Below are 120,509 nucleotides of genomic sequence, written 5' to 3'. Positions count from 1 at the left end.
TTAAAGAAGTTTCTTGAGATTTTTTTTTTTTACAAGGTAGTGCAATTTGTATGTTTATTGATTATATGTAAGAGTGTAGAATAACTGTTATATAATTAATTTATTAAAACTTCAAACTAGTTCGATTGCTCCTGTACTTTACCATCACATGAAATTCACCTGTATCCTTCAATAATGATTATATAGAAAACAAGTACAGTATGTAATCCTATGTATGTATGTATGGTGGTCAATGTATGGTATATATTTTCATATGGTATAGTTATTACAATAGTAATATACTATATATAGGCCACCATACATCTATACATACATATATAGGATTCTATATTGTACTTGTTTTTATCACCCCCATTTTTCTTGTGATAAAAATTCTTAAATATTTGATTACATTTATATATAGTATTATTGGCTATAGTTGTTCATTTGTTTTTAAGCTGTTGACAATATATTATATATTTATCATCTTCATTTTTTTCAAGACAAAACCTACACTTTACATCACCATATAAGTTATATCTTCTTTTTTTTCATGATTTCCAATATTGGAAGCAGATAATTTAGAAGTTTCAAGTGTTTAATAAATCTGTTATTTATTAGTGATATTATGCAATTAAATCCTATACTTTTCTTGAATATTGTCCAAATGATTTATTCTTCTATTATATCAGTTGTATCTGAAAAGATTAATCTGTGCATGCAATTTAAAAACTATACTGCATCTAATAATGTAGACTTACATAGATTATCTATGAATTTTCTAATATGATGCCTGTCAACTTTTTTACCATTCCAGTAAATGTCATATATTAGATCCTTTTGTTATAAATTTTTAATTTTAATGTACTAGTCGAAATAGGACAATTCAGCCTAAATTTGACCAGGTTGAATATAAGTCGAATGATAATCTAACCTATATCAATTGAGGTCAAATTTTTGGACGCATTTAGGATGATCATCTCAAATTCAGAAAGGATATTTGGCTAAAATTAGACCTAAATTGACCAATATTCAACATTAAAACTTAAGTTAAATTATAGTCTAATAACCATCTATTTATTTCCAAATTTATTTTAATTTTATTATCAAATTTATTAAAGTATTTATTAAATGCTTAATTATATTATTATTATTATTAGCATCTATCTAAATTACAAATAATTATTGCTAATTTACAATTTCAAAATCACATGATTTATGTATTTGTATTATATATTTATGAATCTTAATCTTTTGGAAATTCACTGAAACTATAAAAAAAGAAAAGAATGGTTAGTAACCATTCCATAATATTAAAAAAAAGCAAAAAAATCTAAGATTATACTTACGAATCTTGATTCTCTTTTTCTGTTCCCATCAGAACCTATTCACCAAACCTATAAAAAAAAAAGAAAAGAATGGTTATTAATAACCGTTCATAATAATATTAAAAAAAAATAAAAAATAAGCCAATATTCGTACTTACGAATCTTGGTTCCACTTTTTCCAAAGATTTTAAAATCTACAAAAAAAAAAGAACAGTTATTAGTAAACTGTTTATAATAATAAAAATAAAAATAAAAAATAAAAAAACTAAGATTTGTACTTACTTATGAATCTTTATCTTTGAGTTTTCATTTTTCAGAAGTCCATTAAACCTAAAAAATAAAATAAGAACAGTTATCAGTAACTGTTCATTAATATTATTATAAAAAAACAAAAAAAATAAAACTAAGATTCATATTTACGAATCTTGGTTTTTTCCGTTCTTCAGAAGATACTGACCTAAAAAAAAAGAAAAAGAATGGTTAGAAACTGTTCGTAATAATAAACAAAAATAAAGAAAATAAAGATTCATACTGAATCTTTAGTTTTTTTTCATTATTCAAAAAGATAGAAATCCACTCGAACTTATAAAAAAAATAAAAAGAACAGTTAGTAACCATTCTATAACATTAAAAAAAAAGATTTGTAAGTATATTACTTACAAATCTTAAAGGTTTTCCTTTTTTCATTTTTTGGAAGCCACTTATAAACTCATAAAAAAAAGAAACAGTTAGTAAACCATTCCAAAATGATAAAAAAAAATAAAAAAATATATATATAAAAATTCGTACTTATAAATCTTTAGATTTTCATTCTTCAGAAGCCATCCAAACCTAAAAAATAAAGAAAAGAACAGTTATTAGTAACTGTTCGTAATAAAAAAAAAACAAAAAAAATTTTTAAAGATTCGTAAAATCTAAAGTCTTTAAAATTACACGATCTTTGAGATTGTAAAAATCTTTAATTGTATTTTCAAAGTGCATTTGTTTTTTTTTTTTACAAGACCTTTTGCATGTTTAATTTGTGTAGTTTTAATTGATTCTTTATGAAGTTTCAATGGTCTACCTTTGCAATTTCTATTAATGCATTATTTTTAATTGAAGTCCAAAAAAATAAACTCAAAAACAGCAGTTCTTCTATCTGGTATTATAATCTAATAAAGTATATATATTAGAATACCTTCTTTCATAATTTTTTTAAATTTTTCAATATATAATAACTTACTTTGTATAGTTCAACAGAAGTATTAAATGGTGATTGAGCTGAAAAAACTTGATATTGTAAATTATTTTTAAAACAAATTAAGTATTAAGATTTTTCTTCTATATATTAATAAATAGAATATTGAATAGTACAGCTGTTATTAGCCTGATTCCAGGTAGTTTTAATAATATAATTATCAGATATAGGAAAATAATTAGGTGTTTCAATATAATTCATAGCCGATAGGTAGATACCTTCTTGAATAACATTATAAACAAATTTTTGGTTATCATAATATATTATTTCAAGTGAAATAGAATAATTTTCTTTTTTATAAAGTCTTTGCTGATTAGAATTTGACATTTAGAAAATAACAGTTTTTTTAATGTGTTAAAAAAAAATCAATATAATATAAAAAATTATACAATAGATCTACAAAAATGTGATAAGTGCAGTAATTAAAATTCAGTATGAGTCTCAATATCATATTTCTTTACTGCTATAAGAGAAAAATCAAGTAAAAAATTTTGTATTATTAGTGTTATTATAATGTCAGGTGATTTGACTATACGTATGATTGATTTCTGAAATTTGGAATTATTTCAAAAATTTAGGGTTAGGATATAGATTAGTATATATGTGTGGTTCTTTTTCATCGGGAAATTTTTTAAGATGCAGAACTGTAGAGATCTGTAAAATTAGCAGATCTCCGCATTTTTTTTGTGAATTTATGTAGAAGTCTGCGATTTTGCAGATTTTCACTTTTTATTTTTAACAAAGTTATGCAATAATGATTTTTTATGTATGCATTTCTGCGAAAAGTCTGTGATTTTGCAGATTTCTGCTTTTTTTTAAGTGAAATTTATGCTGAAGTCTGCAATTTTGCAGATTTTTGCTTTTTTTTTCATTAAAATATCAGTTCAATCTGCAATTTTATCATAATTAACCCTAACTTGATTTAATACCTAAATGATTTTTTCTACAATACTCTTTAAAAAAAAAAACTTTACAAGACTTTAAAAAAATAATTTTTTCTACAACACTTATTACTAAAGAAAAAAACTTTGTGAAATAATTTTTTCTACAACACCTTTCAGGAAATAATCTGTTAAAGATTCCAAAGAAAAAATATTTCTATTATTTTTTAAGCTTCGAAACTTATCAGAGAAATTTTTTTTTAAAAAAAAATTTATTTGCAAGGCGTTCTTTAGCAAGCAAATTCGTCCAACATTCGGCACATAATCTGCAACATGCAGGAAAATCAGAACTAAAAAAGAAGTCGTATTCCTTTTTTTTCTTCTTTGAAAAAAAAATAATTTTTTTAATGAATGTCAGTTAACGTTCAGTTTGTAAGTCAAGAACATAATAGATCCTATTGTCAATTTTAATTTGGAGGTATATCACCTCTGAAACTTTAATTATTTTTAGAGAAAAAAAATTTTTTTTATATTATATAGGTTTCAGATGGAACCTATCGATGATTTTATTTGGAATTCGGAATTTTATTTACGGAAATTTAATTTATTTTTTTAAAAAAAATAATCTTTTTTTATATTATATTAGGTACAATCCATCAGATTTTAGTTGAATTCGGTATGCTTACCTCTAAATCTTAATTATTTTTTTTTTAAAAAAAATAATCTTTTTTTTATATTATATCTGGATGGAACCTATTACGATTTTATTTTAGTTGGAATCTGTATATGCTTACCTCCAAAATTTAATTTATTTTTTTTAAAAAAAATTATTTTTTTATATTATATAGGTTCCGCATAGAACCTATCAAAGATATTGAATTCATTGTATGATGCTTACCTCTGAATCTTAATTTATTATTTTAAAAAAAAAAAAATTTTTTTTATATTATATAAGTTCTGGATAAAACCTATCAAAGATATTGGAATTCAGAGGTATGCTTACCTCTGAATCTTAATTTATTTTTTTTTTAAAAAAATAATTTTTTTAATATTATATCCCTATAAAAAATATGTATACAGTTTTTATACTGTATATACGTATTTTTGATACAGTTCGCATTTTTACATACGGCATATCAGTATAATGTATACTGTTCGCAAAATGTGTTTAGTAAAAAATACAATAAAGTATATGGTAAACATACTGTATGATACGGTATATTAAATTTATACGTCTATAACGTATATCATTTCTACTGTATATCAGTATTTTGTATACAGTTCACAAAAATATTGTAAATAAAGGATACGGTATATGTATTATTCTATAGTATATTAAAATTCATACGTTTATAACATATTTTCTACAGATATACACAGGTCAAATAAATAAAAATCAGATTTTTGCCCTTTTTAATATGGCTGTCTGATTTTTTGGCAATTTTAATATAATATTTCTGATTTTAATAAATATTTCTGATTTTAATATAATATTTCTGATTTTAATAAATATTTCTGATTTTAATATAATATTTCCAATTTTAATAAATATTTCTGATTTTAATATAATATTTCTGATTTTAATAAATATTTCTGATTTTAATATAATATTTCTGATTTTTAACATGAAATTGCCGATTTTTGGTTATTTGTAATAGGATTTTTCGATTTTAATATAAAATTTCTGATTTTAATATATAACATGTGATTATGTATTATGGTTTAATATTTATTTATTAACTTAGATTTTTTTTTATTTCAGTTATAATTATTTTTTTGCCTCAAAAACTTTACTAAAATACTTTTTAAATACTTTATAAAATAGAATTAAAATATTTTTTTTCTTAAATATAAATACATTTAAATTAAATAACTCATTATTTAAAATATAAACAAATATTATATTTTTTTTACATATATTTCAAAGTATGGTTTGAGCATTTTGGCAAAAGTAAATCTTATTCTTTTAATTAAAAGTAGTTTAGTAAGTTTAAAACTGTTAAGATCATAAAAGTACAGTTAATATTTTTGGAATTATTTACATTTTTTATATAATACAGTAGTATTAAATTACAAACTTTTTTACATTCAGAGCGTATTTTGAGATCTTTAGCCAAAGTAAATCAACTTCTTATATTAATTGTAAGTTGTTCGGCAGGTTAAAATCTACTTGGATATTAATTTTCACGAAGGTACAGTTAATACTTGATGAGTTATTCACAATTTTCACAACAGTACTCATTCCCGAATTTTATTTTTTTTATTTTGTCACATCAGAGCGTATTTTGAGCACTTTAGTCAAAGTAAATCGACTTCTTTTATTAATTGAAAGTTGTTTAGCATGTCAAAATCTACTTGATTATTAATTTTCACGAAGGTACAGTTAATACTTGATGAGTTATTCACGATTTTCACAATGGTACTCATTTACGAATTTTATTTTTTTCCGTTTTGTCACTTCAGAGCGTATTTTGAGCACTTTAGTCAAAGTAAATCGACTTCTTTTATTAATTGATAGTTGTTTAGCATGTCAAAATCTACTTGGATATTAATTTTTACGAAGGTACAGTTAATACTTGATGAGTTATTCACGATTTTCACAACAGTACTCATTTACGAATTTTATTTTTTTCCGTTTTGTCACTTCAGAGCGTATTTTGAGCACTTTAGTCAAAGTAAATCGACTTCTTTTATTAATTGAAAGTTGTTCAGCAGGTCAAAATCTACTTGGATATTAATTTTTACGAAGGTACAGTTAATACTTGATGAGTTATTCACGATTTTCACAACGGTACTCATTTACGAATTTTATTTTTTCCATTTTGTTACTTCAGAGCGTATTTTAAGCACTTTAGCCAAAGTAAATCGACTTCTTTTATTAATTAAAAATTGTTCAGCAGCTTAGAATCTACTTGAATATTTATTTTAATGAAGGCACAGTTAATATTTGTGGAGTTATTAATTTTTTATAATTGTGCGTATTACATTAAATTACAAGTAAATTTATATTCTTAATGTATTTTGTTTAAAATTTAATTATTTAAGATTAGTTTTTTATTTAATATTGCTTAATAAAATATTTTTTAAATTTTAATTCAATATTACAATATAATTTTTTATAAAAATATATATTTCATAATGTATATACAATTTTTTTGTATAGTGAAAAAACTGAAAAATGTGGTTAAGAATTGGTAATACAGCTGTAAAAAGTCACAAATCGGACAAATATAGCTAAAATCAGCAGTCTGATTTGAATATGCAATTTAAAAATTGGCATATCCAATTTTTGTCAATTCATGGTAAAAAATTGGCTACAAAATGCTACAAATCAGACAAATATAGCCAAAAATTGGCTATCTGATTTTTTTGCCAATTTTTATTTATTTGATGTGTGATAGGGTAAGTTTTTCTACACTTTAAAGCATCAAACAATACTAGTATCCGCTAATATGTACTACCCAAAAACTCACTGATGTAAAATCACAATTATTTAAAAATTCGCAAGAATTTTTGTTAATACTGTTTAATTTTTAAGTTCAAAGTCCGATTGATAATACTAAATTCAAAAACTCAATTATAAATCATTTTTATAAATTATAATTTAAAAATTAAGCAGTATCAAGGAAAATTCTCATGAATTTTTCTTAATACTACTTAATTCTAATTTAACTAATTTAGTATTAAGGTTTTAATTTAAAAATTAAGCAGTATCAAGAAAAATTCTTGCGAATTTTTCTTAATACTGCTTAATTCTAATTTAACTAATTTAGTATTAAGGCTTTAATTTAAAAATTAAGCATTATCAAGGAAAATTCTTGCGAATTTTTCTTAATACTGCTTAATTCTAATTTAACTAATTTAGTAGTATTAAGGCTTTAATTTAAAAATTAAGCAGTATCAAGGAAAATTCTTGCAAATTTTTCTTAATACTGCTTATATCTTCCAATTCGTGAAATTAGCCAAACATAAAGATTTGCACATTTTAACAAGAATTATGTTTCACAAGCTTAAATTGTATGTGTTACATAATCAGATGATCTAAATTTATCAAAAAATAAAAAAAAATTTTTTAACGTTTATTCAAAAATAACAATGGCAACTACTTTCTTTTTCAATCACTTTTCAATCAGATTTTTGTTAGGTGACTTAGAAAAGTTTATAGGCATATATAGCAGGTTTTTTTTAATCAGTAAGTAAGAAAACAAATATTAATAATTTTTATTAATAAGAAAAATCTTTTTTCATTTATTTTTAACCTTAGTTCCTTCTTTTTTTTTAGTAAAAATATATACAAAATAAAAATGTGAGTTATGATTTAAAGTTTTTGAGATATTTTTTTTGTTTTTTACTATACTAATTTTATTCTACTTGTTAATTACTTTTTAAAATTGATTTTATTAATTTATTCAATTTAAAACAGAAATGGCAAATAAAAACTTGTTAAGTAAAGTAAAAAGAGCCCAATAATACCTGTAAAGATCATCTTTTGGTAAGAATTATAATTTTAAAAATTTTTGTGTCAGAGTTTTATTCAATTAACAAAATCGTTAATATCTCGGCGTACATGTATGCTAAACACATATATTTATATTCATATGAAAGCCCAGAATCTACTCTACCTGAACGAAAAAAGATTATTCAAATCGAATTACTAGATGTGAAGATATTAACGATCAAAGTCAAAGGTTAAAAATAAATATATTGAACGTAATTATTCAGCAACTTGTGATCCAATTCATGTGATATTTGGTTTATGGATAGCTCTTGATTACCTCTTTCTAATGAATATAAATTCATTCGTCTAGCACACATACACGTTAAGTTATTCAATATTTTGTCATAACAATTATATTTAAATTTTTTAATTTTAATGATATTATTAAAAAAAATCAAAAAATAATATAATCAAATCAATTTTATTTATATCAGCGGTGTGAATCTATCATTTTCATGTAACTTGTATTTGCATTTTCTTAATAAAGTTAGTTTTTTGAATATAAAAACTTAATTCCATAAATCAGCCCATATGTTAATTCTAATTTAACTAATTTAGTAGTATTAAGCGCTTTAATTTAAAAATTAAGCAGTATCAAGGAAAATTCTTGCGAATTTTTCTTAATACTGCTTAATTCTAATTTAACTAATTTAATATTAAGGCTTTAATTTAAAAATTAAGCAGTATCAAAGAAAATTCTCACAAATTTTTCTTAATTCTAATTTAGCTAATTTAGTATTAAGGCTTTAATTTAAAAATTAAGCAGTATTAAGAAAAATTTTTACAAATTTTCTTATTAAAAAAAAGAACTTTTAAATTACTAATTAAACTTTAAAAACAATCTGTATGATTTAAATTTTAAAAAAAATACTTCTGCTTTTTAATTTTCGCATTTCTATATTTAACCAATTAAAATTCAGCTGATCGCTGATCACATGCATTAATAACACATTATTGTTTATTTTTTGTTTATTTTTTCAAAAATATTCTTTTCTCTTCTTTTTTTTTAGAAAAAAAAAGACAATAAAAATGAATACCAAAATTATTTTAACATATAATAATAAAAATTAAATAAAAAACTTATATTTGTACCAAACTACTAATTATACAAAAAGTGATATGCACGTATATCAATTAACAATTACTTTCACTAATATCTCTCAGGAATTGTAATGGTGAATTTTAACAATATTAATTAAACAACTATATGTACACCGCTTTATGTTTTTATTTTTATATTAATATTATATGTTAACATATATTAATTATATTTTTTTTTTTACTTTTATGTATTTTATTTAATTTTTTTAATATATTACTAACATTATTACTACTATCGTTTTATTACTTTTTTATATCTAACTAATCATATTAATAATATTACTAACTTTTTATTATTTCATTTTTATATTTAAAATAATGATAATATTACTAATTAAATTTCTTTTTTTTTACTAACCTTTTATTATTCCTTTTTTATATTTAAAATAATGATAATATTACTAATTAAATTACTTTTTTTTTTGTTTATATTTTGCTAATATTATTTTTTTTACAAATAGTATATTATTTTATACTAGTTTTTTATTTATATTATTTATAAAAAATATTTGTATATTTAATATTAGAAATAATTTATTTATCGCACGTGCGATGCAAATTTTTATGTTTATCATTGCCATTTTAAGGGGGTGGCGATGTATAAGCAGGTTGATCAACATAAATAATTTACAAAAAAGGAAAGTGGCGATGCATCGCACGTGCGATGAATAAATTTACTCTTAATATTATTTAATAAAAATTTTATTGATTATAAATGCATGTAACTGACGGTCGGTCGGTCGGTTTTTGCAAAAACCGATACTGAACCGAATTGATCGGTATCGGTATTGATGATTACCGAAGCCGATCAGTTTCGGTAATCATCAATACCGATACCGGTCGGTAATTACCGAAAACTGAACCGATTTACCGAGCTTTTTTTAAAAAACGTTTTGTAATTAATATAACCATTTGTTTATTGTCATTTTATTGGAACGAAAATATTTATTATTTACAGCAGTACATGTATAATTTTTTATTTCTAGTTCGTACAAATTCCCGACTAGCGATCATCCATACAGTACATGGCTTAGACATCGTGAATTTCATGAGATTTCACAGTTAAATGCAGCAATTGTGTATTTATAATATTAATAATGTACTATATAATTATTATGAATAATAATATGCAGCAAATATCCGCTACATCAAAATAACCGTAAATTTATTGAATCTAGAATTCTGTTAATGAATAAAATAAACTGAACCTACAAAAGCAATATAAAAGAACGTCAATATGTTTCAAAAGCCAATGGCATCTCCACCTCAAATAAAACAACTTACCATCCAGAATTTCGTCCCAGAGAAGCCGGAATCTATAAAAATAAAACACTAGCAACTAGTTCTTTTTGACCTTACAGTAATACTGCTGCTATGGCGCCACTAAATCTCAACGCATCACCAAAAGGAAAATTCTTGTTTCATACCTCGCCTATAAAGTCACAGAAGCAAATCTTTAATTTTCCTCAATGATGATTGGTCTCAGTATGTCAGTTAACCTTAACTTTGATCAAAGTGATCGTTCAAAAGGTATCGCATCCATTGTTTTTGCGAGGAAAAATGACGCCCGTGATCATCGTTGAAAGCTTTAGGAATATTAAGTCCATGAAATGAAGATTGAAATTGTTGTCGCCGGCTTGAATTACAATAAAAATTTGAGCCATATCTTAAAGGTGTTTCTGATGATAAACCTACAAAATTGGAAAAAAAAACGTTGAATTCAATTCTGAAACCCTAAAAACAGTATATCGAGTCCTAAAGGTTTCCACAATGCTGAAACTTACAAATTTTTTTTAAAAAAAACATCAGCATATTTCTTAAAACCAATTTCGAAACATTACTCCCAAAGAACTAGCTTACTATCTGAAAGTCCCCTCCAGAAAAGCTAAAACCTACAAAATTTAAAAAAAAGAAACGTTAGTACATTTTTTGAAGTCAATTTCAAAACTCTATTCCTATAAAACAAACTTACCGTCCGAAAAGAAAAGCTAAAACCTACAAAATTTAAAAAAAGAAACGTTAGTTCGTTTCTTGAAGTCAAATTTAAAACTCTACTCCCAAAAAACAAACTTACCGTCCAAAAGTCCCCTCCGGAAAAGCTAAAACTTATAAATTTAGAAAAAGAAACGTTAGTTCGTTTCGACCTTCAAAGAAGATTTCGAATTTTTTTTCATATTACTTACTGTAAAGGGTTCAATTCATAACCTCTCATTTCCCTTATTTTGCGCTCTTCTGTAGGTAATATACTGAATAATAATCAAATACATTAATAATTAATTACCCGACTTATGATCGAATTTCAATTAATTAGTGACGAATAATTTACGTAGTGGGTTTAGACCTATATTTAGAGGTAACCTAATAAAGATTTTGTATAATTCTCTTTGCATGTAATCTATTATATTGTCCATTGTTCTAATATAAAAAGTTCGTTGTAGATTTTTTTTTTAAAAAAAATAATGCAACAGATCTACTTATTTATTTGCATATATTTATGTCAATTATTTTATAATTTGGATTCAAAGTTTATTTCTAAAACTCCCTTCTTGATAAACATCATCAGAATAAGGTGTTGCGAAATTTTCCCATTTGAAAGTTCCACTAAAATCAATATAGTATGTAAGGTTGCTTGCCGAAACCTGTTTGGCCTAATGCCGAAAGGTGGGCATAGTTGATCATAAGATTTGCATATAGTTACGCCAAGTTACACCAATTAATAATATAATTTAGATGATCAAATAATCTACAGATAAAAGATTAAACTTCAATATTTTACCGTCATCTTAGTTCTTTTAAACTTTATCTAGTGTTAATGACGATAATTATGATGATAATGAGGAATAATAATAATGAGAAATAATTACAATAGTTAATCCAATGAGAATTAATTCTAATATCATGTGATTTAAATAATGATACTATTTAGGAAATAAATGATGTAATTATGCAGGGCAAAATATTCGCGATCAAAGTCCAGTTAACATATAATTATGCAGGCAATGCAGCAATTGTAATTTTATATTATATTTTAAAACATTGCAATTTAATTAAGGAATAAGAATAAGCATATTATATTTTAAAAATAGTGCAATTTAATTAAGGAATAAGGATAAGCATATTATATTTTAAAAATAGTGCAATTTAATTAAGGAATAAGGATAAGCATATTATATTAGAATCAATAAGTTTTAAGGACTTTGTTAATTAAATTTATTACATTAGATCAATAAATTTTAAGAACTGCGTTACAAAAAAAAATTTAGAACTGCGTTAATTAAATTTATTACATTAGAATCAAAACTGTGTTTATTTTGTTACAAATACTTTAATTATGTAGAATGTTATTATGTTCATCAGTTCATGTTTTAAACATTATAACGAATTTTAAAATTATTATAAATATTATGAAATTTGAATTTTTTTTTCGCAATTCAAAACCAAATTGTATTTTAATTTTCAAATTGTATTTAATTTTCAAATTTCAAGTTACGAAAAAATCATAAAAATAAAAAATAGCAGTATTAATACCTTTTGTTCCACCGCCACCACCACCATTCCAATGGACGATTAATGCTGCTAGGTAGTTAATCGCGGAGCGAAGAAACTTACATCAGCAATTTGAAAGAATTGCAAACCGTCACCATGTAAATGCATGGACAATAATAGCAAATAGGGTGTTCGCTGCAACTGGATTTGCAGCGACACCCAGGCAATGCTCTACAAAATGGAATGCCCTCAAACGAGGTTATGAAAACCTCAGTAGGTTAATAAATAATAATGATGACGACATTCCTATTGTAAGCCCAAATAGTTTTGATAGAGCGTGTTTCGCTAATATGAACGATGAATTCTGGTTACAAACTGGTAATTATTATTAATTATTATTTTAAATTAATTTTATTTAGGCAATTCATTCAATTCATTAATATTTTTATTGGATTTTAGATCTGTTTAGACGAGAGTATCGACGGCAGCATGCTGCGCATGATCGATGTCGATATGAATATAGATTGCGAAGGGAAAGAAGAAGGTCGCGATCTAGGTGCCGATCCGAAAGTAGATCAAAAAGTAGAGATAGAAGACGAGACAGAAGTAGAGATAGAAGACGAGACAGAAGTAGAGATAGAAGACGAGACAGAAGTAGAGATAGAAGACGGGATAGAAGTAGAGATAGAAGACGGGATAGAAGTAGAGATAGAAGAAGAGGTAGAAGCAGGTCCCCACATAGAAGATAAAGATATTAAATTTTAATTTTTATTATATTTTTAATCGTATATTTTATTAGTTTAATATTAAATATTATAAAATAAATATTTACATACAAAAAATCATATTGTCTTTATTCTTATAAATTGTTTAAATGCCGAAACTCTAATTAAATCATATAGAAAGTATTGCCGAAACGCCGAAACAGTTTCGGCAAGTTACGGCAGTTTCGTGATTTTGATAGGTTTCGCAGTTTCAGCATTCTTGATGATTTCGCGAAACTAGTTTCGGCAGTTTCGCATACGCCATTCTGCCGAAACCCTCTAGTTACCTTAATAGTATGCTTTGTGCGACTAAAGTAATCTTTTCAGAAAAGGAGAGAAAAAAGGAGATGTCACACATGATACACAAAATAAAGTGAAATTCCGCAGTAATCTACCTGAAACGATTTCTGCGGTAACCGAAAAAACAAGAAAAAATACTTTTTTTTCTTCTAAATGAAAAAAAAATTTTATTTCTTTTTTTTTTAAGAGAAACTTCGATCATGTAATATTTCATGATGTTAACCAATATAAATACAACACCGTACAATATCTAAAATAAAAATCGATCAATATTGTACGCAAATAAATAAATAAACTAAACCATACAAATCTATTAAACATATTGTTTAATATTGCATTTGATGCCCTGATATGTTATTACCCGATACTTCATTTGACCGGTGTAACTAATAAAAAATTTCAAAAAATAACGTTGCGAAACAAACACAGTTTTGCAACGTTTTTTAAAAAAAACATCAACGATCCATTTTTTTTTATTAAATTGGTTATGAAAAAGCATTTTCGTAAGACTTTGATTGAATTAGATCGGGTTTAACAATTTTATTTGTGAAAATTAAAAGCTATCAACACACATTTTCCATACATTTTCAACATTTGTGTTGTAAAGAAAAAAGTGAGGTTATCGTAAGAAATTATATCAATCATCTTCTTTTGATGTAAATTATTCATCCAAAGTTTTCCTGAGTATCCAATTCTTCTCCATCCAAATAACTAACTTCAAATAACAAAATTCAAATATGAAAAACTAATAAACCTAACTTTAATCTAAAACACCTGAACGAAACCAATGCTTCAGACACATGACTGCACGCACAGTTTCAGGTGCAAGACTTGCTCTATCATATGTTATTACATCAGCTGCGCTGGAAAAAATACGTTCAGCAGGAGCACTCGTTGCTACCAAATAAAATATTTTACATTAAAAAATATTATTGAATAATAAATAAAACAGATTAGTAATAAACTTGGGACCCCCAAAGGTAGTCTTGGCCATGTTCGATAAGTTAGGATATTCTTCCTCGTGTCGCTATTAATTAAAAAATTGTTACAAATATTTAATTAAATAAATATCCTTTAAAATAATAAACTTACTTTCCACCAATTTAAAGTATCACACAGAGCTTGTGCACGATCAGCATTAATATAACGATCAAATTCACTTACAGTTTCAATACGGCGCCGTTTGGAAATATGTGAAACAAGATCTTCATCTGATGAATTATATTCTATATTAGTATTTTGAGTTTCTTGAGGTGCATATAACGTTATATAGAGTTCAGATACCTATTAAATTATTATATAGTATGTATAAAATAAAGAAAATTATAATATAATTTAAATAAAACAAATAAAACTCATACAGTTTTTTTTGTTCTATCAACCCATTGGGTTTCCCATTCATTATCTTTCATATATTCTACTTTAAGACGTGGATCTAAAACTATATATATTACAAACATTATTAAAATTAATTAAATTAAATTAACTTAATAATAACTTACTTAAAGAAACTGCATATAAAGTTGAATCAGTTTTATTGTAGTAAATTTTAAGCTTATTAATGGCATTAATTGCCGCTTCCTATTAAAAAAATAGGAATTTAATTACATTTAATATAAATATTAAATATAAATAAACTTACTTTTCCATTTTCAAATCTATTTGGAGTATCCCAAAAATCCTCTAATTTATTTAACAAAATATTGTATATAGGAATCACGTATGATAGTGTTGGGTATGTTTCTCCACAAATTTGCTTTGTTGCTTTAGCAAAATACTAAAAAATAAAAATTTTTAATAAAACTATAAAAATACATAATTATATATATATAATTAAAATTTAACCTTCAATAACTCTTCTATTTCTAACAAATTAATCCATTCATCTTCATTAATTGTAAAAGGACGAAGATTTGAATCACTGTTACTTAATATATTAAGAGGCTAAAAATAAAATTATAATTGTTTTTAATAAATTAATTAAAATAAAAATTAATAAAATAACATACTTACTTCCTTAAGTTTTCTTGCCCTTACAAGCATATCATACGTAGAGTTCCATTTAGTGCGAACATCTAGTATGACATTTAGATTTGGAACATTTGCAACTTTACATTGAGCTTTGAATTTATCTACTTGTTGGGGTGATGCTTTTATTTTTTTAATAAGAGTACGAAGCTAAAAGGCAATACAATTTTTAATAGATTATTAATTAAATTTTAATAATAATAATATAATAAAATTATTTACCTTAACTATCAAACTACCAACTTCTTCATTTGATGATTCATCATTATCTGTGGCTTTAAGGGTAGTAAGGACTTGTTGCGCTGCCAAATTGATTACATGGGCCAAGCAACGAACGTGCTTATCTTCACTATCATAATAGATATATCTTTGAGAAAGATCAGATTCAACAGCTTTGAGAAATGTAACATTGTTGCTGGCATTATCAGTCATTATCCCAAGAATCTATATAAATTTTTTTTTTTAATTTTTATTAAAATTATCTTATTATTTATAGAAAAAACTAACCTTTGATTCAATATTAAAATTTTTTAAGCTTTTTAAAAAAGCATCTTTGATATTGGCACCTGAGTGCGGCCCTTTAAGTTTAATAAAATCTAAAAGGAAACTTTTTAATTTCCAATTTTCTGTAACCCAATGAGCTGTTATTCCCAAAAAGAAAAATTATTTGATGAAGTCCATGCGTCGATCATAAAAGAAATTTTACTAGACGTATTCTACAAAAATTAAAATAATAATTAGTAAAATTCAAATAAAACTATTATTAAAAAACATTAATATATACAACCTGTAAAATAGAAGCAACTTTTTTTGACTATCATTAAAAGATGTCATAATATAATTTTTGATTGTATCAGCAGATGGAATGAATGCATCTTTACGTAAAAGAAAAATCATATTACGAAAATCTTCAGATTCAACACAAGTAAAAGGAAGGTCATTTTTTACAATCCATCGAATAATAAATTTTTTAAAAGTTTCTTTACTATATACCTAAATATAAATATTAATAAAATACATGAGTTTATAAATTTAAAAATTAAAATATTCATATTTAATGCACAAAATTATAACCTATAAACTGAATAAAAAGAAATGAACATTATACTTACAATTACTTCAGAATTATTAATAGATTCACGTATTGTAAGTTGTTTTTTTCCTTTTTCTTTCATTAATTTATGTTTACTTTTAATATGACCAGCCATTCCTGACGTACTTCCTTTATTGCAAGCAATTAAAATCTTACAATGCTTGCATTTTGCCTTCTTCACAGTTTCATCATATGTGAAGTGCTCCCACACCCAACTACGTTTCTTCGTATTAGTTTCTTTTTGTTCTACTTCACGCTCAATATTTTTTTCGATCTGCTGCTCCCCAGTTTCAGTATCATCAACTTGATTTTCTTCAGTTTCAGACTCAGCCTCTTACTCATTCTCATACTCAGCCTCTTCCCTCGTCCCTAATACTCAGCCTCTTCCTCAGCTTCTTCCCCAACTTCTTCCTCAGTCTCATACTCAGCCTCTTCCTCAGCTTCTTCCTCAGCCGTTTCCTCAATGTCATTTTCTTCGAACTCAGAAGTCATTATTATAATTAAAGTTATTATTATTATTATAAAGAAATTAGTATATAATTAATATTAGAAATGAAAAAAATGAAAAAAATGTAAAAAAAAGATTAAAATTGATAAGATCGATCTGCAAAAATTTGGTAATTAAACAATTCCGTAATATTGCAGATTGCGCGATTTTGCAATCATGTGATTTGTGGCGAAGAACGATACTAACGTTCTTGATTAAAAAAAATTAAAGAAAAGAAAAGAAAAAATGTCGTACTTGACGTTTTTTAATAAGAAAAAAAATTAATTAGTTAAAAAACGTCAAGTGCGGCGTTTTTTAACCAAAACATTTAATTTTTTTTTTTAATCAAAAAGCGCGAAGTTCAACGTTTTTAATTAATTAAATAAAAAAAAATTATAAAAACGTCAAGTTTGACGCTTTTATTTTTTATGATTTTTGCCATAATACTGCAGCCCGGGGCCCTAGTTGCGAAACTTTTTTTTACCAAATTGCCAAATAAAAAACGTTTCGCAACATTTTTATAAAATCATCAAAAGAAAAAATGTTGCGCAACGTTTTTTTTTAACTAATAAAATGTTTTGCGAAGTTCGGTAAATCGGTTCGGTAAATCTACCGAAACTGATCGATAAATCTACCGAAACTGAACGGTAAAGTTTACCGAACTGATCGGTGAAATCTACCAAACTGATTGGTAAAATCTACCGAACTGATCGGTAAAATTTACTGAAACTTACCGAAAGTTTCAGTTCGGTAAATCGGTTCGGTAAATCGCAAAACCGATACCGAAACCGAAGTTACTGAAACTGATCAGTAAATTTACCGAAAGGTTCGGTTCGGTAAATCAGAATACCAAAACCGTTCCGATACCGAAACTGATCGGTACGGTTCGGTAGTTACCGAAACCGATCGGAGCCCTATAAATGCATTTTAAATTCTGTTTGCAAATATAAAATATACGATTTAATTGAATAATATATACTATTTATCAGTACAAAATATGCAGTTTAAACTGGAAAAAAGTACTGTTTATCAGTATAAAATATACGGTTTATCCTGGAAAAGTATACTGTTCGCAATATAAAATATAAAACAATATACTGTTTATTAGTATAAAACATATGGTTTTTCTACTGTTTACAAGTATAAAACATACGGGTAAAACTGGAAAAATATACTGTATGCAAACCGTATATATGATACGGTGTGCAGAATACCGAATATATACAGTATGTGAAAATACTGTAATTATATGGTAATAATACTATAAATATACTGTTCGCAAAATACAAAAATACAGTATACTAACCGTATATATATTTTTTATAGGGTATAGGTTCCAGATGGAACCTATCAAAGATATTGGAATTCAGAGGTATGTTTACCTCCGAATCTTAATTTATTTTTTTAAAAAAAAAATAATTTTTTTTTATATTATATAAATTCTGGATAAAACCTATCAAAGATATTGAAATTCAGAGGTATGCTTACCTCTGAATCTTAATTAATTTTTTTTTAAAAAAAATAATCTTTTTTTATATTATATCTGAATGGAACCTATCGATAATTTTAGTTGAAATTCAGAGGTATGCTTATCTCCAAAATTTAATTTTTTTTTTATATTATATAGGTTCCGGATAGAACCTATCAAAGATATTAGAATTCAGAGGTATGCTTATCTTCGAATCTTAATTTATTTTTAAAAAAAAAAAATAATTTTTTTAATATTATATAGGTTCCGGATGGAACCTATCGATGATTTGGAATTCAGAGGTATGCTTACCTCTGAATCTTAATTTATTTTTTTAAAAAAAAATATTTTTTTATATTATATGTTCTGGATAAGACCTATCATTGATATTGGAATTCGATAGGTATGCTTAACTCTGAATCTTTAATTTATTTAAAAAAAAATAATTTTTTTTTATATTATTTAGGTTTCGATGAACCTATCGATGATTTGAAATTCGAGGTAATGCTTACCTCTGAATCTTAATTTATTTTTTAAAAAAAAATAAAAAAAATTTTTTATATTATATAGGTTCTGGATGGAAGTCATGGAACCTATCGATGATTTTAAAATTTGGAGGTATATTAACTTCTGAATCTTTAATTTTATTTAACGAACTATATATGCTATCCAAATTATTTTGGGATGCCATAATTATAATTTGGGATGTCATAATTCATTCAGTTTATATATAATTTACTATGTAAAGTGCTAAAATAATTTGGGATGCCATAATTGAATTTGGGATTTTACTTATAATTATGGCAGTCAAAATAATTTGGGTGGCATGTATATAACGAACGTCACTAATGTTTGTTTTCATATTTTAGGTCCTGAATGCTAAAGATCAGCTCTGGACTTTATTTTCGAAGGCAAAAATAAACCTTCAGATTTTTTTAAATTTTTTTTAATTTGATTTAATGAATGTTATTACCGTTCATCATTTCTTTTTTTAGGTCCTAAATGCCAAAGATTTACTCTGGACTCTTAATTTCGAAGGTAAAACCTTCGAATTTTTCTTTTTTTTTTATCAATTATTTTAATAAACGTCACTAACGTTCATTTTTCATGCTTTTAGATCCTAGACGCCAAAGTTAGGCTCTATTACTAACGTTATATCAGTTCAATACTTGGGCTTTATATTGGTAAGTTTCGAAGTGAACACTTCGAAACTTTTTTTTTTTAAAAAAAAAATATCTTTTTTTATAAAATTTTATTTAGTTCTATTTTGTATATCAGATTAGGGTCTTTGGAATGGTAAGTTTTGAAAAGAAATATTTTCTTTTCGAAACTATTTTTTTTTAAATTTTTTTTCTTTATTTTATAGGTATCGGTTAGGACCTTTGGGTGGAATAGTAAGTTTTGAAAGTAATATTTACTTTCGAAACTTCATTTTTTTTTAATTTTTCATTTTCTATTTTGTAGATATCGGTTGGGATCTTTGGGCGGAATGGTAAGTTTTATTCACTTTCGAAACTTCAATTATTTTTTTGTTTTTTCTAATGAAGTTTTACTAAGGTATTCTCTTTTTGTAGGTCTACAGCTTCCTGGGTGCTTCCTGAATGGAACTTCGAAGGTATTCTTCAAAGTTCTTTAATTTCTTTTGTTTTCTTTAACGAAATGTTACTAACTAACATTTTTTCTTTTTGTAGGTTCGTGACTTCTTGGAACCTTAAGGTATCTTTAAATTTTTGTTTTTTCTTTTAATTTTAATGAAGCGTTACTAACTAATAAAATTTTCTTTTTTTTGTAGATCCACAACTTCTTGGATGGGACCTAGATAGAACTTCAAAGGTATTCTTCAAAGTTCTTTAAATTTTTATTTTTTTAAATGAAATTTATTTTTTTTTAATGAATCGTTTACTAATATTTTTGTTTCTTTTATTTTTGTAGATTTACGCAGAATTTCAAAGGTAAAACTTCGATATTTAATTTTTTTTTATTCAACAAAACGTTAACTACGTTTCATTTATCTTTTTTGTAGAGTTGCGAGCACTTTCGGCTTTTCGGTCAACTTGATGATAGAATTTCGAAGGTATTTACCTTCACAATATTTATTTTTTTTATTTTATGTTTTAAAAAATTAAAAAAATTAAACAAAACGTCTAACGTTTCAATTTTTATTTTGCAGGTTTTCGGACTTCTTGATGAAATTTCGAAGGTAAACTTCGAAATTCTTATTTTTTTGTTACTTTAATTTACAAAATGTTTACTAACGTTTCAGTTGTTTTTTTTGTAGGGTTTTGGTTTTCTGGCTCCTGGACGAAAGAATTTTGAAGGTAAACCTTTAAAATTCTTTTTTATTTTTTATTTTATTTTTCTTTAGCGAACGTTCTACTAATGTTCATTTTTCCTTTATTTTTTAGGTTCTGGCTCTATTTGAAAGAACTTCAAAGGTATAACACTTCGAAGTTTCTTTTTTTTTAATTTTCTTTAACGAACGTTTTACTAACGTTCGTTTTTCCTTTATTTTTTAGGTTTCAGCTCCATTTGAAAAAACTTTAAAGGTATAACACTTCAAAGTTTTTTTTTTTAATTTTCTTTAACGAACAATTTATTAACATTCATTTTCTTTATTTTTTAAGTTCCGTCTCTCATTTGAAAGAACTTCAAAAGTAATAACACTTCGAAGTTCTTTTTTTTAATTTTCTTTAACGAACATTTTACTAATATTCATTTTTTTTTATTTTTTAAGTCCCGTCTCTCATTTGAAAGAACTTCGAACTTCAAAGTTCTTTTTTTTAATTTTCTTTAACGAACATTTTACTAATGTTCATTTTTCTTCTATTTTTAGTCCCGGACTTCCATTTGGAAGAACTTCGAAAATAATAATATTTTGAAGTTATTTTTTTATTTTTCTTTAACGAACGTTTTACTAACGTTCATTTTCTTCTATTTTTTAGGCCTCGGCTCCCATTTGAAAGAACTTCGAAAGTAATAATACTTTGAAGTTCTTTATTTTTAATTTCTTTAACGAACATTTTACTAACATTCGTTTTTCTTCTATTTTTAGGTCTCAGGCTCTCATTTAGCACATTTCGAAAGTAATAATACTTTGAAATGAAATTTTTGGTTTATTTTAACGAACATTTTACTAACGTTCATTTTTCTTTATTTTTTAGATCCTGGGATTTCATGTCAAACATTTCGAAAGTAATAACTTCAAAATTTGTAACAAATATCTCTATTTTGTTTGTTGTTTGTTGGAATCGAACCAACTGGAACAATGTTCCAAACTATTAACAACATGTAAATGTGCAGTAAAAAGATGATGAATAGCAATGACTAGTAATAGATTTCAATTGTATTTGTAAACTTATTAATATATAATAAAAAAGTAATTTTGATTATATAAATAAATTAGTAATTAATGCAATAAATTAATTTGTATTATTTTGACGCAGATTTTTACTGAAAAAAATTGCTGAGGTATTTCAAAGGTTTTTTTATTTAAAAATCTGCGCAGAACTTTGTTATTTATAAAAATCTGCGCAGTTTTTTATTGGATTTTTCCTCTAATGCTTTGCGCCAGGGTATAAGATCTGCGCAGATATAATTTCTGAAAATCTGCTCAGATCTGCTCCCCAAAAAATTTCCCGATGTTTATATTGGCTTCAAATTTAGAATCTACCCATATATAGTCAATTCTGATTGAGATATTTTTGTTTTTTCACATAAAGCATCTTTTTTTAAAGTTTAATTTTCTATATGTATTTATGAAGAAGGTATTGTCTAGCCATGTAATAATATTTGAAGGTTTCTTTTTAAGTTTGGATAGACCACTATAATTTAATGTTTTATTTATATATGAATTAAGATTATCTATCAAGATGTAATATTTATTTTTCTTGTTGTGATTAATGAATTCTTTTTTAATATAGCTTGTTAATTCATTTTGTTTCTTCATATCTGATGGTAATATGTATATAACATTTACAATAAGCGTACAATTCTTAAATAGTAAAAAGGTTTCTATATAATATATACCTATTTTACTAACTTTTCCAATGTATTTTTTCCATTTCTTGTTAATTATTATATATACTTGAAACCTTTTACTTTGTTGTCTTTATTAATTCAGAAAGAAATGTATTTTAAGTTCTGTTGTTCCAGTATTCTCCATGTTTTTTGTCTTTATTTGTTTCATATATACCTATTATATCAGATCTTTTATTTGTGTAGTATTCTATTAGTAAATTAAGCTTGAAATGATCAAAGCTAAGCTCATTAATGTTGTGTTTCATAAATATTAAATTAAATGTATTATTGTTGTTTTTTATGTTGTTATAATTATATGTATTTGCAATATGTTGTTTGTAATTAGTTTTTATTTGTTACTGTTATATACGCATTATGTTTTTGTCTTGATTGTTTTGTTGTGAAGTTGTTTGAGATCTTTCTATTCTATTTCTACTTTGTGTAAAGTTTCTGTTTTTTTGTTTATTATCTCTAGTAAGAGGAGTTTTTGTTTAGATCAGCTAAACAAATTCTTTAATATTTTAATTGGCATTTTTTTCCAAATTTCAGTTTTGCAATCTTTATTTTTTTCATTAAAAGCTTTTTTTTCAAGTTTTTTGAGATTTACACACGTCAAATAACCAAAAATAGGCAAAAAAAATGGCGTGAATCGCATAAACTATTCGCAAATTTGTATAAACTATTTACAAATAGTATAGGTTAATTTGTAAATAGCCAAAAACAGCCAAGAATAGCCAAGAATAGCCATTGCTTTTCACGCCATTTTTTTTGCCAATTTTTAGCATTTCAACCTGTGTTACATAGTAGATGAATAGATGAATCATATAAACATATGGAACTTGTATAAAATGGTAATAGAAAGATTTTTACAGATAATTGCAATAAGAAAGAACAATTAATTGATTAATTATATTAATATAATAGGATAATAATAAGTTTAAACTGTCATGTATGAAAATGTAAACATATATAGGGTAATACTTTCTTTTGAATAAAAGTTGTTAATATCTGAGTAGATCTTATAAAGAGTTTAGATTGTGTTATTCAAAGTATTATTTTTTTTGCATGATTTGATTGTTAATTTCTTTTTTTTACAGTAAATTTTTTTGTGTTCTATCTTTTTTTTTTTTTTTTTGCAAGGTAGTGCAATTCATGAGTTTATTAGTTATACGAAAGTACAGGAGTGTCTGCTAAATATATAACTAATCTATTAAAACTCTGAACCAGTTCCCCATCCTATAGATTGCTCCTATGCCCTACCATCACCAATATAAAATTCACCTATATCCTCCCATAGTAGCTATCAGATTATATAGGATCATTATTATCATATGGCTTCAGTATGTGCTTTCACTACCCTCTAAACAAAAAGAAAAATTATATTTGTATTTGTACATCTTAGTATTATTATATACCTTCCAAATCACCCTATTTCCTTCTCTGATAAGTTGGTCTATATATTGTCTAGTTTTTCCAAGAGCAATTGACCATTGTTCACTATGTTTAAAAATTTTCCTTCCCTTTAAGTCATAAGTATCACCTTCTATTTGTTGAGTTAGAGTTCATTCATATGTAATATGTTGATGTGCTGGTATTTTCTTCCTTAAGTCTTGCTTCTTGATTCCTTTTGTGCGTTCCCATTTTATTATTAAGTTGCAACGTGGTTGCCAAATGATTTTATAAAATTCATTAATAAATATTTCTAAAAAAAGAGTAGTAATTGTTAGTGTTGCTTTTTCTGACTTAACAATAAGCTTGATTTCTCTATATTTTTCTTTAAGAAAAAAATTTTTTAGTATTAGATGTATGAAGGGAATAGGTAACTCTTGATTAGGATCTATTGTATGGCTAAAAAAATTTCTATTCCACAAAAGTAATAGTTGTGTATCCTCTTGATTTAGTTAGAGATATTTCTCTTGCGAAAGCAAGTCTTTAAGCATTTGATCACATTTATGCATAGTGTTGTTCGCCACCATTAACCATTTGTCTCTAAGTTGCTGACAATAGATTATGTGATCATTGTCTTCATTTTCTTCAAGACACATTCTGCACTTTACATTTCCATATAGATCATATCTCCTTTCTTTCATAATCTCTAAAGTTGGTAACAGATTATTTGTCAGTTTCAGGTGCTTAATAAATCTGTCATTTATTGTTGATGTTGTACAATTAAGACCTGTGTTTTTTTTAAGTAATGCCCACGTGACTTTTTTTTCTATCACACACGTCTGTCTGAAAAATTGAAAAATTCGTTGCGTATCACGATTAAAGTGGATCATGCTACCTCTAAGTCACTGACTCACATATATTATCTATAAATTTCCTAATGTGTCTATCAACTCTTTTACCATCCCAATATATATTATATTTTAAGTCCTTTTGTTGTGAAAGTCATTAATTGTAATGCAAGTTAGTCTTTCTGTATCATTCTCCCTACTCTGTCTCGCTTCTTTATTGCCTTTGATTCCTGAATGCCCTTTTACTTTTGTTAGTTTTAACTCTAAGTGTTTGCTATCAACAAGGTTAATTATGCTGCTTGACTATACTGTGGTTATTACTTTTACACCATACTCGTATTTTATTTTTTCCATTTGTCAAATTTATTCTTGTGTGATTAATACTGTCTATTGCACTGGTTGAGAATCTGTAAAAATGTTTACTTCTCTATCTTGTTTGTAGGACAAGTATAGCTGATAGGATGGCTCCTAGTTCTGCACGTGTGGATGAAGGCCATTCTGTAATTGAGCTCTTTACATTCCAGTATCACCTCCTCTTTATCGTTCAGTATCATGACGTGCCTTGTATGCTTTGTAAAGGTGTTTGAATTCGCATTAAACTGAGTTGTCAATGAACCATCAGTATATATGTTGATCATGTCAGTTGAGTTGAACAGTGATCTTAAATGATGCAATATCAATGTGTGTTGTATCACGGCTTCCTTATTTGATAATGTATTTTGAATGAGGGCTGTATCATAATCGTGTATTTGTATAAGGCCAGGTATCCGTTTTGGAATATATTGTTTCTCAGGACAATTTCTAATTTCCAGAACATCTTTGATACTTTTAGTATTGGGAATGTTTTTGCAATTAGAGATCCTATTTATGCAAGCTAAATCTGAATGGTTCCTATTAAAATAAGACGAGTGACTTCTTTATTAACGCTTTTATCATTTAATGTGCAACCACTGCAACGTTATATAATTATTACTCCATTGTCATCTCTCTGGTCATCAACATTAGTAGTCCAATGCTGCATTGTATGCTTTCCTGACCAGTTCTTTTTATTAATTTGTCCTATTACTAGCGTGTGATCCTGTTGTGTATAAACAAACTCCTTTTTTCTGCCATCTGTGGATGGAACTTTTTTTGTCATTTTAATTGCTTGAAGGTTAATTAAAATTTCTCTATCCATTCCTGACTCGCTTTCTGAGGTAACGGACTTCACACTTATCTTACAAAAGTCTTTAAATTGAGGTGACTGTTGTACTAGGCTTAATAGCGTGACAAACCATTTTGGAGTCCTTCCTCTTGCTTGTCTCCTATTAAAATCGCATATTTGCTACCATGTGACTGTGTTTGATGCGTCATAATTCAAGAGTTGCAAGATTCTGTGTATGGAGAGCGTCGCTGCTTTTCTTATAATGAGTTCGCTATCTTTTTTCTGCATTGTTGCTTGTTTGTATACGAAGTCTACCGTATTTGGACCGATTATTGGTATGTTCTATTCTTACTTTCTGTTAACGGATGGAATTTAAACAAATAGTCGTGTGCTTTCCTTCCACGTTGTACGCATGATTGTTCGACATCTTATTCGAAGCTGTGACGTCGGGGTCGATCATTAAGATACACGATGTTATGTTCAACGTTAATTGTTCTTTTTTTAATCTCATTTTGAGTATGTCTGCCTGCTTAGTTTGTGCATTTAGAGCTACTAGGAGCTCTGTAATCTGCGCGGCTATTTGGTTTTTCCATAAGTTTTTTAACTTGCCTTGTGCTGAATGTAGGAGAATATTATGATCGTGACAACTAGTAGGGAACTGCGCTTTATGTTTGATTACCTTTATAACTGGTCTGAATTTTGCGTTCTATCTTTGTATTTTATTAATTATTATTATTTGTTTAATATATTTTTAGTATGCTTAAAAAACTCTTATATTATTTTACTAGAATTATATTTTTATTGCTAATTTTCTATTGAAAATTATTAGTAATAGATATATTTTTTGTTATAAATATTATTGAAACATTTATAATCTTGATTGTTTGACTTTTTGCTACAACTAGTCAGCTTAACATTTTCGATATTAGTTATCACTTCAAACCAAATTAATGATAATAGTACAACAATTATCTAATCATTGCGTCTTCCTAATCATAAAGATTCTTCATATTTATCACTTAAATACTAGACTGATTCAAATAAAAATATTAGATTTATAGTCCTGACATTGCATAGTAATCAGAAGTAAATACATCTTCATATTATTACATATAACATTTTTCAAGATTTATAAAAACATATTATTTATTTATATCATATAAAATTCCTCTATATAAACATAACTTTGGAAAGTACTAATATATATAATTATTATATAAAAAAATCTTTATATAATTACATTATAGTAAAAGTTTCTATATAGCTATCAATTTTGCAGAAAATATTTTTCAACATTTTTATTAATTAAAAATTATTACTAAAAAATGGCACTAGTAAAAAAATGATTTATCCTACATATATTTTACACATATTAGGTACTTAAAATGTAAGATATATGCAAAATATGTGTAGGATAAATCATTTTTTTATCAGTATAGTTTTCTCTTAACAATTGAAAACTGTTGCAAAATGACTTTTCTTTAAATTTAAAGAATAACAATAGTTTTTTATTAAATAAAATAATAAAAAACTATTTACAACATTTTTTATAATAAAAACTGTTGCAGAATGTTTTTTTCTTTAAATTAAAAAATAAAAATTATTTGTAACAGTTTTTCATTATAAAAATGTTTTGCAACATTTTTTATTACAATAATTAATTCGTGATCTGTCTCCAAACTAGTGAAATCTACTAGTACATTTTGGAAAATTATTTTGCAAATTAATTTAGTGGGAAATTCAGATAAGAGCAATAGATAGCACACAGGAAATGTAAAATAAACTTACAAATTATTAAAGAAAAGTAGTTTAAAAGAACTGCAAAATTACTAGATACACCGCTTAATATAAACAAAATATAATATGATAAGTTAACAACCTGTGTTTAATAGAAATAAATAATTTTAATACTTTTTTTTTGTTTTTTCTTGTTTATAATCTTTAAATAAATTATTTACCAGCAAATAAATAACATTTTAATAAAAAAATATCAATTTTGTAATTGTCCCACCTCTTGTATTGAATAATTATGGCATTTTTAAAGGACAGAATATAGTATCACTAAAGAAAAAATTTTTCAACTAATCATTCAATGTAAAAATTTTTGATGGATCCTGATTCCCTTAGTTTTAAGCAATTGGTTATACTATTTTTCAGCTGAGTTGTAATACAAATTTGGCTGGTTACTTTTTAAGCAATATTGCCAATTTGTATAACAACGTAGCCTTAAATGGTAAGTATATGTTGATCAAACTTGTGATATTAATATTTGACGATGCAAATTTATTATTCAATATACTCAGAGCATTATTATACTATAACATTTAAAAAAAAAATTCTGGGCAAATCAGCTCAAAAGCCATTTAAGTGATAATTAATTTGTAAAACCAGTTCCCTGAAATTTATTAGTAGTTTTCATTGGTTCAGAAACAGATCACGAATTAATTTTTACTAATTTTGAATTTTTTTTATTAATTTTAATTAATTTTATTAATTTTAGATTAATTAATATTTTCAGATTAGTTTTATCAATTTTAGATTAGTTTTACTAGTTTCAGATTTGATAATTTCAGAAACTACTAAATTTTAGGCAGTATCTTTATATTACAATACAATAAAAAATAAAACCCATGATTTTATACTATTTTTATTAAATTGCTTATTAAAAATGATTTTATATTACTTTTATTAAATTATTAAAAATAATTTTATATCATTTTTAGATTTTAAGATGATCATTATTGTTAATCAGAATTATCAATTTTTACCAATATTATATTTTTTAATGCTAACTAATCAATTATCATAATTTTAGTAACTAGTGATCATTACCCTTCAGCGATAATTAGAAAATTCCTATTTTTATTAGAAAATTTATACATATATAATCATTAAAGGAAAAAAATAATTAAAATTTTATATTATACTCAATAAATTATATAATTTATAATTTGAGATCTTTACAATAGAAAAGGAAAAAACTGTTAAAATAAAATTTTTTAATTAATGTTAATTCTAAATAAATTATAATATTTAAAGTATTTTAATAAATAAATATAAATTTAATTTTTCTGGTAGGTTTTTCTTTTTTTATTGCAAAAAGTTCATTTGATTGGTTATTAAATATTATATTAAACTAAATATTTTTTTTTTGTTAATACTTTTAATACTTTTTAGAAGTGTTTTCTTAATGTATAAAGTAAATCAAGTAGTGAATTAGAACCCCGCCTACTACTAAGATATATTACTAGTAGAAATTTCACTTTCATATGAAATCTTACCTTAGAATTTGCTTAAATTCTATTGGTTAATTGACTAAAAAGGAAAAAAATCATAACAATGTAACATAAAATTTCCTTTTATAGTAGGATCTTTAAAGAGTTTTATATGTAAACCTTACCTGGGCTACAGGAGGGTGACCTATCTTAATAGTAGATTGGGTCTTAGTGAATCCTTCAATCATTTTATAGTAGCTGACTAAAAGATTAATGTTACTATCTAAAACTCATTTAATAATAAAATTCAAAAATTCAAAATTCAAAAACTTTATTTCTAATGAAAAAATTGGTAAATCTAAAACTTTCCTAAATTATAATTAGTTTCAGAAAAGCATAAAAACAGTTTTAGCAATTAAGTTTATTATAAAAAATAGTTTTGAATTGAATTTTAAAATTTTAAAAAATTAGTTTTGGTAAGTATTTTTACAGAGAACTCACAAAGGTATAGTTTATAGCATTTAACCCTACTTTAAAAGTCTAGATAGAACAACTATCCTCTTATACTTCTATAATACCATATTAAGTTGAATGCATTTTAGTCATTTTTAATTAGGCATTTTAGCATAATATATTAAGTACAGTAAGAATTTAAACTATAAAGTAAACTCTGCAATTTAGGGACAATCAGTTTGTACAGACAGATGTAATGGTATGAATATCTCGAAAACCTTATAGTAGTTTTAACTTATATGGTTTAATTCAATTAAAACAGCTATAAGCTAGCAATTACATTTCAATTCATTACAGTTATTAATCTTAATAATGTAATAGTACTATCAGGATAGTAAGTTAAGGGTATAGGATCCTTCCTATATTACATCAGCCATTCAGAATTCACCAGTCAATACATTAAATATGTTGAGGAATCGAACTTCACCTCAAAACCTTATACATCTGTAAGTTAATAAATATCATAGATCTAAACCAAGACCCTGGACATCTCTTATAAAACTCACAACTGACTTTTTGCTAAAAAAGACCCAATTTGCTCTTTTTTTATTTTCCATTTTTTGTGATTATCTCAGTATCCAGTGATCCGATTCATGCAGATTTTTTTATTTTGTAGAGCTCGATGAAAGCTAAAAAACAAAAAAATGTTTGTACAAATCAGACCACTAGATACTGAGATAATCACAAAAAACTGATTTTTTTTTTTGTGAAATTTAAGTCAATTTGTGAAAAAGTTGCCACTGAGTTATATATGTAATATCCGGAGTCCTGGTAAAATGCAGAATTTTTATAAAAATGCATTATTTGGAAATATTTGACAAAAAAAAAGCAAATTTTAATTTTAATTGACAATATTATAATAATGTTATGAAGTATTTTTCCAAATTTTCATAAAATTTGCAATACTAGTATTTCAAAAAATTGCTCAATATAATGCAGCATTTTTTATAATTACACTCTATTTTTCAGGAAAATGTAAAATTTGCATTTTTTGAAATTTGGAATAATACCTTTTGACCTGTATTAATAGACGATCACTAATTCAATAGAACTAGCAGAATAGTGGTATTCTACTGATCTAATTAATCTGAAGTAGTAATCATCAACTCAAAAGCTTTTTTGCTTGAACCACAAATTGTGTTACAAAAATTTGCAGATTATTAATTTTGCATATAAATTTGAAAGAAACATATTAATTTTTATTTTCTATTTTTTTTAAAACAAATGTGAGAGAATATGAAAAAGTGTTTAGTCACAACACAGAATCTATTATATAAGTTAATAGTACCAATAAAAGTATATACAGTTAGACATCTATATAGTTAATCAGTTTTTTATTTTTATGATAAAAAATATTTACTAATATTTTTTTTAAAATCTGTGTAATAGTTTTAGGAGTTTCAGACTAGTTTTAGAAGTTTTGAACTAATTTTGAGAGGTTTAAAATAGTTTTAGAAGTTTTGGAATAGTTTCAGAATTTCAAATAAGTTTTAGTTTTAGTTTTAGATTTAATTGTAGTTTCAGAAACTGAAAAATAGTTTTAAGCAGCATTTTTACTATGATATATTGCATTATGTAAAATTAAAATATATTAAAGTCTAAAAAATATATTTTTTATAACTGAAAAAATTTAGTTTTTGAAATATATATAAAAAATAAAGAGAAAGGGATGTGATACAAATAAAAAAAGGGTGTGATGCATCACTAATATAATAAATCATAAAATTCTAAAATCATTTTTAATAAGTAATTTAATAAAAATGTTATAAAATCATTTTTAATAAATAGTGTAATTTAATAAAAAATGTAATTTTATTATTTTTGTATAAATTTAATAAAAATAATATAATTAGTTTAATTTTTAGTAATTATTATCAGTATTAATATTAATAATTACTAGCTTATTGGAAACATTTGCTGGTTGAATAGGGTATTTTAGAGGTTTATATTTATAAATATATAGACTAACTACTATAATAAAATATCGATTCCTATGAGGGTAAATAAAAAAAAAAATATTAATGATTACTAAAACTATCATTAATACTAAACTAAATTGAATTAAATTGATTAGAATTTTAATTATATGCTAATAATTTACTATTATTAGTATAAAAGTTAATTATAATTTATATATCATAAGACAGAAAATTGAGTAGTTATATAATGTTGGCCTTGTAAAAAAGTCAATACATTTTTTATTTTCCATTTTTTTCCATAAAAGACTCATATTTCCAGAATTATAATAACCTTATATCATGGAATTTATTGAATTATTTACATTTTATGTAAATAGATCTGTGAAAAGGCTCATTTTTACAGAATTTTTACAGAAATAATGGATAAAATTTTTTATAGGATGGCCAGAATTATAAATATTTAAATTTAGTTAGTGAAATAAAAATTTTCATTTTTTTTTATGATTACTATCAAAATGGTTTGAATTATTAATTTAATTTTTTAAAAAACTACAAATTTATTTATAATTGTAATAAATTGAAATTAACTGTTAAAGTAATTATAAATAAGAGCAATTTTACATTAACCAGTAGCCAATAGGTGAAAAACACTAGTTACATGACTTATAATTATTAAAATGGTTTTGTTATTACCTTAGAAATTCTTGTAAATGGTATTTTACCTTAGAGGCTTAGACCTATCACGTATTGTATTACCTTGAGCGCATACTGTTTTAAGGGGTTGGAGTCGATTGTAATGACCTGTAATAAAATGTCAGAAAATTTTGCAAATCTAATTATATTCAGACCAGTTTTCATATGTGAATATGTAAGAATCAATATAAAATCATTCCATAAAGTTATATAGTAAATAATCCTTATTATACTATTTTGAACATTTTTATTTTTCAGATAAAAGACTGTAATATTTAAATTACACAGTAATGATCTTCCTCTTTAAACATATTTCAATTGTATCATGTTTGTTTCAAATTGATTCATTAATCTGAACGGAATGTTCTAAAAAGAAAATAATTCTCATTATGATTGTACGTTACATTGTTGAATTTCCATTTTCATTTGTTCATTATACATTTAAATGAAATTTTTAAAAAGATCGATCATAATGATTAATAGGTCAAACAAGAAAAATGAAATTTTGTTTAAAATATTTAGCCGATCTAAGAATTACCGAAATAACGGGTAAAAATGATAAACTGAAAACGTTTTATATCCGTATAATCTCCGATTTATTACAATTTTCAAAATAAGCGAGTCAAAAAAGGAAATGGAGTGGAATAAAGTAATTCCCGACCTAAAAACGGACAATCTAACAGGATAAATAATTCCGCATTCCGTAAATAAAATGAGTAAAAAAAAAAATTCTTTCCGATATCCAAATTGATATCTCGATCGGTATCTTGAGAAAGTTTACTGTTTAAAAAAGAAGTGATTTACAGAGTTTGATTATCATTATGACCGGAAGCCTCAACGCCATCTTACCTTCGATATTGAATATTATTGTTGATCTATAAACTGTGTTACGAGTCAATGGGAAGAAAAATGCCCCTGATAATTAACCCCTAAAAATCACAATGACTTGTCTAAAAAAAAATTTTCAATAATCGATCTAAATAAAACAAATAAAATTCTAATTGAATAATGGAATCAACACTTGAATTTGTGATCAAACATTGTTCAACTCAATTAGAATTATATCAACGATGTATAGAAAATAATCCAAAGGAACGGTATAATTGTCAAAAGGAAAAAAACGAATTAAGTAAATGTTCCGAAGATAAGTAAGTGCCGTGTTTTTAAAGTGATAAAATAATATAAAATTTATTATATATTTACTTTCATTTTTTTAAAAAATCAAGTAATCCATTACTAAAACAAATTAAAGAACAATGTAATGAAATAATACAAGCATTCGAAAAGTGTTTAAATGAAAATGAGACTAATCCAGAAAAATATTGTATTAGTTTATTAAGAGATTTATATGATTGTACCGAAAACGTTGCTGCTAAAATCAATAAAAAAGGCAAGTGACGATAATTATAGTTAAAGCTACCGGAATGTTGGTATACATATATACATATATATATATATATATGACACAAAGAAATAGGAAATATTCGTTATAATCAACAAATTCAATCAATTTATTTTCTTAAAATATAAAATAAGTGTATTTAATATAAACAGTGAATGCTTACCACATTAGAATTACTTACCTTTTGGATTTTTATAAAATAATAAATCAAATATCCTAGGATTCTCAAACTTACCTGATCTCTCTAGCATATATGCCATTTTTTCATATTCACTTCGTAAAAATAAAGCACTTATCATTTTCCCTGATCCTATTTAGCATAATATGTAATCTATTAAAATTTATATAGATTATAAACATCACTTCTTAAAATCTACCTTTGTTATTACACACAGATTGATTTATATACAGCTTTTTTACGGGAATCTTTTTTTCTCTGCCCCATCGATATTTTCTGCCTGTTATAATCTTTGCCATTGTTCCATTTTTTAATATAATCATAGTTAGAATACTCCTATAAATTTAAATCTGTCATAATAAGCAAATATTACCGTAAATTTAAAAGAAAAGATGTAATTAATTATATATTACCTAGCAGGAATTGCAAACATTGCTGCACCAATTCCAAGTCCTGCAAATAAATATGATGCTACATACATGATTGGTTTGTATTTATCAAGAAATGTGCTGGATTCCTGACTTGTTTTTGAAAATTAAGGTCATAAATCGCATATTAGATAATAAAAATTGATCGATTTTACTTTTTTACTTACACTTCTTTTTTTTTTTGTTGATATCTCCATGACAATTCAGCCAAATTTACCCTGATTCATGAGAAAAAATTTATCAGATACAAAGAATTCTTAAAAGAAAAAAAGAAAAAAAATTTAAAAGTACCAAAATATTAATTGTAAGAAAGCGGCAATATGCCACCACCAAAAGAACTTGTTTGAATCTTCCGGTGCTCTATAAATCACTACATCTCCTCTTTTTAATCGATCATTAAAAGTTTTAACTGATTCTTTGAGTGAAAGTGACGACACACGCTCTTCATTTATCTTGGTAAAATTTGATTTTTTTGTATTAGTGGAAGTAGATGCAAAATCATTTTTTGATGGCTTTGTTTGGTATAATCTTGATATAATTCGTGTATTAAAATCTGCAAATTAAATAAATAAATAAATATAACGCAAATTAAATTGTTGTTATAATAAAAACTTCAAAGAAAGTTTACATTTGATATCGAAATTTTTCATGAAGCATTCCTTAGAATTAATTGTACAAATTGGTCGTTTTGATATAAAATAAATTGGCAGTTTTTTGAACATTTTTTTTTTTTATTTAAAAAAGTTTCTGAATCATAAAAAATTTTTCAGTAACAATTTCATCTCGTGACCGATGTAACTCGGGATCATGTTTCATATTTGGGTAGCTCAAAACCAATTGGGAACAGTTTGTATTAAAAATGGACCTTTTTTTTATGCGCTTATATAAAAACATTCAAGATGGGGGATGAAGTTCATATTGATTCCGACATCTATTCGTTGTACGAATTCCGATTTTAGTGCCGAAGGTTACGAAAGTTATCAAATGACATCTTGAGTAAAATTTATTCGGCGGTTTTCCGTCATGATGATCCAATCCTATCCGGAGAAACGGGCCGAACTTAGAGTCATACAAAGAAGGCTTATTTTTTTCAGTTCAAGTAAAAAAAAAAACTCTATTTTAAACAGTATTTATGACCTCCGCACCGCACGGCACCGCCCGTTAGAATTTTTGTTCTCTCATAATTTTTTTTAGTTTGCGGTTTTTTATATTTCTCATAAAAGAGACTAAAAAAAAAAAAAAGAAAATAGACAAAAACTTCTTTATACATAGACGTGGGCTGGAATACCACGAAATATTTTTTTTTTTTCTTAACAGCCTATAATAATAATAGTAAACCAAAAAATATGCGAGAATATACAAACACAACCACTACTTCTTCCTCACCATTAAACGTGCGTCCGACTATAGCCGACGTCGTAACGGACGTACAACTTTTAAAAGCAGCTGAAATATTACGAGAGAAATCATTTGTGTCAGCTTATTCGCTAGCGAGTATTCTAAATGTTATAAGATACGTGTTAGGCAAGCCCTATTTCCCCGAAAGCGTGTTTGGTAATAAAAAATCAGTTGCGTTTGAGTTCAAAGGACAATCTTGTGTTGTTGAATTCGCGTCTTGTGAAAATAATAAACGTCCTTTTCAAAATGCTTCCTTAGAAGCTGGTAGAAATTCTACTTCCCCTTCTGTACTTTTACAACCTACAATCGCTGACATTCTTAGCGACTCTCAAACTCTTAGACTTATAGAAGTATTAAAAGAAAAAAGTAAAGAATCTCCATTAAAGCTAGCTAGTTTATTATGCATAGTAAAAGCTGTGCTTGATGAGGTGGGATTAAGGGGACTTTTATTCTCGAATAAGATTACGTTTACACACCTTGTTTCTAGTAATAGTGCTAATACTCGCGAATACACCGTTGAATTTGAAGATCAACGTAATCAATTCTTTCCTTCATCTCATTACAATAATGATTATTTAACTAATGGATCTAACAATATGATGAATAATGTTTCTGAAATTCATGTATTCAAACCTCCTTTGACATCTGTCCCTCATCATCATCATCATCCTCCTCATCATCATCATCCTCATCCTCATAATCAACAAGATGAAGATGAAGATATGATGGATGAATTAGAGAAAGATGAAATCGTTGAAGAACCACAGACGGAAACTGAAATTTGGAGACCGCCTGCCACTAAAAGAAAACGTAACAGCGACAGTCCTTCCGATGAAGATCATTGCGTAACACCGAACACGTCATCTAATAAAAGACGTTCAACGGATAAGCATAAAGCTCCTCCATTGAGTAAGTTAATTTTTTTAAAGAAATATAAGATAAGTTAAGATATCTCAAAAAGGCTTTTATTAACGAATCGATCCTTTTCATTTAGGTTGTGAAGCTGTTAAAAAGCTTTTCACGGGAATTACAAAAGTTATGCTTCTCCAAAGACTTGAAGAGTCAAAAGCGTTAATATCCTCCATTAAAGAAAGTTATTCCGGTATTAGGCCTCCAAATAACTCGTCAAATTTATCATCATCCCCGCGTTTGAATCTTTTATGTCACCTCCTCCAATCACCACCTACATCCCGTATTGATGGCATTTCTTCAAAAGTTTTCTCTAATTTAGAGTTGTATAAACTATTTACCACATATAATGCTTACAAAGAAGAAGTTGCACAAAATATTCATTCAGATCAAACAAGTTCTCCTAATAAAAAAAATCATACGTCTTCACCTTCTTCAACAGATCCATCTCCAATCACTTTTCCAACTTATTCTTCATTTATAGATCCAACTGTTACTCTTCATATTAAAGAACAAACGGGTGGTAAAGAAGTCGGAAAACATCGATTGAATTGTGCATGGCGTTTAAGCATATTATGTGAATTATTAGGTAAAGGTGTATTATTGATGACTAAGGAGTTGAGCGGAGCCAAATTGGAAAGAATTTTGGTTGAAGAATTTTCAAAGTTGGTGGATTTCTTGAAAAATCAGGATAATCAAGACTGGGTCGCTGCTGTAAGAGAAAAGATGGAATTAACTGGATTTGATGAAGTTTATGAACCACTGAATGAAGCTGATATCGGAATTAATAATAATAGTAATAATAATAATAATAGTAATAGTGGTGTAAATAATATGGTAGCAACATCTATTGGAGGTCCGATTGGGAATGATGTGATGAAACAAGGACATAGTGACAATGGACATGTGGGAATCCAACAAGTAATTTTTGCAATTGATCAAAATATTTCACATCAAATTTCATCGCAGCAACAGGATAAAAGGATTGCAGTTTCTACGACGGGAGTAGATGATGTGATGAACCATGTCCATCCTTACGGACAACAAAGATATTCAGAGAGTGTTAGTGTTGGTGGTGACCCAACCGCAAAAGACGATGCAATTGCGATTCGACCGCCACCGCAAAGTACACGTCCTCTTTCTTTTAAAGCTCCAAAATATTAAAATTTTAGAGGGAAAACAAGTGAATAACTTTTTTTTTTTTTTGATATTTTATTTTTTCTTAACAATATTGTGAAAAGGCGAAATGGTTCAGCATCTTCAATTTGTATATATTAGTCTTGAATTTTTATTATTACTATTGGGGGTTTGTTTTTTAAAATTTTCTATACATTATATTTTATTAGTTTATTTTTTTTATTCTTACCCTTATACTTATTTTTATTATATTTTATTTTATTTTATTTTTTTTTTTGGTGTTATTTATTATTTTCCTTTATTTTTGCTTGTATTATTTTTTTTTCTTTAAATAAGTATTGTTATGTGTGAAGCAGATGATGATGCTGATTATATGATACTTGTATATTTTTTTCATAAATTTCTTTTTATTAAAAAATGAATTTTGAATTTATAAAGTATTTAATGTAAATTTTGATTTTTTAAAAATGAATTTTATTAATTTTTAATCTACTGCGGATACTGTACTGACAACTAGTATGATACAATGGATAGTCAGGATGTTTGACTTTACTCAATCACTCAATTTAGTATTCGATATAAAAAAGAGATTATAAATAAAGTAATTTATAGAATGAATCACAAAGATAATGGATAAAAAATTTCTATTGTTTTTTAAAAAAAAAGATTTGTTCATTGTACTATTTTTTTATTGTACTTTTATATTGATTTGATTAGATTCGGTTAAAAGTTATAAGCCCTTTCATACAAAATGACATTTTTTTAGACCGGAAATACCGGAAATATTGAAATTTCTTGGCCCCGTTATTGCAGCAATGGCAGAAATAGGTTTTAGAAATCTAATATAGCATATAGTGTAACATTTTATTACTCCGACTCGAAATTTATTATATATATAATCATTACCAAATTTAGGTCAATTGGATAACTTGTATCACTTTTTCTAATTTTGGTCTCTTAGAATAATTTAATGACTTTACCTATTTAGTTAGATTTACCTCGAGGACATTTTTTTTAACTATTGCGTAGCCATTCTGTAATTAGAGAGCGTGTTATACAGAAAAAATTTTTTTTTCGTATAATCAATTAATAAATGGTAAAAATTATATTAAAAGGATTGACATTATATTAGTCTTCTAAATGCATGAGATGTAAAATATGAAAAATCTGATAGTTGTTAAATTTAACATTAGTTATTTTGAAATAGTTAAAGTAATATTAATACATTATTTTTTTTTTATTTTTTATTTATGTTACTGTTTAAAATATAAAAATTTGAATTATGGATATTACATTATATTATAGTGCAAAACCTTTATAATAAAATTTCATTTAGTAATTGGATTTTAATTTTATATTATTAACTTTATTTAAAGGAATTGATTTATAAAATCAGATTATATTAGTATTATGTTATTATTATTAGTTAATTATAATTCTAGTTAATTATAAATCAGAATTTATAAATTATATGAATTATTTTAGTAAAATCTGGCTAAAAAAATATTTAACTGGTATTTAACTGGTATTATAAAATTATATGCAATGACAAGTATTAATGATAAATATAATTTTATATATTAAAAAAAACTGAATTTCTTAAATATTTCTAAAAAAAATAAATAGATAATATAGTGTGATCTATAAATAATTTTCTTTTTATTAAGTATAAAAAAAATTTTATTATATAACCATTTTTTATTTTTAATAATTTTTATAAAATTAAACAACTATTTTATAAACTTTAATTTTAGCAAAGTTTTCATAATTCTGATTAAAATTACTATAATGCAAGTCAATATAAATTTTTAAATAATGATTTTTTAATATTTATTTTTATTTTATTTATTATTAATTTAATTTACTAAAAAATTTTAAAAAAGAAAAAATTTATCTTTCATTCACAGCAAGTCTTCTGAATTTAATATAATATTCCTATAATATATAGCAAATTATATTGATTATATTACTTAAAGTATTGTAATAGTATATTTTACAAAAAAATGCATTTAAGTTAAATTTTACAGTAAAAACCCTTTGTTATTCTAAATAAACTTGCAAAGTAAACAAAAATAATATTAATTATTTTGTTAATTATTTTAAAAATGCATTTTAAATTATATATAATCATTATAATTTATCACACATTAGAGTTAAATACCAAAATATTTTAACTATGGCAAATGTTAAAACTTTTTAACTAAAATTTCAAATCAAATTTTGAAATTTTGACATCAATTTTGGATTTTCAGCAATAGTTTAAAATTTTGACAAATTTGAAATTTAGGATTTTAACAATTATTATATTCTAAGAACTGAAATACTTTTACTATACAGTTGATAAATTTGGAATTTAATTTTAAGTTTCAATGAAATTTCAGTAATAGTTTATAATTTTGGCAATAATTTGGAATTTTAGCAATCATTTGAAATTTAATAATAGTAAATTTAATAGTTTTGAAATTTTAGTAATTTAATTCTAATTATTATTAAAATTTTTGGCATTCAATTTTATCATATATTATAAAAATGCAAATATATATAAATGTATTTTTACAAAAAATGTATTTAAATTTTATATCAAAAATCCTTTATCATTCTAAATAAACTTGCAAAGTAAATAAAAATACATATAAAAATTTTTAATTTTAATTAGAGGAAAATTTTTCTTATAATAAATAAAAATGACAAATAGGATTTTTAATAATAAAACTTTTTAAGTTTTCAGATTAATTAACAAAATGAAAATCATAAGAATGTAATACATTGTAATAAATAAATTTAACTTTTAATTAATCCTAAACTAACTCTAATTCTAATCCCTAATTCTAATAAATATTAGGAGAAGGAAATTTTCCTTTTAGTTAAATGTAGTTATTTTCTATATATATAATTTTAAAGATATAAATATATTTATTGAAGTTTATTTTTTGAAAGAAAAAATTTTGTAAAAAATAATATAATTGGCATAATTTATCACATATTATTATAGAAATATAATATAATTAGTATACTTGTTACATATTATAAGAATACTTTAATATATAAAAATGATGTTATACCAATTATTTACCAATTATTTCCAAAAAGAAATAATATAATTTTTGATAAAAGAATTTTTTTTTTAAATAAAACTTAATATAAGTTTTGTATAACTATAATTTATAAGTAATTTTGCCTACTTAATAAATTTACTTAATACTTCAATTTAAGAAAAATTATAAATACTATTTTTGACATTTTTAACAATTTATAACTTGGAAGGGAGGTAAAGAATATTAAATTTCATTCAGAATGAAGAATAAATTTGCCTTTAAAAAAAATATTTTATAAAACTATTATATTAATTAATTTTAAAATAAAATTACTATAAAAATTTACATTTTTAAGTTTAAATTTTTAGTATTAAATCTATTAATTTTATTAATTTAAATAACTTTATATAGAATTTGAATATTAATTTTCATTAAAATTAAATGTTATTAGAAAATAAAATCTGGTATAAAGTTTATTTGTTATGTAAAAATATAATTAAAATCTATATAACTATTAATTTTTTACATTAATTTTAAAAATTAAAAATATAATGTTTTATATTATATATTTTTTAAAAAATTTTTTTATACTATATATATTCTTACTAGTAATTGAAATCTAATTTCATAATAAAATGTAATTGAATGTGACAGTTTGAAAACAATTTTTTACTTAATATCATATTTGCTAATTTGCATATGATCAATTTAAATTAAATCTCAAGTCAATTGGCATTTAAACTTTTATACGAATTTTAAAATCCTTACAATTCTTATTAAAACATATAAATTATTTATCTAATCAGTAAACAATCTAAACAATAAAAACATACAACTACCAATAAATCTGAAAACAGATAATCCAGTCATAGACCAAAACACAGCTAGCATGTAATAATTGTAACGTTCTTGTGAAGACAAGGGTATAATATTTAGTGATTCATCTCCATTTATAATTCCAATAGCTAAAATAGCATTAGAAAAAAGCCAGAAAAATACAATGCGTGTACGAAAAGATTTATATTTATCAGGTTTCAATTGACGTTTAACTTCTGTATGACGCATTAATTTGATTTTTGCTTCTTCATACGCCGTGTTAATATCCTCTTGTTCAACTGAAATCTCTAATTCAACTTCTCCTTTTTCTGTGGTTTTTATCACACCCAAATCATGTTCCATTGAAGTGTCGTCTCTAGTACCCCAACTATCATGATATATAAGTGTAATTGTTATCATTAATATTATTATTTTCTTTAAATAAAGAAAACCCGACATCAAAAAATAATTACCTAACATCGTGTATATTACAGAAGGCATAAACATGCAATACGTTAATATAGAACGGAATTAACAACAAATATTGCACTGAACTTGATAACAAATGCCATGGTTCAAGGAACAAGAGACTGGCTATAATGTATATTCCATAAGTTGAAGCAATAGAAAGAAAAATATTCCAAAGGGTTGTTTTTGTGTTAATAAAGCTATTTATGCTAAAATGTTTTCCTATTATCTCTTGAGAAACTCCTTTGTAAGTAATCCAGCCAGTTGCCAGCAATAAATATATCATAAGTCCCGCGTAGAATGTTATTGAAAAAATATATGTCCATCTTGAACTGTAATAATTAAAGTGTAATTGATTGTTAAATTAAATAATACGGTACACATTATTAAAAAAAAAAGATATAATAAAAAAAAATAAATAAATACTCTCGAGGTCGATTACCCATAGCAAGGAGAAGTTGGACAAGTAGTATTGTCAAATAAACGTATTGTAATATTCCGAATATAGTTTTACCAGTTTTTACATCCCAATGACCTTCAGCGACATCAGGTTGCGTGAGTGATTTACTAAGAATATAAAAAGTCAAAAAGAAATTACCCTAAAGATAAACTATAAATGTTAATAAAATATTGCGAAATGAATAATAATAGTTTTAATATAAAATTACCAAAGCAAACCAAGAAAAAATTAGACTGATAGCTTGATAAACCATTTCAATATGTAAAAATATCTTACGAAGAAAGTTGTGATTACTCCTCCAAATGGAAAAAGTATGACAAATAGCATAAACACCAGTAAAGAAAGATCCATTCAACCAACGTCGTCTTTGTGAAATAAATTCGTGAATGGTGTCAGGTACATCAGTTTCAGCATAAGAAGATTTTACATAATGCAATACCCAAGAATTATTACGTTTTACCACTAATTCAAAACAAAGAATACGATCCTCAGCGAGATACATATTTGCAGTGAAAATATCGGCATCACGACCTCGTTGGAATTCGCCCAAAAAATAAGAAGCCAATGGACCTTTTCCATTATGATCATTTTGTAAAGCGGTGTAGCGATAAGCGGAAAAAGCACCAGGTAATACAGTTATGTATCCAAAGATGGATTCGAGGGGTTTATCCAAAATATTTGACATTTTATATTCATAGTTTTGAGCAGCTACTATGGGATTCATCAAATTTACACTACCTTTACCTTTCATAGCAACGATTTCACCACAAGCTCCCGCTATGTTTACATTGAGATCAAAAGCTTTCCACAAGTGATAAATGGAATTACTACCAGGTTTGGTGCCAGCATCAAGAAGGACACAAACGTTTGGATTAAGTATAGGACCAAAAGCGTTAAAGAACCAACGATGAGAATTAATCTTTTTCGCTTGCTTCTCTTTAAGACAGAAGATCACTTGAATTGGAACGATTCCTTCATCAGCATCCTTTACTTGAATCTCAGGATTAATTGAAATTTGGGTTGTATATTCATAAATATGAGCAGTAACATCTTTGTCATTAACTTTATTTTTGGCTATACCGTCCTGATAGACGCCGATAACAGCCAAATAAGCCAAAACATGTTGATCGATCTCTTTTCGACCATCAGATATTATACATACTACGACTTTTTTCCATCCATCTTTACCCCATATACGTGATCGATCACGAGAACAAAGATGAACTATGTTTTTTACAACACTATGAAATGTACGAGCGAAAAGAACTTCATTTTCCTATACACAAATAAAAAAAAATTGACTGAAACAGCATACATTCATTTTTTGCGTACCAAGAACAGTGGCGCAGCATTTATGCTGGATCTCATTATGGATACTTACGTTATACATAGTAATCGCAATGAACAATTCGGTTTGCCTACTTTTTTCATAAAGTACTTGACGAAGTGTGTATTTATTTTCTCGAAAGTTGTCAGGGTCACAAGTACAAGCAGTATATCTCATATGAGTGAATTCTTTGTCATCTTGTTCAGGAACAATCGATAAGAGTTTTGAAGGCACAGGACATTCTATAACAAAATTTCCTTCCAAGAGTTTTACACGTTTAGTCCTTTTGTAATGATTTTGCTTATAAATATCTTGCTCAGCTGCAAATTGAATTTCTTGGTTAGGGTTAAAAAAATGTGCGCTTGGTAATGCTGGCGGATAACTTTGAATTCGTTGCGGTTGTTCTTGTATTGGATAACCGCCATATTGTTGTTTCGGAGGAGGATAAAAGCTTTGATAGTCAGACATTAATTACAATCCAAAGGTGGAGGACGTTTAATACTTGTTTAAAAAAATTCTCAAGGGTTGCTTTTTATTTCTCTTTAATTTCTTTAATTTCCTTAATTATATAAATTATTCATTACTAGCGGATTCAATTATATCAAAAATACGATAATCATTAATTATCTTTCATTACACGCTGTAAGAGCGGAGAGATAAACGGAAAAGCGAATTTAAAGTCCTTTTATAACTTAGACGATTACATATCACTGCATTAATTATCACGCTTTAACAACAACTCGTATGACTTTCATATGTATAAGAAATATGCATTAGCGTGACAAATAGGTTTCACAGTAACAATAACTGTAAATGAAAAACTTTCTCAGTGCGTTTTTATATACTAAAACAAATAATATTTTGGTCAGATGAGACGATCAACTTTTTTATTTGGCTTAAAATGGAATTTTGATAAAGTACATTGTAATTTCCCATTTAAAATAATTTCCTAATGGGTAATTTCATTTATGAAAAATATGAAAATCCTTTCTTTTTTTTTTTATCCGAATTTTTCTGATGTTATAAACCTGATAGATTAGCAGTATACTTGTGACTTTTTAGAAAAAATGCTACGGTTGAATAATATAATTGCCTTTGTTGTTTGATTTTGAACTAGTTTTTCGCCTAGGCTTCGGGAATATTATCATCTTTTAGGGATACTTCCTCCGTTGATATCGTTGATATAAATTTATCATTTCATATTGAAATAGAAAACATAAAATCAATTTACTTAATAAGTATTTTCATTTTAAAGTATTATGATTAATGAGAAAAATCGAGCTAAAGAAAGATTTAAGAATATTTTGTTAGAATAAGTTGTTGATGTTAATGGAAAAAGAAACCATTCAAAGGAGATAATATCAAGAATAAACAGAGTTAATAGAAATTCCTGCGATGAAAACTCTAAAACTAACGTGAAAAGATTTATAATTTACAAGAGAAATCTGCAAGGTGGAGCAAATGAATAAAGTTAACCGATGAACTAGACCAGCTTCAAACCGAGTTAGTTCTTTCGCTTCGTCTCAGTGAGAAGTCGAAAGATTAAAAAGCGGAAGCCCACTAATGAGATTGGTGGTGGTTATTACAACAAGCCAAATTAATCAGCAAGCGAATTATTGACCACCTATTGATGAAGGAGCGAAGGGTTATGTCGCTGATGATTTTGCCAGTTTATATTTTCATTAGAAAAAGCAACTCTAAAGGAAAAAAATCAATTGGTAAAGTGAAAACCCAATAAGTCAACGACTTTCAAAGTAAAAGGTTTAAAAGATTGGGAAATGCTCCAAAGATTAATTTACAAAGCTTGTTCTTTCAAGTAAGAGTGTTCAGTATGTCTGGAAAATGGGTACTGTAACTCGGGAAGTTTGTGCGACCACTGAAGAATGTGATTTGTAGATCTTAATTCTGGCCGGAATCAACGTAATTTCAGTTAACGAGATATTTCAGCATTTCCTAGTTAACTAGCAGAATGCAGGAAGTAAGTTATTGATTTTAATATTCAATATTTATATTATATTATGTAATATTTATAATTTAAACCAGCTAAATTTTTATTTAATACTGTATATCTTTTATTACATCTGCAAAAACAATTATATAATCTTTTGTATTTGGATTTTGAGATTATTCCATCAAATGAATTAAAAATGTTTCATGAACTGATGGACAATCAAACAAATCCTCATAACGTGAAAATGTAACATTAATTTCTATTTCAGAGGATTCTTTGGGCAATTAACCAGCTGGGGTAATTGTCATAACCATATGAGCTCATTACACAAGACAATTGATCATATGATCAATTATCAGGATATTACAAAACGGATCATCCGAAATTCTATATTTAAAAACCACTTAAACTTAATTGTCACAAATCCGCCAATATGAATGATAAGGGATTTCTCCAACCTCACAGAACCACCCTTATCCTAACTTATTTTAATAACCTTGTATAGTAAATAAAATATTTCCTATAATTCTATAATTAAATTGTAGATCCTTTTTAATTAACTGCGAAAAGCAAAAAAAAAGGGGGCAATTTTTTTTGTTCTTTTCTTGAAGCTTTTAAAGAAGAAAAAAATTAAATTGTAATGTTCGGTATACTTGCACCACATCTTAAAGAATTTACAGATGATCTTAGTGATGAAATTAAATATCAAAAAATTAAACATGGTGTAAAAGATGTTAAAGAATTCTTAGAAAAACTTGCTAATAGAGGAAAAGTTGATCCTTTAAGTAATGATTTTGCTAAATATCTTGATGAAAATGATAAATTAAAATATTTGAGATACGAATTTACTATCCCTAAAGCTCGTGATATTGTTAGTGATGGTGTTGGTAAGTTATAAAAATGGAAATGGCTGTCTTTAAACGCTCTTTCAAGTTGTTCATTTAATTAAATTAATGGAATTGTAGTTTAAAATAAGTTTAACCAAAATTTTTTGAATTTTTATTTAATTCCCTTATTAAAGAGGCATTGAGTCCTGAGGATGATTCAGTTTATTTTTGTGGTAATTCACTTGGATTAATGCCAAGACGTACAAGAGACTTGGTTAATCAAGAACTTGACGTATGGGCTTCATCGTATATATCAGTTTTTATATGTTGTATTATAAATTTTAATCTTTGTTTTAAAAGATTTATTAAATTTCGTTTTTTAAAACGTTTAAAGAGGTGTTGTTGGTCATTTTAAGCATAAACATAAACGACCATGGATATCCATTGAAGATAATGTCATAGATAAAATGGCAGAGATTGTTGGTAATTAAATTATTTATTCTTCTCATAAATTTTTATACATGATGATATAATTTAAATTATGTATCTTTAGGTGCTAAACCTATTGAGGTTGCTGTTATGAATACTCTTACTTCGAATTTACATTTACTTATGGCATCATTTTATACACCAACTACAAAAAAGAACCGAAAAAAGATTTTAATTGAGCCAATGGCTTTTCCATCGGATCTTGTTAGTATTCGTATATATATATATTATTTTATATATGAATATTTTTTTTAAAAAAATAGAAAAATTAAATTTTACATTGATATTTTAAGTACGCTGTGGAATCTCAAATTAGATTTCATGGATTAGATCCTGCTAAAGAGTTGATCAAAGTGACACCACCTGAAGGAGAAAACGTTGTTCCACTTGATAATATTCTCAAGATTATTGAAAAAGAAGGTCATACTATTTCTTTGGTATTATTTAGTGGAGTTCATTATTATACCGGACAATTCTTTAAAATTAAAAAGATCACTGAAGCTGCTCAAAAGAAGGTCTGTATTAAACTCCTGGAATGTTTAAAAAGTTTTTTTTATTGTAAATCGTACTCAACTTTTTTTCATATAATCTTCGTAGGGATGCATTGTAGGACTCGATTTATCTCATGCCGTTGGTAATGTTGTCCTTAAACTTCATAAATGGGGAGTTGATTTTGCAGCGTGGTGTTCTTACAAGTATTTGAATTCTGGGCCTGGCGGTATTGCTGGTATATTTCTCCACGAAAGACATGCTAATGATTTCAATCGTCCAAGGTACATATCAACTATATACAAAATTATTTATAATTACACACATTGAAACTTGTATCTGAACAGTGTATGTACTTCATTACAGATTTGCAGGATGGTGGGGATCGGACAGAGGGACAAGATTTCAAGTGGATCAACGTAAGTAATGGAGGAACAATTTGGCTCAATTTATTTATTTTGATACTTTGTATTAATTTGAAGTCCTTTTCTTTTTTTTACGAAGAATTTAAACCAATTCCTGGAGCAGGAGGTTTTCAAGTATCTAATCCGTCAGTATTGAATATGGTATCGTTAATTGCAAGTTTAGAACTATTTTCTAAAACAAGTATGGTACATTTACGTGCAAAATCCATTTTATTAACTGGATACTTAGAATATCTATTGGATAAGCAGGTAAATGGATTAGGATTTAAAATAATTTCGCCCCGTGATCCGCATCAGAGAGGGTGTCAACTTTCATTAAAATTTCTTGATAAGAATGTACGAGATAAAGTTTCTAGAGAACTAATGAGTTATGGGATAGTCATTGATGAACGTGATGATACTATTAGAGTTGCACCAACTCCTATGTATAATAATTTTTCCGAAGTATTTAAATTTGTTAAAGCTCTTAAAATTATCATGAGTGATTTAGGTATTAAAAAGTAGTATTTATAATATTTATGGTTTGTGTAGATTATTTAGTTTAAATTTATGTAGTTCACAAGTTAGATTAAATTGTTCTTGGAAATGTATATTAAATAATTCTTTATTGCCTAAATAAATGTGAATCTCTGATTAATCGAATTTAAATTTTCAGATTTATTTTTAATAAAAAATTAGGATATCTAGTTAAAAGAGACTCCCAAAGAAAAAAACACTAAATTATCATAATTGGTAGATTAGGTAACAAAATTAAGAGAATTTAGTGGTTAGATTTCTTTGATTGTAAATATTATAGTAGGTACTATGTATTAAATTCGATTAATACACAAACCGGAGGAGTTATATCGAGTATAATAACCCTTTTTAGGTTAATTCAATCCTAACGAATATTTAATTTGTTAAACCCAGGATAATCAGCAAAGCATATCGTAATTACTGTATGTACTTCTGAATTTTTCATTTCAAAATGAATAACAATTTAGTAATAATTATGTAAATGGGTATAAAGACAGCCGAGTTCTTTGAATTTGATTTGATGCGGTAAATTTGTTTTTCCAGATTATCGGCGGCTCAGTTTATTTTTTTTCATCATCCAATAAAAATGCGACACGAAAAAATAGTTAAAATGATTGTAAACAAATTTTTGGTTTTTTATTTCCGCTCATAACAGTTTCGAAATTTAGTATGTGTTGTTATTTCTTTCATCTCTCAAATTTGAAATTTGAAAATATTTAAATAAAATTTTAGTTATTTATTTATTTATTTGTTTTATTTTTTTGAAAAAAAAAACGAATCACAATGACATTATTTAAGATCGGAATTAGTGTTATAGGAATATATGCGTGTTTCTTAACATGGGGAGTATTACAAGAAAGAATATCAACAACACCATACGGGGAAAAAAAAGATGGTAGATTTCGATATTTCATATTTTTGAATATGATACAATCATTATTAGCATCAACAGTAGCATTTTCTTGTTTAACAATTACTGGAAAAACCATAATAGAAAATATTAATTTATCATTAATTAAGAGTTTGATTCAAGTTGCATTTGTTGGTACGATTGGACCACCTTTTGGATATGAAAGTTTAAAACACATAGATTATCCAACAATTATTCTAGGTAAATCATGTAAATTGGTACCAGTTATGATGATGAATGTAATATTATATAGAAAGAAATTTCCATTTTATAAATATATTGTGGTCTTTTTAGTTACGGTTGGAGTAAGCGCTTTCATGTTATTACAACCTATAAGTGAAAAAAAGAAGACAATGGCATCAAATTCATTATACGGTATAATGTTATTATCAACGAATTTGTTAATTGATGGTATAACAAATTCTACTCAAGATCAAATTTTTCATAAATTCAAAATAACGGGATTACAAATGATGTTTTTTATGAATTTATTTAGTGGAGCATTTACATTCTCTTATTTATTACTTAACTATCCTGAACTGAATAATGCAATTGAATTCTGCGGTAAATATCCCGAAGTAATTAAAGATATTTTATTGTTTTCTCTTTGTGGAGCAGTAGGACAATGTTTTATTTTTTTCACCTTACAAAATTTTGGTTCATTGGTTGTAGTCACTATAACTGTAACTAGAAAATTGTTTACCATGTTAATATCAATATTCTGGTTCGATCATCATTTGAGCATTGGACAATGGTTTGCCGTTGCATTGGTATTTTCGGGTATTGGATTAGAATCTTACATTAAAAAATTAGATAATAGTAAAAATAAATTAGATAAAATTCATGATAGTGAAAAGAAAAAATAAGAGGGAAGATGAGTCATCCATGATTGTGATTATCTTATATTTAGAAATATAAAGTTAGATTAGATTTAATAGTTAATAATAATAAAATAAATCTCATACTTTGGCGCGAAATTTTTTTTTTTTAATTATTCAAAAAAAAAATTTTTATAATTATAATTGTTTTTAATTGTTTTGAGCCACAGTTTTGATCACGTTACTCAATAATTATTTGTAATATTATAAATAATACAATATAGCGCTTCTAAATAAGTTAAGCGTTAATATTAGAGTTTTCTCACTGTTACTTAATTCGTGTTAACTGCATTTATTTTACGTTCGTTATTAACGTTATGAGTATGACAAGATTATTTACGTGTCCGAAATTTTCCGAAAGCATAATCTTAAATTTTTTTTCAAATCGATTGTTTTCACAACGTTTTTTTTTGTTTTAATTTTAAATTTTCTTATTCTAAAGATATGTCTTATAAGTCTGTTCCCGGTGTTACTGTTCTCGCACCTGTGAGTGAAGCTCAAGCTGAAATAATTAATGCAGAAGCTTTGGAGTTCCTTGCAAAACTTCATAGAGCTTTTAATTCTACTAGGAAGTCATTACTTCAACGTCGAATTCTTCGTCAGCAAGAATTAGACCGTGGTGTTCTTCCTGATTTTTTACCACAAACTGCTCATATTAGAGAGGATGATACCTGGCGTGGTGCTTATCCTGCTCCTGGTCTAGTCGATAGACGCGTTGAAATTACTGGACCAGTTGATAGAAAGATGGTTATTAATGCTTTAAATAGTAACGCTTACACTTATATGGCCGATTTTGAGGGTAAATCTTTTACAAGATAGTTTTTTATTGATTATTAACCAATTAAAAATAATATCTCATACAAATGATCTGTTAATTTGATTTTGCCAATCATTTATAGATTCCAATGCTCCCACATGGGAGAATAATATTGATGGACAATTAAACTTGCGTGATGCCATCCGAAGAACAATTACTTATACTAACCCCGGAAACAATAAAAATTATTCGTTACGTGCTGATGGTAAAATTGCTACATTGATTGTTCGGTAAAATTATTTTCGAATTATCTACAAATGTAAAGTGTAATATTTAAATTTTAATAATAAATTTTTTTTTTTTAAAAAAAAAAATTGATAGTCCCCGTGGATGGCATTTGGAGGAAAAGCATATATTAATTGATGGTGAACCTGCTTCCGCATCAATTTTTGATTTTGCTTTGTATTTCTTTCACAATGCCAAAAAATCTATTGAAGTGGGTATCGGACCTTATTTCTATTTGCCAAAAATGGAATCTCACTTAGAAGCGAGGTAAATAAGACCAAAGATCATGATGTTCATAAATATATGTACAAATTATTTAATTCCTTTTTTTTTTTATATTTGAAGACTTTGGAATGACATATTTTGCGTTGCCCAAGATCTTATTGGCCTTCCTCGTGGTACTATTCGTGCTACCGTTTTGATAGAAACCATCCTTGCCGCATTTGAGATGGATGAAATTATTTATGAACTTCGTGAACATTCATCTGGTCTTAATTGTGGACGGTGGGATTATATCTTTTCTTTAATCAAAAAATTCCGTAGCAACCCTAACTTTACACTTCCAGATCGTAGCGATGTAACCATGACTGTTCCATTTATGGATGCATATGTTCGATTATTAATTAAAACATGTCATAGACGTGGTGTACATGCTATGGGAGGAATGGCTGCCCAAATTCCAATTAAGAATGATCCAAAGGCAAATCAGGTTGCATTAGATAAAGTTCGAGCTGATAAATTACGTGAAGTAAAAGCTGGACATGATGGTACTTGGGTTGCACATCCAGATCTTGTAACGATTGCTTTGGAAGTTTTTAATGAAAATTTAAAAACTCCAAATCAAATTTTTGTACGTCGTGAAGATGTTAATATTAGTGCTTTGGATTTATTGAATACAAATGTACCAGGAAGTATTACCGAAAATGGAATTCGTAGTAATATTTCAGTTGGATTAACTTATATTGAATCATGGTTACGTGGACTTGGTTGTGTACCAATCCATAATCTTATGGAAGATGCGGCAACAGCAGAAATTTCACGTTCACAATTATGGCAATGGGCTCATCATGGTTCTCGTACTTCTGATGGTAAAAATGTTACAGGAGAATATTTACTTAAATTACTTAATGAAGAAGTTGCAAAATTAGAGAAACAATTAGGTCCACAACGTTTTGGTGCAAGTAAATATCCATTAGCTAAAAGATATTTAGCTAGTCAAATTACCGGAAAAGATTATTCAGATTTTATTACTACTTTATTATATGATGAGATTACAAGTATTCAAAATAAGGCTAGGCTTTAATATATCATTCTATTGTTTTAGTTGGTTGAATGTATTGTCAATATTTTATTCATGTAATTATTTTATTTTATATAGCTTTTTGTATTAAAATTATGTAACTGCAAATATATCAATTTTTTAGGAATAAAATATATAATTTGTTTATTGTTTATATTAATATATTTCACTATCTAAAAAAAAATTTATAAATATAAGTACATTTATCTCTTTTTTTTGGTCTTTTAAAAAGAAAAATAAAATAAAATAAAATATATAAAAATTACAAATAAAGAAAATATGTACTGTGCTTTTTTTTACTGTATAATAAAACTATGCAATTGAGCGAATTTCTCAAATAAAAATAATAAAATATATTTTTTAATTTATTTAATTTATTACAAAAAAAATTTTTTTTGGTTATGAACAATAAAAATATGTATATATATTATGTTATGTGTATATATAATTGATAAATGATTTCTTAAAATGCCTAAATGATGAATTTCCCAAATTTTTTATATTTCAACATATTGAAATAAATAGTTTTTTTTTTAAAAAAAAAGGAAAGGAAAGTAATGTGAAATAAATGAATTAAAATTAAGATTTTGAATATAAGGAGGAAAAGAGGATGTCATTTTTTTTTCTTTTGTTGAATAATATTGTTATAAGAATAGACTATAAATAAACACCAAAAAAGGAAATAATAAAAAATTTAGGAACTCTTGAAGCTCATTTCAGGCGATCATTATCTTAATTCTATTAGTCCAAACATATATTATTCCCTATTAGGTAACCACCATCTCTGAGTTTTCTTAAAGTCTTTGGGTTAACTTTCTTTTCATTTCTTACAGCTTATAAACAATTTTATAATATCCTAAATAACATATTCCCCATAAATAAATAAATATATATATATATATATATATTTTTTAGCTAACATAAAGATTAACAAAATTTCCTCCAGCAGCTAGCCTGCCTTCAAAAGCCATTAAAACATCTTCATCGGAATTGATTGTGATATGATCACCATCTTCATCTTGATACTTAATACGTAGAGGAATACTTTCGTCGCGTTGAGTAGTACATAAACGTATCTTTCGTTCAACACGATCACATAATTCTTTATATTCAATGTTTTGAGGAACAACAATTACAAAAATATCTTCAGCATAATTTACTTTGATTTTCATTGTAGTTGAAAAGTTGGACCTTGAATATTGATGACCATTTGCTAAACCGTTAGGCGGTGATGACAAACCATTACCTGTATTTGATGTTTGTGATGAAGTACTTGATCCACTATGTCGTTGATGTGTTTCTGATGATTGAATTCCATTATTTCTTTGGACATTGTCATTAGTAGGAAGAGATTCCAACTCTTCCCATTGTTCTTTAATTGATTGAATATTTGGACTACTTGCCGACCGTAAACGATTATAATTCGATGCTGATGTTTGTTGTAATGCTGGTGAAGATCCATTATTAATTTGATAGGTTTGACCAGTAGTCGCACGTTGCGGTGGTTGAACTTCTACGTAATCATCATCATTTCCCATCATAAATCTGGTAATTGTATCTGTAAGAGGCTCGATACTTTGTCTTTGCCATGTACCCTTTAAGTTGGAATGACTAGCACTACTACGGACAGATTGAGCTGGAGAAACTGGATAAGACGGCGGAGGAGAATTGGGAAAATAGCTTGCATTTTCTCCTTGATGTATGGAATTGGATGGACTAGTAGGAGTTCCATTACGCGATAAGGATGATATATTCGTAAGAGATCGATGTTGAGGTGGGACACTAGGGACGCTTGGTGGTAATGGAGGAGACCAGTTATAAGGTGGTGGAGCATCTTCAGTTCGTGGTCTATTTCTTCCATTATAGCCAGTTTTAGGATATTGTCCATAAGGCAGTGATCGACTTTTGACTTTATTATCTTCCCAATCGTCTTCCAATTCTTCTTCTTCATAATCATCCTCATCCTCATCCTCATCAATAAACGAAGCAGCATCATCGTCGCGACGAGAATATACGTCAAGATTCTGTAAAGATGCCAATTGAGTATTAGAAACCTGAGTACGTTTAGTAACAGGTTTCACCGACTCATCTTTATGTCGGTTTTTGAAATCCGCGAGCAGTTTTTCTAATGTGGATTGCCATTGATTAAGTTGTTCTTCATTACGACACTTAAGTGAGAAAGATTCCATTTCTGTATCTCCTCTCCAGAATACTTTCAAAGACCATACTGATGAAAAAAAAAAAAATGTAAATAATTTTATACCATAAAAATTTTCATATTTAAACAAATTAATGCGACTTACATCCAGCCCGACTATTGTTTACAACAGCCGTTATATTATGTATAAAAATTCTTCCTTTAAGTTGTAAACTGGCTCTTTTTTGCTTTCTGTTAGAACCCTTAATCAGTGGACTAGGTTTGCTTTGAGGTTTTTTAGTATTAGTCTCTTTACAACAAAGCAGGATTTTTTCAAATAAATACACATGATATTCTCGCTCAGAATCTTCCTTTGACATAATAAACACATCTTCGAGTAATAAGTTGCCAAATTGAGAAATTTTATGCCCCTTCCAGTCTTCAACTCTACGTTCTAGATCTTTTACAACAGCTTCATTTTCTTGTTTTCGTCGTGTTTCATTAACTCGATCAGCCACACGTTTAATAGCTTTAAGACCTCGTTCAATTTCATCATAATAAGGTGTTTCATCCTTATCAGAATATTTTAATAATTCCTAGAATTGATCATGTACAAATTTATAAATAAACTTTATATAGCAAAATTATTTTTAATATACTTATATGGTCATTTACCTGTAATAATAATGGATATTTACAAATGCGCTGAATGGGCTTAATTAATAATGATGGTAATACGTACGTTGGTTCAACTATGTTAGCCAATTTCTAAATTGATAAAAAAAATCATTAATTAAATATTTAAATTTTTTTTTTTTAAAAAAAGAAAAAATGAAACCGAAATATAATTTATACCTGCAAATTGGGTGTTTCTTGGATGACTAATTCTGACGCAGACTGATAATTTGCACAGAATGGTTCGTATACGGCAAAGTTTTCCTCCTAAATATGATTATTATTATAACAAAATTTTACTATTTAGTATTAAAATTGAAAAATAAAAAAAAAAATAAATAACTTTAATTCTTATAGCTAATGGACAACCATTTGCACAAAAAGATTTCCAAATCTTTGTTCTGCTGGTGGTTGACTGGCAATGGCTTCTACACCGATAAGGAAACGACGTTGAAAATCTACAAGTTGGTTAAGGTTTGCGAAAAGCAAATGAATAGTATCCGCGCTAACAATTTCTTGAATTTGAAGTTCACGTGCAAAATGCTAGAAAAAAAAATTTTTTTTTAACATAAATAAGAATAAATTGTTTTTATATGCTAAATTATTTTACCTGTAAAACTTCCATATCTTGCACATATTTTCTTTCGGTTTCCAATAATTCATGCACAACCTTAGCACGATTATCAGTGGGTTTCATGGGATCTGAGTTTCGTAAAAGTTGTCTGCGAGACAATTCGAGAAAACCTTTTTCTTCAATTTTGTCAGTAACAAGTTTGACCGTGTCAATTACCTACAAAAATTTATAGTCAAAAAGAATTTAGAGAACAATTAAGCTATAATAATTTTTAAAATTAAATTATAACCATAAGAGTAAAAACTATTCCCCTCAGATAATAAATTAAATTAATAACATACTTTGACGAAGCCATTCGTATCATCCTTATACAACTGTGAAATTGTAAACATTTGCCCTGGTTCTAACTTCAATTCTTCTCGACAGCCCATCAAAAAGTGAAATACATTCTTTTGACTGGTTTTGATTTCACTAGTACCAGGTTTTGTTTCCTCTATTATCGCTTCTTTTTGAGGTTTTAAAGCATTGAAAAGCACGCAGAGTGGATGTCCTAAACGAAAGGTTTGCCATAAGAGAGTAACAGGATCATTACGAATTATATTATTTGGACCATTTTCTGTAGTGGGAGTACCCACTATTGAAGAATTATTTGGCATATTGTTCTGTCCTTGAATCAAATATTTTTCAAACCCTTCCACACAATAAAGTCGTTCTAATAAATCTAAACATAACGGATACAATGATTGTGATGCTTGTGCAGGTCGATTGAGAGCATTTGAACTCGTTGGTTTTGGTGATTCTATTGAAGAAATGGAAAGACTGCCGAAACTAGGAATGGTTCCTAAACTTGGTGTACGTTTAAGTCCGCTTTTATTCATATTTAATTTGAAGTTTCGTGATCAAATTTTTCGTTTTTTAATGAACAAGGTTAAATGTATTTTTTTGTTGAGTAGAGGCGTGTAAATAATAGGTTTTTACTTGTCCTAAATATTAAAATTTTGTTTATTCCTAAAGTCTTTTTAAAACCTTTTTGGGAGTAACTAAGTTGAACAATGATGACGATGATGGTAGTGTGGAAGTCGTCTCGCCAGCGAGCGTTATTTAAATTCCTTGGACGTGGTCTTGAAAAAGAAATAATTTTTTTTTGTCGGATATAATAAACCTTAAATTATTTTAATTCAAATAATCAGTATCTATTTTATTTAAAGTGTTAGGAAATAGAATGTTTGTAAACGTTGCGCAGCAAAATTTTCAAGGGTTCAAATTACTAAATTATTAGGTGGAATTTTTCAGGGGTTGATAATTTACTGTATTAACATTTGTAGCATAATGTAGGCTAAATTTTTAACAATCCTGGTAGCCGTGACAGGAGGTACTTTAATTCGGAACTGAGATATTGTACATATTGTACAATATAAGGAATATAATGTTTCTATATTTATAATATAATGTTTCTATATTAATATAATTAAAACTTCACAATACAATTATAAAAAATTAAAAATTATCCTTAAACTCTTCTTACTAATTAAAATACAATTTATATATACTAATAAAATTCTAATTTATAGATTACTAATATATATATTTATACAATTGAAATGAATTTAATTAAAAAAAATATTTGATTTATTCTTAAATATAGATAAAATATAAATACATTTTAATAATTCTAAAATTATTTTTAATGTATTTCAAAAATGTGGAATTTTATATAAAGTTTTTATGTATAATAAATTTTAGAATACTTATAGCAGTATTTAAGAGAAGTTATATGAATTATATTAAATTCAAATAAAAATAAGAATATGAATGAAAAATTTCACGATTTATTAAAAAAAAAATTCAATTGGATTATAAGTAAAGAATTATATAACAAAATTGATTTCATAGTGAAATCTGATAATAATAAAGGAATTTGAATCAATACTAGATGCCAAATTGATGAAAACTTAATGCTATATTTACAAAAAATTGGCAATGTACAGCACATTTTTTATTTCGTATATAAATTATTAATATCTGCTACTACAAATAAAATTCTCTCAAATTTATATTATGAAGAAGCAGATCAGGTGATACCAATATAAAACAAATGGCATCTCAATGAGACGAAACAAATGAACTAAATATAAAATATAATGCAAAAAAATTCTTTTATTTAATAAACAAGTTTATTCTTTAGTGAAAGATACATCACTATAAGAAAAATCATACACAATAGCAGTTAAATTCATAAAATTCGCTATAAATATTTCTATTAGATAAGCAATCTTCACATAACTTATGTAATCTACCCAAATAAAGCACATTGACCAATACTATATTCAATTGGGTCATAATCTTCGGCATTACCCCTACTTAATTTACCAATCTGAATGACCTGCCACATTCCTTGTCCAACTCTTGATACACAACACATAATTACAGCTTGAGATTCAGCAGCTTGTTCTAATTGATAAGAACATAAAGGTTTATCAGGTTGAGTTTCATCTATCAACTTAAAACTAGGAGTTTTAAAATGACCGATAGTAGGAGATTTAAACGAACTCAAAACGAAATATAATTGGGTTACTTCAGCTGGTAATTGATCTAATTTCGCCGTGATACGTTGGTGACCTCTTTTATTTGCATTATCCATCAAATCGCCTGAATGTTTCATATGTGGAAATGATGGATAAAATACTGATGCATAATCATATTTTCTAAAAAATACTTCACTAAAATAATAAAACAAAATTAATTCAAGGGAGAGTTCATTTTGTTTTTTTTAAAAAAAAATTCTAATATTTACCCCACGTAAAGTAAACAAGTTCCATCCAAATAATCTTGAGTTCCATTTGCGGGATAACCCCAAAATAAATCAAAGGTTAAATTCTTAATGGATTCTGCACGTGTAATATTATAAAGTACAACAATCAATTGAATATGACTTCCTGGTCCAATATTAAGATCCTGTAATGTATTAGGCACACCTCCAGCTTTTCGATCCTGAAATTTATAATGAAATGAATTTAAATTAATTGAAAACAATTTGCATCTCACATCAAATAAATAATTTTATAAATTACCTGCAATTCAGCACCATTAAAAATTAATTTTTGTTTACCTTCATCAACATTTAATTTTTTTCTAATTTCTTGTCTTAATACAGGAATATTTTTAATTTGATTGTATTGAAAAGTACACTTTTGCCCATTTAATAATACAACATAAATTTCTCCCTTAATATTTCCATCCGCTGCATTAGTATTTTGTGTTAGTTTTACTTTTCCAATGCTATCTACATCAATTTTAAATGGCGCCTTATCCCATGCTAATGTTAATAACTTTAATTCCTCTGCAGTTATTTTCTCCGGACATTCGGGACATTTACGAGATTTTTGATTATTTGTATTTGTTAAATCTAAATTTTTTACCAAACACTATTTATTATTGTTGTAGAAATGATTGAAAGTAATTAGTAGGAAAGAAAGAATTGTGTTTTAGGAAATAAAATTAAATATAAATCTTGAGACTTACTCTTAGGCAATAAGAAGGAATATGATTACAACGTTCTGTAACCGTCGTTGGTGGAAACTCCTTAGAGAGTTTATCACCTTTGCACTGAGAACACTTCATATTATAGCAGTTCGATTTTTGTAATGTGTAATAAGTAAAATAATAAACGGAAATTCTTATTGATATACTGATATACTGATGATATTCGTAACAATAAAAATAAGGTATCGTGTCACGATAGATTTTACTTCAACATCCGTATGAACCCTATTTATAAGGTTAAAATCCTTTTTTTTTTGAAAAGCATATTTTATGACACAAAATACCGAAATTGTATAAACATTGACCATTTATTGCCCTGTTAAATAACCTGATTTAGTAGGCTATAAAAGATTCCCAGCCTGAGTTTTTTTTCGTAAATGAACTCCTTTGAACGCGGCTTCTAATTTTCAAAAAAACTAAACAATATTTTTATTATTATCTTTTTCAAAAAAACATGAAGTGTTCAAATTGTAAAGTTGATAAATTATCACGAGAATTTCCAACTGATACCATTAGTCAAAGGTGCAACCATATTTCTAGTTTTTGTTTAAAGGTAAGTTTGATTTGTTATACCTTCTTAAGCATAATTCACACTAAGGTCTAATCTTTTTCTTCATTTTTGGATCAAAAGTGTGTAATAAACCATATAAATGCTAAGACAGGAAACAAACAAACTGTAGTAAAACAATGTCCAGAATGTAAAATGAATCTTGAGGCAAAGGAAATTAAGGATTTAAATGTAGCATGGGAAAAAGCATCATTTAGAATTGACGTAGATAACATTTCACAATCACATTCACAAATAAATCCAGCACGAAATGGTGAAGTTGATGGACATGGTAATGCTACTACAGGAGACTTTTATGTAGTATTATTGAATGGTACAAAATTGAAATTTAGGCTAGAACATATTAGAAGCGTTGGAGCTCTAAAAGAAGCTATTAAAGCTCAAACTAAAGTTGAAACTAATAAACAAAAATTAATTCATAAAGGCGTTGAGCTACAAGTAAGTTTGGAAGTTCTTTTAAACATTTTAAAAAAATAAAATTTTCTAAGAATTCCACCTTATTATATTCTAGACTTACACAAATCAAGGAAGAGTTCAAATTCAATTATCAGAATACAACATAGTAGCAGAAAGTCACATACAACTTATTGTATTATTATACTCTATATCGAAAGAATTATCCATTAATGCTTTAACTTTCGATTTATTTTGGGGTTATCCTGCAACTGGATGTGATTATCTAGATGGTACTTGTATGCTTTATACGGGTACAGGAAATAATGCTGGTCAACTTTGGCGTCGCTTCGATTATCAATCAACAAGTTTCCATGATATTCCTAATATGGCACATTCCGGTGATGTTATGGATCACAGCAACAGAAGAGGTGCGTATATTTTATTTTATCTATATTTTATTTTATTTTATTTTTTTTTTAAAAAAAAAATTTAATTCTTATTCTCGATCCTTAGGACATCATCGTATAACGGCAAATTTAGCATCATTACCACAAACTGTAACAAAATTATATTTTATTTTAAGTTCATGGAATGCACCAAATATAGGCCATTTTCCAAATCCATCATTTAAAATGTTTGATCCTTCAAAACCTGATATACAATTATGTTCTTATACTATACAATCTGCTGCTTCTTCACAAGCTGTTATAATGTGTGTTGCTGCAAAAAATGGTTATGATGGTAACTGGAATGTATTTGAAGTTGGTAAGTTGTCTGCCGGTAATGCAAAAAATTATGCTCCAATTGAAACAACTATTGGTAATATGGATCAATTTTTTGGAATTTAATTTGAAGGAAAGAACTTTATAAGGAAGCTTATTTTGTTAACGTGTTTTAATTAAATATAATCATAAATAAAGTGAATATTTATATTCAATTCAAGTTAGCCAATGACTAAAAGTACAGTTTTACATTCAGGCTGAAGAATTAACTATTCTTCGATATAAACTTCGCCGAAAATATAACTAATTACGTACAATGGAGCGAAAAACTAGATCTTGTGTTACAATTCTTACGTGTTAATGTAGATCTTACCATTTGTCATCATCATAATTATCCAATCATGATTTAAATTATCACCCCTAAAATGTTAATTAAAAAAGTAAACAAACTTTTTGGGGTTTGATCATATTCGATTTTCTTTTTTTTTTTTAAAAAAAAAAATAGTAATTCTACCGAAAATATCTTTATTTTATATTGTTGTAATAAAAATGGCCGGACCAGATGAATGGTTAGCTACTATACGGAAATGCCAGTATTTGCCCGAATCTGACATGAAAAAACTGTGTGAAATGGTAAGCTTAGTAATTTCCTACTTTCTACTCTCTTTTCTTAAGACTTAACGACTTTCTTATTAATAGGTTAAAGAATTGTTAATGGAGGAATCAAATATACAACCCGTACATACACCTGTAACGGTATGCGGAGATATTCATGGACAGTTTTACGATTTATTAGAATTGTTCCATGTTGGAGGAGAAATTCCCGATACTCATTATATATTTATGGTAATTACCAAAATATAGTAATTGAACCTTCTTTATGCAAATTTTTGGATAATAATTTTTTTTTTAAAAAAAAATTTTAGGGTGACTTTGTTGACAGAGGTTACTATAGTTTAGAAACATTTACTTTATTGATGGTATTGAAAGCAAGGTTTTGTGTAATAATATTTTAATCGAACAATTTATTGAATAGTTGTTAGTTCTAAATAATTTTTTTATATACGCATAGATATCCAGACAAAATTACACTTTTGAGAGGTAATCATGAAAGTAGACAAATCACACAAGTGTATGGATTTTATGGTAAGTCATTTTACAAAGAATAATACATATTAATTGTTATTTTGAATTTATATCAAAATAACCTTTTCTCCAAAAAAAAACTCAAAAGACGAGTGTCAATCAAAATACGGAAATCCAAACGTTTGGAAATATTGTTGTCAAGTGTTTGATTATTTAACATTAGCAGCTGTAAGTTTATTTTATAAATTATGTTATATTATTTATTACTTTTTTTTTTATTTTGTTATTGCTATATTAAATAATATCTTATTTTATTTAAAATAATAATAAAAATTTTAGATTGTAGATGGTCGTGTTTTATGTGTTCATGGTGGATTATCACCCGAAGTTAGGACACTAGACCAAATAAGAACGATACCTAGAGCTCAAGAAATTCCTCATGAGGGTGCTTTTTGTGGTATGAATGTAATTATAAACAACGATATATAGCAAGAATTTAAAAAAAAAATTTTTAAACAAAATTTTTATTTTAGATTTGATGTGGTCTGATCCCGAAGATATTGAAACATGGGCTGTAAGTCCTAGAGGTGCTGGCTGGTTATTTGGAGCTAAAGTAACGAATGAGGTAGTGACATGTACTATATATATTATTTTGAAATAATATTGTTTAAAATTTATTAATAATTTATTCTTTTATAAAAAAAACCAATTAGTTTAATCATGTCAATGCTCTAAGTTTAATAGCTAGAGCACATCAATTAGTGCAAGAAGGATATAAATATATGTTTCCTGATGATAATTTAGTGACGGTATGGTCTGCACCAAATTATTGTTATAGATGTGGCAATGTAGCGTCAATTATGCAAATTAATGAAAATTTACAAATTGATGAGAGTAGTTTTAAAATTTTTAATGCTGTACCTGACCAAGAAAGATCTATTCCTGCTAGAGCTGGTGTTGGACAATACTTTTTATAAATGATATAAATGATACAATTTGGAAAAGATGCTGGATAATCGTTAAAAAAATAGGAGACAATGATATAATTTGGGAAATGAAGCCGGATAATCGTTAAAATAGGAGACAATGATATAATTTGGAAAAGAAACTGGATAATCGTTAAAAATAGGAGACAATGATATATTTAGGAATGAAGCTGGATAATCGTTAAAATACGAGACAATGATATAATTTGGAAAAGAGAGGCGGATAATAATTAAAAATAGGAGACAGGAGAAGAAAAAATCAATTATATACATTATATAACAAAAATCATTATGTATGTAATAAGTGAACAAGTTATCAAGTTTAAACTTATAGTATATATAATTTTAAATTAGTTAATTTCTCTCTCTTTTTTTTTAATTTCAAAACAAAATAGAAAAAATTTTTTAATTAAAAAAATAAATAATAATTTTGAATTTTTTTTTATTATTAATTTATTAATTAATAAATGAAAAAATAATAATATACAGAATTGCATATAAACGAAATCAATTATATATACTGTATATGGCAAAAAAACAATTATATAAAATATAACTAAAAAAAAAAGCAATAATACAATGATATCAATTAAATCTTAATAATTTAACTTTCATAGTTTTCATTTTATTATTATTCTGGATCAAATAAATATGTATATATATATATATTTTTTAATGGAAACTAGTTATTAAACAAGATAAAAGAACTTTTCTTAAATAATTTTCGCATTTTCGCAATATCATTTTAAACTTCAAATATTATCAATAATTTTCGTGCTCGTACCATTCATCATAGGCTTAACTTCACCATTAGTATTAGCAGCAACAGATGCTTTGCCATCATTTTCTTTTTGTCTTAAAATTATAGCTTTTAGCCACATCATAACAGAATCAGCACGTTGAGTATGTAAAGGGTATTGCCTTGGACCTGAACTACCATTACTATTATTTGAATAAGAACTATTCGAAGCTGAAATAGAAGAACCAGAATTATGAGAATGGTGATGAACATGATGATTATTATGTTCTTTTGAAGATGAATGATTTCCGGGTGCAAGAGGACAACAAGGATGATGTCTTTGACCATCAATACCTATAACAGGTGTAATATTATTATTATTATTTCCTTGTTTCAAATTTTTTGATCTTTTTCCAATTTTTACAAATTTTTTTCCTTCATTCACTTCCTTTTCTTCTTCTGCTGCAGCTAAAAGCATCCTATGATGATGATGATGATGTTTAACCCATTCACGTTCTTTTTCTTCTCTTTCTTTTTCTTTTTGTTTAACTACTTCTATTAATTCTCTTAATTTTTCATGTTGTGATAAACTAATAGATTTCTTAATTCTTTCCAAAACTTCCATATAGTCCGCTTGTGCCATTGACCTGGCTGGAAGAAAAACTGGATATCCATCAATACATTCATGCATTTCAGAAGTACGTGAATGCCACATAGCCCCAGTATGAATATCACCAATAAGTACATAATTGATCGCTATAGCATACCAAGCTTCAATAAGTAACGGATGATAAGTAGCAAAAGTGTGAGTTTGTTGAAATCCATGAAAATTATGAGGATGGTGGTGGTGATGATGATGATGATGATGATGGTGATGGTGATGATGATGGTCTTTAGGAAAAGTTGAAATAGCTGTAGAGGAACTATTTCCGTTATCAGATGATACCCCAGTAACTTTTTCAGTAAATTTTCTTGTTCTTTCAAAAAACTTTGTATTAGGCTGGTGATCATTATGACCATTTGAAGAAGAAGAAGAACAACAACCATTATCTTCTTTTTCTTTAAACGACCTAGCAGGGGAAGAATCCCTTGAGGTTACAGGTGTACTACCTTTTGAAGCAGTTTCATCATTCATAGGTGAAAAAGGTGGTAATGAGTTAGGATAAAAACTAAGAAAATGAGTATAATTTCTCACCGAACGTTTTGCCAAATTCTGTACTTGATTCATTATTGGCAAAAGTTCCTTTCTGTATTCTTCTAATTTCGAATAAGATCCATGATTAGAAGCTGTACCTTTTTTAACAGCCACTAATCTTAATTCACTACCTTCACCCTCTTTTCTTTCAACTCCATCAACTTTTTGAATTGCTTTATCTATTAGACTAATAGCATATTGTAAATAACAAGCAGCACGTAAAAAATATAATTGACTTTCGGTTCCTGTACATTCGTCATCATCATTTCCATGATGATTATGAAGAGGTAAAGTAGATTTTTTTCCAAGTAAAACATTATTTACACGTTTTCGATGTTTTACATGTGCCAAAGCCATTTTAAAATCACGGAGAGCACCAGTAAATTCCTCTTTAAAACATTTAACAACACCACGAGTTCTATAAAACTCTGGTATTGTTGGAGATGTTGAAATGATTTGATCAAGTACGTCAGTGGACGTAGATTGTGATAGCATTCTACTTATATAATGGGTGGATAAAAAGTTGTGAAAATATTAGGTTGGAGCCAAAATTATTATTATTATTATTATTTTATTAATTTTTAATTAACGGGAATGAGATATCCTCCGTATCGAGATTAATATTATCTATAGTACCACCACAACAAATCAGTTGCCGCACACCAATCAATTTTCTCATAATTAAAAAACAACAAAAAAAAAAAAAATGATATAAAACAAATAAATAAATAAATAAATAAATAAATAAAATTATATTATATTTACCTTGATGGAATTTTTTCATGAAAAAAATTGACATATAACGCATCCAAATTTGTAGGATTCTTCTTTAATACTTTACTAGCAACTTCATCAATTGCACTAGCAGATTGCATTGTTACCACAGCTGTAGCTATTTCATCAATTCGATAAGCAAGAGCTAACTTATTAACAGCAAGTTCACGCATTCGATGTTGTCGTGTATGAGACATTGAACTTCTAGTTGGACCACCTCCAGTTGTTGAAATTCCTGCAGCTGCACGAACGGATAAATCAGCTGCCTCATCTACTAAACGACGAATTGATATCAAATTACCAAAAATAATTGGATCAATTAATGGAGGAGTTGAAACATTTTCATTATTAATCACATATAAAGATTCAAGAAGTTCTAAAGGAAGTTGAAGCCATGGTCCATGGTAAGAAGAAATATATTTCCAATGTTTATTACGAGATATGGATAAAGAACTTTGACTATTTAAAATATGAGACTGTTGTTGTTGTTGTTGACTTTGATTTTGTTGTTGTGACTGGTGAGAGATTAAAGAAGTATTAATTACTTTATTAACTTTTTTTCCAACCTGGTTTTTTGGCTTCATTTTGGTAACTGTTATTGTATTACTCATTTAAATAAATTTTTTTTTTCCTTTTTGAAATCTTTTCGAATTATATATATAAAAATAAATATTCTTGATAATTTAAAAAAACTTTTCTTGTCGTTACAAATAATAAATTCAAACTCAATGAAATTAAAGGTTAAATCATTTGAATAAAAATTATTTCAAATAACGAGATAACCACATTGAGTTTGAAAATAATGAGAATATTTTTTTTTTTTGTAAAAGTCGATATAAAAAAAAACCAGTGTGTCATATGACATTGTTTATATTTCATGATCATCCAAAACGTCACGAATCACGTATCTTCTGATATTTTGATCTTAAAATGGACACGCAATCCATCATCATCATTTAAACAAAAAAACTGCTCATCTCTATGTAAACGTTTATTATTATGAAGCTTTAGTTAGGAAAAAAAAGTAATACAATGATTTTTGGGATGGACCATTTTTGAATTTAGAATAAAATTTGTTTTAATTCAAGTTTTTTTTATTATAATACAAAGATTTGGTTAAGTCTTATTTTTCTCATTAAGTTAAAAAAGAAAAAACTGTATTATTTTCTGATGATGTAAGGTAATTAAAAATTATTACCTGTTAAAAAAAAAAATTCGAAAATTCTTAATCAAAAAAAAACCAATTGTTTATAATTTCTTGTTTTTTTGAAATTCTAAATAAATTCTAAATAAATTAAAATAAATAAATAAATAAATATTATATGTATATATGTATATATGTATACTTATATGTATATATGATGTATTATGTATATATATATATATATAAAATCAAAGAATAATTCTTTTATTTGAATAAATTTATTTATTTTTTTTTAATATAAATATGTTTATATTTCATTTTAAACAAATTAATATTAGATAATCAAATATTTTGAATTGGAAAGTTTCAGCAATTTTTAGAAATATGATTAAAAAAAAATCTCATTTTTTTTTAATTATAGAACTCTAAAAATAAATTCACATAAAAAACTTGTATTTTAAAGAACTATTTTTTATTTCCGGTTAATATAAATCTAAAAATGATATTATCTAAAAAAGATTCTAATATAAAAAAAAAATTTCTTTATTTATTGTTAATTTCAATAATTTTTAAATGCTAATATAAAAAAAAAAAATTTCTTATAATCATATTTTTTTTTAAGACTCAATGCTACTTTTCCATAATGGATCATTTAAATAATGAATATTTTCAACTCCAATATCCTTATTTATATTTTTACTATAAATTCAAATCCACCATATTAATCAAAGATGATTCAAATAGAAGATATTTCAAATAAAAGATATTTCAAAATCCATTAAATTTCAAATCCATCATATTCCAAATTCATCATATTCCCAAATTCATCACATTTCAAATACAACACATTTCAAATACGAGATATTTCAAGTCCATCATATTTCAAATCCATTAAAATTCAAATCAATCACATTCCAAATTTACCATATTCCAAATCCATATTCCAAATCCATCATATTCCAAATTCCAGTCATATTTCAAATACATTATATTCCAAATTCCAGACATATTTCAAAAAAATCCATATTTAAAATTCATTATATTTAAAATCCATCATATTTCAAATCCGTCATATTCCAAATTCCAGACATATTTCAAAAAAATCCATCATATTTAAAATTCATTATATTTAAAATCCATCATATTCCAAATTCCAGACATATTTCAAAAAAATCCATCATATTTAAAATTTATCATATTTAAAATCCAATCATGTTTAAAATTCATTCAAAATCCATAATATTTCATATTCAAAAAATCATAAAAAAAAAACCAATATAAAAAATCAATATAAAAAATCAATATAAAATTTCAAAAAAAGTAATATACAAAAAGTTTTACTTACATATCATCAGTTGACATTTTAGTTAAACCAATAGCAAGAGCATGTTCTTTACCTTCAGCAAATACTCCAACAATAGTGTTCGCGGGTAAAGCTTCTTCCAATCTTGCACCTTTACTTGTTAATCCTGGACACATAATATTTGCTCCTGATAAAATTCTTTTTGTCGCTCCTTTATCTACTTGTACTCTTGGAAATGCATGAGGATCTATTATTATAAAGCAAGGATTATTTGATTATCATTTTGAACAAATTAAAGTTAATTTTTTTATAAAAAAAATATATTTTTAATAATTAATTAATAATTAATTACATTTATGAAGTAACCTTAAAGTTGGATAATAAGGTCCATCAAAATGTTGAAAAAATAATATTTCATTATTCACTGTTAATAAATTAATATGTTCATGACTAAATAATAATAAAGAAAAAAACAAAATTAGAAAAAATTATTTAGCTTAAAAAAAATAAAAATTTAACGAAACATTTTTTATATCTTACCATTTCACTAAAATCAAAGATGATTTTTTTGGTAACACTTCGTCTATTACTGGTTCTAATCTATTATATTGTTCTAAAATTTTAGAACGAATATTTCTTTGTACTGAAGATTTCACTAAAGATCTAGTTGCTATATCTTCTTTGATGTTAAATCTTTAACAATGAAAGAAACAATCAAGGGTGAAAGAATGGTTAGCAAAACAAGCAAGGGCGAAAAAATGGTTAACAAGCATGCAAAGGCGAAAATAAATGGTTAACAAACATCCAAAGGTGAAAAAAAGAAAACGAGATCGAAAAACATACTTTTTGAACATTGTGGTAAGAGTAAGTTATGAAATTTGAGGAAAAACCGATAAGAAAAATTTTTAGGTAACACAAACTCGATCTTCGATCAAAATAAACATTTACTTGTATTCAAAATTCACTGACTCATTTTATTATTTCATTAATTATTTCGCGAAAATGTAAATAAATAATTTTTAATTTCTTTTATTCTTTCAAAATCTTTGGTTTAAATAAAATTATTTTCTTTTCTTTCCTTTTTTTTTTTTTTTTAGGACACGACGACTTCCAAAGAAAACGACTACTAGAAGTGTAACAAGAGCCGCAAAAGTAAGACTTTCTCTTATGCTATAAATTATTTACCAACTAACTGTTTTTATTAAATTTTTATAGGAAAAAGCTGCTGCAGAAGCTGCTGCTCAAACAGAAGCTGCTTCATTAACTTATGAGATAGAAACTGAAGTTACATATGAAGCAGAAATAACGGATGTTTCCTCACAAATGGAACTTGAACAAGAAGGAGAAGATGTTGATAGTACAAATACTTCAACACAAATGGAAGTAGAAGAACCTGACAATGATAATAATTCTTTACAAATGGATCTTGATACTTCCATTACTTTTGAACAACCACCCTTAACAACACAAAATATGTCCAATATAGCTATTGATTCCGAAGCTTCAACTACTTTTACCCCTACTCCTTCTAATACTTCTTCTTCATCAGAAACATTTTCACCTTTTGGAAGCAGTTTTCCTACTCCAACTAATTTACACCTTGTAAGAAAACCTTTTAAGAACCCACATTATAAAACTCCAAAAAAATTCAAAACCCTTAAACAAATTTTAGCTGCTGAAAGAAACTTAAATACTCCTTTAGATGTACCAACTTGTAAGTGTTTTTATATTATAACTGATATGTTAAATTTCTTTTTGTACTTAATAATTAATTTTATTTTAGATTCGAATATAGAAGCACCACCTTCAATTAGACCTCAAAAGAAATATTGCGACATTACAGGATTAGAGGTAAAAATTTTTTTTTTTATTAAGTTTATCATAGGTTACAGTTATTTTCTGAATATAAACATATTGTCTTTTTATTATATAGGCTAAATATACGGATCCAAAAACGCGTCTTCGATATCATTCTGCCGAAGTTTATAAAGAAATTAAACAATTGGCACCCGGTGTTATTCAAGATTATCTTGGATTAAGACATGCTGCAGTCGTATTAAGATAATCATTATTTAATTTAGATTCAAAAGGACAAATAATTTAATCTCTTTAATAACTTCAATATTTGAGGACCTTTTTATATAGTAAAATAATATAATATAAATATTTTTTGTTATGGAATATATAAATATTAAAAAGAAAAGTTGGTTGATTATATATTTTTCTATATATTACAATGCTTTTCTATTACACTTTGTACAAAGTATGATATATATATATATATAAAATATATTATGTTAAGATAAATCCCATTGTCCCGGATCGTCAAGGTTAAGTTCCCCATTAACATCTTCAACAATATCAGCATTTGATACCACATTATCAACATCAGGATTTCTTTGCAAAATTAAAAATTGTCTATATAAGTCTACAGCTTCTCTTATTCGTGAGAATTGAAGGCAAAATGCAGGCATCTCTACAAGGAATCTATTAACATCTACTGTATTATTTCTAATTAAAGATTGAAAGAATACGCATATCTAAAAAAGAAATTGGTTAATACAATTATTATATATTTTATAAAAAAAAAAATGACACTTACCAAACGAACTTGGCGATCCTGTGTATCTCGGTTTTGACTCGCTTCACAAGCTCGTATACAATTAGTAAGATATTTGTGTAAAAACTCGGGGGAAAGTGGAAAAGAAGTTAACCCATTTATAACTTCCATAGAAGATCTCATTCTATTTACTGGATCCACTGATGATTGTTGTGATCGTTCTGGATCATTAACTGTTATAAGAGCTTTCAAAAATCTATTTTTAAAAAATATAATCTTGGTAAAAAAATATATATATATATGGTAAAATAAAGAATTTGAAATATTGAATCAATTGATACTTACTTGCCAACTTGAGATGATGATTTAAGTTGTAATAATGCTTCTACAGCAATTCTAGAATTATTTTCAACCAGATCAGGGAACTTTTCTGGTAATAGATCACAATGATAGACTAACTTGTCATTCTTTTCAAATTGCTCCAAAATAAACTAAATTTTGGAATAAGAAGTTAGATATAAATAAAATAAAATATAATATAATTGTATTTTTGATTATTAACTAACCTCTTCTTCAGGTATTGTCAAAGCTCCTTGTAATGCTTTATCCATCAAAACACGGATTCCATCTTGACCTGTAAATTCTGTTATGATATCATAATCCTGTTCTATGTCTGGTTCATGATCTTGTTCGTGATCATGATTATGATCTTGACTAGGCTACCGGAAAAAACAATATATATATATTAGTAATGTTAATAAAAGAAAATTATTATATCAATTAAAAAATACCTCATGCTGTAGAGAAGGAAGAGCATAAGAATCATCATTACTGTCAATAGGAGTCCATGACCACGGTCGTTTTGAATCATCATGCCTGAATTAAAAATTAAAATGAACTTTGTGTAACAATAAAAATCTGACTTTATCCAAATTAGGAAGTGTTTCTTCCTACCTTTCAGGGTGTTCCTCTTTTGATGGTCGTATATCAAATTCTTGTTTAATATAATACTCAAATTCCGCTATATTTATTTCTTCCGTGTCGATTATTAATGATTTATCCCCGTTCACAAATTGTTGATATACATCCACAGGAGTTTTATCAGCCAACTAGATTAATTTAGGATCGTTAGAAAAAAATATATGAAATATTTACTTTTTAGTAGAAAATGATGGAAAATACCTGTGAACCTTTATCTGCTAAGATCAATGCTTCTACTCGAAATTCAACCAATAGATCATAATCTTTTTCAACAAGATCGAAATTTGATGAAAGAGTTTTGTAAAGATTTAAAAACAGTATAAGGAATGGATTTTGATGAATTGGTACAACATTGTATAAATTATAGAGAATATAAAGAGATACAACTCTTTCGTATGTCTAAATTTATCATAAAATAATTATGAATTCAAAAACATAATATTGATTTCAAAAGTATAAAATATAATATTTTATATAACAAGTACTGAACAAGAACTTTCTAATGGCGTTGTTCTTTAGACAAACCTGAGACTTGCCATCTTCTAACAATGCCATCAAAGCACAAGCGGCTTCAAATCTTTTTTGTTCAGGAATTAAACCCTTGAACTCAATAGCTATGTTTTCAAATGGTCGATCCACTGTATGTAAAAGATCTTGAAATTTGGAAAGTCCTTCAAAAGTTGCCATTTTGTTTTTTTTTAAAAAAAAAAAAATATCCTCGGAGTAACGGATAAACTTTAAATTTTCTCATTTTAATATCTCGCACGTGCCACAAAATTTAAATTCAAACTTTCAAATAAATCACGTGAAATTCATTAATTCGTAATGTTCAATGAATAATTTTAAACAAAAAAGGGAAGAGATAATAATGAGACACAGGATCATTGTCACATTATTATCACGTGTCCAAAACATTATTAATAAAAAAAAAGGTGTCCAAAAAATTAACCGAATAAAGATTTTTAAAATGCAAGACCCTAGTAAAGTTTTCGAAATAAGTAGTACATCAGTAAGTAGAAACATTTTTATTAATAAAAACGTAAAATATAGCCAATTTTCACACTCTTCGTTCTCCTTTGTAGGTTTTAGATTTAAAAGCCGAACTTTTTAAACAAAGAGAAGAGTTCGAAAGACAAAAAGTTGTTGCTAAAAATCAACCTATTTCCGCTGCTTCAAGAAAAGTAGCAAAGGTTAGTAAAGAAAATAACACTTTTTTTTTATCAGGCTTGTTTGATCTAAAGGATTTTACTTTAATTTTTTAGAAACCAGGTATTTGGGAACGTCAGAATAAAGGAGTGCTTGAAAGATCACATCGAGATGAATTGGAAAAGGTAGAAACATCAACATTGGAGGCCAGTAGGGCTGCCATGGAAAGAAAAGCCAAATTATATGATCATCTAAGTAAAACTGGTATAAGTGGTAAGCACATTCAATGAAATATTTTCCTTTGAATCTGATCGTTTATTAATTGATCTTATTTAAAAAAATTTTTTAGATGAAATATTATCAGAAGAAGTTTTAGTAGATTTTGATCGGAAAGCTTGGGAACAACCATCGGTGAGTAGATTTATTAGTATAGCAATATATATCTTTTTGACCTCTTGTCATTAACTTAAATTAGTTATGATGATTTTATTTATTAGGAAGATGAACCTACAAAAGAAAAAGATAAAAGCGAAGATCCCTGGGTGGAGTATGTAGATGAATTTGGAAGAACACGCGTGGCACGAAAAAGTGAAGTACCTAAATCAGAATCACCGGTCATTGGGTATACAATTTATTCTTTTTTTTACCTAAAATACCCAATATCTAATATATAATTTATCTAATATATAATTATATATTTTTAACCTAAAGCCCAACAATACCAAACGATGATAATGAAATGATACCGGAGGAGCTACTACTACAACGTTGGGAAGAGGCTGCTAAGAAAGAGTTGAATTGTATGTAGATTGAGATATAAATAAATTGAGATATAAATGAATTATAAGATAATATATTAAAAAAATAAAATCTTTTTTTTTTTTTTTATTATAGCGGGTATCGGTCCTATCCATTATGATGAAACGAAAGGTTTGAATCCATATTTCATGATTAAATTCTTATATGAGATACCACAAATATTGATATCTGATTTCATTTTATCCTGTAGAAATTCGAACAAAGGGTGTTGGTTTCTATCGATTTTCTAAAGATGAAGAGGAACGTCAAGAACAAATGCGTGCTTTGAAGCAGTTGCGTCTTGAGGTTTGTAAAGATATAAAAGATATATAAAGATATCCCTTTAACTGTATTCTGGCTATATTTGCAAAATACTCTATCTAAGTCACGAATGAAAGGCAAAGCTGGCTAGTGAAGTAGTGACTTTGTTGTATCTCTGAAGTTATAGTTAGAGGGATAAGAAAAGATGTAATAGATTTATAGAAATTTACTTTAATTTACTTTATCAATAATTTACTTATTATAGACTGAATTGAAACGAGCATCACGTCAAACCATTAAAGAAAAACGACAAGCACAGTTGGATGCAAGGATGGATATGATTCGAGTAAAAAGACGAAAAATATCTTCAAAAAATGGAACGAATTCTACACGATCAACAGAAGATACTACAACAGAATCAGTCATTTCAGATGTTACAAATATCCCTAATATATCATCATCATCTACAGATTCAACAAATAACGAAAGTTTTAACAAAGTTTTACAATTAACAAACCCAGAACAAGCAGTAAATGATTTATTATCAGATATCAGAAGACAAATAGAAACAAAAAAGAAAAACGGATAATCGAAGTTAAAATTATTAATAAAATTCCTAGGAAAGTTATATTTCCTTATTTAATTATGATTTGGTGAGAAATCATTGTGAAATAGTTGTGAAATAGTGTGAAATAGCTTTCTGATAAATTATACAATAGATCTAAATTATTATAATTGAATCTGTTTCATTAATTTCATTATTGCAATAACACCAAAATTTTATTATTATATATCTCCAATTTTAATACATATATTCCTATTGATTATAAAATTTAATTTAGATTTTAATTTGTTAATATAATAAAAACAAAATGATAATAATTATTTACCTATTTAAGTAATAAAAAACCAAATGATAATAATTATTTACCTATTAAGTTAAAGAGATATCATACAAACTTTATTTATTTTATTTTTTATTTTTTTTTTTTTATAATAATACTAACCCAGGGTTAACCGGTTTGAGCTTGAGATTCCTTTGTTTCAATATGTTTATCATGGGCATTCATTCGAGAAGTTACAGCATCAATACCCAAATAAATGATAAAAGCGCCAATTCCCCAAGAAAGACCAGGCCAAGCATGTCTTAAAGAATAACGAGGAGAAAAATGAGGAGCATTACGCCAAGCTTCACGTTTAGCCCAAGGATCGTGTAATTTTTGAGAAGGCATTTTTTTAAAAGATTAAAAAAAGAAAATAAAATAAATTTAGAAACTTGAGGGAACACAAGAAAAATTTTTAACTGTCGATCATAATCATTAGTTTGTCAGGTTGTGTAACCACTGTGACCACTGTAACCGACTGTAACCGCTGTAACCATTGTAACCAACCAATCCAACAATATTGAAAGCGAGCGAAAAAAAAGAGAGTTTGAGACATGTTTATTGAAGTTAAAGAGATCAAATTTTAATTTCATTCAAATATAAAGTATAAAAATAAAAATTTTCATTGGTCATTCATTTTGAATATTTAAGATCTCGAATATTCTGAACACAATAACAAGGTTATCAACACATTATATACAGTACAGTACATGTAACATACAGTAAGTAGTAATTATAACTTTAAACTTAACAGTTAATGATATATATTCTCATGATTTATTGTGATTATAGTGAATTTTTGTATTAGACTTTTTAGACAGTTTATTATCAGTTTAGTAAGATAGGGATTGATTTTCATTTTTCATTGATTCATTGATTCATTGATTTTTTTTGATTTTTTGATTTTTAATTTCAACTTTTTAGTTGTGGCGAATTTTCAAGTAAGAATTACACAGGAAATAAATAAATAAATAAATAAATAACAAATAGTTTTATACTTAAAAAAGGATTCTTTGAAATTATTTAAAGAAAGCAAAGAAAGATAAGAATCATTTTTTTTTGTTTTACAAAAAAAAAAAAAAGAAAAAAAAAAAGGAAGAAAAAAGAAAAATAAGTTTTCAATATAATTAATATAAATGTAATGTAATAATTTTTCCCCCCTATGAAAATTATTCGTTAAAAAAAATCCGACAAGTAATAATAACAGATAATGTTTGTTTAAATATGAAAGTTATGAACCTTGAATAAAAAAAGGATTTAGTACATCCAAAACAAAACTGCATAATTTGATAAACAATTACGAATTACTTATAAATTACTTAGTATAGTGAAACAAATGAGAGTTGCCTAAAGGCACATTTTATTATGATAAACTTCAAACATTACTTTAGGCAAAATTATCTCTCTTTCTTACCAAATATGAAAGATCAGTAAACATGTTTCGTCGTATTTCGTTGTAAAACGAATAAATAAATAAATATGCAAAAGAAGGAAAAAATATTTTTTTTTTTTGTTTTCGGTCGTATCCGACGGTATCTCAAAAATTAAAAATAAAACGTCGTAAAAAATGTCATTTAAATGAGGGAAATGATAAAATGATTTATGTTAAATGTAAATGAAATAAAATGAAATAAAATGAAAATAAAATGAAAATAAAAATCGGAATATATAAAATATAAAATCCGATATACTTTAAACTCGCAAGATTCCGGATATTTTGGGATTCGATTAATGTAATGTAATACGATCATTATGAGCCGGATTCCTGGATAATTAGGATGAAATGATTGCATGAATTACTTGAATGGTTAGTTGCCATTTTGCCGCTTATGTTACTCATATTACTTATGTTTACTCATGCTTCCTTTGGCTTCGCTTACCTCATTTAATTCAAATAAATAAAAGGTCATGAGACATAAAGCATAACTGCGACATTATATTAAAACAATGAGATTCACCTAACATATTGATGACCTAATAATATTAATACTGTGGAAACATTTGAATTTCATAAAATATGTAAAGTTAATTGTTTAAAGTGAATGATATTGATTTATTTTGATTTATTTGATATATTTTGCATTGTGGAGAATTTTTGGGCTTAAAAAGCATGTGTAATTTAGGAACAAGTAATGTTTCAAAAGTAATTTCAAATTACATAAATTACATAATAAACTTTTTGTGATTAAATCAAAGTTTCCGTTCTTTATTCCGATATATTCCTTTTATTAAAATAAGTATATAAATTTAGATAAATTCCGCTTATGTTATTGTAATACAAACTATTTTTTTTTTTTTTTTCGTGACATATAAATATCTAATATCTTTCTTGGTAATTAATAAATATTTATTTTATTCATGCTGTTGTTGTCACAAGTGTACAACTTTTTTGTAAATCATTTAATTGAAATATTTTTTTTTTTCTTCTTTCTCGGAATATAAATATTTATCAATCTACTTTTGCATATTTTTTTTATTTTATTTTAATAATCTTTTTTTTGATAAAAAGGTATTGAAATAATAATAAAGAAGTAATCAAAGAAAAACGCCAAATACGTAATACAAATTTATCACGTTCTCAATTTATCCTCCAATTAATTTTCATTTTGTGTGGGAATTTTTAAATTATAAATTATAATAATTATAATAATAATTTATTAGTTACATATGACATATAATATATAGGATACATCTAGTATCAACTAGAATTTCATGTCATTGTTGAACGGGTACAAAAAGAAAACTGTGTTAACTGACTATGTTAAAATGCTGTACTATACTGTGTTAAAAAACTGAACTAATTATGGTTAATATGATGGGATATTTTTCTTTTGAGATCAAAATATAGTTCATAATAATAAATTCTTTTTTACTTTAAAATAAAGTCGATCCTTTATTTTTTTGCCTGCCGTAAAAATTATATACTTTAACAGATAGTATAAGGATAGTTAGTATAAAGCTTATTGTTAAATTGGGTGAAATGATCGAAAAGTATTTATACCTCCCAATCCCACACAAAAAAAAAGAAAAAAAAATAAATTATTTAAAAAACTTTTTTTTTAAAAAAAAAATATATATATATATTTTTTCTTTTTTCTTTTTTTCTATTTTCGGTTTTTCCTTAATCCTTTCAAATATTTATTTTTATTTATTGTTGTTGTGTTCCTTTCGATTAAACAATTGCACAACCAAAACTTTAGGTCGATCAAAGATTATTATTTTTATTATTTAAATATCAAATCTCTTTTTTTCCTTTTTTTTTTCTTTACTGCCGCCGCATAAAAAGCGACGAGACAGTGAACATAATACCAAATTTTTCTTAAAAAAAAAAATATAAATATATATTTTTTTTCTTTTGAAAAATACGTATATATATACGCCAAAATAAACAATATTTATATAATTTATCCTTATTATCTTATTATTATTTATTTTATATCATATTTAAAAAAAAAAAAAATGTCTTCTCGACCGCAGTTACACGTTACAGTTATTAGACATGCTGAAACAAACTCTAACTTGAACCATATTTTACAAGGTCAAATAGGTATGTAAAAAGTTTAATATATATAATAAGGATAAGGATATTTTTTCGATAATTAATTAATTAATTATATTAACCTTCTTTTCTGTTTTTAGACACAAAGTTGAATAAAACCGGAAGAGAACAAGCAGAGTCTGTTGGTAGGCGTTTAAGAAAAGTAAAAATTGACCATATTTATACAAGTGACTTGACTAGATCAAAGAAAGTAAGTTCAAATGTGTGATGCATAACAATTAATTTGTCGGATAAACTAACTAAATTTTATATATATATATTTTTAGACAGCAGAAGCTATCGCCAAACATCATCCTGATACACCAGTAACAACAGATATTCGACTTCGTGAAAAAGTAAGTTAAAAAATAATATATTCATTTCATTTATTCTATTTATTTTGTTTCGATCTAATTTAAATATAATAATTTTTTTAGGACTCTGGAAGATTAAGTGGTTTATCAATTCAACAATCTTTGGATTTAATTAAAAATGAAGGTCTTACATGGGATGATTATGGTGAACCAGATGATGATTTTCGGTATAGAGTCGTTGATTTCTTTAATGATATAATCGCTACTCATTTACCAAAAAGTTCAAGTGATTTACCATCAAGTCCAAAACAACCTGGAAAGAAACGAAATCCACATATTGTTATCGTATCACATGGTGGTGTTATAAATAAATTGGTAAAAGAACATATAATTATGGATCTTGGATTTAATGTTAATGATTATTTAAGTATGAAATATAAAGCAAAAAATACTTCTGTTACAAAATTTACTGTAAGAAGAAAGAAAAGTAGTAGTGATGATTCAGTAAATATGGATGATGATGATGCTAAAAGTGTTGTGAGTGTTGGTAGTAATAGTAGCAGTGGAAAAGATGATGATAATAACTCTGAAAAAGCAATGAGTACTAGACGTGATATTGAACGTAAAGTACGACTTGAAGGTGAAGTTGGTCTTTGGAGTTGTGTTTCACATTTAACTTCCATTGGAAAACGAACACATGGTGATTCTCAAATTGATGAATTCGTTCATTAATTGATTAGGAGAAATAATATATAAAACATATATAAACATAAGGATGTCAAAAAAAAACCTCATTTTCAATTATTTTCAACAATTTTATAATCTAAGACAATCACTTTTTTTAAGTAACAACCAATTTTTTTTTTGTGAATAGTTTTATTCTTGTATTTAGTTTCATTTTATTGTAGATGTTTTCTAGAAATTTTTTTTGGGTCATTTTAATTTTAGACATTTATTATACAGTATATTATGAAATGTGGCATTTTTTTTATTCAAGTTATTAACAATTAAGGTAAACTATTGATTGGTTTAGCTTTTTTATTGTTATTATACTTTTTCTTTTGCATTAGCACAATTTTATTATTTATTCTCTTGTAATGTATGTAAAAAAAAAAAAAAAAAATTTTTTTATTCAAAAATTACTGCGACTATTAATGAGCGCACCTTAATTTATTATAGTACATATACAGTTATACAGGATACATTTTATTGTATATCTTAAACTTAATCGACAAATAACTAGTCTTACTTGCAGTGCAGCTCATATCTCTTTCGCAAATAAAAAAAAAAGATTTTATTTACTTATAATTTATTAGCTGCGTAACAACGCATTATTTAACTTTCATTTGATAAAAAGGGGTCGAAAAAGATTGATAATGATAAGTATTTCTAAAGTTTGTGCATCCTTTCGATCAATTAACCTAATTGATATGAACAATATGAGCCCCTTGAAATGACGTTATTGACGTTATTTCTAGAAAAATTCATTCTCAATCATTTCTCCGATTATAAAATGAACTATTCGAATTAAGGAAATTTTATTCATACTATAGTATTAATTAGAAAATGAATGCCTATTTGCATATGCCGAAATGAACATCCTTTTTTCCTTAGAAAGGAAAAACTCAGCCCAACATCTTATCAAATATAAATTGTCCCGAATTTCTTATCCCTTATCAAAATATATAATTTTTTATTATTTCTTTTTTTTATAATAATAATAAAAATAATAATCTTTTTTTAAAAAAATGGCTTCTGGTAATAGTAACGATATTAACGATCATACTAGTAATGATCATAATGATACTAATGATCATAATAAAAGTAATGATCATAACGATAGTAATAATCATAATGACAGTAATAATCATGACGATAGTAATAATCATAGTAATCATGACGAAAACCATGAAGAATGTTTATTTTGTTCTATATCAGCAAGTCGAGATTCTACAAGTTTACTTCATGTTGTGAGTAATATATTTTATTTTAATTAGTTTCATTGAATTCGTTCCCACAAAATTTTTTTAAAATAAAAATTTTTTTATTCTCTAGGATGAAATAGTCGTAGCATTTAATGATATAAAACCATCCGCAACTCATCATATTCTTGTTGTACCAAAAAAACATATCCCTAGTATTAATAATTTAAAAAAAGATGATTTGGAAACAGGTAAATTATCATAATAATTAAATTTTATTAAAACATCGAGTTACATATTATTAATTCTTATAAAAAAAAAAATTTTTTTTTAGTTAAAAAAATGAAAGAAGTCGGATTAAATATAATCTCTTGTAGATTAAATAAATCCGTTGATGAATTAAATAAGGGAAAAACATATCAGTAAGTTTATCAAAAAAAAAAAAAAAAAAAATTTTTTTTATTTATAATTTTATTTTTAACTTTAACCCCCTTTTTTTTTGATTTTTTTGATTTTTTAGAATGGGTTTTGTTTCACCACCATTTAATAGTATAAATCATATTCATTTACATATACTTTCTAAACCTGTAACAACTTGGTGGCCAAAATCTTTGGCTTTTGGTAAATTTATTTTTAAAGATATTGATGATGTAATTTCTAAAATGGAAAAATAAATGGTTAAGTTAAAATATAATACTATATATATATTAAAGAGAAAAAGAAATATTTTAAATTATAACTAATAATATTTTTTTTTTTATTAATATATATAGTATATACAACAAAAATTGTTTATACCCAATTTTAAAGGTTATAATTACCTATAAGGTTTTGCAAAACTTTATCAATTATAACCAATTTTAAAGGTTATAATTACCTATAAGGTTTTGCAAAACTTTATCAATTATAATTTATATTTAATAAATATTTTAATAATTTCTGATATATATATATATATACTTTAGTCATTAAATTATTATCTTCAGATTTTAATAGCTAATTATTTTTTAAATTATTGGCATTTTTTTTTTATTTATAATATCATAATATATATTAAATAAAATAACTTTATTAATTAAATTAATAAATATTATTAATCTATTTTTTTTTTTGATAAATTCTATAATAATATGTTTTTAACTAGTAATACTAGTATGAAAATATTTTATATATATTTATATATAGTATGTATAAAATATTATTTTTTTAATAAAGTCAAAAAAATAATTATATAAATAATAAAATAATAAAATTTTAAATTTACAGAAAATATAAACATTATATAGTAATTAAATATAATATATTCCAATTGATAAAGTTAAAAGTTTTAAAATATTCTGAGACAAAATTTTATAATTTTTTTAAAAAAAGTAATATTCTTGAATAATATCTAAATAAATATATATATAAGTAGTAAAACTAAAAAGTTCAACAAAATTATAACTAAAATAAATAAGTACAGTTGCACCTCCATAAAGCGTCTTTCTATAAGTGCATTCCTTTCCTATATATGCCTAAGGTTGCTTGTCTAAACCTCTTCAAAATCCTACGATTAGTTTTGTCAAAATTTTACTATAGATTTATTATAGTTTCAGCAGAGTTTCAGCAGTTTTGGCATTTATAATAAGTTTTGGCAGTTTCACTTTTCTCCAAAGTTTTGCCAGTTTTTTAATATAACTTTATAGTTTCGGCAGAATTTCGCTTTTCGGTAAAACACCATCTTGCTTAAACTCCTAGGTTTTGGCAAGCAACCTTAATATGCATGCCATAGCTTAGTCCCAAGCTAGGAACTTAGAGCTAAGTGCATACTCTCTATATTCTACATATGCATGTAATTCTAAATTCTGGATATATCAGAACATTCTCCATAAATGCATTCACGTGATAACTATATAATATTGACTAATCATCGATAGCTGTTTGATTCTTTAAAATAGATAAATTTGACAATTTAATAAAAATATTTTTTCAATCTTTTTAATTTTATTAAATTATTTTGCATCACAGATCATTTTTGTATATGCAATTCTTTTATTAAAATGAAAATATAAAATAAAACACTAGTCAAAAACTAATATATCGGGTAGCAGATATGTATCAGATATGTACTGTGTAAATACCCTATAAAAAATATATATACGGTTAGTATACTGTATTTTCGTATTTTGCGAACAGTATATTTATAGTATTATTACCGTATAATTACAGTATTTTCACATACTGTATATATTCGGTATTCTGCACACCGTATCATATATACGGTTTGCATACAGTATATTTTTCCAGTTTCACCGTATGTTTTATACTTGTAAACAGTAGAAAAACCGTATGTTTTATACCAATAAACAGTATATTGTTTTATATTTTATATTGCGAACAGTATACTTTTTCAGGATAAACCGTATATTTTATACTGATAAACAGTACTTTTTTCCAGTTTAAAACTGCATATTTTGTACTGATAAATAGTATATATTATTCAATTAAATCGTATATTTTATATTTGCAAACAGAATTTAAAATGCATTTATAATCAATAAAATTTTTATTAAATAATATTAAATATACAAATATTTTTTTATAAATAATATAAATAAAAAACTAGTATAAAATAATATACTATTTGTAAAAAAAATAATATTAGCAAAATATAAACAAAAAAAAAGAAATTTAATTAGTAATATTATCATTATTTTAAATATAAAAAAGGAATAATAAAAGGTTAGTAAAAAAAAGAAATTTAATTAGTAATATTATCATTATTTTAAATATAAAAAAGGAATAATAAAAGGTTAGTAAAAAAAAGAAATTTAATTAGTAATATTATCATTATTTTAAATATAAAAAAGAAATAATAAAAAGTTAGTAATATTATTAATATATTAGTTAGATATAAAAAAGTAATAAAACGATAGTAGTAATGTTAGTAATATATTAAAAAAATTAAATAAAATACATAAAAGTAAAAAAAAAAATATAATTAATATTAATATAAAAATAAAAACATAAAACGGTGTACATATAGTTGTTTAATTAATATTGTTAAAATTCACCATTACAATTCCAGAGAGATATTAGTGAAAGTACAGTCAACTCCCTCTATAGTCACTCCCGTTATAGTCACATTCTACTATATAGTCACACCAGTTGAATGTTCAAAACACTTTATTATCAAAATCTATCCTATATAGTCACAATCTATCTATAGTCACTATCACACCTATCCTCAAAAATCTTATATTAAAAAAAACCGTTTATAATCACAGTTATATAGAGAATATATTAAATAACTTGGCATCTAATAATCGTACAAAGATGTATCATAGCTTGTTAGAATCGTCTCATTGAGACGAATCAAATGGTGGTAGTTTTATCCTTTTCCTTTGCTAGTGTTTACGGCCAGACCACCCATTGCCTCTTATGAGACTAATCTCGGGTCTGTGTCCTATCATCTTCAATGGGCAACCAAGTTTTATCCTTTTCCGATCACTAGCTGACGAGTTATTCAACAAAATGTTAAACATCGGCATTATAATATTTCTTGATTTACGTTTACTGCGCCATTTAACACTTTGCTAGATTTCTCGGTACCTAGTGATTGTAAAAAGACGATTTATAGCTCATTGGAATCGCCTCATCGAGACGAATCGAATGGTGGTAAGCTCATCTCTCGGTGATCAATATTGATGGAGTTATTACTTAAAAACCATTTAATATTTTTTAATTTCGGAAATTGATCTAGTGATTGGATTTCAATGTATCTTATACCATTAGATTCGTCTCATCCAGACGAATCGAATGGTAGTAAGATCGTCTTTCTAGGATCAATATTGGCAGAGTTATTACACAAAAACCATTAATATTTTTTTAATTTCGGAAATTAATCTAGTGATTGGATTTCGACGTATTTTATACCATTAGAACCGTCTCATCAAGACGAATCGAATGGCGGTAAGATCATCTCTCTACGATTAATATTGGCGAAGTTACGATACAATAAAGTTTTAAGTATAATTCTGGCTAAAATTATGTTAATTTTTGGCCGGAATTATGATATACAAATATAAGAAATTTTTTATATAGTCACATCTCTTTATAATCACCAAATATGGACTGTCCCAAATGTGTGACTATAAAGAGAGTTGACTGTAATTGTTAATTGATATATGTGCATATCACTTTTTGTATAATTAGTAGTTTGGTACAAATATATATATTATATATTATCAAAATAAGTTTTTTATTTAATTTTTATTATTATATGTTAAAATAATTTTGGTATTCATTTTTATTGTCTTTTTTTTTCTAAAAAAAAGAAGGGAAAAGAATATTTTTGAAAAAATAAACAAAAAATAAACAATAACGTGTTATTAATGCATGTGATCGGCGATCAGCTGAATTTTAATTGGTTAAATATAGAAATGCGAAAATTAAAAAGCAGAAGTATTTTTTTTAAAATTTAAATCATACAGATTGTTTTTAAAGTTTAATTAGTAATTTAAAAGTTCTTTTTTTTAATAAGAAAATTTGTAAAAATTTTTCTTAATACTGCTTAATTTTTAAATTAAAGCCTTAATACTAAATTAGCTAAATTAGAATTAAGAAAAATTTGTGAGAATTTTCTTTGATACTGCTTAATTTTTAAATTAAAGCCTTAATATTAAATTAGTTAAATTAGAATTAAGCAGTATTAAGAAAAATTCGCAAGAATTTTCCTTGATACTGCTTAATTTTTAAATTAAAGCGCTTAATACTACTAAATTAGTTAAATTAGAATTAACATATGGGCTGATTTATGGAATTAAGTTTTTATATTCAAAAAACTAACTTTATTAAGAAAATGCAAATACAAGTTACATGAAAATGATAGATTCACACCGCTGATATAAATAAAATTGATTTGATTATATTATTTTTTGATTTTTTTTAATAATATCATTAAAATTAAAAAATTTAAATATAATTGTTATGACAAAATATTGAATAACTTAACGTGTATGTGTGCTAGACGAATGAATTTATATTCATTAGAAAGAGGTAATCAAGAGCTATCCATAAACCAAATATCACATGAATTGGATCACAAGTTGCTGAATAATTACGTTCAATATATTTATTTTTAACCTTTGACTTTGATCGTTAATATCTTCACATCTAGTAATTCGATTTGAATAATCTTTTTTCGTTCAGGTAGAGTAGATTCTGGGCTTTCATATGAATATAAATATATGTGTTTAGCATACATGTACGCCAAGATATTAACGATTTTGTTAATTGAATAAAACTCTGACACAAAAATTTTTAAAATTATAATTCTTACCAAAAGATGATCTTTACAGGTATTATTGGGCTCTTTTTACTTTACTTAACAAGTTTTTATTTGCCATTTCTGTTTTAAATTGAATAAATTAATAAAATCAATTTTAAAAAGTAATTAACAAGTAGAATAAAATTAGTATAGTAAAAAACAAAAAAAATATCTCAAAAACTTTAAATCATAACTCACATTTTTATTTTGTATATATTTTTACTAAAAAAAAAGAAGGAACTAAGGTTAAAAATAAATGAAAAAAGATTTTTCTTATTAATAAAAATTATTAATATTTGTTTTCTTACTTACTGATTAAAAAAAACCTGCTATATATGCCTATAAACTTTTCTAAGTCACCTAACAAAAATCTGATTAAAAAGTGATTGAAAAGTGATTGAAAAAGAAAGTAGTTGCCATTGTTATTTTTGAATAAACGTTAAAAAATTTTTTTTTTATTTTTTGATAGATTTAGATCATCTGATTATGTAACACATACAATTTAAGCTTGTGAAATATAATTCTTGTTAAAATATGCAAATCTTTATGTTTGACTAATTTCGTAGAATTTGGCAGATATAAGCAGTATTAAGAAAAATTCGCAAGAATTTTCCTTGATACTGCTTAATTTTTAAATTAAAGCCTTAATACTAAATTAGTTAAATTAGAATTAAGAAAAATTCACAAGAATTTTCCTTGATACTGCTTAATTTTTAAATTAAAACCTTAATACTAAATTAGTTAAATTAGAATTAAGTAGTATTAAGAAAAATTCATGAGAATTTTCCTTAATACTGCTTAATTTTTAAATTATAATTTATAAAAATGATTTATAATTGAGTTTTGAATTTAGTATTATCAATCGGACTTTGAACTTAAAAATTAAACAGTATTAACAAAAATTCTTGTGAATTTTTTAATAATTGTGATTTTACATCGGTGAATTTTTGGGTAGTACGTATTAGCAGATACTAGTATTGTTTGATGCTTTAAAGTGTAGAAAAACTTACCCTATCACACGTCAAATAAATAAAAATTGGCTGATTTTAGCTATATTTGTCCGATTTGTGACTTTTTACAGCCGTATTACCAATTCTTAACCACATTTTTCAGTTTTTTTCACTATACAAAAAAATTGTATATACATTATGAAATATATATTTTTATAAAAAATTATATTGTAATATTGAATTAAAATTTAAAAAATATTTTATTAAGCAATATTAAATAAAAAACTAATCTTAAATAATTAAATTTTAAACAAAATACATTAAGAATATAAATTTACTTGTAATTCAATGTAATACGCACAATTATAAAAAATTAATAACTCCACAAATATTAACTGTGCCTTTATTAAAATAAATATTCAAGTAGATTCTAAGCTGCTGAACAATTTTTAATTAATAAAAGAAGTCGATTTACTTTGGCTAAAGTGCTCAAAATACGCTCTGAAGTAACAAAATGAAAAAAATAAAATTCGTAAATGAGTACCGTTGTGAAAATCGTGAATAACTCATCAAGTATTAACTGTACCTTCGTAAAAATTAATATCCAAGTAGATTTTGACCTGCTGAACAACTTTCAATTAATAAAAGAAGTCGATTTACTTTGACTAAAGTGCTCAAAATACGCTCTGAAGTGACAAAACGGAAAAAAATAAAATTCGTAAAAGTAAGATCGTAGTGAAAATCGTGAATAACTCATCAAGTATTAACTGTACCTTCGTAAAAATTAATATCCAAGTAGATTTTGACATGCTAAACAACTTTTAATTAATAAAAGAAGTCGATATACTTTGACTAAAATGCTCAAAATACGCTCTGAAGTGACAAAACAGAAAAAAATAAAATTCGTAAATGAGTACCATTGTGAAAATCGTGAATAACTCATCAAGTATTAACTGTACCTTCATGAAAATTAATATTCACGTAGATTTTGACATGCTAAACAACATTCAATTAATAAAAGAAGTCGATTTACTTTGACTAAAGTGCTCAAATACACTCTGAAGTGACAAAACGGAAAAAAATAAAATTTGTAAATGAGTACCATTGTGAAAATTGTGAATAACTCATCAAGTATTAACTGTACCTTCGTGAAAATTAATATTCAAGTAGATTTTGACATGCTAAACAACTTTCAATTAATAGAAGAAGTTGGTTTACTTTGGATAAAGTGCTCAAAATACGCTCTGAAGTGACAAAATGAAAAAAATAAAATTCGTGAATGAGTACTGTTGTGAAAATTGTAAATAACTCATCAAGTATTAACTGTACCTTCGTGAAAATTAATATCCAAGTAGATTTTAACCTGCCGAACAACTTACAATTAATATAAGAAGTTGATTTACTGTGGCTAAAGATCTCAAAATACGCTCTGAAGGTAAAAAAATTTGTAACTTAATACTACTGTATAATATAAAAAATGTAAATAATTCCAAAAATATTAACTGTACTTTTATGATCTTAACAGTTTTAAACTTACTAAACTACTTTTAATTAAAAGAATAAGATTTACTTCAGCCAAAATGCTCAAACCATACTTTGAAATATATGTAAAAAAAATATAATATTTGTTTATATTTTAAATTATGAGTTATTTAATTTAAATGTATTTATATTTAAGAAAAAAAATATTTCAATTCTATTTTATAAAGTATTTAAAAAGTATTTTAGTAAAGTTTTTGAGGCAAAAAAATAATTATAACTGAAATAAAAAAAAAAATCTAAGTTAATAAATAAATATTAAACCGTAATATATAATCACATGTTATATATTAAAATCGAAAAATCCTATTACAAATAACCAAAAATTGGCAATTTCATGTTAAAAATCAGAAATATTATATTAAAATCAGAAATATTTATTAAAATCAGAAATATTATATTAAAATTGCCAAAAAATCAGACAGCCATATTAAAAAGGGCAAAAATCTGATTTTTATTTATTTGACCTGTGTATATCTGTAGAAAATACGTTATAAATATATGAATTTTAATATACTGTAGAATAATACGTATACCGTATCCTTTATTTACAATATTTTTGTGAACCGTATACAAAATACTGATATACAGTAGAAATGATATACGTTATAAACGTATGAATTTAATATATCGTATCACACAGTATGTTTACCGTATACTTTATTGTACAGTCAACTCTCTTTATAGTCACACATTTGGGACAGTCCATATTTGGTGATTATAAAGAGATGTGACTATATAAAAAATTTCTTATATTAGTATATCATAATTCCGGCCAAAAATTAACATAATTTTGGCCAAAATTATACTTAAAACTTTATTGTATCGTAACGCCTCCAATATTAATCGTAGAGAGATGATCTTACCGCCATTCGATTCGTCTTGATGAGACGGTTCTAATGGTATAAAATACATCGAAATCCAATCACTAGATTAATTTCCGAAATTAAAAAAATATTAATGGTTTTTGTGTAATAACTCTGCCAATATTGATCCTAGAGAGACGATCTTACTACCATTCGATTCGTCTTGATGCGACGAATCTAATGGTATAAAATACATCGAAATCCAATCACTAGATCAATTTCCGAAATTAAAAAATATTAAATAGTTTTTAAGTAGTAACTCCGTCAATATTGATCATAGAGAGATGAGCTTACCACCATTCGATTCGTCTTGATGAGGCGATTCCAACGAGCTATTAATCGTCTTTTTACAATCACTAGGTACCGAGATATTTAGCAAAATGTTAAATGGCGCAGTAAACGTAAATCAAGGAATATAATAATGCCGATGCTTAACATTTTGTTGAATAACTCATCAGCCAGTGATCGTAAAAGGATAAAACTACCACCATTCGATTCATCTCAGTGAGACGATTCTAACAAGCTATGGTACATCTTTGTATGATTATTAGATGCCAAGTTATTTAATATATTCTTTATATAACTGTGATTATAAACGGTTCTTTTTAATATAAGATTTTTGAGGATAGGTGTGATAGTGACTATAGATAGATTGTGACTATATAGGATAGATTTTAATAATAAAGTGTTTTGAACATTCAACTGGTGTGACTATATAGTAGAATGTGACTATAACAGGAGTGACTATAGAGGGAGTTGACTGTATTTTTTACTAAGCACATTTTGCGAACAGTATACTTTACAGAAACCTTGAATTTTTAAACAATACCGAATTGATATAATAATGATGTTAAATAAATATCGTGGCGATATCGATTTGCAAATGATATCATTATGATATCGCAATGATATCATTTCAATATTAATTCAATATATCGAAATGATATCGTAAAGATATTTGTTTGAAAAAATATCAGATCGATATCATTTCGATATTGTTATAACAACAATGAATTTTTTGAAAAATGGGAAGTAAATACGATATTAATATGATATCGTTCCAACATTAATTCAATATCAATATGATATCGTAAAGATACCACTTTATAATTATCTAATCGACATCAAAACGATATTAACGAAACATCAAATCGATATCATATCGATATTTCGATATTGTTATAACAATAATGAAAAATAGAAAGTAAATACGATATTAATATGATATCGTTCCAACATTAATTCAATATCAATATGATATCGTAAAGATATCACTTTATAATTATCTAATCGACATCATAACGATATTGATGAAACATCAAATCGATATCATATCGATATTTCGATATTGTTATAACAATAATGAAAAATAGAAAGTAAATATGATATTAATATGATATCGTTCCAACATTAATTCAATATCAATATGATATCGTAAAGATATCACTTTATAATTATCTAATCGACATCATAACGATATTGACGAAACATCAAATCGATATCATTTCGATATTGTTATAACAATAATGAAAAATAGAAAGTAAATACGATATTAATATGATATCATTCCAACATTAATTCAATATCAATATGATATCGTAAAGATATCACTTTATAATTATCTAATCGACATCATAACGATATTGACGAAACATCAAATCGATATCATTTCGATATTGTTATAACAACAATGAAAAATAGAAAGTAAATACGATATTAATATGATATCGTTCTAACATTAATTCAATATCAATATGATATCGTAAAGATATCACTTTATAATTATCTAATCGATATTGACAAATAACGAAACGATATCATTTTGATATTGTTATAACAATAATGATTTTTTTTAATAAATGCAATATCAATATAATATTATTTTAATATTAATTCAGTATCAAAATAATATCAAAATGATATTATCTATAAAAATATCAAATCAATCAAATATCGTTAAATTCAATTTTATAATATTTTAATAATTTGTAATCTAATTTAAAAGTTAATTTCAATAGATTTAAGTTACCGGTTATTTATTACAATAACAATTTTAATTACAGATAAAGTATACATTAGTTTAAATATTATATAACAGATAAAAAAAATATCAATAAATCTATAATAAACTAATTCAATAAATTAGAATTATGAGTTAAATTGGTGATGTAAGTCAAAACATTATGCCTTAATACTCCAGAATCATAACTCATCAACCCAAAGTTGAGGATTAACCGGGTACCTTGCTTTAGATTCAGCGACACTGCCCAAGTTGGATGGGGTGTCACAGGTACGCTTTAAGAAGACTCGCTACGACTCTATTGCAAAAAGGATAAGTATATTTGAAAACACCAGACATAAATTCACCTCAGAAGTTTGGCGGGAAACCCCTATAAACAACTGCAGTTTCATCATTACCAAAATCATTGAATTTAGGGATACAATGAAAAAGTTCATGAGAATGATGGCTTTAAAAAAAAATACAAATATATTCTCAACTTTGACAATTCACCCTTATTCTTTGGCCTGGAATTCTCATATGACTGCATTATTGTTGTTTGTAATTTGATCCATTGAATCCACCATAAATTGCCTGGCAAAGCGAACTTTTATTAGACAACTATAGCTTCATCAACAAACGTTGCAATGTGTTTGGACGAATGACATCCTGTTTAATAAATTTTAAATGGGCAAACGTGGACCTAAAACCCATTATAAGGTAGGCTGCAAGAAATGCAAAGCAACCTACCTAACCCACGAGTGGGTCTAAGGGTTAGGGAATTAATTACACGCCAAACACACACAAGTTGGTATGGAGTTAAAAGTCTTACAAACTAAAAATTATTTTTGCCACTTAATTCTCCAATAATCAATGTTATAAAAAAGTTACTTACGACTTAAGCCTACTTAATTATATATAAAACGACACTTCGAACAGACAGAGCTCATGATATATGAGAATATCCCATCATGCCTATTTTAACCTTTGATTAAAGGATTTTTGTTGCGTTAATTATATAAGCTTTACGCCTATATAACATAAGCTTACACCTATATAATTCAAGTCCGCCTTTTCCTATAACACACTATGCACGACGGCAAACGGTATAGGAGGAAGACTCTACTTTCAGAAAGAAAGTTTTTTTTTTCAAAAAAAAAAAATGTACAAATAAATAGCGGTTAAATAAAATAGTGGTTAAATTGACTTTTTAGAAATTAATAGGCCTTATAGCCTTATAATATACGCGATCATTTAATCAGACAATTTATTAAATTTGGTATTACACGAACTTGATCAACCTGATAATTGTTTAGTCTCTTTATAGGTGGATATTTCTTAAATTATCACCTGAACTTTTCAATTTTTTGCAGAATCGAAGATGGAAACCGGAAAAGTATTCTGATTCAGAATTTTTTTTAAGAAATGTGTTTGTTATTTTGTAAATTACCAGTCAGAATTGGCTTAAACTTTAAAGTTCTTACTTTACGCAAATGTTACGCAAATATATTCTTTTTGATCTGTATAAGAACGTCAAATATATAGAGATATTTAGGCCGTATATACTAAAGAAGAAACGTCATATAATAACCATTCCATTTTTAACAAAACAACAATTACTTTTTAAACTTGAAAATGTTATATCTTAGACAAACATTTTATAGTTTTATACATCCATTTTATTTTATATTATTATCACTCGACATTATGGTATAATGTTTAGAATAATGATGTTTCATATTATCATTTGCTTGTAAAATTTACTAAATTTATTCAATGTAATATCGTTATAAAATGCATAATTTTATAAAAAAATTAGAGCGTTTGCTAAGATTTATAACTATGTATAATTTAATATTATTATTAATAACTATGATTAAAGGATATGAAGTATCAGTACAGTATAAATAAAATAACTTACCGATAAAGAATCAACGATCTTATTTCCGCTCCTAGAAGGGATCGTTAATTTTTTGGTCATATTATCTAATTCTTTAACGGCGGACAAATTTTTTCTGTTCCACGAAACCTTAAAGGTTTCTCTTACGAAATCAACCAAGGTATTGAATCCTCCATTTCTTGTTAATTCTGAAATATTAACAGCTACAAGCTGTCGGCTTAAAATCTTTTGAACAAATTCTTCATCAACGTAATCTATAAGTTCCTTTTAAGATAAACTTCCAGTAGATGCTCTATAATTAAATTAATAATTAATACAAACAGCACTATTTGGTTAGCTACAAAACAATTAAATAAATACCTGTTTTTTCTTATTTCTTTAAATTCTTCTACAGAAGTTAAAATAATTTGGTTAAACTTATTTCTGAAATCGATAAAAAATTTTCGGGTTTTTTGAGGTAGCTTTTAAGCTTCGTTCGAATGTATTTTTATTTTGAAAATTTTTGTTATCAACTCATCAAAAACTTCACCACGCGGACTTCTTGCACGTAAAAAAAGACACTTGACACTTTCGTCCCATAGACGAATTTTATCCTAAAATATTAAAAATACATTATTTAAAAGATTTAGACATAATAAAATCATGTTAATTTAATACTTACGTCCGTAATTTTACTGGATGATGAGATAGCAACATCCGTATTGTTCATTTCTAGTGCCAATCTTAAAATTTCCGGATGGTCGATGAGCCAAGCAACTATTTCTAAATTTGACTTTGATTGAAATACTTCGGGTTTTTTATGATCTTCCGTCTTACTCTCATCATCATCATCATTATCATCATCATCATCATCATCATCATCATTACTTTTTTTTTCATTTACTACTATAACTTCTTTATCAGCAGATTCGGCAGCTTCTTTATTACTACTTTTACTTTTTTTCATCAACTGATTGGCTTTCTCAATGTCAATATCTCTTCTTTTTTTCGTAATTTGTTTTCTTTTCGATCCTATTATACATATTTTTGGTATTTATTAATTATTCTTCTTACATATAACTATATAAGCAAAACTTACTATAAATTTACAAAAGAGTTATATCTACATACCTCCTTCAACTTCCATTTCTTGATTATCATCAGACGATTTATTAGGTAATTTACGTTTAGTCGTCATAATATAAAAAAAATATGAGCGAAAAAAAAGTGGAACAACCTTTTTGTTTAAAAGTAGGTGATATTTATCGAGAAAATATGAATGAATAAAAAATGTAGAGCAACTTTCTTGCTCAAAAAAGTAGATGATAAATATTGAATGAACAAAAAAAAGGGCGAGGTTATTATGATATAATTTTGAGATTTTAGCTATTGTAATTATGATTGTAGTATTTAATTGGAAAATATACATGATCTTAATATCATTGTGTATCGTGTAGAATGCAGGATCAGTTAAAAATATCAGGAGATGGGAAAACTAAAAATTATGATTTCTAGAAGATCGAAAATTAAATTTAATTAATATAAATAAATTATTACAATATCGAATTTCATTCAGTGAAATTTTTTTTTACATGGAAGATTACCTCAAATCGATTTTACGGTTTCAAATTTATTATATTTTTCAGGCTATACGTGGAATGAGAAGAAAAATAATGGAAAGGTGAGAAGAAAAATGATCGGTAGAAGAAAAGGAGTGAGAAGAAATTAATGGAATATTACGTTTTGAATTTCCATTTTTATGTGTGATACGATGATATGCAAGAAAAAAAAATTTATAAGATCCTGGTACTCTTGACGGAAAAATAACTGAGCCAATGAACCATGTGATGATCCTATCTAACTAAGCCATATCTATTTAGTGTAAGCCTCTGGATTGATTACATAAAAAATAGATGGGATTTACAGTAGTCGACTTACAACGATATTTGAAAAATACCGATATATTGATTGAAATTGTGAAATTACTGATAGGAAAGAGTTTTAATACATATTGGTGTAATCAAATATCGGTATATAAAGTATCAACTATTCAAATAATACAAGTCATGTGCAACTAATCATTTGTTTAATTGTTCGATAATATTCCTAAAACGGAGTAAATTAAGATCGAATTAAGTTCCTTACGGTGTAAATTAAGGTTAGCTTAAAATTCAGTATAATTGTAATATATCATCGCAGTGTAATATGAAATATAATCAAGGAAGGACATGTGTGATTTAAAATATTATATTTTATAATTATAAAGTATAAAGATAACATTTTAACTCATTTTTTATTAATAGAATTTGTTTATTTATTTTTATTTATATATATTAATTAATGCAGTATTACTATAATTATATTTTTAAAATAAATTGATAAATCAAAAAATTGAGTGTATTCAATGTTAAATAAATTAATTAAAGATGATTGCATTAGAACTAAAAAATTTAGGCAAGATCGTAAAAATAAACTCAAAGAAATCAAAAAAAAATATGTGTGTATTCAATGTTAAATAAATTAATTAAAGATGATTGCATTAGAACTAGACAAGATCGTAAAAATAAACTCAAAGAAATCAAAAAAAAATTATGTGTGTATTCATTGTTAAATAAATTAATTAAGGATGATTGCATTAGAACTAAAAAATTTAGACAAGATCGTAAAAATAAACTTAAAGAAATCAAAAAAAAATTATGTGTGTATTCAATGTTAAATAAATTAATTAAGGATGATTGCATTAGAACTAAAAAATTTAGACAAGATCGTAAAAATAAACTCAAAGAAATCATAATAAATTTATTATAAATATAAATGCTTTTCTTGCGCTTTTAAATCAAAGTAATAATATTTAATAATGGCAGCATTAAACTTAAACGCAAATCTTCCAGTATACATTCAATGGCCCGATGACGCTGCTTTGACCTTATTTCAGCATCGTCGGGCCTATCAGCCCTTATTCACCACAACGAGGTTACATGATCAAAACCAATTATGGCGTGGAATTGCTCGTGATATACGAAACAACCACATATTCAGGCCAACTAGAAAACAATGTAGAGAGAAATGAAATGCACTAAAGTCGGGGTATGAGAATTTAGAGAGATTAATAAACAGAAATCCTGAAGGATATCCCACTCGTACCCCAACTTTGCATGACGAGAGATTCCACCAGGAACTCTCTGACGAGTTTTGGAAAGTGGAGCGTAAGTATTTATTATTTAACTGATTTTTTCATTAATTCATTGCATTTATATTAATACTTGCTTTGTTTTAAGCATTAGTCTGGGCCGCCCGGAGAAATAGGATGGATCGTAAGACATACGAGTATAGAGAGCGCAGGCGCTCTCGCTCCCGATCCCCCTACTACCACCGAGAGCGCAGGCGCCTCTCGTTCTCGATCTTCTCACTCAAGCAGCGGCGTTGGCGCTCTCATTTTCGATCTTCTCACCACTAAGAGCGCAGGCGCTCTCATTCTCGATCTCCTTACCACCGAGAGCGCGGGCGCTCTTACCAACGTCATTGATTTTTTATTTTTTATTTTATTATTTTAATATATTTTATTTTATTTTAATATTATGTTTTATTTTATTTTATTATTATATGTTTTATTTTATTATATATTTTATTTTATTTAATTATTATTATGTTTATATTATTATATGTTTTATTTTATTTTATTATTATGTTTTATATTATTATATATTTTATTTTATTTTCATTCAATAAATGACTATTTTCGATAATATTATTTGTCATAAATTGTCATTAACCATATACAGCCGGTATAATTGACCCTAAATTTTGTGTAGCTAAATCGGCAGTAATTTAACCGAATTGATTACTTAATTGCATTTTTTTTTTTTGCCGACACACTAATAGTATTTAATAAATTTAGTTCTAATTGATGAATTTATAAAATTCTAATTAAATTTGAATTATTTTAAATTGTTATAAAGATGAGAAGACGATATAGTCACAACAAGCCAATAGAGCCAATTTGAATTCGAAATCGGTTTTCTTACAGCAAACCTAATGAGACAACAGATTCTGACGAGAGAGTGGCAATTCGTTCGCCTGTACGTTCACCTGATAATGATAACGATGACATGGACTTTCAGTATGATCATAAAGATGATTTAAGTTTTCAAGACATTAATGATGACGATAATACATATGGATCAATTAATCCTCAAGACTACAATGATGAGATGATATTTTCGCAAGATAATGTCAATTCATCTGATACTGAAGAGGAAGAAGAAAGTGATAACGAATACAATTATGAAGAGGAGGAAGAGGAGGAAGATAATAATGAAAACAATGACGAAGAGGAGGAGGATGAAGGTAATAATGATGATAATAATAATCAAGTGGAAGAGGAACGTAATAACGATGAAGAGGAACGTAATTACGATGAAGAGGAACGTAATAACGATGAAGAGGAACGTAATAACGAAAAGGAACGTAATAACGAAGAGGAAGAAATACATCAAATCGTTGAAGCGTTAGATGAAGACAAGATACTGTTCTGCAATGGTCAATTTGCACCGTACTTTGATAATTATACAACTACGGCATTATTTTGCTGGCTTCAGAAACATAATGTTTCTACGAAAGCATATGAAGATCTTGTCGATATCATTCACAATTCTTAATTTGAACCTACCCATGTGGTAAAAAATATCCGAAGATTCCAATCATGGAGAAAACGTCTTCCTCTCCTACCAATAATAACAAAGTCTATTAAAATTTCACCAAAAAAAACTCCATCAACCTCACGAGGATCAAAACCTTCGTATCAACTCTCAATTAGTGAAATTATATGGCGTGTTCTTAATAATCTGATGCTAATGAAGCATATGTATTTTGGACCCGGCATTAATTCTGAAGAAAAATCAGAATTTTGGCATGGAAATTTATGGGGGGAATCCCCACTTTTTGGACAACACGAAATATTAATATCAGAAGGTTATAAATTAATACACTTTGATACAATTATAATTTATTATCATTGATAATATTTATTAAAGTTATTTATTTTTAATAAATAGTATTGTACCGATCTGGTAATTTTGTTTACTATCATGATGATAATGGTCAAAAAAATCTTGGAAGATTAAGATCAATTTTAAAAAATCATGATGGATATTATCAGTTACGAATTCAAAAAATTTTGGAATATAGTGATTTACCCGGAAATTTAAAAGGGTTACCAAGACAACGTCGTTCTATTACCGGTGAAGTATGGTTACAAGACGAACGATTTTTAATTATAATGACTTCTCAAATTTTAGAAAAAGTAACTATATTGATGACGTTTCAACATCAAAATATTCCTGATGGTTCATTGCGGATTAGTGAAATAATTTATAAATGTAATGACCGTTGGCACGTTCGTAATGTAAAGCTTTCATACCTACATCCATCTGATTACATTTCTATTATAAATCCACCATCATCATCTATGCCAATCTATAAGCTGTTTTTAGATCTTTATTATGATGATTTTGGTACATTTAGAAATGTATACCATTCTCTAGGTGGTGTTTATGTACAGTTTGGAAATATGCCAGCACATCAAAGAAAGCTAATAAAGAACCATTTTGTTATTGAGTTTATCCCATTTGGAGGAAAATTTGACGAATTTATGATACCATTCATTTCAGAAATGAAGGAATTAGAGAAAGGAAAGGTGATGACTGTCCAAGGACAAGATGCATGGATAATTGCTGGTTTAGGCATTGTTACGGCAGATTTACCTCAAGGAGAGTAACGATATGACAGGAGTCTAGGAGGTATTTTTTCAAATTTTAGTTAATAATATAATAATATAATTTTATGACAACTATTAAAATTTTTTAAAAAATAAATTTAAACATAATGCAAATAAGGGTTGTCGTACTTGTAAAACTACTAAAGAATCATTGAGTGCTACAATCAGGATATCGTAACAACATTACGTTATCATCATATTACAGACGAAGAAATCTTAAAAATTTCTCATGAGACTATAATGTCAAGAAGAGATCAACTTTGTACGGAATATGGTTTACGATCATTACCTAGTATTTTAGATAAATTAAAAAGGGAAAGACATTTACAGACGCCGCAGGATGTTTATCATGCTACTGCAGGAAAGATTGGGCGGCTACTAAAATTAACTTGTGAATTATTTTCACGAGAAGGAGAAGATAATTTTATCGAAATTTGGAAAAATTTTGAAATCCCAAAAAGATGGTCTCGCTTACCAAATCCGATTACTCACTACAATAGTTTTATGATGTCAGATTTACTTAGATTAGCTATGATTATGCCATTTTTGTTAAACCAGTTTTTAAAAGAATCAAGTATCGAAACGTAATGAAACAGCCATGATTCAACAAAGAATTGATGCATTTCGAGTTAGTTCAGTTCCAAAAATTATTATATCTTGTTGGATACATGTTGCAAAAACTATGAAAGCGGTTTTTAACAAGAAATTTACATCAGATAGCTATGAGGAATTGCAACAATGTCTTGAAGAAGAGTTTTCAATCCTTCCGAAAGGTATAGTTACAAATTTGATATTGAAATGTGAAATAATTTCAAATAATTAACAATATTTTACTTTTTATAGGTTTTTGTAAATTTTGTTAATTTACCAAACATACACGTTAATATGCATCTTTTTGATGCATGCTAAAACCTTTGGAACACTTATTAATACCCAAGTTGGTATAAAAGAAATGGTCCATCGTATTTTTAAGGGGATGGTACCAAAAACTAATTGCAAAAACATAGATTTAGATTTATTAAAGCGTTACAATACTTTATTTGCAATTCGACATTTAGCAGATGGTGGTATTGATCCAAGATTTAATAGATCTTGTACTGGATTTACAAATTCAAATTTTGGACAATTATTTTTAAATTGGTATGTTACAGAAGATAAATATTCAACTGAAGTAACTGAACAAGTTCAAGACGATGATGATGATACAAAAAGTAAGTATTTTATTGCATATAATATACATGTTTGATATTTATATTTACTAATCTTTTAATTTAGTTATATCTCCAGTAAACTTTATTTCCAATATTTCATTAAAAAAAAGAATGCCAAAGCAGGAACGTGATAAACTTCTTTTAACTTTACATAATTTTAAAACTGAATTGTTTTTATCTTATGTGGATATGAAGTTTGAGGCGGCACTTATAAACTCTTCAATTAGTTGGTACAAATTTGCATCATATATGATTGAAGAAGAAAATGGTATCCTTTCAAAAGTTCACCTACATCTCGATGATTTTATCACAATTTATGAAGAAGATCATGAAGAATCTTATGCAATAATCAAAGGTATCTTTCAACATAAGGGTAACAATAACAAATATTATGCATTTATTGTTGTAGATTGGTTTGAAGATACTATGGTTGAACATTTAGTATTAAAATGTCCACTTTACCGTCTCCAAGAACAGGAGATAAATGGAGACGTATTTTTCCAATTACTGTAATAGATAATGTTCAAAAAGTACATTTTATTCATAATTGTAATTCAGAAAGGTGCCAACTACCAAATCATGATACTACAAATAAAATTTGATAAAAAATAATTTTTATTTTACAGCCATATAATTATATTAATTATATAAATATAATAAAATAATTATTTTAATTTGTATCGTATAAAATTTTAACCAATAAAATCATATGCATGATGTAATAATAAATTAAAATTAACCAATTAAAATCACTTTAATTACATGCATGTGATATCATGCATATGATATCTAAAAATAGCTAAAATTCGCGTTTATTAATGAGATTTTTTTTGTTTATTTTCAAAAATACGCTTTTCTCTTGTCTTTTATATTAATACTTTACGGTATTTTAGTTCGTCTCTTCTTTTTTCTTTTTAAAGTATACTTTAATTATCTTTTTACAATATTAACAATACTTTGGGGACACTTTAGTTTATATATTCAACATAGTAAGACACCCACATACGAAAAGCAAGAATAAAAGCAAGAATAAAGAAAAGAAAATGTACCCGCCACTCACATACGAAAGAAAAGAATAAAAGAAAGGAAAAATGTACCCACCTACCCACATACTGAAAAGAAAAAAGCCATTTTTTAAATAAATAGTGGAGCTGTTAAGCAAGGTATGAAAATAGGATATACGCGTATTTTTCATATTTTTTTTACAATATGTTGTGGTTTGAGTATTTTTTTGTTAGACTGTGGTATAAATGTGAATATATTTTTCAACGGCCATGTATCTATTGCTTGTTAAATATATTTGCAATTTCTTTGTTAGACTGTGGTATTACAATATGAAGTGTGAATATATTTTTCAACGGCCATGTATCTATTGCTTGTTAAATATATTTGCAATTTCTTTTGTAATATTTGCTTTAGCCTGGAAGAAAATGTTGTAAAATAGGGCTGGATATTTATGGCATTTTTTGCCTTCCAATTACTTTGTCCGGAAGTAGCCTGACAATTTGTCGTTGTCCGTCAGTCGTAGCAACCAGCATTTTTTTACAATATTATGATTTTAAGAAACAAAACACTTTCAAAAAAATTTAAAGAAAAAACTAACTTAAAAATATTATCATTTTTATTATTCTTTACAAAATCCCGGAATTACCTGCTCTAACTATTATTTCAAGGTTATGTATTAAATTTTAAATATATTTTACAAAGAGTACATTTTATTAATCATGATTGTTTTTTTTATTTTATATATATATATATATATATATTTTAAAATTGAAAATGACGTATCCATCCACTCACATACGAGAAGAAAAGAATAAAAAAAAAGGAAGAAAAGAAACATACTCCACTCACCCATAATAATCCACTAATAAAAAATTATTATTATTAATGTATAATAAATAATAAACATATATTACAATAAAAATATTTTTGTGATGTTAATTCGGTGTTAATATAATATCATTACGATGTAGTTACGATATTAAAAAATGTAAAACATTTTTTGTAATATTAATTCGATATTAATATGATATTATTATGATGTAGTTACGATATCAAATAAAATTGTAATATTAATTCAATGTTAACACGACATCACTACGATGTGGCTACGATATCAAATAAATGTAAAATATTTTTAATATTTTTGCAATATTAATTCGATGTTAATATGATATCACTACGATATGGCTACGATGTGGTTACGATATCAAATAAAATGTCAAATATTTTGCAATATTAATTCGATGTTAATATGATATCACTACGATGTGGTTACGATATCAAATAAAATGTCAAATATTTTGTAATATTAATTCAATGTTAATACGACATCACTACGATGTGGTTACGATATCAAATAAAATGTCAAATATTTTTGCAATATTAATTCGATGTTAATATGATATCACTACGATGTGGTTACGATATCAAATAAAATGTCAAATATTTTGTAATATTAATTCAATGTTAATACGACATCACTACGATGTGGTTACGATATCAAATAAAATGTCAAATATTTTTGCAATATTAATTCGATGTTAATATGATATCACTACGATGTGGTTACGATATCAAATAAAATGTCAAATATTTTGTCAATGTTAATACAATATCACTACGACATGGTTACGATATCAAATAAATGTCAAATATTTTTGTAATATTAATTCAATGTTAATACGACATCACTACGATGTGGTTACGTGATAATATTTACATCGCATAATGATCGCAGCGATATCGCAGAGATATCGATCTAATCAATGTCGATTAAATACAGTTACGACTAAGGTTGCTTGTCTAAACCTCTTCAAAATCCTACGATTAGTTTCGTCAAAATTTTACTATAGATTTATTATAGTTTCGGCAAAGTTTTGGCAGTTTCGGCATTTATAATAAGTTTCAGCAGTTTCGCCTTTCTCCAAAGTTTCGCCAGTTTTTTAATATAACTTTAATATAGTTTCAGCAGAATTTCGCTTTTCGGCGAAACACCATCTTGCCTAAACCTCTAGGTTTCGGCAAGCAACCTTAGTTACGACTAACTTAACGATGTCGAATCTATTTTTTATCAAAATATCGTAATGATATCGTAATGATATCATTGCGATATCTAATCAATATCGATTGTAAACTCCAAGTTTCAGCAAAGTACATTATACTGATATGCCGTATGTAAAAATGCAAACTGTATCAAAAATACGTATATACAGTATAAAAACTGTATACATATTTTTTATAGGGATATATATATCGTCTACATATCATTTACATATCATATATATATCAGTACCCGATATGTATATGATATATATATTTACACATATCTTACACATACCGGGTACCCAATTTTCAGCATTAATACTACACATATCAGGTATATATCTGATATATATCTGCTACCCGATATATTAGTTTTTGACCAGTGAAAGTGAATTTAAATAAATATTCCCTTAAATTACTACTATTAATTTTTCTATTGGCTGTTCTTTAAATGCACACCCTCTCTAACTGCATATACATAGCTAGGCCTCAGGTACATACACTTATGGAGATGCGACTGTAGTAACAATTTTAACAATTTTAATAATATAGTTTTAAAAAAATTATAGAATAAATATTTTTTAATTTAATCTTAAAATTATAGAATTTTAGGATAAAGTAAATTTATATAAATTACTATTCAAAAAAATATTACTTAAATAAAGATATTTATTAACTAATTTCAAAATAAAGAAAAACTAATATCTATCTTAATAAACTACTTTTTTGGAAATATAGTGATTAATTTGATTATAATAATAAAATAATTAAATCTGTCATTACTCATTAGTAATAAATAAAATATTTAGAAATAAAATATTTAGAATTCTATTATAAAAAAACATATAAAATTTATATAAAAAATAAAAAAATTTAATGTAATTTTAAATACTTTAATTTTAATGTTTAAAGAATCAGTAAGATTATTTGGTATCTATTTAAAAACTTTATTAAAAACTAATATGTATTATTATTATCAATTCAAAATAAAATAAAATAAAAGTATTAAAATTAAAAATAAATGTTTCTTATTTGTAATCAATATATTATTTTAATAGAGAAGATTTTAATTTATTGCAATTTAATAGAAAAAAAAACCAAGTAATCTTTTAAAGAATTTTAATTGTAATTTTATTTTAAAAATATTATTAATTGCAAAAAAATCTTAGATAAAACTTTTAATAAATTAGTTTAGTATAAATTTTAGATTAATTTTTTAATTGGTTAAAATAATTTACTATTTAGTAATTATAAAAAAAAAATGACTTATAATTTATTTTAAGAATTTTTAAATAATACTAAAACATATGGGCCGATCCTTGGAATCTAATTTTTTTACACAAAAATAATTTTATTAAAGCAAATATAAATTATCATTTATATAAGAATAATAAATTTATACCAGATAATGCAAAAAAAACTAATTAATTATATAATTTTTAATTTTTTTTTAATATAAGATATCATTAAAATTTAAAAGATCAAATATAACTCTCATGACAAAATCATTGATAATTCTTCGTAGAAATAAGCTATACAAATAAATTTACATTCATTTGAAAGAGAAAATCGAGATCTATCTAATGAATCTAAAATCAAGTGAATTGAATCACTAGTTGTTCAGTAATCACGTTCAGTATATTATTGAATTTTATCTAAATTTGATCATTAATTACTTCACATATAGTGATTCAATTTGAATGATCTTTGCTCCCTAAGGTGATGCCAACTTTTATCTTTAAAATAAATTTAAAATAATTCGTTTATTATATGTAGATGTTTAGGAATCATCAATTATATTATTAATATAAAATTTTATAAGTTTGATAAAATCTGATATAAAAAAATTTATTAAATACCTGTAGATGCAAGCTACACGAATGAAATTATATTCATTTGAAAGAGAAAATTGAGGTCTATCTAATAAGCCTAAAATCGAATGAATTGAATCACTGGATTGTGAATAATTACGTCTAATATATTTATTTTTAATTTTTAAATTTGATTTGACTTTGATCGTTAATTACGCCTCATCCAGTGATCCAATTTTCCTGATCTTTGATTCTTACGATAGAGCAAATTCTCAGCTTTCAAATGAATGTAAAATGATGACGTTAGCATATCTCCAGGAATAATAATGCACGATTTTGTCACCTGCATAAAGTCCGATCTGAAAATTTTATTTCTTACCAAAAAATGCTTTCATAAGAGAATCCCAAATTCTTTTACTTTATTTAAAAGATTTTATTTGCAATTTAAGGATTTTAGTAGAATAAATCTAATAAAATAATTTTAAAAGATAAAAAACAAATATATAATTAGTTATTTTGAAAAAAAAGAATATCTTATTATTCATTTTACAACTATTTTACATCATAATTATTTTTTATTTGCATGTATTTTTTACAAAGAAAAAACAATAAATTAAAGCTAAAAATTATGAAAAAATATGTCTTATCTATGTATATAAAATATTAAGTTTTTTCTTTTACTTACCACTTAAAAATAACTGCTATATTTGCTTATAAACTTTTTTGTCATATTTAATAAAAGTGAATAGAAAAATGATGGAAAAGTGATGGGAGTGATGGGGAAAAAGAAGTGGTTATTACCGTTATTTTTGAATATTGATTAAAAAAATTTTTTTTATTTTTTATTAAATCTGAGTTACGTAAATATGTAACACATATTTAATTTAGATTTGTGTAATGTTAATCTTACTAAAATATTAAATTTTTATAAAAATCTTAATTTAGACTAATTCCAAAAATCGGCACATATGATTATTTTTCTAATATTAATAAATAATAAAATAATTTTTAAAAAAACTTTATAGCAATTTATCATTTATTGATATTAAAAAATAATTTAATACCATTTAAAATTTTTAATAAAAGCTTTCTATAATTACAATATATGACTTTTTTTATAATTACTTTTTTTTTAAAATCCTAAGAAGTGTGATTATAAAGAGAATTAACTGTATATATAACAATTTTAATATTATATATTTAATCTTATCACAATATCACAGATGATTTTACTATACTAGTATTAGCAAATATTAATAATAGGTTGAGTTCATAAAAAATTATATGACTGTTCAAGAATTATTATATTATTTATATTTTAGCCAATCAAAAATCTTTATTTAAGCTATTTTTACTCTAATCTTTTTAATTTCATATATTATGTTAAATACTTTTTAATTGGTCTAACCTAATAGACTAATAGTATTTATATATAATGGTAAAGTATTTAATTTGAAAATTGCTTTTTTCAGATTATTAATTGTCTGAAGTATGAGGATATATACTTCTAGGCATTTCGAATGCAATGTCATTCTGTACTATAGCCTAATCGACGAATAAAATTTTGTGTTATATATATACAAATTTAATCATATGTTAAGTGTTTATTATATTAAAATATATTAATATTGATTTTGTATAGCTAAAAAATAATATACAAACACGTAACTCTGTGATATCAATAAAACTTTAATAAATAAATAAGTAAAACTTTAAACAGAAAGGGTTAGTAAACTTTCACTTATTTTAATAAAGAAAGTACTATATATTGTAACTTAGAAGTTAAAATGAAAGTTTTTAATGAGATATCTTAGATGAATAAATTTTAATATGGTTGGCAATGTAAAATGGACATGCACACTAACTTACAATTTTTTTTAGTATTAAATGTACAATTATTGATGATCATGTAATTATACTGAATACTTCGACGCTTGACGGTTCCCATTTCCTAGTATATACTTGCATATTGATAATAATTTGATATTCTTTTTAGCAGATTAATTTTCATAAATCTATATTATATCCTTTATATACTGGAATTAAATTGCCATTTAAATTAGTTTGTCTGACTTTTTTCATGGTTTAGTATCTGCCAATATTAATATAAAACAATTAAAAACTTAAGGTTTTTCTTCTTTTAGATAATGCATCTACATTCAAGTTTGCCTTTCCAGCATAATGTTGAATTATAAAATCATACTGCTGGAATTTTATGATCCATCTTGCTCATCATCCTTTGAGAAGTTTAAAAGTTTTCAACCATTTTAAAGTGGCATAATCAGTAATTACTGTGAAAGGTTTTAATTCTAGGTAATATTAGTTATCTACCTCTGTTTCTATCTATAACTATGCTAAAATTATGTTCCATAAAGAGAACAAATTTTGGATCTATTGAAAATTCATTAGTAAAAGATATTACATAGGTAGACCTACAAAGGAATTCACAATTATGATAAGCCACTTCGCCTCACATCTGAGGAAATAATTTTCAGTTCAATTTTTGTAGAATTCAGTACATGTAGTTTATTAGGTAAGACCATAAAAATACAGTGAAATTAGCATTGATATTTGAATCATGTGAGGAAATGTTATCAAGACATGGCAACATCAAGTTTATAGTCTAAAGATAAACGGCTCAAAATTAAAAAGAGACATCATGTATGATTACATTATTTTGATTAGTGATTTTTTATGAAATTTTTTAATTTGATATTAAAAAATAAGAAAAAATTAATTTGAGCATAAATAAAAGCATAATAAATATTTTACAGCAATAAGTAAATACTGTATAACGCCTGATTTGAATTGAAGATGAAAGCAAAAAATTCATATTTTTCTTTAGTTTATACATTCATAAATAGTTTATACCTAACTTGCTTCTAATATTGCATAAAAATTTCATAACAATGCCAAAGCATCAGTCTTCTTAAAACAAAATCATAAAAGTTCTTTGAACGACGGTTATATATACACATATATCCAAATTTTCATCTTTCTTTTAGTACAGCTTTAACAGTTCATCACACATCTGGGTAATATATTAAATATTATCTATTTGGTTTTAAGTCTTAATAAATTCGTTGCCGGACAAATCAATAGTTGCAATTTTACTAAATATATTTCTCATTATTTCGTTCCAGTAGTACACAGCAGATATCATACGCAAAAAAAACAATGAACATGTCATACGATCAGGAGATTATTGTGTCTAGCCTTATTAAAATCTCCCTAATAGTAAAAAATTCAAAAGTAATCTTACCTGCATGTAACTCGCAAGTTGTCCTGTTCCTTAATCCATGCAGATTTTTCAAACAGATCGGCAATCATGAAGATCTAGAGACCATTTACATTTAGCAGCGACACGTCTCACGTCTGTCAACTGTTGGAAACTGAAAAAACTTTAACTTCGATTTTTCTAGTATTAATTTTAGTAGTTATTATATTGTCTATTGTTTACAACTCTCGAAAATATCTCCATATTGATATTTTAAGTCTTCCTTCCATGTAAAAGATTGTCTATTTAATTATCGTTTTATCTTGTCGGGCGACAATGTATAATTACATGATATTATATGCTATGCCAAAATGAATAAATCTTTTAAGCAATCCGTTGCCTTTTCCAGGTTCATTGATTAAAATATTTGCCTAATAAGCGTGTAACTCAACTCTTGTTTCATAAATTAAATTTATAAAAGAATCATAACCATTTTTTTAAGTGTAACAAAATATCTATAAAACAAATACACCTGTTTGCCAAAAAAGAACCTATTATAAGTAAATTTTCACTATATAAGAAATCATCATTTTTTTTTCTTGACATTATTAAATAGTACGATTTGCAGATTGATAGTACGATTATTAAATAGTACGGTTGTGGATTAGTAAATTCATATTATGAGTTGGAAAAAAATAGACGGTATTCTTACCCAACTTGCCGTTGGTCGTGATAATAATGTATGGGGTATAAATTTCAAGGATGAGGTAAAATATTTTCCTTTTTTAACTTTTTCCATTAAATTAGATATGTTTCATCGATCAATATTACCCATAGATTTTCCAATACACAGGACAAACTTGGCGCAATATAGAAGGCTTAGCCGTAAATGTTGGTGTAGGAGCTGATGGAACTGTTTGGGTTGTCAACCGGTTTGACCAGATCTTTGCGTGGAATGGCATAGGATGGTAAGTGATGATCTTTCTTATTATTTTTTTCTACAACTCGGTTTAAATCTTTAATTTACTACACATTTAAATTTTAATAGGACTAATGTTCCTGGAGCCCTAGTCCAGATATCAGGTAATCTACAAGCGGCAGTTTTAGGATTAATTGTCTCTTCACACATTCATTTTTTAACTTAATTAATCTAATTTTACAGTTGGTGACAAATCTCAAGTTTGGGGTGTTAATCGTGCAGATAATGTTTTTTATCGAACTAATGGTGATGTTTTAAACGGTACATGGGTCCAAGGTTAGTAAAATTATGCGAAATTTTTGCACGTTCTTCTATTTTTTACACCTTACATTCTAAGAAAAAAATTATCCTTTAGTTCCAGGACTATTGATCAATGTATCCGTAGCTTCTGATGGAACTGTATGGGGAGTAAGCAGAAATAGAGATATTTTTAAATGGAATGGCAAAGACTGGTTAGTACATCCTTTTTTTTTATCATCTATTTCTTATATTTTAATCACTTTAATCTTAAATATAATAGGATTCAAATTGGGGGGAAGCTTAAACAAATATATACTAGCAGCGAATCCTCAGTTGTTGGTATTGGTATCAATAATAATGTTCTTCAATATAAAGATGGTCAATGGCTCCAATATAAGGATATTATACTTGAAAATGTCGCAATTTCTATCGATAATAATTTGTGGGGCATTGATTCCATGGAAGAGATTTATATGTTCCAACCGAATTCTACTACTTCTCCTTTGACGCCTACTTCAACTAGTCCGACTACTAGTTCGACAGTAACCATCAATCCAGGATATCCGGCTGGAGCGATAATAGGGTTGTCTGTGGGACTTGGTTTAGCACTAATAATCTGCGGTGCGACAATTTTATTTATTATTCGGCGTTATAAGAAAACCAAATTTCCCGAAGTTTCAGGCTTTTCCGAAGTAGTTCGCCAATAGTATACCTATACAGTCTTATTATGGATACATTCTTTAATAATGTCATCCCAGAATTTTTTTATTTTTCGATTTAGAAGAGCTCGTTACTATTGCAAAATATAATCCACAAATAATATAATGTTAAAGAAAAAAACTCCCAGAAAATGGGAACGGATCTATGGTATGCAAGAGAACAGATACAGTCGGAAATTTCATGATATCTTTAGCATGTTATAGATAAGATTCGACGTACCAAGTTTTTTAACTACAAGTTTTTCTTAAAAATTTCGAGGGTTACTGATTTCCACAGCGTACCCTACAAAAATGTCACAATATAAAAACACGTGACTGTTTTTTGTCACATCCGTCATACACTTCCTTGTTTCCATTTTTCATAAGTATCTGAGGTAAGTAAAAATATATTCGTCACACCCTTATTCGTCACTGTTTATTTTCACGTGTTAGTGCATACCATAGGCCAATACGTGTACAGTGATGAGTATGAAATGCATTGGATCCATTTTTGACCAGAGAAGAAAAAAAGAGAAGTGTTCTCCTTCACAAATGTACACCGTATTAGGCCAGGCAAAAAAAAAATTTAGATTCTCGTGATCCGGTCAGGTCAGTTTTCGAAAAATGGAAATTTTTTTTTATAGTAAAAAAATTTTATCACGTGATTTTAAGTTTTTGGCTAATGTGCGTACAATTTTACATACTGTATATAAAAAAAAAATGCCGGCCGGCCGGGTCATTTTTAAAATTTTATGTCACGAGAATCTAAAAATTTTTTTGCCCGGCCTTATCTGCGGAAATCGGTCTTAGTCCTGTCACATTGGCCAGTTTCTATCGACATCAAAGAATTCCAAGGAAGACTATGATGGATAAAATCTCACTATGGATCGAGAAAGAGGGGGAAAGTGCGAGTAATAGCAGTAGTATTATCAATAATGAAATTAGCAATAGTTAGTAAAGTATAGCGGGAAGGAACTGCCATTATTGCATTTGCATTACTTTATGAAAAATAAAATCTATTTATTTGCCATATAAACGTTGTGTGCGTGTTTCGTGTAAGATTACCCGATGACCTATGCTTTTTTATCTCCCTCGATTGCTTAACACTTTGTGAATCGTCCATAGGCCTCTACGCAACAACCATACAATATGACCGAGGACCTTTTCCACCTTGATTTGCATATTCTCATTATTGTACTCAACAATCACCGGTTCCGATAACTTAAACGAGGGCTTTCTCTCAAGCGTACATTACATAAAATACCATTTTTCTGCATCAGTTACGATCCCCATACTTTATCCATGTCATCATCAGCTTTACGCTTACGACATGTTATGGTTGATTCCATCTGCACGGTAGCTTGCAAAACCCTGTATAAAGTCATATCTTATGACCTCAACTAATCCCGCTATCCATCCTGCCTGTTGAACTACATTCTATCGTCAAATCGAGGTTTCCTTGCCCTACAAGCTTTTTCAGGTATGATTTTGAAATCATTCTCGTATAATGATACACCGCTGCTAAGTAACAGTGTGAATAGTTAGATTTCGTCGCCTCATATGCTAATGGCAATGAGGTCGTCTTTTTACTAAGGTTCAGTTCGGCCATTAGAAGATTAACCACCACAGTTTTGGACTTATCGCTACTTAGGTCAGCAGAACCACATGAAAAAAGTCAATGTCGGGATTACAACACACTTTCGGGAAAGTTCAATTGTCGAATGATTTTGAGGGAGTCCCAATGATTACAGTGAACTTGAGGGCTCTGGTACCAGGTCTTTTTTGTAACTAGTGATCGTAATATCTCTCGGAATGAAGCATTGTTCCTGGGTGAATATTTCCCTCCATCATCCATATGTTGAATACCGCGTATTCTTTGAGGTCTCTTGCTCGATATTAACCGCCCATTTGTACCTCTACAATGAAGAGCTTAGTTAAATGATGATTCGCGAATAAAGTGGAGAAGTTTTTTACTTTCTGGAATCTGAATATCTTTTCCACTACCCCATGTTTGCGATCAGACCTTTTCAGAGCAAGAAGAAGTATTGACAAATAATATATCAGAATCTAGAAAGATAGGAAAACATATCTGCTTGATCTCAGGTTATGAAGGCGCGGGTTTTCTAGTTCCCCACAATTTACTATGAAATTTTTCTACTTCTCAGACATAATAAAAAATCTTTAATCAACAAGTCCATCCATGGTGCGTATTTAGAATATATTTTTGACCGGAAATGCACGAAGCGAGGCGACTTCCTCAAGTAATTCTTGTACACGCTTGAAGTGTCGGTTGACACGGCCGGTTTGATTAAGACATGAATATACTTCTTAGGTAGTTTCCAGCCCAGTAGTCTCATTTCTCTTGTTGCAAGGAGTCCTGGAGTGAGAGATTACTCAAGAGATCGCGATCGTCAGGAATTTCTCTCTCCCATAGCTTGAGCTTATCTGCAGGAAAATTATCGAACTCTAGTACTTTTTTCGTCTTAATAGCGTCCTTGAGATCCCTTCCTGACAAAGAACTACCCTAGCGTTCCCAAGAAAAAAAAGCACTTTGGTGGCGGAATTATGCACTATCACGTGGTCAGTACGGTGACAAATTTTACATGGTCACGTGCCAAGTGCTTTTTTTCTTGGATGATCTGATTGGTGCGAAAAAAGCACATTGATGTAACTATGATGTAATTATTTAGAAATCTATATTTAGAAACTTTTATATAAAAGTTGCGTGAATTCTCTTTAATTAGCCAAATCTATTTTTAGACTTTGCTATACCTTATAAAGGATAATGCAATATGCATATGATATATAATGAGGTGGAAATCCGTGGAATGTATTAATAATTCAATAATTCCCATTATAAGAAGTAGTTACCAAGCAATCAAGCAATGCCACAAATCTATTTAAAGGATTTTGGAACTAGTGAAGAAGTTAGTTTTATTTGTTGCTTTTATGCTTTTTTAGTAATACACAATCTGACTAAACTTATAGTTATGGACGTACTTGGAACTCCTGTTGGAAAGAGGAAATTTGTCAAGGAAATTATACGACGAGTTCCTGGGACCTTACAGGTATAGTACATATATTTATGCCATTTTTAAGCAAATACGCATTTAAATTTTTTGGCACTCCAGATACAACAGACAAATCTTTCCACAAACGAAAGGAGACCCGAATTGTTTGAAGATAACTTTAGATGGGTCGATTATTGCACTGAGCACAGTTTGGGATGCTCTCTGTCTGTATTACACGATCAACATCGAACCAATTCCAAGAACTTTGAGGTTTCTTCAGGAACAGATAAATTTTCTTTTTCAACACCAGAAACAATTAGCGAAATGGGTAGTACTTTTGGAGACAAAATCTCATCGAACTCCACAAGTGATCAATGTGATGTGGAAGTCCGAACGGCAGAAGATCATCAATTATTCATTCGGGGCGACGCTAATAGGTCACATCCAATCCAAACAACGTTTAGTGAAGTTTCGACAAGACTTCGACCTGGAGCACCAACATCTCCTCCCACGAGACGAGGAAAAGAATGTGATCCCGAAAATAGAGGGCTGGGATTTCGGCAATTGTGCCGAGAACAATCCGTTGGCACATCTAGCATACTGGAAACAAAACTTACCAATCCGACTTCATTCGATTTATACGACAAATCAGAAAGACAGGCCACCTTGCAAGTATTGTCTTGCGATCTTGAAGCACAATACTCCCACGATGTTCCCTCACTTCTTAATATATTAAAAAGTTTTTATCCTTTTAATGAAACAAGCGGCGATGTCTTGGAGAATTTTGAAATTAATAATTTCTTTGAGCTTTATGGTATTTCTAATGTTCGTCCAATCCTTGCAAGTAATGATGATCATGTCTTTTGGTTAGAAGACACTGCTGGTATTATCTATATGTGGTCTCGTGTAGAATGGTCCATGTCATATTTAGGACGTGATTTAAGAGAAGCTTTGGTAAACTACCTTTTCCACCAAGATAATATTTGTTATGTCGTTGAGTGCACTCATGAAATTATACCAAAGAATGAAATCAAACAAAAAGCTAGAGAATTAGCAGATTCAATCAAGATTATCGATATTGACGATATTGTAACTAAAGAGTCACCTAATCCAGTAAAAAAAAACGAAAAAAAAGGAATAAAGAAGGGAAAGAATAAGGGAAAAAAGAAGAAAAAAAAGCACTAGCACTTTTGCTAGGCATTCGAATTTCATTCTACTCAATGAAAAATTTTTTTCTTCGGGTCAAGCAGAATGTGTAAATAATTTCTTTTATGTAATTTCGCTTTTAACGTCAATTATACTATAATTGTACAATATCTATCTTTGTCATTTTAGAACACAATGTTGTGTGATTCGCTAATATCCAATTAGTTTATGCATATGTATATTTGTAATAACAAAATATTTATAATATTAAAAACATGAACATTTAACTGCAAATTTAATTTAACGATCAACGAACATGTCCTTTCTATTGCTTCGCCTATAAATTCTCCCATCCACTTTCCACTCGAGAGCCTCCTAATCCAGACCCTTCTACCTATTTTCCTATCAAAATTTTTGAAAAATGCTATATTTTATGGTTCGTGAGCAGGTGAGGGGAAATGAACACATTCTCTGATAAGGAAGGCTGAAAACTTACAGTCGATTAATATGGGACATGTTTATCGACCGTTAAAATTATTTGTGTAAATATTTACTCAGTTAATATATGTAAGGAATTGTTCAATGTTCAAAGAATTTCCGGAAGGAAAAATGCCGAGAAAATTTTTATTAATACAGGCAGAAGGGTAGAAAATAAATACAATGGTTCGGGACGCATCCCATTATACAGGTGATAGAAGTACGAAGTAAAATAAATACAAATGCTCAGGACTTTGCCCGTGATATATGACTAATTTTCTATCCTAAGACTTAACGACAGTATCTGATTTTTCCTTAAGATTGCCCGATGACCTAGGCTTTTTTATTGCCCTCTTCACTGCGAGAATCTGAATCCGGCTTCTGTGCTTCTTCCAACAATGTGACTGAGAACTTCTCTAACAATGTTTTCCATATTCACATTGTTATATACAACGACCACTGGTTCCGATAGTTTGAAGCTTGGCCTATCTTGATCATCCATCGTACATTCCATGAAATAGAATTTTTCGGCATCAGCAACTATCAAAGAACGTCTGAACCTATTAGCCTTGCGCTTGCGATCGATGGGGAGGACTCGAGCTGGACTGCGCATTGAGCAACGCCTTTCACAAAATCATCTTTCTTAACTTCTGTGACTCCAACAGTCTTTGCTGTTCAGCGCAGGTCAATTGCAAAGTCGAGAGGTCCATGCCCGTTCGGTCCAGAAATAACTTTTTGAGGGCGGATGTAAAACTTCCCCTTGAAATTGTTCGCCCCAGCGAGCAGGTAAGAATAGACGTATAATGACTTCGTGGCTTCGATTGAAAGTAAATTGATGGGGGTTATTGATTTTAACTCTGCCATGAGTCCTAACGATTCCTGGGATGGCTTAACGTTTCCGCACGAAAAAACAGGGAAGGATGTCATTGATGGTTCTTCTGATTCGCCGCCAAGACCGTAAAGCTGGTAAACCGAACTGAGAGTCCAATCCGAAAAAGCTTTCGAGGGAGTCTCAATGAACACGGTGAACTTAAGATTATTTTTTGACACGAACATCTGAAGAATATCACGCAGGTCTTGATCGTTATGAGGAAAGTATTTTCCACTGTCATTTAACATGTTAAATACTGCACCATCATTCTCGAGTGCTGGGTGTTGGGGACATCCCACGTATGGAGTTTTGAGACCTTCAAGAGTTGCATGTTCGATATTCACAAACCCTTCGTCCGTTTCGGACTAACGACGACATCAAACTCTGTAATGCAACAACCTGGTTAGTAAAGTTCGAGTAGTAGTTGGAGGTGAGGTATTATCTCATTCCATAACCTGAAGATTTCCGTGACGGCCCGTCACGCAAAATACGTACAATGGACAGACTTGTTGAGTAACCTGCAACGAAGCGAGTTTCTCCCTTAATTCCAATACCTTGTTCGAAGCAGTAGTTGACACGGGTGGTTCGACTAGGACGTGAATATGTTCCTCGGCTGGTGGGTCAAGGAAGTACTTCGAAATTTTTCTTATGGCTTGGAAGCTCGTCACTGTCATTGAGATTCTTTAACTGATCGTCAAGGTAATCGCCACTAATTTCGACCTTCCATAACTTGAGCTTGTCTGCGGGAAAATGGTCGAACTCTGGTGCCTTTTCCGTCTTTATAACCTTCTTGAGGTCACCAACCAGAGTATTCCATCTATATGGAAAGGGAAAGCTTGCGAAATTTTATTGGTTCAAAGTATGTTGTATGAGATCCGGCAAGAGTAAAAAATTGATGTTGTACAGACTGCTGTATGACTGTTTATTTAGGTTTATTTTGGCAAAAATTATCTCCTCATGCTATGCAAGTTTATGTATGACAAAATTATATTTTTTTGACCTGAAATGTGATAATTAGTTATGTGATGACGTTTGTTCATTTGTAATTTGCTAACGCGTTATAATAATGTTCATTCACTTTATTTACTACTTTGTAATTTGTATACTATACAGTCAAACCTTAATATAACGAACTCATGGTTTAAGGGCAAAAGTTCGGTATATAGTAGAAATTCGGTATGTAAATTTTTTTTGCGTACTGAACTCCATAAGTTTTACAGTAGCAGTTCAGTATATAAAGTTGTCATATGATTAAAGAATATTAATTGTGGCCAGAAATTAAAATTTAACAGTATAAATTATGTGAAATTTCAACCATATAATCAAGTTTGGTATATAAAGAATTTTTTTTATATGCTTTATTATAAATAGTAAATTATAAAAATCCGGTATATGTTACATCAAGTTTATATGAAATTTGGTATATCGAGATTTTTTTAAATAATATGAACCCGGTTTTTAAAAAAAAGTTCAGTAAGTCAAGAGTTCATTATATCATGGGTTTGTTATATTGAGGTCAAGCTGTATACAGTATTTCCTATTTTTAATTTTTATATTATGAATAGTAATAGCTTTGAAAATTTTATTCAGTATAATACTGCTGAAAATTCTGTTAGTGTTCCATTTGGTTGTGTTGCAAAATATTATCTTAAAAATTATTTTTGTTTAAAATATTCATTTAAAAAGTTAGAGCTGAAAAAAAACCCCTGAATTAATTAAAGAAAACTTATTTTAGTTAAATGTATTAAGGAAAACTGTTGACTTCATTAATTGGAGAACAAAAACTGGTCAAATAAAGTCAACAAATCAAATTGATGATATACAGTCGTCTTTCCATATAGTCACTTCCTGTATAATCACAACTCCCTTATAAGCACATTTACATTAATCTCAAGTTACTAATAAACTTATTAAAAAAACCTTCCCTTTAATTACATCATATATAATTTTTATAGATTATAGTCACACCATTTTTTTATGGTCCCGAATAAGGTTGCTAGTCTAAACCTCTTCAAAATCCTACGATTAGTTTTGTCAAAATTTTACTATAGATTTATTATAGTTTTGGCAGAGTTTTAGCAGTTTCAGCATTTATAATAAGTTTCAGCAATTTTGCTTTTCTCCAAAGTTTCGCCAGTTTTTTAATATAACTTTAATATAGTTTCGGCAGAATTTCACTTTTCGGTGAAACACCATCTTGCCTAAACCCTTAGGTTTCGGCAAGCAACCTTAGTCCCGAAGGGTGTGATTATATGGAAGGATGATTGTAATCAAATTAACAAAAAAAGGTAAAGAATCAGTTAGACAAAATTGAAGCAGGTATAAAAAAAAGATAAATTATATTGGCAATGGGTAATGTATTATGCAGGAAATGGATTGCAAATTGCCGCAGTTCTGCATCCTAAAAAATTTACCGATGTAGTTGCAATTAAATTTAAATCTCAACAGAAATATATTACTGTTATAGTATCAATTGAACTCAACCAAAATGCTACAAGACTTTGAAATGATGAAGTATGGACTGCTCCTCTTAGAGGTTTGCCTGTAAGATAGTTTCTGGTTAACTGGGATAATCTCAAGCAAATAAAAGAACGGGAGTGATTTTAGGCTGTATTAAAAGAAGTTTCTGCTTTAGTAGTATAGCGATTTTATACGAATAACATTTCATTGCTACTCGATACATCTTTAGAGTGCAAAGCATTTAAATTAATTCAAAATCAGAATACTTGCAAGCTACTAATCATGAGCTGACTTGAAGAAAGTTATTGGTAAGCCATTTAGCTTAGACGAATTTATTGGTAATTGAATAAGGTATTTTACCCTTAACTTGAAGCAAAGAAGGAAGCATCCTCAAAAGGTGAATCAAGAAAATGATTCCAAAGTTCAAAATAACTAATACTAACACTCAGTTGAATAAGAAGAAGAAGGTGGCTAAGAAAATCAAAAATATTGATAAGATCTTAGGCGGTATTGATAAGTTTACGATATTAGTAAAAATAAAGTCGATATTTAGAAAGCTAAAAGCGTCTTGATATAAATTTGAAAAAATGGTTTGATAATCTTAGTTTTAAGAGTGTAGTTGTAGTAAGATGGCTTCGTTACTGACTGTTTCCTTATTTTTACATATTTGTTTTTTGTTTTTGTTTTTGTATATGGAATTCTTTTTTTTTGTTTTATTTTTTCCTGCATCTTTTCCTTTTGGTTCAAAGGTACATTTGCATTGAATTTATTAATACATTCTCATTGTACTGCAGGAGTGTTTGATTTATTTACTATATATTTTGTGATGTAATTCACCTATATTGTATAGTTTCAAGTGTCATAATTAATAAACTGAAATTTTTTTTTTAAAAAAAAATATTTTAATTTCAAAAATACTTTAGATATATTTTGATATATTTTAAAAATTTTATAAAAGCCATTGTATCTAGGTTTATAAAAATATTTCAACAAATTGGCCATTTTTAGTAAAGAAAAATGTAAATAATGAAGTAATATTAAAAAGAAAAAAGGTTTTAATCTTTGGAGAAAAAAAAGAGTTATATTTGCTTCATCTTAAAAGTTCATTATTATTACAAAAAGAAATAGAAAAAAAAATTGGCATAAAAAAAATACTATTTGTAATATTTTAAAAAACAAAGAAAATGGTTAAATATTGAATTTAATAGTTTTAATATAATTAAACAAAAAGAAAAATTACTAAAATTTCCTGAATCAGAAGAAACTTTAGCAATTTGGATTTCAAATGCTTTGTTTGCTAATAGAACTATAACAGGAAAAATCATTGCTACTAAAGCTTTTGATTTTGCAAAATTGATAAATATTAAAAGCTTTATTGAATCAATTGGTTGGTTAAATAATTTTAAAAAAAGAGATAATATTAAGCAATATAATAAATATGAAGAAGTTTAAAGTAGACCAAGTGAAAAAGAATTAACAAAAAAAAAAGAAAAAAATTACAAGAATTACACAGGTCGAAATTAGTTAAATAGGGTATCAATAGGTTATCAATAGGTTATCAATCGGCTATCAATAGGCTACCCTATTGGTAGCCTATTGAACTTGCGCCATAATCCGTCACCAATCGGGCAGGCCGATTGTTAGCCAATTAATAACTTATTGATAACCTATTAGTATCCTATTGGTATTTTTATCAAATTGGTTATCAATAAGGTATTAATAAGCTATCAATAGGTTATCAATCAGCCTGCCCGATTGGCGTGGACGGATATGGCGCAAGTTCAATAGGCTACCAATAGGGTAGCCTATTGATAGCCGATTGATAACCTATTGATAACCTATTGATACCCTATTTAACTAATTTCGACCTGTGTTAATTAGTAATTTTGATCTTGAAAATATTTTTAATTGTAATGACAAAAACAAATAATCATTTAGAATCTTGTTATTTTAACTAATTTAGATTTTATAGTTAAATAATAATATTATTAAATTTATTAATTA

General features: G+C 26.6%; 27 protein-coding genes across 27 annotated transcripts; 18 read left to right on the top strand and 9 right to left on the bottom strand.

Annotated features, from left to right (window-relative positions):
• Nucleotides 1–5,353: 5,353 nt before the first annotated feature.
• On the top strand, nucleotides 5,354–6,330 carry OCT59_005625 (uncharacterized protein; the record flags this gene model as incomplete). Its single annotated transcript, XM_066138468.1, has 7 exons — nucleotides 5,354–5,356; nucleotides 5,584–5,617; nucleotides 5,703–5,728; nucleotides 5,952–5,988; nucleotides 6,075–6,094; nucleotides 6,141–6,174; nucleotides 6,260–6,330. 7 exons carry the CDS (start codon nucleotides 5,354–5,356, stop codon nucleotides 6,328–6,330), a joined length of 225 nt encoding a protein of 74 aa, XP_065997591.1.
• A 13,322-nt stretch (nucleotides 6,331–19,652) lies between these two features.
• On the top strand, nucleotides 19,653–21,334 carry OCT59_005624 (uncharacterized protein; the record flags this gene model as incomplete). The annotated part of the gene is made up of 14 exons (XM_066138467.1): nucleotides 19,653–19,688; nucleotides 19,812–19,834; nucleotides 19,911–19,946; nucleotides 20,017–20,057; nucleotides 20,115–20,142; nucleotides 20,225–20,265; nucleotides 20,443–20,483; nucleotides 20,583–20,602; nucleotides 20,674–20,724; nucleotides 20,821–20,850; nucleotides 20,929–20,968; nucleotides 21,056–21,085; nucleotides 21,167–21,196; nucleotides 21,275–21,334. The coding sequence occupies 14 exons, from the start codon at nucleotides 19,653–19,655 to the stop codon at nucleotides 21,332–21,334; spliced, it is 507 nt and encodes a 168-aa protein (XP_065997590.1).
• Nucleotides 21,335–33,326: 11,992 nt separating this feature from the next.
• On the top strand, nucleotides 33,327–34,460 carry OCT59_005623 (uncharacterized protein). The gene is made up of 2 exons (XM_025322631.2): nucleotides 33,327–33,536; nucleotides 33,615–34,460. The coding sequence occupies exons 1-2, from the start codon at nucleotides 33,397–33,399 to the stop codon at nucleotides 33,784–33,786; spliced, it is 312 nt and encodes a 103-aa protein (XP_025165837.1). The 5' UTR covers nucleotides 33,327–33,396; the 3' UTR covers nucleotides 33,787–34,460.
• Nucleotides 33,866–35,181, bottom strand: OCT59_005622 (uncharacterized protein). Its single transcript, XM_066138463.1, has 6 exons — nucleotides 35,025–35,181; nucleotides 34,688–34,949; nucleotides 34,564–34,614; nucleotides 34,382–34,489; nucleotides 34,168–34,304; nucleotides 33,866–34,100 (listed from the first exon to the last, which is right to left on the bottom strand). Exons 1-6 carry the CDS (start codon nucleotides 35,116–35,118, stop codon nucleotides 33,964–33,966), a joined length of 789 nt encoding a protein of 262 aa, XP_065997589.1. The 5' UTR covers nucleotides 35,119–35,181; the 3' UTR covers nucleotides 33,866–33,963.
• Nucleotides 35,182–35,742: 561 nt separating this feature from the next.
• OCT59_005621 (uncharacterized protein) lies at nucleotides 35,743–37,867 on the top strand (the record flags this gene model as incomplete). The annotated part of the gene is made up of 2 exons (XM_025322629.2): nucleotides 35,743–36,703; nucleotides 36,789–37,867. 2 exons carry the CDS (start codon nucleotides 35,743–35,745, stop codon nucleotides 37,865–37,867), a joined length of 2,040 nt encoding a protein of 679 aa, XP_025165835.1.
• A 3,806-nt stretch (nucleotides 37,868–41,673) lies between these two features.
• Nucleotides 41,674–44,414, bottom strand: OCT59_005620 (uncharacterized protein; the record flags this gene model as incomplete). The annotated part of the gene is made up of 5 exons (XM_025329859.2): nucleotides 41,674–42,079; nucleotides 42,165–42,491; nucleotides 42,586–42,758; nucleotides 42,828–43,895; nucleotides 44,001–44,414. The coding sequence occupies 5 exons, from the start codon at nucleotides 44,412–44,414 to the stop codon at nucleotides 41,674–41,676; spliced, it is 2,388 nt and encodes a 795-aa protein (XP_025165834.1).
• A 2,072-nt stretch (nucleotides 44,415–46,486) lies between these two features.
• Nucleotides 46,487–49,030, top strand: OCT59_005619 (uncharacterized protein). Its single transcript, XM_025322628.2, has 8 exons — nucleotides 46,487–46,784; nucleotides 46,919–47,030; nucleotides 47,119–47,207; nucleotides 47,278–47,417; nucleotides 47,507–47,728; nucleotides 47,811–47,986; nucleotides 48,069–48,121; nucleotides 48,207–49,030. The coding sequence occupies exons 1-8, from the start codon at nucleotides 46,538–46,540 to the stop codon at nucleotides 48,629–48,631; spliced, it is 1,464 nt and encodes a 487-aa protein (XP_025165833.1). The 5' UTR covers nucleotides 46,487–46,537; the 3' UTR covers nucleotides 48,632–49,030.
• Nucleotides 49,031–49,426: 396 nt separating this feature from the next.
• OCT59_005618 (uncharacterized protein) lies at nucleotides 49,427–50,419 on the top strand (the record flags this gene model as incomplete). Its single annotated transcript, XM_066138462.1, has 2 exons — nucleotides 49,427–49,754; nucleotides 49,848–50,419. 2 exons carry the CDS (start codon nucleotides 49,427–49,429, stop codon nucleotides 50,417–50,419), a joined length of 900 nt encoding a protein of 299 aa, XP_065997588.1.
• Nucleotides 50,420–50,836: 417 nt separating this feature from the next.
• On the top strand, nucleotides 50,837–52,937 carry OCT59_005617 (Malate synthase glyoxysomal). Its single transcript, XM_025322626.2, has 4 exons — nucleotides 50,837–51,230; nucleotides 51,331–51,478; nucleotides 51,570–51,740; nucleotides 51,819–52,937. Exons 1-4 carry the CDS (start codon nucleotides 50,876–50,878, stop codon nucleotides 52,774–52,776), a joined length of 1,632 nt encoding a protein of 543 aa, XP_025165831.1. The 5' UTR covers nucleotides 50,837–50,875; the 3' UTR covers nucleotides 52,777–52,937.
• OCT59_005616 (uncharacterized protein) lies at nucleotides 52,896–57,037 on the bottom strand (the record flags this gene model as incomplete). Its single annotated transcript, XM_025312041.2, has 7 exons — nucleotides 52,896–55,000; nucleotides 55,077–55,506; nucleotides 55,586–55,678; nucleotides 55,766–55,852; nucleotides 55,955–56,128; nucleotides 56,196–56,375; nucleotides 56,501–57,037. 7 exons carry the CDS (start codon nucleotides 57,035–57,037, stop codon nucleotides 53,685–53,687), a joined length of 2,817 nt encoding a protein of 938 aa, XP_025165830.1. The 3' UTR covers nucleotides 52,896–53,684.
• Nucleotides 57,038–57,706: 669 nt separating this feature from the next.
• OCT59_005615 (uncharacterized protein) lies at nucleotides 57,707–59,846 on the bottom strand. Its single transcript, XM_025322625.2, has 4 exons — nucleotides 59,682–59,846; nucleotides 59,231–59,584; nucleotides 58,954–59,150; nucleotides 57,707–58,879 (listed from the first exon to the last, which is right to left on the bottom strand). The coding sequence occupies exons 1-4, from the start codon at nucleotides 59,778–59,780 to the stop codon at nucleotides 58,453–58,455; spliced, it is 1,077 nt and encodes a 358-aa protein (XP_025165829.1). The 5' UTR covers nucleotides 59,781–59,846; the 3' UTR covers nucleotides 57,707–58,452.
• Nucleotides 59,847–59,963: 117 nt separating this feature from the next.
• On the top strand, nucleotides 59,964–61,622 carry OCT59_005614 (uncharacterized protein). Its single transcript, XM_025322624.2, has 4 exons — nucleotides 59,964–60,255; nucleotides 60,334–60,708; nucleotides 60,782–61,094; nucleotides 61,180–61,622. The coding sequence occupies exons 1-4, from the start codon at nucleotides 60,157–60,159 to the stop codon at nucleotides 61,512–61,514; spliced, it is 1,122 nt and encodes a 373-aa protein (XP_025165828.1). The 5' UTR covers nucleotides 59,964–60,156; the 3' UTR covers nucleotides 61,515–61,622.
• A 315-nt stretch (nucleotides 61,623–61,937) lies between these two features.
• Nucleotides 61,938–63,957, top strand: OCT59_005613 (Protein phosphatase methylesterase 1; the record flags this gene model as incomplete). The annotated part of the gene is made up of 8 exons (XM_025322623.2): nucleotides 61,938–62,021; nucleotides 62,088–62,234; nucleotides 62,315–62,382; nucleotides 62,461–62,534; nucleotides 62,623–62,702; nucleotides 62,814–62,931; nucleotides 63,008–63,099; nucleotides 63,188–63,957. The coding sequence occupies 8 exons, from the start codon at nucleotides 61,938–61,940 to the stop codon at nucleotides 63,449–63,451; spliced, it is 927 nt and encodes a 308-aa protein (XP_025165827.1). The 3' UTR covers nucleotides 63,452–63,957.
• Nucleotides 63,958–64,045: 88 nt separating this feature from the next.
• On the bottom strand, nucleotides 64,046–66,752 carry OCT59_005612 (uncharacterized protein; the record flags this gene model as incomplete). The annotated part of the gene is made up of 2 exons (XM_066138460.1): nucleotides 64,046–65,893; nucleotides 66,160–66,752. 2 exons carry the CDS (start codon nucleotides 66,750–66,752, stop codon nucleotides 64,213–64,215), a joined length of 2,274 nt encoding a protein of 757 aa, XP_065997587.1. The 3' UTR covers nucleotides 64,046–64,212.
• A 1,177-nt stretch (nucleotides 66,753–67,929) lies between these two features.
• OCT59_005611 (uncharacterized protein) lies at nucleotides 67,930–69,419 on the bottom strand (the record flags this gene model as incomplete). The annotated part of the gene is made up of 5 exons (XM_066138459.1): nucleotides 67,930–68,011; nucleotides 68,658–68,862; nucleotides 68,968–69,065; nucleotides 69,156–69,285; nucleotides 69,383–69,419. The coding sequence occupies 5 exons, from the start codon at nucleotides 69,417–69,419 to the stop codon at nucleotides 67,930–67,932; spliced, it is 552 nt and encodes a 183-aa protein (XP_065997586.1).
• Nucleotides 69,420–69,486: 67 nt separating this feature from the next.
• Nucleotides 69,487–70,680, top strand: OCT59_005610 (uncharacterized protein; the record flags this gene model as incomplete). The annotated part of the gene is made up of 5 exons (XM_025334214.2): nucleotides 69,487–69,524; nucleotides 69,713–69,767; nucleotides 69,831–70,329; nucleotides 70,399–70,466; nucleotides 70,549–70,680. 5 exons carry the CDS (start codon nucleotides 69,487–69,489, stop codon nucleotides 70,678–70,680), a joined length of 792 nt encoding a protein of 263 aa, XP_025165824.2.
• Nucleotides 70,681–70,726: 46 nt separating this feature from the next.
• Nucleotides 70,727–72,908, bottom strand: OCT59_005609 (uncharacterized protein). The gene is made up of 8 exons (XM_025328613.2): nucleotides 72,682–72,908; nucleotides 72,358–72,555; nucleotides 72,130–72,284; nucleotides 71,967–72,051; nucleotides 71,742–71,894; nucleotides 71,521–71,666; nucleotides 71,218–71,431; nucleotides 70,727–71,155 (listed from the first exon to the last, which is right to left on the bottom strand). Exons 1-8 carry the CDS (start codon nucleotides 72,841–72,843, stop codon nucleotides 70,913–70,915), a joined length of 1,356 nt encoding a protein of 451 aa, XP_025165823.1. The 5' UTR covers nucleotides 72,844–72,908; the 3' UTR covers nucleotides 70,727–70,912.
• A 215-nt stretch (nucleotides 72,909–73,123) lies between these two features.
• On the top strand, nucleotides 73,124–74,950 carry OCT59_005608 (uncharacterized protein; the record flags this gene model as incomplete). Its single annotated transcript, XM_025328612.1, has 9 exons — nucleotides 73,124–73,165; nucleotides 73,239–73,346; nucleotides 73,419–73,575; nucleotides 73,652–73,713; nucleotides 73,800–73,924; nucleotides 74,014–74,102; nucleotides 74,197–74,232; nucleotides 74,312–74,406; nucleotides 74,627–74,950. 9 exons carry the CDS (start codon nucleotides 73,124–73,126, stop codon nucleotides 74,948–74,950), a joined length of 1,038 nt encoding a protein of 345 aa, XP_025165822.1.
• A 3,754-nt stretch (nucleotides 74,951–78,704) lies between these two features.
• On the top strand, nucleotides 78,705–79,829 carry OCT59_005607 (uncharacterized protein; the record flags this gene model as incomplete). The annotated part of the gene is made up of 4 exons (XM_025322620.2): nucleotides 78,705–78,792; nucleotides 78,885–78,994; nucleotides 79,071–79,139; nucleotides 79,221–79,829. The coding sequence occupies 4 exons, from the start codon at nucleotides 78,705–78,707 to the stop codon at nucleotides 79,827–79,829; spliced, it is 876 nt and encodes a 291-aa protein (XP_025165820.1).
• A 943-nt stretch (nucleotides 79,830–80,772) lies between these two features.
• OCT59_005606 (uncharacterized protein) lies at nucleotides 80,773–82,115 on the top strand. The gene is made up of 4 exons (XM_025322619.2): nucleotides 80,773–81,067; nucleotides 81,153–81,270; nucleotides 81,354–81,441; nucleotides 81,540–82,115. The coding sequence occupies exons 1-4, from the start codon at nucleotides 80,846–80,848 to the stop codon at nucleotides 81,691–81,693; spliced, it is 582 nt and encodes a 193-aa protein (XP_025165819.1). The 5' UTR covers nucleotides 80,773–80,845; the 3' UTR covers nucleotides 81,694–82,115.
• An 11,400-nt stretch (nucleotides 82,116–93,515) lies between these two features.
• Nucleotides 93,516–94,758, bottom strand: OCT59_005605 (uncharacterized protein; the record flags this gene model as incomplete). Its single annotated transcript, XM_066138458.1, has 5 exons — nucleotides 93,516–93,521; nucleotides 93,603–93,845; nucleotides 94,106–94,174; nucleotides 94,243–94,592; nucleotides 94,692–94,758. 5 exons carry the CDS (start codon nucleotides 94,756–94,758, stop codon nucleotides 93,516–93,518), a joined length of 735 nt encoding a protein of 244 aa, XP_065997585.1.
• Nucleotides 94,759–96,417: 1,659 nt separating this feature from the next.
• Nucleotides 96,418–96,630, top strand: OCT59_005604 (uncharacterized protein; the record flags this gene model as incomplete). Its single annotated transcript, XM_066138457.1, has 1 exon — nucleotides 96,418–96,630. One exon carries the CDS (start codon nucleotides 96,418–96,420, stop codon nucleotides 96,628–96,630), a length of 213 nt encoding a protein of 70 aa, XP_065997584.1.
• Nucleotides 96,631–96,715: 85 nt separating this feature from the next.
• Nucleotides 96,716–98,218, top strand: OCT59_005603 (uncharacterized protein; the record flags this gene model as incomplete). Its single annotated transcript, XM_066138455.1, has 4 exons — nucleotides 96,716–96,766; nucleotides 96,845–97,078; nucleotides 97,373–97,383; nucleotides 97,588–98,218. 4 exons carry the CDS (start codon nucleotides 96,716–96,718, stop codon nucleotides 98,216–98,218), a joined length of 927 nt encoding a protein of 308 aa, XP_065997583.1.
• Nucleotides 98,219–99,576: 1,358 nt separating this feature from the next.
• On the top strand, nucleotides 99,577–100,199 carry OCT59_005602 (uncharacterized protein; the record flags this gene model as incomplete). The annotated part of the gene is made up of 3 exons (XM_066138454.1): nucleotides 99,577–99,920; nucleotides 100,057–100,109; nucleotides 100,180–100,199. 3 exons carry the CDS (start codon nucleotides 99,577–99,579, stop codon nucleotides 100,197–100,199), a joined length of 417 nt encoding a protein of 138 aa, XP_065997582.1.
• Nucleotides 100,200–109,303: 9,104 nt separating this feature from the next.
• OCT59_005601 (uncharacterized protein) lies at nucleotides 109,304–113,081 on the top strand (the record flags this gene model as incomplete). Its single annotated transcript, XM_025329640.2, has 6 exons — nucleotides 109,304–109,390; nucleotides 109,461–109,591; nucleotides 109,672–109,706; nucleotides 109,786–109,878; nucleotides 109,958–110,054; nucleotides 110,123–113,081. 6 exons carry the CDS (start codon nucleotides 109,304–109,306, stop codon nucleotides 110,547–110,549), a joined length of 870 nt encoding a protein of 289 aa, XP_025165603.2. The 3' UTR covers nucleotides 110,550–113,081.
• Nucleotides 113,082–113,530: 449 nt separating this feature from the next.
• Nucleotides 113,531–114,736, top strand: OCT59_005600 (uncharacterized protein; the record flags this gene model as incomplete). Its single annotated transcript, XM_025322726.2, has 2 exons — nucleotides 113,531–113,608; nucleotides 113,672–114,736. 2 exons carry the CDS (start codon nucleotides 113,531–113,533, stop codon nucleotides 114,734–114,736), a joined length of 1,143 nt encoding a protein of 380 aa, XP_025165601.2.
• A 540-nt stretch (nucleotides 114,737–115,276) lies between these two features.
• Nucleotides 115,277–116,120, bottom strand: OCT59_005599 (uncharacterized protein). Its single transcript, XM_066138453.1, has one exon. The coding sequence runs from the start codon at nucleotides 115,785–115,787 to the stop codon at nucleotides 115,530–115,532; it is 258 nt and encodes an 85-aa protein (XP_065997581.1). The 5' UTR covers nucleotides 115,788–116,120; the 3' UTR covers nucleotides 115,277–115,529.
• Nucleotides 116,121–120,509: the final 4,389 nt, after the last annotated feature.

Source organism: Rhizophagus irregularis, chromosome 13, assembly GCF_026210795.1.
Source record: "Rhizophagus irregularis chromosome 13, complete sequence".
Classification (NCBI taxonomy): Eukaryota; Fungi; Glomeromycota; class Glomeromycetes; order Glomerales; family Glomeraceae; genus Rhizophagus; species Rhizophagus irregularis.
The sequence above is the reverse complement of the archived record's forward strand: the minus strand, read 5'-3'. Positions and strand labels throughout refer to the sequence as shown.

Excerpts from the sequence above, each read along its gene's own strand:
- OCT59_005623 (XM_025322631.2), top strand. The coding sequence starts at position 33,397 with ATGGAATCAACACTTGAATTTGTGATCAAACATTGTTCAACTCAATTA. Across the intron at positions 33,537-33,614 it reads AGTAAATGTTCCGAAGATAA|TAATCCATTACTAAAACAAA; the intron begins GTAAGTGCCGTG and ends TAAAAAATCAAG.
- OCT59_005622 (XM_066138463.1), bottom strand. The coding sequence starts at position 35,118 with ATGTTCAAAAAACTGCCAATTTATTTTATATCAAAACGACCAATTTGT. Across the intron at positions 34,615-34,687 it reads TTCTTACAATTAATATTTTG|GGTAAATTTGGCTGAATTGT; the intron begins GTACTTTTAAAT and ends CTCATGAATCAG. Across the intron at positions 34,305-34,381 it reads ATGTTTGCAATTCCTGCTAG|GAGTATTCTAACTATGATTA; the intron begins GTAATATATAAT and ends TTAAATTTATAG.
- OCT59_005619 (XM_025322628.2), top strand. The coding sequence starts at position 46,538 with ATGTTCGGTATACTTGCACCACATCTTAAAGAATTTACAGATGATCTT. Across the intron at positions 47,418-47,506 it reads TGGCTTTTCCATCGGATCTT|TACGCTGTGGAATCTCAAAT; the intron begins GTTAGTATTCGT and ends TGATATTTTAAG. Across the intron at positions 48,122-48,206 it reads AAGATTTCAAGTGGATCAAC|AATTTAAACCAATTCCTGGA; the intron begins GTAAGTAATGGA and ends TTTTTTACGAAG.
- OCT59_005617 (XM_025322626.2), top strand. The coding sequence starts at position 50,876 with ATGTCTTATAAGTCTGTTCCCGGTGTTACTGTTCTCGCACCTGTGAGT. Across the intron at positions 51,479-51,569 it reads ATTGCTACATTGATTGTTCG|TCCCCGTGGATGGCATTTGG; the intron begins GTAAAATTATTT and ends AAAAATTGATAG. Across the intron at positions 51,741-51,818 it reads GAATCTCACTTAGAAGCGAG|ACTTTGGAATGACATATTTT; the intron begins GTAAATAAGACC and ends TTATATTTGAAG.
- OCT59_005615 (XM_025322625.2), bottom strand. The coding sequence starts at position 59,780 with ATGAAGTGTTCTCAGTGCAAAGGTGATAAACTCTCTAAGGAGTTTCCA. Across the intron at positions 59,585-59,681 it reads TTCCTTCTTATTGCCTAAGA|TGTTTGGTAAAAAATTTAGA; the intron begins GTAAGTCTCAAG and ends AATAATAAATAG. Across the intron at positions 58,880-58,953 it reads ACTTGTTTACTTTACGTGGG|TGAAGTATTTTTTAGAAAAT; the intron begins GTAAATATTAGA and ends TTATTATTTTAG.
- OCT59_005614 (XM_025322624.2), top strand. The coding sequence starts at position 60,157 with ATGAAGTGTTCAAATTGTAAAGTTGATAAATTATCACGAGAATTTCCA. Across the intron at positions 60,256-60,333 it reads TTTCTAGTTTTTGTTTAAAG|TGTGTAATAAACCATATAAA; the intron begins GTAAGTTTGATT and ends TTGGATCAAAAG. Across the intron at positions 61,095-61,179 it reads GGATCACAGCAACAGAAGAG|GACATCATCGTATAACGGCA; the intron begins GTGCGTATATTT and ends CTCGATCCTTAG.
- OCT59_005609 (XM_025328613.2), bottom strand. The coding sequence starts at position 72,843 with ATGGCAACTTTTGAAGGACTTTCCAAATTTCAAGATCTTTTACATACA. Across the intron at positions 72,052-72,129 it reads AAAGAGGAACACCCTGAAAG|GCATGATGATTCAAAACGAC; the intron begins GTAGGAAGAAAC and ends TTTTTAATTCAG. Across the intron at positions 71,667-71,741 it reads TGACAATACCTGAAGAAGAG|TTTATTTTGGAGCAATTTGA; the intron begins GTTAGTTAATAA and ends TCCAAAATTTAG.
- OCT59_005606 (XM_025322619.2), top strand. The coding sequence starts at position 80,846 with ATGGCTTCTGGTAATAGTAACGATATTAACGATCATACTAGTAATGAT. Across the intron at positions 81,068-81,152 it reads CTACAAGTTTACTTCATGTT|GATGAAATAGTCGTAGCATT; the intron begins GTGAGTAATATA and ends TTTATTCTCTAG. Across the intron at positions 81,442-81,539 it reads AATAAGGGAAAAACATATCA|AATGGGTTTTGTTTCACCAC; the intron begins GTAAGTTTATCA and ends TTGATTTTTTAG.
- OCT59_005599 (XM_066138453.1), bottom strand. The coding sequence starts at position 115,787 with ATGCGCAGTCCAGCTCGAGTCCTCCCCATCGATCGCAAGCGCAAGGCT.